Source organism: Callospermophilus lateralis, chromosome 18 (genome assembly GCF_048772815.1).
Source record: "Callospermophilus lateralis isolate mCalLat2 chromosome 18, mCalLat2.hap1, whole genome shotgun sequence".
Taxonomy (NCBI): Eukaryota; Metazoa; Chordata; class Mammalia; order Rodentia; family Sciuridae; genus Callospermophilus; species Callospermophilus lateralis.
This window is the reverse complement of record NC_135322.1, coordinates 12,323,956-12,432,630: the sequence shown is the minus strand read 5'-3', so window position 1 is coordinate 12,432,630 and position 108,675 is coordinate 12,323,956. Positions and strand designations below refer to the sequence as shown.

The following is a 108,675-nucleotide window of genomic DNA, read 5'->3' as shown; positions in this document are numbered from 1 at the left end:
CTAGGGAAGAAAGGGCCAGGATCAGTTCCAGCACAGGAAGAGCTTGCTCTGGGGCATTAGGGGATGAACTGAAAGCAGCAAGACTGGACCCCTGGAGGCAGAGGAGGAGCTTGGGGATGAGGTAGGGCAAGACCTGAGCTGAGACAGAGACCACAAGCGTAGGGAGTATAGGCAGAACATCCCAGAGCCATAACTGAGGTTGGACAATTAGGACTTATTGAGGGTAAGGACAAGGTAACGGGAGTAAGGATGAAGGTCTGGCCAGGGAAGCAGGAGGACAGTGAGCTGTCTCTTCATTCTTCATTCCTGCCAACTTTGCTCCAGTTCTGTGGGGAGTTTGGGTGGAGGCTCAGGTGTGTATATATGAAGGGAGTGATTCTGAGAGCTGTTTTGGACACAGATCGAAGGTTTCTTTGAGACCCTGTAGAGGGGCATCCAGGAAACAGGAAGAGAGCAGTGTGGGCACTCACTTTTGACTGGGACCTTTCTAGGAAGAGTAGGCAGGTGAGACTAGAGAAGGCCAGGACAAAGCATCCTGAGGACCACTGCACCAAGTAAAGGAGTCGGCAGGGAGGGAAGTGCTGGTGGGTTGAGGAGCAGCTGGAGAGGAAGGAAGGAAGCCAGGAAAGAGGATGTAAAGCAAAGGGAGTTTCAGGCAGGAGGGAGTGGTCTATGACAGAGGAGGATTGAAATGTTATCCTCAGACCTCAACAATGAGCAGGTGAACTTGGGCACCTTGGGCAGAGCCCTTGTAGGGCCATGGGACGTGGGCAGCCAGATATGGTAAGTTGAAGAGGAAATAGAAGAAAAGGAATTGGGCCAGTAGGTACCACATGTGTTTGGCAGCAAAAGGGATAAGAAAGAATTCACAGGACTTTGATGCAGGATTGTGTACATTTAGAGATGATGGAACATGCTCTAATACCGCCAGGAACAGAAGATGAAGAAGCACAAGAAAGCAATTTCCTGCAGGCTATGGAGGTGCGCACCTGTAATCCCAGCAGCTCGGGAGGCTGAGACAGGGGGATCCCATGTTCAAAGTCAGCCTCAGCAACTTAGCAAGGCCCTAAGCAACTTAGTGAGACCCTGTCTCAAAAAAAAAAAAGGGCTGGGGTTGTAGCTCAGTGGTAGAGTGCTTGCCTAGCATGTGTGAGGCACTGGGTTCAATTCTCAGCACCACATAAATAAAGGCCCATCAACAATTCAACAACTCAAAAATATTTTTAAAAAACATGTTGGGGGGGGGGGGCTGCGGTTGTGGCTCAGCGGTAGGGCATTGACCTAGCACGTGCAAGGCACTGGATTGGACCCTCAGCACAACATAAAAATAAATAAATAAAGGTATTGTGTCCAACTACAGCTAAAAAAAATTAAAATATTAACAAAAATGTTGGGGATGTGGCTCAGTGGTAAAACACCTCTGGTTCAATCCCCAGTACCAAAAAAAAAAGAAGAAAGAAAAAGACATTTCCCGAGGGGAGGAGAAGCAGTGAGCAGATCCCCATCTTAGAGGCCCTCATTCACCCCAACAACTGACTTGAAGTCAAGACCTATGATGGGGAGGAGCCACAGCCCAGAATTCCCCCGAGCATCCAGATCCACACACTGCTCCTAGGACCTCTAAGTTCATCTCCGTCAAAATAGTCATGATGTGCCAACCTGTTCCTTTTTCCTGTCCTCCATCCTGGGAATGGCACCTGAGAATGGCACCTGGGAATGGCACCTGGAATCCTGAGGAGAAGAGCACTAGGTCTTGTCCAGATCACCCCCTCGACTCATAGCCCATAACCCCATATTCTGTTCTCTCTGCCTCCTGAATCTCAGTCTCATCCCCTCAGTTTCTTCCCTGATCCAAGCTCCATCCTTTCATGCCTGGGTCCCTGGAAAAGTCACCACCTGGGTCACTAGCTTCCAGCCTCATTCCTCCAGTTCTGACCCCAGCTCTGACCAGGCCACCCCTAACTCTAAACTGTTCTGTAGCTCTCCCCATTCCCCACCCCACCCTGACAAAAGTCCAAGTTCCCCAGCCTGACCTCTGCCCACTGCCTCATCCTCATCCTATTCCAGCCTTACAGTTCCCTTGCTAGAGGTCATGACTGGCCTTCTGTTTGAGCACCTAATAATCCTGCACACCTCCCTGCCTTTGCACAGACTAAAACATCCTTCCCACACCCTCTTCACCTTTGCCTGGCACCTCCTGCTCTCCCAAGATCCAACTCCAATGGCTCCTCCTCTGGGAATCCTTTCCAGACAAGTCAAACCCCCCCGCCCCCCAAAAGGCTCTCCTGGGTTGCCCCACCACTTCACACCCCTGCCCATCAATGTCCTTCCTCCCATCTGACTGGGGCTCCTTAAGGGCAGGGCCTAAGCTTGACTCATCTTGGTCACCACCATCGCCCAGCACCAGGGCTGGCACACCAGAAGCCTCAGGAAATGTTTGTTTAAGTAATGGGTGGGGGGGTGAGTGAGGTGTGAATGGCTATACGAGGGAATCTGCGAGTGAGGGAATTAAAGGGAGGAGGAAGGCTGAACGGAAGGAAAAGCAGAGCAGGTAGGGGCAGATAAGAATCAAGTTCAGGGTGGAAGGAAGGGATGGGTGAAGATCCGAGATCATGCGTCCCTGGACACTTTCTCCAATAAAGCAATATGGGTTCGCCCTGGTTGAGCTCCCCCCTCCGCCGCAGTCTGGCCGTTTCCCGTCCGAGCTAGGGTCAGAATCCCAATACTGGTCATTCTGGAAAGGGCTTACCCGGCTGGACCCGCATAACTGGTTTCCCCGCAAGCTTGCTCTGGCCTCTGCGGAACCGACCTGGATCGGGACCCAGCCGTTCCCAGTCTATTGGCAAACTGGCAAGGACTGGAGGAGACTGGCACGTACCAGAACCTATCGCCGTCGGACTTGAGCTGCGGGCCCCGCCCACTAGCGAAAGCGTCCGGAGTGGCCTGGGGAGGTGGGAAGCGGAGCGTCTATTGGCTGGATGATAGTGACTGACGTCATGGGTAGCTTATTGCAAGCTAGGCTCCGGAAGAATGCTTCACGTGTCAGACCCACCCCTGAAGAGAGACTGAAGAGCCCGGTGACTGAGGGCGCGGTCCGGGGCAGGATGGCCCAGAATGGGGTTTCTGGTGCCCATACCTGACTTCTTTGCTGATCTCATCTTTGGGTCTTGAGGGAGGATGGGGTCTTGAGAGGCCATGAGTCTTGAGAGATTAAGGCCAGGCTCCTTGATCGTGAAGAAGGAGGGATTCCTAACTTCTGGGTCTGAGAGAGGAGTGGGCTGGGAAACCTGAAAGACTGAGATCTAGGGACCTGGCCTCCTGTATCCTGAGTCACTGGCCTGTCCAGATATGACAGATTTGGGGCTCAGGATTTTATGAGGCTGTTTATGGGATTGGAGCCAGGCCTTGCCCCCAGGCAAGTGTTCTGTGTCCTGAGGTGGAGCATGGAATAGAGATGGAGAGGGAACAGACGCTCAGGCCTGGATATGCCCTTTCCACGTCCGTCCCTACCAGAGAAGCCAGGGGCAGGGCGCTGTCTACAAAAGGATACCAGGGAGGGAGGGGACTTGAGATGCACTTGGAGACAAAGAGAAAAACACAGATACCAATGGAGAGATAAAAATAATAAAACAATAATAATAATAGAGTTCTCTTGTACAGAATTTACTGTGACCTGGGTTCTGTGCTAAGCATTTCTCATAATTATTTCATGTCTTCCTCCTCACACTTCTAAGAGATCAGATTATTATCATTATTATTATTATCCCCATTTTACAAGTGAGAAAATTGAGGTCCAGTGCAGGAGAATCAAGATACAGATTTTTTTAAAAAAGATACAGATGTAAAGAGACAGGAAAAACACACACAAAAAAAAAATTAAGAAAGAGATAAATTAACGAAGAGATAAAGACTGGCCCAAAGAGAGAATAAATGGCAGACAGTGAACCAAAGGAGAGGGTCTGAAAGCTGAGACTTCAGGGTCATTGGGAGTGGCAAGGATAGGGACTCCAAGTATTTCCTTCCTTGTCTCCATGACACCAGGCTTTTTAACCCTTCTTGCTATGGGTGTTGGGCCTAGTTGGGGTAGAAAATGGTGATTAGGACAAAGCAGGTATGTCATTATCCCATTAAGAGATGATAAGAAAGTGATTCATGGGGGGCCCCTGGCCTGGGAGGGTCCTTTCCTTCATGGCTCCAGTACTTTGATCTGAACAGATCAGGCCTCAGGGAGGACTGGAAATGGGCAGCGCCGTTCTCTCCCTCACCATCTTCACATCTCCTTCACTCAGAACTGTCACTGTAGCCCATCAAAGTGACAGGTGGGTCACCCTGGGCGAGTAACAGCTCCCTAGTGGGTCTTCATCTATCTGGATAGCTCTACGGATGCCCCCTAGAAGTCTTGACACATTGCAGAGACTCAGATCATAATCATGGATAAACATGTCTGCCCAGAGACACAGGGACAAATACCTGTCTCTGCAGCTCTTCCTCTGTCCCTGCCCCACCATCTCCCTTTGTGTCACTGTCATGTTCCTCAGCGTCTCCCTGGCCTCACAGTCTCCTCCCACCTTCCCTTTTACCCTTGCATTTCTCCCAAAGCCACTGAGTCCACTGACCTCACTGGACAGAAATTCAGGCTCATTTTGGAAGAAGTCAGCCTCCCAGGGTCACCTGTGGGATGTACAGGGGAGTGGCATGGGGGCTAAGAAAGGGGTTCTCAAGGCTCCAGACACACTCCCAGCACCTTGGAGTTGGAAACACAAGTTTCACAGCAAACACGTTCCCTCGTAATATATGTGAGGTGTGATCTTGCATTTGCACCCACATAATCAGAGAGGCACACATGCCACATAAAATCACCTACAAGCACCAAAAAGCACACATCACAGAATCACCCGCACTTACAGAAATACTGTATTCCACGTGCAAACAGACCTGGCTCTGCAGTTATATGCCCAGCCCCTGATAAGCCATGGATCCAGTCCCTGCTAGAAAGAACATGAGCAAAGACTCGATTTTGTCCACTATTGAATCTCCAGGGATGAACAGAACATAATCACCACCATCATCTTCATCATAAATCCAAAATGTTTCCTATGTACCTGACATTATCATAAGCCTTTCACATGAATTAATTATTTTAATCTTCACAACAACTCTATTTGCAACAACTCATTTTACATATGGGGAAAATGAAGAGCAGTGAAGTTCAATGACTTGCCCAAGGTTTCACAGCCAGTAAGAGGCAGGTGGGATGTGAACCCAGGTTTTCTGGCTCCAGATTCCATCACATAAGGCTACCCCTCAATAAATATTTGCCACCTTAAACCAGTAGGAATTGTAGGACTACAATAACTAAGGACATTTCCCAATCCAATGCACAGTGTATAGAATCACAGGTGTGTAATACAACACAGAAATAAAAGGGACCCTTCACATGTCACACTAGAGAGCACAGAAGCAATGCAAAGAGACAATCCCCACACAGTCACATAACCACACACGGAGACACAACTCACCCAAGCCAGACCCAGTGACACACCCACAACTCCCTGAGTCCCTCCTGTCCCGCTGGGCAGTCCCTCAAGGAAACAGCAGGTTTAGGATGGGAAGGAGGGTCCCCTTCTTGTCTGCTCAGCTAGACCGGTTTCACCAGAGCCATGGATGGCACAATCTGCCTTGTGAAACCCATGTTGGGCAACCAGGTTCAGACACGGATGCCTGGATTCTGAAGACAGAGGGATTAGAAGCCTGGACTTCTATGTGCTGAGAGAGTAGGGGGCTGGGCGCCCCACTCATTCTCAGGGAGGGGATGAGGGGAACTAGGACATAGACTCTCAGGTCCAGAGAAAGGAGAGCTGGGGCCTGGAAAACAGGGGGCCTTAGTCCTGGATTCCTCTCTTTGAAGGTAGGATTCCAGATTTGGCAAGTAAAAATACAAGAAACCGCACAGCATGGTGGTATACATCTATAGCACCAGCTAGGCAAAGCTGAGGCAGGAGGATCACTTGAGCCCAGGAGTACTTGAGCAACCTGGGTAACACAATGAGACGCAAGCCCTGTACTATGGTACAAGTCTGTAATCCCAACAACTTGACAGGCTGAGGCAGGAGGATTGCAAGTTCAAGGCCAACCTCAGCAACTTAGCAAGACTGTCTCAAAATAAAACATAAAAAAGGACTGAGGGGCTGGGGTTGTGGCTCAGTGGTAGAGCACTTGCCTAGCATGTGTGAGGCACTGGGTTCGATCCTCAACACCACATAAAAATAAATAAATAAAATAAAAATAAAGGTATTGTGTCCATTTACATCATACACACACACACACACACGTGTGTGTGTGTGTGTGTGGGTGTGGGTGTGTGTGTTTCGTTTTTTAGAAAAAAAAAGTACTGGGGATACAGTTCAATGGTAAAGCACCCCTGGGTTCAATCTGTAGTACCACAAAACCAACAAAAAGCAATGAAATAAATTTTTAGTATAAGTATGTCCCAAATAGTTCATGGAACTTACTAACACTAAAGTAAAATACATTCATTGTTTATCTGAAATTTCAATTAAATAGACACCCTGTATCTGACAACTCCATTGAGAGGGACAGAGGCCAGATGCCTAGTGGCTGGGCCATAGCACTCCTCAACTCCCCAGACCTCACCTCTTCCTGCTCCCTGCTCTCCTCACCCCCAAACAGGCCACCTCACAGCTTCCCCAGTCCCGATTTCCTCATCTACATGACTCGCTATATCTAATTGGGGCCCCCAGGCTGCATCAGAAGAGGAAACTTGAGAACAACTCAGATTGTCATCTTAGGAGCCTGAGGGTCCTCAGAGATGATGGAGTCACTTGAAGCCCATAGTCTGGACAGCTAGGGAGATGGGCCCTATGGCTGCCCCCAAGGAGTAAGCTTGTGAAGGGGAGAGATGGGGAGAGGTGAGACGAGACCCTGAAATAGGAGACAGAAACCCCAGGATATGGACACAGAGGCACAGAGCCTGGGAGGAGAGAGACTGGGAGATGGGGAGACAGACCCAGAGATTCAGAAACAGATTTGCAGAGATGGAGAAAGAGATGAGGAACTGGACACAATGAGACTCAGAGATGGGGATACAGGGATGCAGGAAGCAAGTGGGGAGATGTCCCCCACGCATGCAGGCTCCTGGACCTATGGCTGATGTGCATGGGCAAGGGATTACTGCCCAGATGGAGACAGAGAGAACCAGCCATCTGGGAGGTGCTGAGAGGCTTGGGCCCTGGTGTGTTGGGCGTGGGGGAAAGCTGTGATCCCAGACCAGCGGGTTATCCATCTGCCATCACCCCATGTCCATACCTAGTGGAGTGACGATACTACCTTCTCTATAGGTGACACCCCAATTTTCTGGTGCCTCCTACATTTTTGGGGGGTGACGCCCATGTTAGGAACCCCACCCAACTCTAACACCGCTTCCCTCACTGAGTCATGTCAACCCCGTCGGTCCTGTTGAGGGGAGACTTTGGCAACGTGAGCATCTATCCCCCAGCTTCACCCCTGGAGCCCCGCAGTTTGAAACCCCAGGACCCTACCTACTCAGGAATGTGCAGCCTAGCTTAACAAGACTCCAGCCCCCTCCCTCAGATCCAGGGGTCCAGGCCCCAGCCCTCTTCCCTTAGACTCAGGGTTCCAGGCTGTCATCAGCCCCATCTTCTGCTCTATGAGGACCCCGATGAGTCCAGGGATCACATGTACATCCTTCAGTTTCTTTTACAGTTTGCAGCCTCCTCTCTTCCCAGTTCAGAGTAGAGGTGAGTGGAGCCCTGACCTTGGTCCCTACATGAATCATTCCTCAAAATACAATCACCCACCTGCCCCTGCCCCGTCTCCTGGCCTTGAATGAGAGAACCATGTCTCCCAGGAAGACAGCAGGGTGAAGTCACTAAGCATGATGACAGCCTTAAAGGAGAACCCCACTCCAGACTCTCTCCTGCATCACCCCACCTTTCTCACCGCCATTCCCCTGCCCCTTGCCGGGCTCCCCTTCACCTGCCCCTCCCTGTAGCCCTCCACTTCTGCACCTCTCTTCTCCAAATCCTAACTTCCTTTTTTGTTATTTTTCTCCAGATCTGTGTGCCTCTTTTTCTCTCACCATCTTTCTGTGTCCTCCTGTCTCTCTCCTTCCCTCCCATCTTGCCACTCTCCTGCCTGTCTCTGTCTCCCTGCTCTTTTGGCCTCTGAGCTGTCCAAGCTGTGCCCCTGGTCCCTCCCTGTCTCTCCATCTCTGTCTCTTCATCTCTGTCTCTTCCCACTCCTGTTTCCATCTCCATCCATGACACCCCCCCCACACACACACCCTTGCAGAGGTGAGGTGGAAGGGAAGTGGGGGGTGGGGAATACAGAGGGAAGGCAGGAAATCCCTGTGAGGGGAAGAGGGTCAGCCAGACCGGCTTGGCTCCCTGGGCACCTCTGTCAGAGCCCCGCCCAGAGCTGCGTGGCCGGGCCCATATAAGCAGCTCTTGGCCTTAGACAGAGAATTCAGTGCCTGTGTCACCCTCACCTGTCTCCATCTCCACTCCGTCGTTGCCTGCAGGTAGGAGCACCCTTCCCTTCCCAAGGCCCTTGGCTCTGAGGCTGGCACCTCTGTCCTTCTCAATGCTCCCTGAGTCAGCCTTCTCAATCTGAGCAGGGCTGGTTTGAGTTTGATAATCCAAGCGCCCAGTATTATTTTAATCCACTTGGCCTGGGTCATCACAGTGGGGCATTTCTCTTTACCTCTCTGAGCCTCAGTGTTCCCTCTGTGAAATGGGTTTGCAGAGGAATCGAGGTGCTGGACCTCTGTGGGCACCTGGCTGTGATCTCCTTCTCATCTTGTCTCTGCCTCTACCTGTGTCTCTTTTGGTCTCTCTCTCATCTCTGCCTCTGCTATGAGGAGGGTCCTCTGGGGTCTGTCGGGCAGCTGTAAAGAAATGGGCGAGTCTCTCGCCCTCACCCTATCCATCCCCGATTCCATGTCTCTCCCAGCTGGCAGGCTGACTTGGCCTCTTTCTCCCCAGTTCCCCTTCCCCTGAAAGCCTTGCCCCCAGTGCCCCAGTCCCTTGCCCTCCCCTCCCCAGTATCCCGCAACCCTTGGACAGACTCCGCAGCTGTAGCCGCAGCCACCTCCGACGTCCAAGGCTCCACATCCTCAGGGCCAGCAAAATGCAGTTCGAGATGCACGACAACGTGAAAGGCAAAGGTGGGATCGCTAGATGGACCAGCAACCCTCCCAGTACCTGGAACCTGGCCGTCTCCCTCCCCTGGGTACCCTGGCTTTGAAGACAAATGGCACCTGCTTCCATCCCAGAGGTCCCTGAAATGCTGGAACCTAGCACCCCTGGCCCAGACGTGGAGGAGGAGGCTACATGTTCAGGCCCTGCCCAGATGTGGTGCCCATCTTTCCTCAGACCAGCAGGAACCCCCTACCCTCAGATCAACCAGATGTGCAGGAGGCAGCGGCAACAGGGACAGACTGGGATGTTGACGCATAGATGTGGCAGAAAAGAACTGGGAGGAGCAATGGTGTCCCTTCAGTGGGCGGCCTGGTGGCCCTGCCCAGACTGCCCGGCAGAGGGAAGGGTGGCAGGGGCGCTGGTCTCAGGAGGTACTAAGGCTGCCTGCTGATCCTCTTCTCCCACCTCTGCAGCCATGTCCTACCCGGTGACCAGTCAGCCCCAATGCGCCAGCAGCTGCTATCAGACCCAGCTCAGTGACTGGCACACGGGTCTCACGGACTGTTGCAATGACATGCCCGTCTGTAAGTGCCCTGGGAAGGAGGGAGGGGAGGGAAGCTCTCCTGTACGCCACTTTGCCTTTCTGACGTCCACCTTACTAATTCCACTCCACCTCCCTTCTTCGGGCTCTGAGTTCCACTCTAACCCTCGCCCCCCCTTGGGACCCCCAACACGCCTAGGATCCCAACTTCACAATCTTACAACCCCCAACCTCCCCCCTCAGCCACCACCCTGGACCCTCAACTTTCCCAGTTGTGACCCCGCTCCCTCTTCAAACGCTCTCTGTCACTAAACCACCTCCTTCGACCCTAATTCCCCCTGGGACCTCTTTTCCCCATTCCCTTCGGGACCCTCACCCGGGGCGCAGCGGGCCGGAGGCACCCGTCGGCTCCGCCCCTGACGGCCCTCGCCCCGCCCAGGTTTGTGTGGCACTTTCGCCCCGCTGTGCCTCGCCTGCCGCATCTCCGACGACTTCGGCGAGTGCTGCTGCGCTCCGTACCTGCCCGGCGGCCTGCACTCCCTCCGCACAGGCATGCGCGAGCGCTACCGCATCCAGGTGCGCGCCGGGCGGAGCCCCGTGGGAGCCGGGGGCTGGGGACTGGCACCGTGGGACCCCAGGCAGCGCTCTGATCTCTCTCTTTCACCCCCCAGGGTTCCGTCGGGCACGATTGGGCGGCCCTCACTTTCTGTCTGCCCTGCGCCCTCTGCCAGATGGCGCGGGAACTGAAGATCCGAGAGTAAAGACGTCCCCCTTCTTCCTCCTCCTAGTGCACCACTCACGCCTCCGATCCTTCCCGGGAGAGCCTGCCCCGCCGTAGTCTCACCGCCAAAAATACACCCACAATAAAAACCTGAAAACCAACTCCGCCTACATCCTTTTTTTTTTTTTTTTTCTCCCTAGGAAGGAATCTGGGTGGAGAGGGAGGTTTGGTGAAGGAGGTGGGGACATGACAGATGCCTAGGTGCGCACGGAGTTTGGTAGAGTCTGGCGTCTGATGGGACAGGCTGTGTATATGGCTTTTGTGAGTCTTCCCTCTCTGAGGCCAAGTGTTGTTACTAACCCAGCAAAACCACAAACCCCTTAACAGCACATTGTGAAGCTCTGCCCACATCCTGAAAATAAGCAAAACTAGAAAGGCAGTCTCAACGGAGTCCAAACAGTAAAGTTAAAATAATAATAATAATAATAATAATAATAATAATAATCTAAGCCTTCCCCTAAATTCAGTCAATACGTGTGGACTTTTGGCTTCATGCTTCTATTAACAGGTTTGGGGAACTTTTATCTCCAAAACAAAGAACTGCCAAGCTTAAGGCTCTATGGAACTGAAAGGCATCCTAAGGATTTTCTAGTTCAATGAACACTCCCCCACCTCTCTACTCCCCCCCTCTTTTTTTTTTTCTTTTCTTTTTTTTTTTTTTTTGGTACTGGAGATTGAACCCAGGGGCACTTTGCCACTGAGCCCTTTATTTTGAGACAAATTTTCTATAAGTTGCTGAGGGCCTTGCTAAATTGCTGAAGCCTGGAACTGGTGATTCTCCTGCCTCAGCCTCCCTTCTTGCTGGGATTACAATGGTGCGCCACTGCACCTGGCTTAATCAATCCTCTTTTCCTCCCTCCCTCCCTCCCTTCCTTCCTTCCTTCCTTCCTTCCTTCCGGCTTCATATATGCTATGAAAGTGGGCGGCCACTGTGCTACATCCCCAGACCAAGCTAATTTTGGGGGGGGGGGGCGTGTTGCTGGGGATCGGACCCAGGGTCTTGTGCATTGGAGGCAAGCACTCTACCAACTGAGCTATATCCCCAGCCCCTAATTTTTTAAAATTAAAGACATTTCTAGTAATGTGTCTATCTCTCTCTCTCTCCCCATATTACCTCAATTTTAGAATGATCCTAAGAACATAAGAAACTTGCTTTCAATGGTCCCAGAGAGAGTTCGGGGAAATAAAATTTGGGTACAAAAAGTGATTGGGAGGGCTGGGGTTGTGGCTCAGTGGTACAGTACTTGCTCCTCACAGGTGAGGCACTGGTTCAGCCCTCAGCACCACATAAAAATAAATAAACAAAATATTTTCAAACAGTGATTGGGAGTCTTTTTTGTCTACACTTCACAAATATATTTTTATGTCACTTTTAATTTTCAAACTCCCTCGGCTACATCCTTTTTTTTTTTTTTCCTTCTTCCTAGGAAGGAATCTGGGTGGAGAGGGAGGTTTGGTGAAGGAGGTGGGGACATGACAGCACCTGATAGCACCTAGAACAGAAACTGGGAATTCAATGGAATCGATGTGTACTTTGGTTAAGTGCACTTTGCCTAGTCCATCTTTAGCAATACCCCTCCCTAATGGCTGAAGTTGGGGACACAGTTTGATGGTGGGCTCAATTTTCCATTTTCCTAATTCAGCCCAGCCCAGGGGCCAAGCTGCCCTCCCAAGTCTCCAATAAGACTAGTCTCCTGCCAAGGAATGTCCTATGGCCTTTCCCATCCAGGACAGAGCTAGTCTGGAATAAAGGAGCCTCTGGGAGCTGGATTTGACTTCTGCAAGGACATGAGTTGTTGGGGCCTCATGCTACTCAGGAAGCACTGCCCAGAGCACTTGTTTTCACTTTGTGTTTGAGTGTATATGGCAGGACTGTGCAAAGAAAGTTAACTCCTCTGTTGGTTGACCCCAAATCTGCAGGTCTAGGACTAATGACAAGCTCAGGGAAAGACAAAGCTGGCCAATGGAACAGATCAGGGTATAGACTATTCTGGCTTTTACTTATGTCTCTGAGCTCAGAGTCAGAGGGAGAAGGATGGCACTTTTCCAAGGAGTTTTAACCAGCTCATCCAGCAAACCCTCTCAAGGAGCACCTAGTGACTTGAAATTTCAGGGCTCTGGTTCTTGCCCTCCTCAATCAACCCTCTTTATGAAGCTAAGCATTAAGGGAGAGAACTCTCTCTCTCCCTTAGCGTGCCCAACTCCATATTTAACTTCACTAGACCCTTGTCTTTCAATAGCCAGACCCTTGTCTGACAAGTCAGACCCTTGTTTTGTTAGACCCTTGTCTGACAATAGTCAGGTGAAGTGTGTTTTTGCTTTATTTTGTTTTTATGGTACTAAAGATTAAACCCAGGACTGCCCCACTGAGCCACACCTCCAGACCTATTTATTTATTCATTCATTCATTCATTTAAAGACAGAGTTTTGTTGATGAGGCTGGCCTCAAACTTTGGATTCTCCTGTCTCAATCTCCAAGTAGCTGGGATAACACATGTGTGCCTGGCAGTATGCTTTCTTTCATTTCCTACAGTGATCAGCAACAGAGCCTCTGGCCTGTCCACTGAATTATATGTTGGAAATTTCATGTAAGTCCACTGTTTTTGTTGAGATGTACAGAATTGAAAAATGTCTTATAACTTGACTATTAAGACCATATGTGGCAAGACATGGTGGCAAAAGGCACCCACCAGACTACAATCAGCCATCTTCTATATGTATAAACCACTCCTAAATCAGCTTCCAGCAAGATGGTCCTTTAGGATAACAGACTGCTGGTCTGCCATCTTGTGATCATCACTGAAATAAAAGGCCTTTCTCTCCCACCACCCTGCCACTCAACTAATGGCTCCATTGTGCAGCAAGCAGACCCATGTTTACTCAGTAACATTTTCTGCAAAAGCAACTAGGAGGTCAGAGTATGTTCAGGTCTCACAATTGGACAGACTTGGCATCTGATCTCAACTCTTACTACTTACTAGCTGTGTTATTTTGGTGAATTCATAAACCTTTCTGAGCTTGTTTTGTCCTCTGAGGATATCAATCCCTAATATGCCAAAATGCTACTCTAAGGACAAGAGATAGAACAGAAAGAAAGACCAAAGTGTGACTTCAATTAATCATTGTTGTTAATATTACTATTATGTGTATATGGTAGACTATTCCCACATTAACATATTGTCACTCTTATTTAATGTTATTTTCCCCCAATCTGCATATGTAACCATCAAGTGATATCTTCACTTAGAATATCTAAGAGCTGCCTCAAATTTAACATATTCCAACCTAACTTCTGGCCCACCCCACCCCTCCACCTCCCACATTCTCCCCAATCTTAGAAAACAGCAAGCTCTGTGGCGGCTACTGGGTCCCTGTTCCTTTCCTCCAATGCCGAGTTGTCAACAGATTCTGTTGGCTCTACTTTCAGAATATACCCCAAATCTCACTCCTACCCACTGTGCTGCCCCCATCTTGTTCCATCCACTCTCCTTTTCAGGCTGAAAATATCAGGCTGTATCCTCCTTATTTCTTCTGCTCTAACCATGTGGGTCTGTTCTTCTCTAAATGCGAGGTAGGCATACTCCTATCTCGGGGGCTTTGCTCTGGATCTTCCCTCAGATGCTGTCTGGCTCACCCCCACTGCTGCTCGCATCATCTTATAGAGAGGAATTTTCTTCCCAACTTTGCTTAAATTGCAAGTATTAACCTCCCTCCCTTTACTGCCTTTTCTGGCCACGTTCCAAGATATGGCATCATTTACTTATTAACAGGTACCTCATTGGTTTATCAGCTCTAGAAAGGTAGGGACCTCATTCATTGCTGTGTCCCCAGCACCCAGAATAGTGTGAGGCCCAGTGTAGGTGATCCCAGGTAGATGGCATAGGCTTAAAAAAGATGATTTTGTGTGGAGCAATGGAGTCAGTTTGTATCAGAATCCAATTTGCCTCTTAATTTTCCCGGAGTTTTTAAAGAGACTTAGCTCTCAAATCCACAAAATAGGAGAATAAGTTTTTCAGTGGTGATGTTGGGAAAACTAAAACACTCATGCCAAGCACCCTGCACAGTGCCTGGAGGGTTACAGACCCTCGGTAGAATGTTCCCCCTTTCCCTAAGTCTCCAGGATATTATGTTGGCAACCACAAGTGGGTTAGAATCCAGGCCTCTGACCTCCCATTCCCAGGTGTTCACCCACCACAAGCCTCTTACATTCAAGTCCATCCACAGAGAAGTGAGAGCTGAGAGGTCAACCTGAAGGGTATATATGCATGTGCTACAGGGCAAGTACACAGGGGCATACACATGTCAGTGACAGATGACAAAGGAAGACTGGCTCTGAGTCACAGAGAAAAGGGCCAGTCATAGAGCACATGCTCTGTTTAGGAAGGCTAAGTTACAGGGTGACTACTAGGAAGGTTCCCTACCTAAAGGGTCCAAGCATAATGCAGAGACCTGAAGAACTTTCGCTCCTTTCTAGGTAGGATACTCTCCTGTGGTTCGGGGTTCCTTGTCTCCAAGTAGCATGGCTCACTGCTGACCCTCAGCTCCCAGGTTGGTCAATTCTGCTTGCTTTATCCCCAAACAGAAATCCCCATTTGTACACCCTGGCTCTAGGGCCTGCTTCGTGCTGGGAAGCTGTCAGCTACAGCGACCTGTGCTAAGGGAAGGGCTCCTTTCCCAGGAGGTAGGACAACATGTGGGGCAGACACTGGGCAAGGGTTCAAATAGCAGCTGCCACTCACTCGACAGCCAAGTGATGTCTATGATCCTTTCTCATCTGTAAAATGAGAATTACAGCCAGGTGTGGTGGCACACGTCTGTAATCCCAGTGGCTCGGTAGGCTGAAGCAAGAGAATAGTGAGTTCAAAGCCAGTCTCAGCAAAAGCAAGGGGCTAAGACAGTGAGACCCTGTCTCTAAATAAAATACAAAATAGGGCTGGGGATATGGCTCAGTGGTTGAGTGCCCTGAGTTCAATCCCCAATACCCACCCTCAAAATGGGGATCACACAACTCCTACCTCACACAGTTCTTGGGGAAATCAAATGAGGCCACAGCAGTAACATGCCAAGCCAACTCACCAGCACATGATACTCAATACACACCAAGTTCATAGTCACATACATCTTGGAGGGTAGTACTACCATCAGTGCATAAAGGCACTGTGGTCAGAGTAATCCCTGAAAATCCCCTAAATTGCCCACAAAGTCTGCAAATACCATATGCCACTGCACTCCCCAAGCCTAACATATTGCCAAGTTCTCACCTGCACACCTGAAGCAGCCAGCTTTGTGCTCAGGGCCACGTTGGGCAGAAAGGGATCTTTTGAGCACTCCCAGCAGGTGCTCAGGCAGTACAGGTCTTTGGAAGATAGAGGTCTTTAGCTCCCTGCCCTCAGTCTGGGCTCTTGCTTGTCCAAGGGTTTGGGACCCTCCCGTGATGCTTTCAGTTTTGACCTTGAGAGTATACTTAACTAGAGAAAGATCATATTGCTAGGGCCTCATTTCAGTCTCCATGCTGCCTGGTTTGAACTCTTCTTACATTAGAATAAAACCTGGGATGAAGGCAGTCTGTTTTCCCTTCTGAGCCAAACTTTCTCCTTATGGCAGGCACCTAGGGAAAGGTCCCTGTTCCTGGTCAAAGAACTTCCTGTCCCAGCTGTCCTTGGTTCATTCCTTCTAGGAAGCAAGAGTTCCGCCATATCCACCTCCACCACCACCACCTACAAGCGACACAGGAAACAAGCCCAGGTCACAGGGCTTGGAGGTGCACCACAATATGGGCACTTATCTAACTGACCCAGTGCAGGGCTGACGTCCATTCCTCCCTCCCCTGCACGAAGATCACACTGGGACACTGGGTCGTCCCCCACACTCTTTATTTGTTGATTCAGTAGCTCCCCTCCTCTTCAGATGAGGTGTCCCTGCTGCCTCTGACATGCACGTAACACGGGGGGGTCTCTCAGACTGCAGACCCCACAGCAGGGGGATGTGGTCCCAGTCACACAAGGACCAAAAAGCAACTAGGGGTTGGAGTCTTGGGGGAGAGTCCCAAGTTCAGGAAGATGGTTAGAAATGGCCTTCAAGGGGTAGAGGAGCTCAGAAGTCCAAGGCGAGGCTCCGGTAAGGGTGGCTCCTGGGGAGTGCTTCAAAGTTGTCAAGGCAACACTGTCTGGAAGAGCTGTAGGGCGATCACTCCACCAAGTCCCTCTCCAACCTTGGTACCCCTGCCCTCACCAACACCCACGCCCACCTGGGGGGCATCTCAGGCAGGGGTTGTCCCCTCTGAGGCTCCCTTTCAATAGGCCCATCTTTCTGGTTTCACCAGGTGACCCTGGTCCCGGGTCAGGTAATGTTACCACTCAGCTTTGTCCCTCCAGCCCAAGGGGGTAGGAACTGCTTCCTGCTCTTGTTCACTGCTGGGCCACCTCACGGTCCCACCTGTTCTCAGCCGCCGCTCTCAGCAGCACCACCAGTTCCCACTACTCGATTCCTTCTGCTGAAACACTCTTGCTGGTTTCTGTATGCCCACCTGGACCTGACCGAAGTTGATGTCAAATGCATCTCAAATCCAAACTTAGGCTTGTGTGTGGTACTGGGGAGTGAGCCCAGAGCCCTGTGGTTAGAAAAGTGTCGCCACTGGACTATATCTTCATCCCTGAATCCTGGACCCTTTCTCTTCTCCACAAGCCCCATTTTCCCCATCTTAACAAAGGAACCCTCTCTCCTCCTGTGGTTCAGGCTAGAGTTAGGGTCACCCAGAATGTGCTCCCTTCCTACCCTGACCTCCACACCACTGCAACCTTTCTACACTTATCTTACACTTGGCCCCGACTCTGCCCACCACTGCCACCACACTGATCCACTCACAGCCATCCCTTCTCCCCCTGCTCGAATCCATTCTCCACACCTCAGCTAAACAACTGCTTCAACAGTCATAGATCCTGTCACCCCCCCAAACCCTCCAACAGCTTCCCGTTACCCTGAGAATAAAACCAAAAACCTAACTGGGACCAGAACATCCAACCTGTCCTTAATTTCATCTCTTCACACTTGATCTGGGTCATAATGGCCAGTTTTCTAGGCCTTCCAATAAAACAAGCTGATCCCCACCTCCTGGCCTTTTTTATTTTTGCCTCTGTCTGGAAGATGTTTCCTGAAGGTCTTCCCATGGCCATATCCTGTGCTTCTCAGTCTAGCTTCTCTGAATGCACAATCGACTACACCAGTCCCACACTGCCACAGCCTGCTGAGTCCTCATAGCACTTGTCCCTCTTTGGAACCACCCTGCTGTGTGTGTGTATGTGTGATTGTCTCCCTTCACTAGAACCCAACAGATAAGGTCAAGGAATCCTCTCATTTCCTGCTTTGCTTTGTGCCTACAGCAGTGCCTGGCACAAAGTAGGTACTCAATAAATAGTTGCTGAATGCAGAACAAAGGAGACCCTGCGGGGGAGGGGAGGAAACCAGTGGTCTCTCAGGAGACAGTGTCCAAGGGTTCCCAGTCCAGGGTGGTCCCATCAAGTGACTCGGTTGCTGTGGCTGAGGAACCTTGGTAGGTCAGAGGGACATGCTGGTGAGGTTGTCCTGGCTCAACAGTCCCTTCCGGCCTGCGCCAGCTCCATGCCCACTGCCCCCAGCACCCCCGCCACTTCCACAGTACTCATGCAGCCTATGCCGCAGCGTGACAAGGGCTGACCCTAGGCAGGCACCATTGGGCGCGTGGGGCCCACCAGGCAGCTGGAGTAGCAGTGTGGCCACACCAGCCATGCCATCTTCTGTGGGCTCCAGGGTGATGGGCCCAGCTCGCAGGCCAGCGGTGGTAGCAGGGATGGCTGGTGGGCAGCAGCCTCCTCCCATTGGTCCCCAGGGGCCACCAGTCCCTGTCAGCAACAGGGGTGCCAGGAAGGGCTCAGAGCGGCGAAAGGCAGGTGGAGGGAGCCCAGGTGGCTTCCAGGCAGGGGCTGGGGCAGTAGGATCTGGTGGGAAGCAGACGGTGACTTTGGCAAAGGGGCGGCTGGCCATCTTGGTCATCTCCTGCAAGTGCCTGCGCTGCTCCTGCCGCTGGTCCAGGGCCTGCTTGGCTTTCCAGAGGAGCACACAAAGTGACAGGAAGAGGAAGAAGCAGGAGAAGAAGACGGAGAAGAAGACAAACAGATCGATGTGGGCCTGGTCTTGCCGGAAGAAGAGCAGGCCCTGCGAGTCAGCTGAGCCATTGGTGCCTGGCCCACTTGGGTCTCCCACACCCAGCAGCAGCAGGTAGAAGCGGCTCGACTTGAGAGCGTGGTGTTCATGTGGGTAGGTGATGACCAGCCGATCCCGCACACTGCGCACCACCAATACTGCCGATGGCTCCGTCACTGTCACATATGTAATCAGGCCCCGTGGCCACACCTCTCGAACCCGTGGCTCTGCTGAGGGGCCCGACCCACTCCCAACCCCTGGTCCACCTGCCTCTCCAGCCCCCCGCGGCCCGCCATCAGCAGGAGGCGGGGGTGGGGGTGGAGGCGGTGGGGGCTGGATATGCACGGTGTGGACGCCGGTGTCAGGGGCCACACGGACCACAAAGGTATCATAAGAGGTGGAGACGTAGAGGTCCACAGCACCAAAGGTCACATCCAGCGTCAGGCGAATGTCCACGTTGGTGAACTTGGGCTGCACGCCAAAGAGTACAGTGCGCCCGGGGCCCAGGGCCCGGCGCTTGGGCTCATGGAAGCAGTTGGTCTGGGAGGTGGGGTCCAGGCAGCACTCCTGCTCCACCGAGATGAGACGGTAGCACTGCTGGCCGCCCAGAGGGCTCCCGTGGAAAGACTCCCGGCATTTGGCGCACTGTGGGAAGGACACAAAGGAAGGTGGGCATCAGGACTGAGCATGGTACAGGGCTGGCCCCCAAGCAGGACAGAAACCTTGCACCTGTTGTCAGCAGCCACAGCCTTAACTCCCCACCAGTACCCCAGCCACTGTCATGTGAGACTCTAGAATGTTCCAGCCACAGTGTGAACACGGCTAGAACCTGACTCTCCAGCACTGCTGTCTCTGGTGTCACCCGCAGTGGCTCCAGCACTCTGAGGTGCAGCGGTGCAGAGCTGTGTTGAAGTCTAACTCCTCACTAGCTGTGTCCTCTAGACCAGTGCCCTAACCTCACTGAGCTTGAGTCTTCCTCTATATGTAGACAGGAACCAACGCTTGCTCAGGAGACTTCTTTTTTCTCCCCCTTCAGTGTGAGAGATTGAACCCAGGGCTGCTCTACCACTGAGCTGCACCCTCAGCTCTTTTTATCCTTATTTTTGAGACAGGGTCTCACAAGTTGCCCAGACTGGCCTTGGACTTGCAATCCTGCCTTGGCCTCCCAAGTCTCTGGGATTATAGGCATGTGCCACCACACCCAGCTCAGGGGACTTCTGATGTCGTACACACAGCACCTGGCACAGGGTTGTCCGTCTTATCTGCCCACATAGGTGCTTCTGGACTGTTAGGTACATTTCAACCATAGGATCTTTGCACAGGCTGATCCTCTGTCTAGATGGCTTATTCCCATATGTCTACTCGTGTGACACACTCACATTGACCACAAGTGCCACTATCTACCATTTCTTCCTCATTCACTGTATCTACCATTTCTACTACCTAACAAGCCCTACCCCAGCTTCTGCCTAGTTTTTCTCCTTCCCATTCACCACTGTGTACACACAATGTGTGAGTTACTCATCTGGTAATTCCTGACTTCTCTGTGAGAATGTAAACTCTGTAAGGACAGAACCTTTTGCCTGTGCTGTTCTCCACTGGGTCCCCAGTGCCTCCCACAGTGCTTGGTATATAGTAGGTGCTCAATAAATACTTGTTGACTGGATGAATGATCACTATTTATGATTCCTCAGCTTTGTGGAAACCTTTCAAGTCCGTCCAGACTCCAAATACTATCATCTGCCTGAGCTGGGGCAGAACGCTGAATGTCTCTGAGCCTATTTTCCTCCTAAGTCTGTACTTCACCAAGGCCCCTGCACAGCCTTGACAAGCCTTCCACCTCTGAGCTGTTGCCACTGTCTCCGCAGTGCAGGGCCCAGCTCAGCAGCAGGCACTCGCCACATATTACTACCACTGATTATTAGAACTGAAAAAACCTGCCACTTCAGAGCAGGCAATGGAGCTGCTACAGCAAGAGGTCTGGACTAATCTCTGGGACTGTCAAGTAAAGGGCAAAGAGCCTTCTGGTCGGACACCAAGAAAGCAAAAATTCTGGTCTAGGATGGAAATGCTGGAGGTTTAAGGCTTGGAAACAGCAACTTGGGTGGAGTTGTAATTCTGCAGATTGGGTGTTTCTGTAGGTGGGAGGAGGAGACTGAGGTGAGCAAGAGATTTCTCTTCCCTGGAGAAAGAAGATGGGTGGTGGCGCTGTGCTCCAAAGAGGGAGCATGAGTTGTCCTCCTTGGATAAGCCTGTGGCCTGGCAGCCAGGTGCTCCAGGAGCCTCCTCTCTGCAGAAGAAAAGGGAAATGGACTCAAGGGGGTTTGGGTCTGGGTATTAGAATGGCTAGGAGATCCTCTGTTAGCCCCAGGCCACTGGGTGGGAGCAGCCACATGAGGAAAACCTGCCTGAGAAAGAGGCCGACACTGAGCAAAGCAGAGTCTGACACAAGGAGACTCCTGAGGCCACTGTGTGAAACGTGAATGTGGCCATTCCTGAAGGCAGAACCCAGACCTCAATTTTTTGATCTTCTTTCTCAAAACTACCCTCACCCTGCACAATTCAAAGGACCACCCTCTACCCCACCCCATCTGTCATTAACTCAGTAATTTGTAGACTGAACACAGCCAAGACCCACTTTTGTCTTTTACCAAATCTCAGCTTATACACTATCTCAAAGGGGACATTTTAGGAGAACGCCATTGGCAAAGGCCAATGCTTTCTAACCATGTGTTCCATGAGCCCAAGTTTTACATTTGATTATTGATAAGAAAAAAAAAACACCTCAAAATGTGGTTAAATCAGTAACAGTAAACCTTGTAAACTCCCCATTGGGAGCTTTTACTTAATCCCAGGACACCCTCAGCAGGAGAGAATACAATGTCAAAGAAAACTAAATTTTGCCATCCTGTTGACCATTCTAAGCGAAGAAGCATTCCACAAGCACATATCCAAGGGCTACATGCCAGGTCCCTGCCTGAGAAGCCATGAGGGAAGAGTGTTTCAAAACTGATTTCCAAATATTACTATAACAAATGTACAAAGTGCAATAGGAAGTGGCAAAACAAGAAATTTGGGGGAAATCTGGAATAATCGAGAAGAGTTTCACAGAGACGATGTTTATGCTGCATCTCAAAGTAGGAGTTGCCAAAAAGACAAGATGGGAGAGGGTGCATTCTTTTTTTTTACAGGGGAGGGAGGATGGTACCAGGGAATGGGGTCCCAGGGGCACTCAACCACTGAGCCACATCCACAGTCCTATTTTGCATTTTACTTAGAGTCAGGGTCTTACTGAGTTGCTCAGCAGCATCACTTTTGCTGAGGCTGGCTTGGAACTCGCGATCCTTCTGCCCCAGCCTCGAGAGCTGCTGGGATTACAGACGTGCGCCACCACACCCAGCGAGAGAGAGAGTACATTCTGAGCAGTGGCAATGAGGCAAAGCAAGGAGCCATGAAAGGGCCTGGACTGTTCGTGAAAACAGGGAAAGCACAGTGAGGTCAGAAAGTAGGACATCTACTTGGGAACAAGGAATATGAGGTTCAGAAGTGCCCAGAACACCACGAACTTTGCATTCTCCCCTGTGGGCAGTGGTAGGCCCAGATATCAGTTTTGAGATTCAATACATTTTCTTTTTTCCTTAAAGTACCATGAGATGGGTTTTCCATCACTTGCAACCTCTGAATTATGACTATATAATGGAGATAGTCTCTGCACCAGTCTGGGAAATCCCAGAGGCCTGTCTGGGACCTCAGATCACTGCCCAGGGCCTGAAACTGACTCAGAAACAATTAATTAAGCTGATCTTGATCCAAAGACCACAGGTTCAGAACCATGTGTCAGTTCTGCCCAGGACTGGTACCTCATCCCACCTCTGATCCTTTGCAGATATGGGCTTGGCCCATAACTTGCCTCTCCAGCCTCACCTGGTACTTGTAGCAGTCTCGGCGATCACTGGGGGAGCTGCCCTGGCACGTGCCAGTCTCTGTGTTGTTCTGGCAGGGGCAGCCCGTCCCGTCCTGCTCGTTACAGGTGTCTGCATGGCCATTGCACTGGCATCTGAGGATGGAGAAGAGAATGGGGGTTACGGAGCTCCCATGACCTCTGAGGTTCACAGAGGTCAAGCCAAGGCCGCAGAGTCATTAAGTGGCAGTCAGGGTTGGAACCTAGGTTGGACTGACTCCAGCTCCCTGAACATTTGGAAGGAAGACATGGAATGGGAAGGTCATTTGGAGACCTTCCCCTCAGCAACCCTCTCTCCTTGCTCCCCCATCTTGTCTCCATCCGGGCTGCTTCGTAGCTCTGGCTTCTAAGGGAGGGGGCCTCTCGTCTGAGCTCAGCTCATTTTCCCAACCCTTCCCTGGCCTGGAGCCCCCTGGGGACTTTATCTTCTTCTGACTGAGAGCAGAAGACTGGAGGCTGGGGGGTCCAGAATGATTCCTAGGGGGAAAGGCAAGGCCCCAACCCCCTTCTTCTCACTTGGTGCATTTGCCATCCAGGAGGAAGTAGCCGTGGAGGCAGCTCTCGCATTTGTCCCCATAGCTGTTATTCTGGCAGTTCACACACACAGCTTCGTCTTCACTAGGACCCTCTGTCACCCAGTTTTCAATCTGGAAAAGGACAGGGTGATTACAAATGGAGTAGCCACCTCCTCCCTGGGATCCAGGTGTCCAGGCTCCATCCCCCTCTTCCTCTAGGACCCTGGAGTCCAGGCCACCTGCTCCCACATCCTCAGACCCAGACTCTCACCTCCTCTGGATCCAGGGAGTACTTTTCTGGCTCCCTCCTGGCCATTTCAAGCTCCTTCCTGGAGACGCAGACGTGGCTATTACCACGACAGAAGGCATGGCAGGGCCGGCAGGTGCCGCCCCCCACGGCTGAGCCCACAAACAGCGGGAGGCACTGCTCACAGTGGCTGCCCTGGAAACCCAGGATAGAGTGAGCGGTCAGAAGGGCTGCAGAATCATAGGGCGGGGGACACGCAGCCTTAGCACTTGGTATGTACGGTCCCAGCCTATCCGCCACTTTGCCCCTGCCTTCATGGGCTCACTTCCAGTCCTGTGTCCGGAGCACCACATGCTCATCCTCCCTGGCCCAGTCTCCCCACTGTCCACGACAACAGTGTCTCCAAAGTTTCTCACATCTCCCTGGGACAGGACTCTGCCACTGCTTCCCCATGAGTGGCTTATCAGGCTCAGAATGAGGCTCAAAATGCCTAAGTACAAGGGCTGGGGTGTAGCTCAGTGGCAGGGTGATTGCCTAGCATGCAGGTGGCCCTGGGTTCTAGCCCTAACATTGGGGGTGGGGGGAGCCTGAGCACAGGCTAAAAGCAAGCAAGGGCCTGGGTCCCAAGGTCAGGCAGCCCTGGTTGCCCACCTTGGTGTGGTTGCGGCAGAGCAGGCAGTGGTCGCGGGCCCCCACGCCCGCGCACTCACTGTGGCGGTTGCAGCGACACTCTGTGGAGCAGTTGCGGCCAACAAAGCCGAAGTGGCAGCGGCAGTGGTCAGGTTCCACGCACGAGCCATTCACACAACCCTGGGCGCACACGGGGCGGCACAGGCCTGTCACACTGCAGGGGTCAGGGCAGGGGTCAGGGCAAAGGTCAGGGCAGGTGGCCCTGACAGGGGCCTGTCTCCTAACACTATGGCCTGGCCCCTCCAAGCTGCCTATCTTCTTTCCACCTGATTGCTCAGCCCCCGTCTATTCCACCACTTGCCCTCTGGGGTCCACCCACCACCTTCTCCAGGAGCTAGCCCACAATCCTCCCTCTTCTTGGGCCCCTGTGACATTCATCCATCCCTGGTCTCCCTCACCATCCTGTCCCACCCCAGCCAAGCTCACCATTCTCCTCCTCCCTGGATCAATACCACTACCTCCCGCCTCGGGCTGCTCATCCTTCCTGTCTGGCTAAGCTCTGGACTTCATCCCTCACTGCTCCCATGGGGTCTCCCCCCAGTCTGGCCAGCCCATTCCTCCTACCCACATCCCACGGGGCCTACAGCCTCACTTGTCCATGGTGTAGCCCGTCTTGCAGCTGCACTCATAGCCGTGGGGCTGGTCATGGCAATTCTGGGTCTCATTGCAGTCATGGTGTCCATTTGCACACTCATCCTCAGGGGGGCAGGACAGGAAGGCCCAGGATGCCGTAGGACGCCCACATGTCAGCCCTGGCCCCAGGAATACAAGGCTTAGCCTGGGGAACCTCCACACCACCTGCCCCCAGCCACCCAGGTCATTGTCCCTGCTTCCTCTGAGCTCCATTTCTGAGATGAACCCCAATGTCCCCATGTTCTCTGCCCCAGACCCAAACCGGCCTTCTTGCCTGGCTCCCATACCCTTCTTACCGTCACGGGGGCCGCTGAGTCCACCCTCCATGCAGCGGCCGCCCCCATCCTGGCCCCCCCAGGCACACCAGCCACAATGAGGGCGCCGCAGACACAGGGCACACTGGGTCGCCTGCGCACAGCCCAGGGAGCAGCTCTCAGGGCCCCGCAGCAGCCGCCCGCAGCCTCCAGCCATACATCTCAGAGGCAGGTAGGAAGGGCTCAGACACTGTTCAGGAAGGAGACATGGGAATGGGGAGAAAGAGGCAGAGAAAGAAAGTCAAACACTGTGGCGCTCTCCCAGGACAGCACCTCTTCTCTGAGGTTCCCCCTCCCTGGCCACAGTCAGCCCAGGACACTAGCTGGGCCATCACGTGTTCTCACTCAAGCCTTTGTAACTAGACATCAGGACTGGAAGTGGGGCCGGGAGGTCACAGAAGTGGGAGATCATGTAGACTTGGGCTGGGGGAACATTTGGGGCTAGAGGACGTCGGGATGAGCAGAAAACACACAAATGAACAGGACACAGGAGACAGTAGCCATAGAGATGGAGATGAGACCTCATATCCCAAAGACAGGAGAGGCAGAGGGAGAGGCAGTTTTCCAGGCTCCATCCCCAGCCCCTCGTGAGGGCAGCGTGAACTTTATACTCCATGTCCTAAAGGTACCACTGTCTTGGGGTAGCAAGTTCCTCTTCCCTACCCAGCTCAGGTGCTTCTGTTCCTGGTAGCTCTGAAGGCAACCATCCAGGATCAAGACAGAAGAGGGTCAGGAGCAGGGCCGTGAGCCACAGTTGCTTAGAAAAAATGTGGTCCTGGCTGCTAGGCAAAAAGGTCCTCCCCTCCCAGCTGGAAGGCCGAGTCCTGGATGAGGGGCCTGGCAGCGAGATTCAGAAGCCTTCACTCTGTGTGGGGACCCACACCGTGTGCACAGTGAGGTTTAGACCCTTGGGAACTTCCTGGGTTTATACACTTTTTATTTACTGCACAGACCCTAAGTAAAGTAGACGAGGGAAGACATTTATCCCGGCTGGCTGCCTGAAAGCACTTAAGAAAAAGCAAAAGCAGCCTTGCAATCCTGAAATAGAAAACCCGGCTGCCGTGGTCAGAGCTCTGAGCGCACTGAGGGTTGGGCCTGCCAGGAGCTGCGTTTTGCGGAACTGCCAGAGGCAGACTCTCTGCCAAGGAGTCTAATACTGCCATGCCTAAGGCATGTAATAAATCCTGCGTGTTCTTTTTCTTGTTAAAAAAAAATCTCAAAAATATTCTCCACCAGGCTGGGCTTCCAGATCTAAATTTAGTGCGTGCACTGGCAGATGGTGGGGCAATCCAGGAGCAGGCAATGAGAGTCCTTGGTCCTGAAAAGCACTTCAGAACTTCCCGCTGTGACCTTCCTAGTGGTGAACAATAAGGCCCAGAAACCTACCCTACATTTCCTGTGTTCCTAGAAAAAATAGGTGAACAGTAAATTCCAGAGACAATCCCAGCTTGTCTGTTGACATACACCATGGACTAGCAAAGTGTCCCAGCAAGGTGCTCGATAATGAAGTTATTGAGGGGAGGGAGGGAGGGAGGAGGGAAGGAGCCAGGCCAGGGAGGAGAGCACTCAGCTGCCTGCCATGGGTGAGGTTAAAGCCATTACAGAAAACAATGCAAACAGTTCGAATCTGGCAGTCTCTGAACAAATCCTAACAGGTTTAAAGCCCACAGCTATTGACCTATGTGGGGATATTTGACTTATGTGGGGGATGTTCTTTAAAGATCTGAGCCAACATCTTAAAGCTAGGAGATTTCATAGAAATCATATCAGACAAAAGTCCCCTTGTGTTCACACACAGCATCAACCTTGTGCTGCCTGGCTCGTGGACAGGCTGTCCCTCCGATTCACAGGCCCCACACATCCTCCTGCCTCCTGCCTAGAGCTTCCTCATCTCCTGAGCTGCCTGGGCTCTTCAGGCATCTAAGCCTAGCGGGTGTGGAGGGACTGGGAGGGGGCTGGGGGAGCTGTGCCAGACAGCAGATGCTCGGGTGTTGCCTTCTGGTCCCAAAAATCCCCACAAAGACAAATTATAGAAATCTCAAGAATATTTGGGGAGGCCTTGTACTGCCAGGACCTCAGGTTTGAAGGCAAAGGGCCTCTGTTTTTAGCAGACCAACACCAGAGGGTCCTCTGACCTTCTGCCACACTGATAGTCCTCTGAGGAACCCTCACAGGTATCCTCTGGGAGTATCTGACATGGAGGTAAAGAATCCTCCTAGTGGGTGGAACTCAGGACAGTAGATCAGTCCTCCCACCACCAGCAGTAACTGGCTATGACTCCTTACTGGATGGCAGGTACTGTTCTGTGCTCTAAGTAAATTCTCCTACTTAACTGATATGACCTCCTTATGGGACAGGCTATTGATAATGATTCCCATTTCCCATTACTCACTGAGGTTTAAGAGAGGACAAGTCACTCAAGCAAAGTCAAACAGCTGGAAAATGACAAGGTTGGATTTAAACCCAGGCCCAGCTGAGCTTGGACCCTGAGCTTGGAACCTTAGCCCATGATCACAAGACAAACGAGCCAAGATGGCACTTGCAGGCATCTAGCCGTAGATGCCTGAGTTCCTACACACCCTGACCTCCTGGGCTGGAACGGGTTGGATAATATTGTCAGTTTCTTTCTGTAATCACCTCTCAAAATGGAAGTTCTAATGGTAAATGTCCCATTTTCCCTGCACTGCTGTCCAAGGTGAGAGGGTGGTGGCTGAGGTGATCACCAGCTCGTGAGCTGTGGCCATCAAGGAGGCAGGACTCTATTGGGTCTTGCACAATCAAGGTGTGAATGAGAAACAGACGTTGGGGGGAATCAGAGACTCATTTCCTACTAGAGATGATGGTGGAAGGTGAATCTGTCTTGTCCCCCACTGGGGTGGAATAGGAGGCAAACACCTTTGTACCTGGGACAGCTAAATCACACTTGGTGAAGGCATCTTTGGAATGAACTTTCTGGAAGCTGAGAGGATGTGCTGGGCAATCAAGGGACAGGCTTTCCTGGACACATGGTGCTTGCTTTGCCCACACCAATCACCCCTCCAACCCAAGGATACAGACTAGCTCTCACCTGCCCTGCCCCATTGGAACCACATGCTCCTGGCCCTCCCTAGCCATGTCTCAGTGGACCACAGCTGGACACCTGCCTCACAAGCTGGGTCACAGTTTCCCCTTGAAAATGTGAGCAAACTCATCATGAGAGGGCCGTATGAGACTGAGGCCCTGTTTGTTGATGATGAAGCTGAAGGAAATCGAAGGACACAGATGTATGGAGAATCACTGAGACCACAGGCAGTGTGGCCGAAGAGCCAGAGAGCAGCAATACTCCTTGTTCTACTGAACACCTCACCTCCCTATTACGAAAGCAGCTGGGGGCAGCATTTCTTGCAACCAGAAGCTCCCAATGTAGACAGATGGAGCAGGAAAGCAGAAAAGGGAGGTTGAGAGGGCATGAAACGACAGTTATGGAAAGAAAGCGGAGAGGAGACCATGAATGAGCAATGGAGAGACTCACAGGGGCTGGGGAGTCCAGAAAGGAGGCACAGAAGACAGCAGGGAATATGCAAGAGGGAAGGAGGTGGTGTGAGGAGGAAGAAGGCATGGTGAGGCTGCAGCCAGGGAGATGGAAGGAGGAGGACAGGGGAGAAAGAAAGCCCACTGAGGGCAGAGAGGCAAGGGGCAGTACCTGTTGGAGGCTGCTGCTCCAGACACAGTGCTGCCAGCCCCCATCAGCACCCTTGGAGTCCAGGCATGAGGTGCAGTTGGGCAGGAGGTGACAGGGGGTGGGGCAGGGCAGTGGGGGTGATGATTCCACGGGCATTGGAGACACATTGAGCAGAGAGTGGCTGAAGCATGTCCAGTCGTAGGTGGGCTGCACTGAGAGGATGCGGCGTGTCTCCCCTGGGTAGAGGACACAGATTAGAACTCAATCTGGCCCCCAGCCCTCCTCCCTCAGGGCCAGGGGTCCAGGCCCAGGCCCCCTCCCTCAGACCTGGGAGTGCAGGCCCCCAAGCCCTCAGGCTCACCTGTCCTCTTGAACTGCCGTGTCCACATGCACTTGCCCTCCCTGGTGCACTGCTCACAGTCAGCAGCCCCGCACGCCGCCTCTGAGCAGTTTCCAGCCCAGAAGACCTCTCGCTGGTTGATGCGACAGTCATTCTCTGAGGTGCAGGACCCATTGCGCCCAATGCAGGCACCCTCAGGGCAGTTGGTACACCACTTACAGCGGGGGGCTGATGCCTGGAGGAGGAGGCAGGCTTGGTGGGGTCTGCAGGGCTCTCAGTTCCCCTTCTGACAGCCTTTCCCATCCAATCACTGCTGAAGAGCTCAGTGGTTCCCGAGACCCTGGACAGCTGGCCACAGATCGCCACCTCCTGCCCCTCTACCTGCCACTCCTTGCTATTCCCTGCACAAGCCACTCACCTCTCCATCTCCAGGCTGTAGGGTGCGGGGATGGCGGGCCAGGCACTCACTGCAGGTCCGGAGTCGTCGACACTCCTCTGGGGATCGAGGCATTGGGGAGCAGGGGGTACCCCCACAGCCTAACCTGGAGGTCATGAAGCGTGGCTCACACACTCAGCCAGGCCCATCCTTCGGCTTCTTGGATGTGGTCCTACTGTTCCCCTATACTGTATCCTGAGATAGACCCTGCACAGGCCTCCCGATCCTTGACCTCCCCACCACTTGTGACAGATGGTCCCACTTTCACCTGTCACCCTGGCCAGCAATATCAGAAAATACCCCACGCCCTCCTGCCCCTTCAGCCACTGAGCCCTCTGCTTCCTGAATTTTTCTCTGACCATCTCCTTTCCCCCTCCCTACAGCCCCTTGCCCAATTCAGGCTCTTCCTCCCCCCGCAGCCAGTCCCCCACAAGGGGACTCAGGTAAGGGACTGTCTGGCTCCACAGTCCTTTACCTGAGTCCCCTTGCTGCCCCTCTTCATTACTCCACTTCTCACAACAGCTTCCAGGGATCTCCCTGCCCAGGCCTGATCTCCCCTTCCTGCTTAAACCCTCCATGGCTCCCCGCTGCCCACAGTGTAGATCCATAATCCCTCCCCTAAATCCTTGGAGGTGCATAGGTTTTAGAATTTTCCAGATTTTAAAAATGCAGTGGGTGCTCCCACTATTACACATACACTCAGGTGCTTCCCCCACCCCCAATAATCAAACCCATTAATATTCCTGCAGTCAATGTGATAACTAACACACTTCATGGGACAAACAAAGCCCACAAATAGCCTCAAGTCAGTTCAGGATAATCCAGCAGCCAAATGAGTGAGCTGGAGCGAACTTACGAACCCCTGGGCCTGCAGAAATGTTTGGATCCCAAACTTCAGGTAAGGGACTGTGGAACTGGACAGAACCCAGTGCCTCAGTCAGGCAGTGGAAGCCCTTTCTGAGATGACCCCACTCACCCTGTCAGTCTGACTCTCCCTCAGGTCAGATTATCTCCCAAACATGCCACACAGAGCCCGCTTTTAGACTTTGCTGCTCTAAACTGTCATCTTTCATTTAGGCTCAATTCAGAACCAGCTCCTCCAGAATGAGACCTGAGCCCACAAACAAGGCTCCCGGCTGGAGCTGGCTTAGGCTGCCCCACCGGTGATGATTCACCCACTTTCCCACATGAAAGCCAGTACCCTAAACCACATCAATATACTCCTGAGGTCCCCTCCCAGCCCATGGTACAGTTACCCTCAACAGGAACCACTACTACCTACAATGGGCTCTTGGTCACTGTGGTTACCTGTGGGCTTGGTCCCCAGAAAGGCAGGCCCCATGACACCAAGAGCAGGCTCCAGTCTGGTTACAAGCTTCAGGTGAGGGCAGCAGGCGACAGGGGTCAGGGGGCAGGGCCAGTGCCAGTAGGCGGCCCAGGGCCACTCCACCAAATCCCCCAGAGATGTACAGGCGGCTCCCAACTGCTGCCACCGCGTGGGCCACAGACTCCTCCATTGGGGGCCCCACAGAGGCTGGGCCTAAGGAAAGATAGGGTGTTCAGAGAGACCACCCAAGAGGTCAGTCAAGGAGGGACGCCCAGAGAAGGAAAAGCCAGGGAGGGTCAAAGGAGAAAGGCAGTGAAGTGACAGCCAACGACAAACGGGCAGGAGAATCGGACAGCAAAAGAGAGGAAGAGAAAGGCAGACAAAACAGAAAAAGGTAGCCGGGGCGGACAAGGGCAGAGAAAATTGTTTGGGAACCACGCAGGAGGTGCTGGCTGAACAACACTGCAATGGCTCTAAATGCCAAGGAGTTGATCATTTTTATTGACCTATTTTTGTGGTTCTAGGAATTGAACCCTGGGCCTTGCACATATTAGGTAAGCACTCTCCCACTGAGCTACCCTCCAGTCCTATCTGTTGTTTTATGTTACACAAATTTCACCTCAGTTTTTTGTGGGCTGGTTGGTTTTGTGAGGTACTGAATTGAATGCGGGACACTTTACCACTGAGCTACCTTCCCAGCTCTTTTTTGTTTTCGAAACCAGGTCTCACTGAATTGCCCAGGCTGCAATCAACCTTGCAATCCTCTCGCCTCAGCCTCCTGAGCAGCCAGGATTATAGGTGTGCGCCACCACGCCTAGCAGGGTTTTTTGTTGTTGTTGTTTGTTTTCTTTTTTTTAATTCTCAAAAGAGAGAGAGAGAATAGTAGGAAGGGTAGATTAAGAGAAAAAGTGCATTAGGGTCAGGAAAAGAAGCAAAAAGGAAAGGAGACAGGCTCAAAAGCACACCCAGTCACTCCCTCTGCTAAGTGAAATACAAGGGCAGGAGTGCCGCTGGGGGTAGAGTACTTGGCTAGCATGAGTGAGGCCTGGGCTTGATTTCCAGCATGGCAAAGAAAAGAGAAAAAAGGGCAAGATATAAGCCCACTTCTAGGGGCTGGGGTCGTAGCTCAGTGGTAGAGCGCTCGCCTAGCATGCATGAGGCACTGGGTTCAATCCTTGCACCACATAAATGTAAAATAAAGATATTGTGTCCACCTAAAACTAAAAAATAAATGATTAAAAAAATTTTAAAAAGCCCACTTCTAACCCATGAACAGCAAAGCCTGGGAGGAAACTCCCTGCATCCAATAGGGGTTCTCTCTAAAGATTAGGATTCTGGGTGTTTTTTCCCTTCCTATTTTATAAATTATATACAATGAATATTATTACTTTTACAGTCACAATAAAAAGTAAATTTTCTAAGGGAAAAAAAAAAGAGAGCATCCCCATGGTCTTTAGATTATGTGGGGGGTGGGTGCTTTGCTGGGAGTCCCAGGAAATCAGACTGACTTCTAATGAGTAGGGGGGTCCCAGGACAGGGACAAGCCTCCTCCAGGGTGTTCCCCACTCTCCCAGGGAGATCAAAGGGGACTTACGGGTGAGGTCAGGCAGAAGCCAAGCGTTGCAGTTGACCTGGTAGAGCAGGACATCGTTGCTGAACTCATCAGGGTCTGAGCGCCCACCGAGGACCACCATAGTGTCCCCTAGCAGAGCTGAAGCATGGAAAAGTCGGGGACTGGGCTATTGGGGAGACACACAGAAGGGATGGCCTGTCAGAGCCCTGACCCTTGTTCCATGTGCTCCATCCCCACACCTGCCACCCCTGAATTTCTCTTCCTACCCCTCCAGTTCACCCAGTCATCCCCAGGGACTTGGCTCAGACCCCCTGAGGTGAACAACAACATTCCAGCCACCCTAGTTACAGCCCCGGGCATGAGGCTCCCAGGAGTGCCTTCTTTTGCCTCTCCCTGCCCTGAGGGACTTAGAAACTGCACAAGCCATTGTTCCTACCAGCACAGATGGTTCCTTATTCTCCCACACCCACCTCCTTGACCTGGTAAGGCAGGAAGAACTAGGGGTCCCAGTTCTACTTTTTATAGCCTGGAGGCCCAGGAAGAGGAAGCGACCTGCCAGGGCCACACAGAAAGTCAGGGCAGAGAAAGGGCAGAATCCATGCCTCTGACCTCCTGGAGAGGATTCTTTCCTCCAAATCAGGGATGAAAAAAGAGGGGATCTAAGGGTTCAGTGTAGGGGAATGGAAAGGAAGGGAGCTGGAATTGAGGAGGAAGCCAGTCCCTGGGCACCTCCTTCCCCATAGTCATCTATCTGGACCATTTTTCCTGACCTTTGCCCCCTGAGAAGGGGCCAGCAGGCTCCAGGTACGGTCAGGACAGTGCAGGGAGTAGAGCTCTGGGGAAGGGGCTGCCAGTTCCACGTGGAAGCGGAAGCCCCCAAACACATACAGGGAGTCGGTGGCCTCATGGTAGACCGCAGAATGACCATAGAGACCTGGAGGGGGGCAGAATGGCCACAGAGATGGCAGAGAAGGGCTGACCAGCAATGTCCCCCCACCTCCTGGGCTCCCCTTCTGGAGACCACACCACTACCCCACCACACCCTGAAGCCAAAGACCAAGGAATCCTTCTCAACCCCTTCCTCTCCTTGGGTTCTAAAGGACAATAGAGACATGGAGAAAGGGAAGAGAGAAAGCAACAATTGGGTGATTATCATCAGCTCATAGGAGGGAGATAGGGTGACAGAACGTCCAGGGGACAATGATAAAAGCATGTAAAAGCATGATAGGGAAAGGACAGCCCCTGAGGGACAGTGATCTTAGAACCTGGGGGTGGGGGGAGAGAATGGCCACAATGGGCAGGAGGTGGGCAGGTCATCATGAAATGGGGGAGAGTTAAATAGAAACTGAACATCACCAGAGATGGTTTCCTGAGATTCTGGATGATGTTAGGGTCCAGGAAGGGAAATAACAAGGGTACAGTGGGCAGCAACCAGAGTATGGGAACAGATAGCCTACACAGAGCCCAGCCCCAGCCCCACCTGTTGGAGGTGTCCCGCTCTGGGGTCCAGACACCCAGGTGCCAGTCGCCAGCTGGTACTCAAGCAACTGCTGGTTGAAACCGTTTTCAGGGGAGTAACCGCCTACCAGGATCAGAGACAGGCCTCGGCGGGCAGTAAGAGTATGACCAGCAACGGCTGGCAACTCCACAGTCTGAGGGGCCTGAGGGATAAAGGATCAAAGTCATCAAGGGGGCCAGAAGATGGAGTTACATTGTGGATAGAAGCAAGACTCAGTCCCACAGTCCCTTCCCTCTGAACTACTAAGGAGGAAGTGAGCTCCCGGGGCTGGTCAGACCTTGACCTTCTAAGAAGACAGAGCCCTGGCAGGTGTGCAGCAGACTCTGATCAGTTCTGCCCACTCCTCATCTACTTCTCCAGGCCCAAGCAACCTGGTGTGCCTGTGGGAAGCCCCTGCTTCTCTTCTCGGGTGAGCCTGTGTTCCAGCCTCATAAGCCAGAGCATCACAAGCCTGTGGCCAGAGATTGGCTTGGGACTACAATGTAACCCAAGACAGCAAGTGCAATTCAACTTGGGGACTCCTGCTGAAACTCTGGGAGATGGCTTCCTTTGGTGGAAAGCTTACAAGAGCTGCTGTGGCCGTCTTTGCCTGGGGGATGGAGACAGGTGCTCACCTTCTCCTGCCGCCACTGTAGGGTGGTGAGATTAAGGACCCAGAAGTCTTGGGTGACACCCCCAGCTGTGAGTCCCCCAAGCAGGTACATAGCACCTCGCCCAGCGGGCACATAGGCAGCTGCGTGGAAGGAGCGGGGTGATGGGCCTGGGCCTCCATCCTCAGCTCCAGCCAGCATCTGTGTCCACCGCCGCTCACTCACCGAGTACCTGGGGCCAAGATGCAGAACAGCAGCCTTGCTGTACAATCACCCCAGCAACCCTAAGAGTGACCCTACCTGGCAGATGCCCCAGCCTCCCTTGGGGTGATCTTTATAACAGTTACCTTATCATCTCCTGGGGAGCATCACCCAAAGAGTATCCCAGTCCTAGGTGAGCCACCTGTGATGAGTATCCCAGAATCTTTTGAGTGTCCCTCACCTTAGAGGTTTTCTATATTCCTTTGAGGTGACTCTTGGATGACAGACATCTCAGCAATCCCTAGGATAACCTTTTCTTATTTCAGGTATCCCACCTCCTCAGCACAGTCCTCACCTGTACAGGTTTCCCAGAAGCCCCTGGGGCAGGCCCAGGCCCCCAAACATCCACAAGGTGGCATCAGGTCCCTCCACCATAGTGTGTCCCAGGCGGTGTAGGAAACGGCTAGCAGTGTCCTGGAGGTGGGGGGAGAGGTATCAGGGGTCAGGCTAAGGTCAGGACAGTGTCAGGAATGGGTGGACAGTCTGAAGTGGCCAGGAAAGCAGGTTGGAGAAATGATCCACAAGACAGATTGTGTGGCATTTCTTCAGAGAGGTGGTACCCAGAACTCACAGCTGAGAGGCGGCTGTCCATGAGGGTCTCCCAGACCAGCTGCCCGCCATCCAGCTTCGTGGCACAGTCGGGGCCCCCGAAGCCCTCAGCACAGATGCATACACCCAGGCTCTGGAGACAGCAAAAGGAGGCTCAGGGGAGGCCTGGTCACCACCCACCCCACTTGGCTGACCCTGTCCCACCTGTACCTGGTTACAAATCCCAGCCCCAGTGTGGGCATTGCAGTTTTCAGGACACAGAGCCATGCGGCAGTGTGGGCCAGCCCAGCCCTGGGGACACCGGCAGAGCCCAGCACCTGCAGCCCCATCCTGGGGCACACACTCCTGGGGGACAGGGCAACTCCCTGGGCCCCCTGACCCACAACGGGCAGAGCCCACTGAGGCATTGAAGCCCCAGGATGAGGAGCCATTGGCTTCCCAGTGCAGCACAAGCAGCCCTGTGGAGAGAGAGGACGTGTTCTGGACACTGTTCCATCCCCAGGCGTGGAGAAAACCCAGCGCAACCAGGCAGGGAGTACCCTGGTCACTTATAGTCACTGCTGTGGTTTACGGTCTCTCTGTACGCCCGTCCCTTGACCAACCCATCAAGTTCCATCCACCTTAAAGCCTAAATCTCAGGCGAAGGGTGTAGCTCAGTGGTATAGCATGTGTTCAGCATGCACAAGGCAGTGGATTCAATCCCCAGCACCAAAAAAATAAAAATTAAAAATTAAAATAAAACCTAAATCTCTCATATTAACCTACTTCTTGCCACCTTCTAAGTGGCTGTCCAAGAGAACACTGCATCTCATCTGGACATCAGTGCCATCTCCCCACTGTCTTCCTGGTTGCCCTACACTCTGCCCTCCCAGCAGCCCATGCAATTCTTATATATATATATATATATATATTTAGTTGTAAATGGACACAATGTCTTTATTTTATTTATTTTTATGTGGTGCTGAGGATCAAACCCAGTACCTTATGCATGCAAGACAAGTGCTCTACCACTGAGCTACACCCCCAGCCCCCATGCAATTCTTAAAAATAAGAATTTTGACCCCATCATGGGCAAGTTCTAAACCTTCTACAGCTCCCACTGCTCTTAGGTAAGTCTGACTTTCTTTATAAAGATTAGCAGGTTTGCCAGAAGTAGGAAACAGAAATTAATTACAAGATATGATATGTAAAATACACCTCAATAAAGTTGTATTTTTTAAGAGACCCCTTCTGGAGCCTAAGGCCCTGCAGAACCCTGACCTCAAGACCTCCCACTTCCTCATCCAGTGTGCCCTAGCGTCAGCCTGGCCCACCATCCTGCTCTCAGGGACTTGGCATCTGCTACTCTTCCACCTGGAGAAGGTGCCCCCACCATGCCTCCAGCTTCCCACCTCCAGCCAAACTCACCCCACACAAAAGTCCTCCCTAGCTCCAGTCCCAGCTAGGCCAGTGCCACTTCTTTTCCCTGCCTCGGGAGAGAGTTACTATGCTGAGTCTAATGCTTTGTTCGGGTACCCCCTTGCCTCCCCAGGTTCTTGAAGGCAGTGCCTATGTCCCTGTTCTCTGCTACACCGTGTAGAGCTCAGGTGAGCTCAGTGTGGATGTTCTGGAAATATTTGCTGGGCACAATGAAATCCCCTCATTTCTATGGGGGTCACTGTGGAAGCCTGGGGGTTCATTTCCATCAGGTCAACTACACATCTCTCTCTTGGCCTCCAGCACCAGCCTCTGACTCACAACAAGAAGGCAGAGAGCGTTTCCAAACTCTGGCTCTTTAACTGCCTGAGGCAACCAATCCTTTCCAGGGCATCCCCATCCATTCAGCAGTTTCTCAACCTCTCAGTCTTAGGTGGTTCTTAGAGGCTGTCCTACAGCCCCATCTCTGCTTTCCACCCACTAGATGCCTATAGCACCCCTAATCATGACTGTCAAAATATCTCTAGAAGCTGGAACTGGTGTTATATGCTATAATCCTGGCAACTGGGGAGGCTGAGGAAGGAGGATTGCAAGTTGGAGGCCAGCCTTGGCAACTTAGTGAGACCCTGCTCAAAACAAAAAATAAAAACTAAAAATAAAAAGGACTAGGGCTGGGGATGTGGCTTGAGCGGTAACGCGCTCGCCTGGCATATGCAGGGCACTGGGTTCAATCCTCAGCACCACATAAAAATAAAATAAAATAAAAGATGTTGTGTCCACCAAAAAATAAAAAATAAATATTAAAAAATTCTCTCTCTCTCTTTAAAAAATTAATAAATAAAATAATAAATAAAAAGGACTGGAGACGTAGCTTAAGTGATAAAGTATCCCTGTACTAAAACATACCTACCTAAAAGTTATGATATATTCCCTGGGCAACAAAAATCACCCCTAGGACTGGTTGTAGCTTAGTGGTAGAGCACTTGCCTCGCATGTGCAAGGCACTGGGTTCAAATCTCAGCATTGCATATAAATAAAGGTCCACTGACAACTTAAAAAAAAAAATCACCTCTTTTGAGAATCACTAGGATAAGGAGATGCTCAGCCACATTCTCTGTATCCCAAAGACACACATGCCTTGCTCAGCCCCTCTCTTCAGGGCCAGCCTAGATTACAAAATCCTCTCTATTTTCCACTGAAAAAACTGGGGCCCAGAAATGGAGAGGAACTGTGCCACCCTCCAGGCAAGGAACTGTGTCACCCACAAAGTCAGCAATAGACCCTGGGCTGAACCTGGGTCCTCAGCCCAATCAGATCACAAATGCAGGAGCAAAGGATACAAAGCCCAGCACAAAGGGACCCTACTTCCCCAGCCCCCATACCAGACAAGGCCTGCACAGTGAGGGGCCTGTCCCGCCGCTGGCCGCAGAAGGCAGCTATGAGGCTACGGTCCGACTGGACAACACCAGTGTCCAGGAAGCGTGGGAATCCATCAAAGGCTAGGACGTAGCTCAGCTGGAGGGGTGTAGAGTCAAGGGTTAGAGGACCATGAGGTGAAGAAAAAGTGCACTTGGGTCTAAGAGGAGGAAGGCCTCAGGACGGGAGGGCAATCTGAGACTGACGGGCTGTCTGAACATTCAGGGCAGATGTCAAACTGCAGCATGGAGACCACCGCTCCCAATGCCGTTTCCAAGCAGACATGGCTAGCTGACTGGCCACTCTTGCCTTGAGCCTCTTTCTCAATACATAGCTCCCAGTAGCCACCACCAAACAATCAGAATTGGTACACAGGTTTAATAATTACCTGGTCTAGAGAAAGGGAGTCTGAGGATCTGGAGGATGGGGGAGAGGATTTCAGGAAACAGGAAGAGAACTGGGAAATGGGAAGACCTGTAAGCTTAGGAAGAGTGGCTGGGCAGTCTAAGGAACAGCTTGGGATTTGAAGTCTGGGCAGGGCAGGGGTCGGGGCAGGGCATGGTTCTGGCTTGAACCCTAGTCCCTTCGGTACTCACCGTGCAAGGGGTGCTGCTGTCAGGGGAGAAGGTAAGGGTGAGTGGGGGACACAGGGTCCCTGGGGCACAGGGCTGTAGCACTTCAGTGGCTGAGACAACCCACACACAATAGGACAGGCCAGGCCCGGCCCTTGCAGCCCCACCACCTGGAGGCAGCAGTCCCCCAAACCGGCGGGAACCCAGAGCCACTGAGGACACATTGGTGAGGAGAGCTCGTCCCCCACATTCCCGGAAGCAGGAGCCACCAGCCCTGGGGAGGAGGAGAGCCAGAATCAGACCAGTCCTGCCCTGGCCCACTGTGTCCCTAAGCCCACCCTACTCAAATCTGTTGGCCCCTGGCTCACCGGGGGTCCCCGTAGTAGCCTGGTGAGCAAAGCTGGCAGTGGGCTCCCTCTGTGTGGTCCTGGCAGAAGCAGAGCCCGCTGAGGTTGTCACAGTGGCCACGACGTGGGTCCCCATGACCATTGCACTGGCAGGGCCGACAGCCTCCTGAGCCTGTGGCATTGCCAAAGCTGCCAGGACGGCACCGTTCACAGTGCTCCCCCCATGTCCAGTCTGTGAAGACCCCAGTAAACGGGACACAAAGTCAGGGATAAGGACAGAAATGGGCCCAGACTAACTGGCTCAGAGGATTACTGATCCCACCCGCCTCACTTCAAAGGAGTGAAACCAAGGCCCCTGACTGGGAGAGAAATAGCAAGTCCCAAAAGGGGGACTGAGCCCTACCAGAAAGATAGTGGCACTGAAGACTGTTTGGGTCAGGAGCAGGTAAATGGGCAGAGGGACCCAGAAATGCATGCAGGGAGACCGAAGCCCACTCACAGATGACAAAGTTGGAGCCCCCCAAACCCATCCCAGGGTCTTTGGATAAGGGCTGCTCACCCTGGCACTCATCACAGAAGCCAGGCCCCCGTTTGCGGCAGTGACTATGGAAATTGCAGCCACAGTCTCGGGAGCAACGAGGGGCAGGGGGCCCTGGGGCAGGCGTGGGTGGGGGCAAGTCAGATGTCCAGCCCAGGTCACATACACAGGTGAAGTCTGGGGGTCCACTGCATACACCATGGCCACAGTCCTCCAAGCACCTGGGACCACATGGAAGTGAGCAGGCCCAGGACCCCCAAAGCATCCCTCTCATCCCACCCACCAGAAGACTATCACAAATGGCTGCCAGTTTCCACTGTCCTGAGTGACCCAGTCTCCACGGTAACTTCATTACACGTGGTGAAGCTTGTCTCCATAGTAACCACATATCAGCACTGTAAAAACTCCCTTTCAACTGGGTCCTCCTCCATCTCCACAGCAACGCTAAAGGTTATAGCCCATTGTCTATGAGTGTCCTGTTTCCATAGTAACTAGGGTTACCTTGGGAACCCTGCCACTTAAAAGAGGTCCTAGTCTACAGGGTAAAACCCCCAGGCTAACTAGAGATACTAGAATCACAGGAGGGAGCCCAGCACCGAGATGGCTTCTTCCACCTCCCAGCCCCAGTCCTGAAGCGATATCTCCATAGCAACCCATGCCTCACTCACGTGCGGTTGCAGTGCGTGATGCCATCACCCTGGTAGCCACGCTGGCAGTGACACTCATAGCTGAGGGGCGTGTTCAAGCAGGTTGCCCGCGGGTGACACCGTGCCAGGCCCAGGCGACATTCATCCACATCTGGACAGCGGGCATAAGCCCAGCGGGCAGGGAGAGCCACAGGCAGCCCCAGGCCCTCCCCCACCCACAGGGAGCAGTTACCCCCACCCAAGGGCCCGGAGAAGTCCCCCTGTAGGCACCTGGGGGGAGAGAGATTGAAGGAGAGAAGAACATAGAAACAGGGCCCAGAGACAGGGGGAAAAGGAAAAGGTGACAGGGAGAGAGGAGAGACAGACACAGAACAGTGAGCAGAAAGTAAACCAGGGAAGGGCAAGGGAGAATGGGAATGGAGAAGGAAGAGAAATGGGGAGAAGAGGGAGGGAGGAAAGCAGAGGTGGAGGCAGCAGGAAAGGAAAAGCAGCCACAGGATGGGGACAGGGCAAAGGGGCAGAGAAACAGAGGCCGTTAGTCACTGAGGAGGGACAGCCAGGTGTCCACCCCACGGGCCCCACCTGTGCTCACCGTCCCAGCGTGGGGTTGTCCTCATTGCCACACCAGCCGCACTCGTGGCTCTGCAGACACTCATGGCAGGTCAGGAAGCCATCACAGCTTCGGCACCTTGGTTCTGAGTGCACACTGTGGGGTGCAGGTGTGTGGGAGGGATCAGGAACTGGGCCCTCTGCCAGCTTGAACCCTCACTCCATCAGCCCCACCCCCAGGCCCGCACCTGTCGTCCCAGCCACGACAGCCTCCATGTGGGTACCGGGCCAGGTAGGCAGCAAACAGGAAGCAGGTGTGGGTAGACTGGCACCAGGCACACTGGCTGGAGTTGGCCAGGCAGTCCTCGCAGGTCAGACGCCTAGGACGGGAGCAGAGGCCATGTCACTCCAGCCCATGCCCCCACGCACACCCACCCGCTCCCTAGGACCAGCTGAGCTCACTGGCTGCAGAGTGGGGGACACTCCTCTGGACTCTTCAGGGCACCTCGACCCCGGCCCCGCCGACTGCATGCCGCATCCCCTTTGCGGCTGGTGCTCTGATGCCACTCACAGAAGGGGTCCTAGGGGTTGGACAAAGAGTCAGCACTCAATTCAGCCCACTCCCCTGAGCTCCTGGTGTCCATCCATCACCACTCAACAAGCAACACCTCCCTCCCCTGCTGTCCCCTCTGCACCTTCCCTTCAGCCACACGTTTGTTCTGCTTGACCAGCACCCACCCTTCTCTGGGCAACAGTACCTTTCTATGGGACCCAGCGGGGCAGATTCATCCTTGTGATCCAGAGGTGGGCAAGGGGCCACGCTCCCTCCCAATCCCAGTGACTTCATCAGGAGCTTGCAAAACCCAACCAGAGCCAATGAAATGTGTTTCTGGGACTTCTCAGCAGAAGTCCCAGAACTGCCAGTGGAGTGGGGTGAGGTGGCAACAGAAAGAGGAAGGCACTTTCCCCTTGATGCTGAGTTGCAGGCTGGAAGTCAGGAGCCCTGTCTCCCCTGCCAGTCACTAGAACAGTGACTCTTCTGGGAACGGGGAGTCAACTGCATTTTCTGTCCCCTCAACAAGGCATATTCTGACTCCCAGGTCATCTTTCCAGGCCTGTTTCCTCTACTCTCCACCTGGCTCTTCCCTTTACACAAAGGACAACTGCCTCAGCCAACTACTCCTCACCACCAGGTCCCCTTGGCTGCCCGTGCCAGCTCCAAGGGGCCCTGACTCAGTGGGCTACTCTGGCTGCCTCAGTCTTGACATCCCCACTATGGGCCTGGTGGGTACCTGGGTGCAGGCATGGCAGTCGCGATGCTCCTCGCAGAGTGGGCAGAGGGCAGGCACTAGCACCAGCAGGGACCCGCCGGACCCATCATCCTCGCAGTGTGCCCCGACCTGGCGCAGGTGGCAGGTGGAACTACTCAGGCACCAACCACAGCCCTGATCTGCCAGGCAGCCCAGGCAGGAGGAATAGGAGGCGCAGGCCGAGGAGCGGTAGGGCTCCAGGAAGAAGAAGGAGATCTCCTGGAAAGGTGACACGAAGGTCAGGAATCAAACTTCCAGGAAAGGGTCAGAATTTGGGACTAACAACTGGAATTAAGGGTTTAGAGAATAGAAAGTCAGCAGAGAAAATCAACACGCAAATGAGGATCAAATTCCAGAGACCCTAGAGACAAGAAGTCAATGTATGGAGGGCAAGGGTCAGGGCAGGAAGAGTCAGAAAATGTGGATGGGGTCAGAATATGGGATCTGGGTTGGGGTGTAGCTTAGTGGTAGAGCACTTGTTTAGCATGCTTGAGGCCCTGGGTTCCACCCCAAGCATTACGGGGGGGGGGGGGGGGAATATATATATATATGGTATTGGGCCAGGTTCTGGGGCAGAGGTCAGGGTCTAGGAGGGTTCAAGGTAAGGTCCAGAGTTCAGATGCCAAGGGTTAAAGAGTCAGAGGTCAGGATCCAGGGAATTAAGAGTTTGTGGATGGACTTCAGAAAGTCCAGGGACTCAGGTTAGAAGCTGGGTTGGGCACTCACACTGCCACCTGGCACACCAGTCCGATCCCACAGCAAAGTGAGCTCACTGTGCCCAGGGCCTGCTGAGCCATTGAGCTGGCCCCGGATCTCCACTGCATACTTGTGGCCTCGCCCAGGCAGTGGGAAGAGGCGAGCAGATCCTGGACGCTGCAGTCGCCTCGTCTCCTTCTCCTGCTGTGCCACCCAGCGCCCTACCTCCTCCTGAGAAGAGGATAAAAGCCTCAGAGGCAGTGCGCCCCGACCTGGCACAGGTGGCAGGTGGCACTACTCAGGCACCAACCACACCTCCAGGACTGACCCCTTCAGGTCCTCTTCCCTAGACCCTGACAACCTCCAAGTCACCCCGTGACCTGCCTCCTCCCAGGAGAGTCTGACCTGGTAACTCAAACCGTCCCCACCTTCTTCAAATCTGTTCACAGTTGAAAACCCCAGTGCTGTCCTCCTCCTCTGAGGACACATCCCCAGTCTTCCCCTGGAACCATAGATGCCCTGCACCACACCTCAAGCCCCTCTTTACTAAAAACACACCGCAAACGTCCCAGGCTTCCTCACCATGTTCTCTGTGTCAGGGCCACGGGCCATCCGGGCCAGGACGTGTAGGCGTTGGGCCCGGGCCCACACTGCCACATCCTCAGCCCCCGGCCCACCTGGTCCTCCAGGCAGCAACGGGTGGATGAAGCCACGGTAGACCAGGGATACATCTGTCTCTGCGCTGGGGGTCAGGGTGATGGTTGTACTGCGGACAATCGAGACCTATAGCAGCCAGAGGTGGGGTGAACATGTGAGTCCCTCTCTGGATTAATCTCAAGTCCTCACACCTTCCAGACCATATCAGAGCCAAAGAAGGCTGATCAACGAAAACTTCTACCCCACTTTAGCAAAAAAGAAAATGAGGTAGGGTCAGAGGTTAGGCAGCTTGCCCACCATCCCTCTGGGAGAAGAGTCAGGACTCAAACTTAGATGTCAGACAAACAGGGTCCCAGAGCCCAACTTGACTCCAGCTCCCACTCATCTCCAGGTCACATTAAACCTCCAGGACTGGCCCCTTCAGGTCCTCTTCCCTGACACACTATGCCACCTTCACACCTAAGTTTTTCCAAGCTTAGGACTAAATGTTCCAAATGACGGACACAGTACATGATTCATTCTATTAGTGTGTGATTTGGGGTTTTGTTTGGTTTGGTTTGGTTCACGGTGCTGGTGATTGAACCCAGCACCTCATACTGCGAGACAAGCACTCCACCACTGAGCTATATCTTGAGCCCCCATCCCTTTTTATTTTTTATGTTGAAACAGGGTCTTGCTAAATTGCCAAGTCTGGCTTCAAGCTTGTGATCCTCCTGCTCACCCTCCCAAGCAGCTGAGATTACAGGCATGCCCCACCCTACCTACCTATATATATTCTTTTTAAGTTCATAGGTAAATCAGACCTTCGAATAAAGACTTTTAGGGTGATACAGCTCCATTTATAGCAGGGGATGTAACTCAGAGGTGAAGTGCACATTCAGCTAAGTGCAAGGCCTTGGGTTCCATCCCTAGCACCACCAATACACACACACACACACACACACACACACACACACACACACACATACACACACACACCACCAATATCCACTTGAAAAAAATAAACCCTAGGCCCTGGAATATCAACACCCCCGGAGCACCTAGCTGGTTGCCCACCTTGTCAGGCTGGGAGGCATTGGGTGGCTGCTGGAAGGTGAGCAGGTGCAGGCCGGGCAGGAAGCTCTGGGTGACACAGGCCTCTAGAGATGTGACGAAGACAGGTGCTGGCCCCCACCAGCCCACAGTGCCTGAGATCTGCTCCCCTCGGCAGCGGGCCTGCTCTGAGAGGACATGGGTATGTGGAGTTGGGGAATCAGTGTAGGGTGCTCTCCCACCCCTCCCCTGCATTGCCCTGGACACTCACCAGGTCGAGGGAGGCAGCTCTCATTGTGCACACACCAGCCCAGGGCACCAGGCCACCGGGGAAGGGTTGTGGGACTACTAAAGGCCAGGCATGCCTGGCAGTCACCCAGCAGGCGGCCCAGACCCAGGCAGCTAGCAGCTGGACACTGAAAGGACAGGACGGGACAGGGTTCAGTGTCCACTGGAGCTCAAGGGAACAGGGAAGGGCTATAGATACAAGGGTCCTGGGTATAAGGAGCCAGGAAATTGGAGAATGGGGAATTGAAAGCAGGGTTGGAATGTGGTGATCAAAGACAGGCACTGGGGAGCCCAGGACAGGGTCAAAGACTCAAAGGATCATGTTGGTGGGGAGACAAAGGTTTAGGGATTAGCAGGTAGGCAGGAACTAGGATCTTGGGTGTGAGAATAAGTCTTCCAGTCAGGGGAAGGTCCCTGACCACTTGTTTAGGCAGAAGGAAGCTGAGGGCATGTCTCTCTGATAGGGGACAGAAGGGTTAGGCAGTCACTCACAGCCCCTGAGGGTGTCCCAGGAGGTGGTGCAGCTTGGCAGGCTCCCTGACACCAACTGCATTCAGGGTCTCGGGAGCAGACGCTGTGGTCTGTGTACATGGAACAATAGTCCAGGTGGTACTGTAGGGAGTGGGTGAGACAGAGGAGGAAGCTGCTCAGAGCTGGGGCTTGCCTCCCAACCCCTCGCTCACTGTGATCATCCCAGGGACCCCTAATTGCTCAACACCACAAGGACCCTTCATTCCTCCCCCAGCCCAGGGACCCTCTAGCTCCTCTTCCCTCAATCCCAGGGATTCTTTCCCTCCTCTCGTGGCTCTAGGGATCCCCCCACCCCAGAGGCACCCTCCACACGTTTTCCCTCACCCATGGGAACCATGCTACCTCCTCACCCAGCCACCCTCTCCCCTATCACCCCAGTGCTCACATCCAGGGCAGGTGCCTGGAACACAAAGGGGGGCACTTTGTAGGCCATCAAATCCCCACGAGGCCGGCCACTGTACCCCCCAGCCACCAACAGGACACTGCCACCAAGCACTGCAGCCACATGTGAGTACCGACCACTAGGAGGCGCTGCTCGGCCTAGAAAGATACAGAACCACAACGTGAGACCCCAAACCCCCAACTCCATCTCCATGGCTTCCCTGTCAGGGGTTACCTTGACTCTCCTGGGACTCGGCTCAGCCTTCTTGTTGCTGCTTCAATCTCATCTGCCCAAGGAAACCTTCCCAGGTTGCCTGATTTCACACTGGTTATAATTCTCTCATTTCTCTGAACCTCAATGTCCATGCCCAAATCATCTTTCAGAAAAAACATGATTTTTGAGGTCAGAAAGAGTTGCGTTCAAATCCTGAATCTATTACTTACTTGGGTTCAAATCATGGTTCAACTACTAGCTGTGTGGCTTTAGGAAGGAGACTCGACTTCTCTGAGTCGGTTTTTTTCCTCTATAAATGGCACCACCAACCCACTTTTGGGAAATGGGGAGTAAAGGAGAGCTACCCAGGTCTGTCAGCACCAGCCTCCCCTCTGGTGACAGCCTCATTTTCTTCTGGAAAATAACCCTTTCCCATTCCTAATTCTAGAGACTTGAGTGGCGCTATCCCTGCCTCTGGCAAAAGTAGTGTCTTAGCCCAGGCCTCAGTCTCAGAAACTAGTTCAAGGATGGGTACAGGACCCAGTTCCAACAATTCTTGGGAAAAAGAAATTCTCTAGGAATTTTAAGGGAGTAGAATAAAATCCAAGAGCTATTAGCAATGATCTACAAAAGGCAAACAGCTAGAGACTGAGGTGAACCCAGCTGAGAAATGGAGGAAGAATGGCAGACACTGTGATGTGAACACCTAACTCCAGCCCAGCCTTGAGTTGTGACCCAAGTGAGCCAAAACATTCTCTTTTCTGCTTATACCATTGGGTCAGGTTTCTGTCACTTAAAACCAAGAGTCCCAACAGAAAGGTAACTGGTCAGTGAATGGTGACTCTGAACCCTCCTCTGATCCATGTGACCTGTAAACACATGAGAATTTGCCCAGGGAATTGCTAATTCGAAAAAAGAAGAGGCTTCCAGAAACTTCACATTCTGATCCTCCAAGTAAAGGGACTGAAAGGAAGAACAGGGAGAGGCAGAAGAGCCCCGGCACACTAAGGGCCTTGAACACCAGGCCTGAGCTTTACTCCTGATGGTCACACAGGGTTCCCTTCTGACCCTTCCTCCTTCCCGGCCCCTAAGTATTATGTTCTTCCTCATGCCTCAGTCCTCTGTCCTTGGTCTCCTTTTCAGTAGGGAGGGGAGGACAGATGGGCCCGGGAGTCCAGAGTTTCCTGAAATGATATTCCCAGTCTGTGTATTTAGCATCTTCTGAGGAGAGAGCTTGTGGCTTTCTTCCCAATCTCAAAACAGAGATCTAATGATTTTGGAAGGGTGCTCCACACCCCTTTCCTAGTGAGCCTATGTCCTACAGCAGGCCCCTCAATGCTATCAGAAAAACAAAGTATCAGGAAAAATAAAGGGGGAAACAAAAGAAAAAAGTAATAAAGAAAATTTAAGAAAGAACAAACAAACAAACATGTTGAGCCCTTCACAGCATTCTTCATAATTCATGCACCATCTCAATATGCTCTCACATCCGTCTAACAGTTTAACGTTCTCATAATCCCCATTTCATAGACGAGGAGAGTGAGGCACAGAGATTAAATGACAGTTTGTGTGCAGCTGGCTGTTGAAGCCAGCCATCTTCGTTCTTCCACTTGTCCACTGTGGCCTAGAAGTTACTGCTTCCTGGGCAGTTCCCTGGGGAAGCGGGAAAAATGTCAAGCCCTGAATTGAAACCTAGGTCCGATGCTGCTGACTGATGCTCCCATCTTCATGGTAATAATACCCTAGTCCTGTCTCCAGCCCAGGCTTGCCTCCTAAGGCCAGCTCCAATAGGATGTCATCCAACAAGGACCTCGATAGTTCAAGTACAGATTCACCGTGAGGAGGTGAGAGGACGGGACTCTCAGGAGCCCTCAGGGAAAGAGAGGGGCCACTCACCCTCAGGGGTTCCTGGGGGGGCAAGTTCAGCCCCTGACACCCACTGATGGCAGCCAAGGTGGTAAAAGAAGATGCCGTCTTCATAACATTTTTCCTCCTGGTAATGGGTGTGCACGTTGCCCCCTGGGAAAGGAGGAAAGGGGCACAGCTGGCAAGCCTGGGGGAGGTGGGGACATCCATGCGGGGAGCCTCAGTTAAGGGTTGGTTCAGGCCCCTGGAAGGCAAGCAGGACCGGGGAGCCTCCTCACCATAGACCACCATGTAGTTGCCCAGGACACTGGCTGTGTGGAAGGCTCGTTCCCGTGGGCCCTGAAGCCCATCCCGACCCTTTAGAGTTGTCCACACCCGACGATCCACATGGAAGAGCTCAGTGGAGTTGACCCGCACAGAAAAACTACAGGGGAGAGGCAAGCAGGGTTCAGGCAGGAAGGGCCTCTCTCCCTCCTCTGGGCTCTTAAGAACTCTGTGAACACCCAGGATGGAGACTGGCCACTCGGTGCTCTCTGTGGGCAGGACCCAGGTCTAGCTCATCTCTGGGTTACCTACGTAATCTGGCAAAGGCTGGACACTAAGCAGGGACTTAATGAATGGATAAATGAGTGGGACTATGGGGGAGAAAGTAACTAAGAGATTGAATAAAAGATCAGAGAAGGTATGAGAGTAAGGAAATGAATGAGTAATAAATGAATGAGTGAAGGAGAGACTAAATGAACACAGGGATCTATTAGGCTAAAGAAGTCCAGGGGCAGGTCACTCACCGGGCAGTGGAGGGCCGGTGTCCACCATGAACCAACAGGGCACGGGAGGGAGCATGGAACACCATGGAGTGGCCAGTGGCGGCAGGGGGCCGCCCACCTGCTGGGATCACCTGCTCCCAATAGCCCCCACTGGTACTGTCAAGGCGGAAACGGAAGAGGCCAGAGGAGAAGAGGTCGTGCTGGGTGCGGCCACCAGACACATAGAGCCAGATGTCATCCACCAGGGCAGCTGCATGGCCTGCCAGGCCTGGGGGCGCAGAGGAGCTGGAGGAAGGTTGCGCCAAGAGTTCCCAGCGGCCCCCACCCAGAGGACTGAAAGCCCACACATCATTGGTAAGCGAGCCATCAGCCAGCTCACCACCCATCAGCACCAGGGAGCCAGCCCAGGCCACGGCCACGTGGGAATGACGGGCAGCCTGTGGGAAAAGACAAGGAGACAGAGATGGAGAGGGAAACAGATGGTGACACACAGAGCCAGAGCCAGACAGAGACATAAATGTAGAGACAGAGAAAGACAGACAGATGGTGAGACAGAGACAGAAAGAGAAAGACAGGGATATGCAGAGAGGGAAAGGAGAGACAGACATAGAAAGACAGAGAATATAAACAGAGAAGGTGAGACAAAGAAACGCAGTAAGAGAGGGAGGAAGCAAGGAGACAAACAGCACTCCTGGTAGAGTGCTTGCCCAGCACAGGCAAGGCCTGGGTTCAATTCCTAGCAAGAAAATAAAGATGAGCCAGAAACAGAAAATGAGACAGACAAAGGTAGAAGCGGGTTCCTATGTAAAATTGTGGGGGTAAGGGGCATGCAGGGTAATGGGGTCATTGTAGGGAGCCCTGGCTGGGTCTGACAGGTGAACAGGCTCCTCCAGCCAAGACGGGGAGGCGGGGGCATACCGGGGCAGGACTCAGGTCCCAGCACTCCCAGGTGTTGGCAGAGAAGTTGTACAGGACAAGGTCACCCAGGGCCTTGTTGAGGTCTTGGCCTAGAGAGGGGTTGACGGTCTTAAGCTCTGGTCACAGGCTGCCAGGCCTCCAGACCCCACTCGGTCAACCCATCAGCTCACCTCCAAAAACAGCCAGCAGCCCTGGTGGGGACAGGAAGGCACCAGCTGCCCCAATACGGGCAGAGAAGGCAGGGTCCCCAGCACTCACGTTGTGCCACCAGCCAGCCCCCTGGTTCTCCCACAGGTGCAGATCACAGGCACGTCCCAGAAAGCCAGGCTCACAACGGCATGGTCCTAGGGGCTGAGGAGAAGGAGACATAAAGGCAGGAAGAGAAAGAGACGGAGCGGAGAGAAGATACACAGAGAGAAACAAGCGGAGAGAGACGGGGGGACAGAAAGGGAGAAGGAGAGAGACAGACAGGAAAGGAAAGAATGGAAGAGACAGAGGGGCAAAAAAAGACAGGAAGGAGGAGATGGGCAAAGACACAAAGGGAGAGAAACAGGGCACACAGAGACACAATCAGAAAAGGCAGAGATGGAGCAAAGATCAGCAGAAAAAGGGAGGGGCCCACAAGGGGATGGCAAGAAGACAAAGAGGACAGGTGAGAGGACAGGTAGGAGGACAGCATGGTGGTCAATGCTCAGCCCAAGGCACAATCTAGTTGCCAAGGGCTCAGGGCCAAGGTCACGGGTAAAAGGACAGAAGACATGGCAGGGAACCCAATGCCACACAGAACAGGAGGGAGGAAAGAGGACAGTGCTCCCAGATGAGGGTGGGATGTGGGGGAGGATGGAGTGGGAGGTGAGGCCTCAAGGTGGGCATAGAGCAGGGCTAGAGTCAAGGTTGGGTGGCATCTGGAAGGAGTGTAGAGTGGGTGTCTAGAGCCTGGGGAGCTTCAGGCAGGAGCAAGATCCTATCTCAGAGCTGGGAGTGGTTTCACAGATCAGGACCTTAGGTGGACACGACTGGGGACAGCTCACCGAGGCACAGGTACCATGGCTGCCACAGTAGGCTGAACACTCCTGCAGGCTGCAGTCAGGGCCCCCCCAGCCTGGCTCACAGACACACACTCCAGAGGGCTGGCACTGCCCATGGTTCTGACAGCCCCCCGGGCACAGGGAGAAACGGAAGGAGGCATTAAAGCCCAGCAGGTTGTAGTTGGCATCACTGAAGAGGTGCAGCAGCATCTGCGGGTACAAGGGGACTGGGCATAGCAGGTAGGCTCTGGAGACTAGACGAGGAGGATGACCTGCCCACAGAAGGGACCCACGACCCCTCTGCCTTTCTCTGTCTCTTTCCACCTAATTTGCCCGTGTCCTTCTCTCTGATGTCCTCTGGCTGCCTCTCTGTTCCTTGTGGTCTCGTTTCCCTCTGTATTCCTCTCTCCCCCAGGTCCCACTAGATCCTCCAGCTTTAGCCATGCAGCACGTCTCCACTAACCTTGCCCGAGGAAGCCTCAATGGGTGGAGGGCGGGTGCTGCCACTCAGACTTGCAAGCAGCGGGCCTCTGGGAGAGTCACCGTCATACACAAACAGGTAGTCATATGTGCATTCTGTGTCCAGGAAAAGGAAGTCCAGTAGGATCCGGTGCTGGGGGCTTGGAGCTGGGAGGTGAGCAGAGGGACCAGGTTCTCATGTGGACCTTCTCCCCACCCCTCCACACAACCCACCCACAGACTCCAAACTCTGCTCTGAATAATGTGGGGCTCATGGGTGAGTCAGGCTTAGACCCCACCTTGAAAGGACTCCCAGTCTTATAGCTCAAGGAGGTCAGATCTGTGATAGCCAAAAGGACAGGAGTCTAGAGAAGGAATCACAGTGTCAGTCCTGCAATCAGGCTGAACATCTCGCTGGTCAGATGGGGAAACTAATGTGCAGAGGAAAACCCAGCCCAGTGGTCAGAGAGCTGAAGTGTCCCTGATATTGCACATGTCCTGTCTGCATGAGCTTCCGACAGGCTAGGCTGAGGGTCAGGGCCCAAGCCCTAGCAGACATGAGACTTGCCCTGTGCTAAACTGAAAAAAACTCCAAGGGAAGACCTGTCTACTCCACCTGAACAAAGGTATAATCCTGGAGTGTCACAGTTCTCTGCCCCTACCCAGAGTTTCATATCTCTGTTTACTGCAGTGGTTACAGGCACAAACTGATCTGCCTGGGCTTGAATCCTGACTCTGCCACTGAAGAGCTAATAGCTACATGCCTTTGGACAAGTCACCTATCTTCCCTGACTCTGGGGATATAATGATACTGCAGTGTATTGTGGATCTGTAGCTTTTTAGGCCAAGGCTGGGGATATAGCTCAGTGGAAGAGCACTAGCCCAAGGTGCATAACGCTCTGGGTTCCATCCCCAGCATCACAGAACAAACAAATTTTTTGGCCATTTCTCACATTTAAAGGTGAGTGCTGCCAGGCATGGTGGCGAGGCCTGTAATCCCAGAGACTTAGGAGACCGAGGCAGGAGGACTGTGAATTCAAAGCCAGCCTTAGCAACTTAGCAAGGCCCTAAGCAACTCAGTGAGATCCTGTCTCTAAATAAACCCCCCCGCACACTGGGGATGTGGCTCAGTGGTTAAGCACCCCTGAGTTCAATCCCTGCTACCAAAAAAAAAAAAAAAAAAAGTAGTGCTGATTCCCTTCTAGCTGAAAAGCCTTTGATGCCTGGCTTGACCAAAAAAAAGTAGTAAAACATTCTGGAACTGCTGATGCTAGGAAGAAAAAAGGCTGCATATTTTACCTGGGCTTCATGGACTGCTCTCAGAACGCAGCACCATGCTACAGAAAGCCAAAGCCATGTGGATAGTCCACACTATGTGTTCCAGCCAATATCCCCAGCTGAGCTTTCAGCTGACAGCCAGAATCAAATCAGCAGCCAACCCTGGGAGGGACCTCCTTGGACATCCAGCCCAGGTGAGCATTCAGGTGACTACAGACCCAGCTGACATCTGAGTGACTGTGTGAGAGGCAATAATGCCCATAAAGTGCTTATGATGGAGTCTAGCTTATCACAGCAAGAGTTTAATACTGTCACTATTCTTGCTCTCAGCCAGGTCCTGGCTCCAGAAGACTCTCATTCCACATCCCACACTAGGTGTCCCTATGAGACACTGCAGGCAGCTCAGAGGAGTCCTACATGCTGAGGAAACTAGAAGCTGGGTTCCAGCTCTGATCCTGACCTGCTGGAGGATCCTGGGAAAGCCCTTCACCCACAACCACTCAGCACTCCCATCTGGATCCTACAGATTTACCACTCCCTTTGACTGTGTGTTTGTGAACCAGTTCCACGGGCTCTCTGAGCCTCAGTTTCTATAATTGTAAAACAGGAATAATTCTCCTCATCTACCATGGCTAATGTGAACATTCAGGAAGATGATAACTCTAACCTGCCAGCCCAGAGCCAGGGTGCTCAGTAATATGCACTGCCCAGCCCTCATCCTTGTCCTCTCTCACCAGGACCACTGATTCAGATTCCTTCCAGGCCTGGCCTCTAGTCTTGCTCTAAAATGGGTCTTTCCAACTTGACATCTGGCCCTGTCCTTTCTCTACTCAAAAGTCCTGTGTGGTTCCTCACCACCCTGGGAGAAAATCCAGCTCCCTAACTTGGTGTTTGGAGGCCAATCTTGTCACATCACCCCAATGCTCACAGCTCTATGGAGCAGGGCCTTTGTGCAAGCTCTGCCTGGAGTACATCCTTCTCTTAGTAGCAAGCTTCCCCTCCCCACCCAGGAAGCCTTCCCTGATGGCCCCTAGCTGGGTTAGGAGTCCCTCTTCAGGGTTCTCATGTCTCACTACAACCTTCATTCCTCTGGGTCAGGTCTACTTCCCCTGCAGTCTAGGAGGCCCACAGAGCAGGACCTGGGCCTGGGCCTCATTCCCTTCCCAGCACTGCCCAACACAGGCCTGGCACTGAGCAAGGGCTCAGCAAATGCTGGAATGAAGAAATGCACAAAAGGAAGACTTCTGAAGCTGGCAGCTCTCAGGCTCTGACCAGAGCCCCCGGGGAACACCACATAAAGATCCCCACCCGTGGTCTGGGGAAGGCAGAAAACCCATTCAGCTGGACCAGGCAACCAGACCTCCCAGAATCTCACTAGCTTCAACCAAACTGTTCCTGGAATCACAAGAACATCTTTGTCAAGTGCCTGCTAGAGGCCAGCTCACCATCTGCCTTCCCTCAAGTTCCTCCCTAAGTTCAAGGTCTCCTGTTTCCACCCAATCCACACATGATTCCTGACAGAAATCTGATCCCAAACCACCACCCCTGCCACCCCCACCCCCACCACAGCTCCAAAGCAGGATTCTCTTACTCCTGGGGGCTGGGACTAGATAAAACTGTGAACTTGGCATAAAAGTGGACTGGTTGCTGATTTTTCAAATATAGAGGGAGATACTGGTTCTCAGAGGTGACAAGGCTCGGGAGGATGGAAGATCAAGAGAGGTCTAGAGGCCTCCCAGATATTTCCTTCACCCCAATATCCCCATAGTTGGTCCCCAAGTGTCATTGGTGAAACTCCACAAACATCTCCCTGCAATCTCCACACCTCATGACCATGCCCCAGCCCCTGCCTAATTCAGAATTCACTCTCTCCTACAGATCAGCATACCAAGTCCATCCCCACCCAGCTTGAGAGCCATGCCCAAAATCTTTCAGTGGCTCCCTAGCAACCCCAAGAGAAAGGTCAAGCTGCTCAGCGTGACATTCAAGGCCCATCTTCCCCAGCTCCAAGCTCCCTCCTCAAGTCCCAGTTTACAGTGCAGCCAGACCAGACAAACCCAGAAGGATCCTGAGAGATACCTGCCTCACTCATGTCTTCATAGAGGCTGTTCCCATTTCCAACTCGGTAAACTCCTCTGTGTACTTCAGAACCCTGTTTCTGAGGCTCCTCCTCTATGATTTCCAGCAGATTCTTCACCTTCCCCTAAGCACATTCAGCCTCAGTGTCACACTGAGGGCCTCATGTCATACCTAGCCCCACCATTGCCAACATGTTTGGGAATCTTCAGGGTCAGAGAGTGATTTCCCCTCCACCACCACCACACTCATGCTGTTCTCATCCTACAGTCTGATAGAAATGGCTCCCATACTGGGTCAGGCAGACATGCCTCCCCCAAGACACATGCCTTCATCTATACTCCCCAAACAAAGAGATCTTCTAAAACATAAATCATGCCCTTCCTCTTACTTATCAAAACCTTTCTGAAGCTCCCCAGTATCCCCAAGATTAAAAAAATAACAAGCTCCACAGTCTATCAACCAAGGAAAGTCCACATGACTCAGGCTCTGCTATCCCTTTGGCCTTTGCGGGGTCTCCTACCTCTCCTTGTAGGCTACTGCCAAACCTACTGCCCTGTGAGGACATTCTGGAATTTTCTAGACACTGTCTTTGGACTTCTCTTCTCCTTCCATATTGCCTTCAGGATACAGTTCAAAATCACAAAGTCCTATACCCTCTAGTTTCTCCCAACCCCCCAAACTCTGGTTTGATGGTTACTATCTGACACTCTGTTTCAGTATATCCAAGTTGCTCAAAAGCATCACACTCTCCCACTTCCAGGCCTTTGCAGGCTGCTTTCCTTGCCAAGAATGTTTTTTTCCACTTCTTACCCATGTCACTGGTCTCAGCCAATCCCCAGGTTAAGTCAGATGTCTTCTCTGGGCTTCCCACTCCCCAGGAATGGCTTTGCCCCGCCCCCTATTCTCTGGGAGCCCATAAGAGTAGGGTTGAGGTCTTTGTACAGACCTTTCCCTGTTTCTGGAATGCTCTTCTTCCCATTCCTGGCTGATTCCCATTGGTCACTTAGATCTCAGCTTTGACATCTCCTCCAGGAAGCCTCTCTGCTCTCCCAGGCCCTAGGGTTTCACCATCACAGACCACTCTGAGCTGTATTTGTCTCCCCCACTAGATTCCAAGCCCTAAGTCACTTCTGTTATGTTCTGGTGGCAAATATGTGTAGCACACGAATGACTAAAAACAAATGCATTTATTGAAATAATTTAAACATAACAATAATAATCCTAATATCATTTATTAAACATTTATTATGAATCAGGCATCGGGTATGTTAAATACCTGGTTTCATTTAATTCTAACATCCCTAGGAGGTGACTATAATTGTCATCCCCATTTGGGGTAAGAGAAGTCAAACCTCAGAGAAAGTAAGTCAACTGCTCAAAGTCACAGACCATATATAGCCTAAATTCTAAACCAAGTGACTGAACGAGAGCCTTAGTGTTCAGCAATTACTCAGAATACCCCTCACTGATGCTCTCGGTTGGTCTGCACACACCTCTCCCACCAGACTTTCAGACCTCCAGAATGGGGCTCAGATTACAACACTGGGTGTCCTGCATTTTAGAGTAACCGCTCTGGACCAGAACAGGGTTCTGGCAATGTGCTGGGTGGATGGATGCACAAATGAATGGACTAGCGAATGAGTGAGTGACCCACGCGGCCCCACTCACCCTCGATAAGCCATTCGCAGTTGCCATTGACGCTGTAGTTGCCCGCACCATCCGTCACGAAGCCTGGTGCCTCCCGTAGCACCTGCCGCTGCCCCTTGCAGTCCCCCGCCAGGGCCCCAGGGGACAGCGGCCCCAGCATAGCCAAGGCCAGGGCCAGTACCGCGCCCAGAGCCTGGCCCAAGGCCATCGCCGCCTGCGGCACTGACTCCTTGGAGACGGGAAGGGCCTTAAAGACCCGGAGAGGACCCTCTACTGGGGTGAGTCCCTGCAAATGCGACCTCTATAGGGGTAGCATGGCCTTGTAGACCGGGGAGGTCCAGCAGACGCAGTCCCCGCGAAGGGAACAGCCGCTGTTGATGGGCTCTGGAAGCCGAGGAGCGGGCTCTATCCACCCATGGAAGGCCCTGTAAACAGGGTCGTTTTGGATGGGGTCGACGCTTAGGGACCGAAAGGGTCCCTGATAGACACGGGCCCCCATAGGGGGGCCGACCCCATAAATAGTGTCCAGGGGTTAGACTCAGGCCGCTGCAGGCCAAAACAGACCTTATAGACGGGAAGGTCCCCAGGGTCCAAGGGTTCTAAGGCCCGGCAGGGGCTCCATAAAGGGTGCAGGCCGGACCGGCCAGGTAGGTAGATCCCAGGGAGACCCCTCCAGGTGAGGGCGGGGCGCGAGCGGATGCCAGGGGCGGAGCCTGTCTTCACAGCTCGGGCCTGGATTCCATAGGCGCACTCACTTAGCTCTCACCCTCCCGCGCCTCCCTCCCGAGCCGGATAGGCCAGACCAGAGAGACTAGGGGATGGTCAGGCCAGAGAGGCCCGGGAAAGACCCGCCGGGAGGGCGTGGGGGCAGGAACCAAGAGGCCGCTCTGGGAGAACCCGCCAGGAGAAGGCGAGAAGTTGAAGACCGGCAGGTCAGAGCGGCCCTGGGAGGACTACAGAGGATCCAACCCCACCCCTCCGCAAAGAGAGACTTCCGGAGATCTCCCCGCCCATCTGTACTCGACAGCATGTGCATCAGCGACCTCTTTGGCTGGCGGAGCAAGAGAATCACGCATGCGCAGCGGCAAGAGCATACCGCAAAATCTGGGAGAGCAAAGCAGTAGCTAAGCAAAGCTTTTGCCACTGGAGGGCGCTTCTATATCCGATTGGAAAAGAAGGTAAAAATAAAGGAGCAGTGCAATACAGGGCTCTGCCAGATGATTGAAATCTTCCGTGCTCCCAGATTCCGAGTCAACACGAAGTTCAGATTATGTAACCCCTTGCCTCGGGTCCCAAAATGTCTTTCATAGACAGACACACTGGAATCCCGAACCTGAAACGGTTCTTGCTCAACCCTGCTGCTCAGCACCATCAAGATGTAAAAGAAGCCACGTTATAAATAAAAACGAATCCTCTTTTATTTTGGCAAGGGGCGGGGGAGTCTTTGTGCAAGGGACCGAGGGTAGGCCCCCGGATGCTGATAGGGGCAGAGAGCACGGGTCCGAGTTCACAGATCCGCGGGAGGGTTTGAGTCAGACCAGCTTCACAATATCCGTCCTCGGGGTCGCGGAATCCTGGAGTCAGGAGCTGGGTCCCGGCGGTCGTCGTGGGTGTGCCGGAGTCCGACGGGGTCAGAGGTCTCGGAGGGGATCGGGGGGTCGTAGATCACGGAACAGCGGGAGCCCAGAATCCGGCGCCGTTCGGGGCAGGGGCTGAGGGAGGGGACGGGGAGAGCGGCTCCCGCGGGACCGTTTGGCACAAGGGGGAAGGGGGGGGGGACGCAGCGCACCCAACCTGGGTACGCGGGGTGGGGAGAGTTGGGAGGGTTGGCCAAGCCCTGGGGAAGGGACAGAGCTGGGGGTCCGGAGCCCAGCCGGGGCCCGGTGCGCGGCCCATGGGACAGGGGTGACCAGGGGTGCTCAGACCGGGGGTACGGAGCCCCCGGCCGTGTGCATGCTGAAGTATTCGGTGAAGCCGGTGTGTGGTGCCGCCGTCTGGGGCACGAGCGGCTGGTAAGGCGGCGTCGGGCCATCCCAGCCCGGGTCGGCCGCCTTGGGGAACCGAGCGGGAGGGGGCGGGGAGGCTGCGCCCGGCTCGGCCGTGGTCACCACACGGCCCCTCGGGGCCACTGCCGCCGCTACCGCTGTCTCCTCCACCTGCTTCCCGGCCTGGGAGGGGGGTCAGGGTCAGAGGCCGTTCGGAACCCTCAGGGGGCAGATACGGCCCCGAAGGCCCGTCCCCCTCCCCAAGAAGACCCAACTACCCCAAGGATGGACGCACGTGTCCGTCAGGGAAGGAGTGGGTAGCGGGACGCCTGGGCAGCGGAGCCAGGTACTCAAGGGGAGGCGTTGGGGTGCGCCGGACAAACTCCGGCGGCGGCCTGGGAGCTAGGGGAGAGCCGCGGAAGGCGGGCGGTGGGGGCACCGCGCGTGGCGTTTGAGGGGGCGTGCGCAGTAACGCCAGGACCCAGTCCGGAAGGGTGGGCGCGGGCGCCAGGGGACTGTCACGGCGCGGCGTTGGGGCGCGGGGCGTGCGAAAGGCAGGGGGCGGGCTCAGGCGCCCGGGCACTGGGGGCGGGGGCGGCGGCGGCGGCGGGGCTGGGAGAGGGGTCAGGTACTCCAGGGGCGGCGCCAGCAGCTCCTCGGGCGCCGGGGCCGCAGGGCTTACGGAGGAGGTGGGCGGGGGGATGGAGAAGAGCTCCGTGAAGTTGGGCACCGAGTCGCTAATGAAGGTCACATTCCCATAGACGTGCTGCGGAAAGGCCTTGTCTGTGGATTGGCTCCCTCCGGTGCCCGGAGCCCCTGCGGAGGCGATCTGCGATGTGCGTACGTGGTACGGAAAGTTCTTGTTGGCCGCAGATGGGCGAGTCATGATCTGGGGCAAGAGGCAAGACAGGTTGGAGATCACTATCCAGGGCCCGGGATGTTTCCATAAACTTGGGGGTTCTAAAGATTTCCCTCCAGGTGCCATCCCCCACACTTTCCTGCGAATGTCCAGACTGGGTTAGCTGTCACCTCTGGGCTCCCATGGTGCCCGGGATTCTGACCTTTCCCCTCTACACATCTTTTATTACTCTGCTTGTGCTTCCTTCTTCAGAGCCCTGGGCTGTCACTTGTTAAGGTTCTTCTCCTGTGTGGTCCAAGTTGATAGCTTCTAGCCACATGTGGCTTCATCAAAATAAAGTTTAAATTTTCATTCACACGGCATTACTCTACCCATATTCAAGTGCTTATAAGCCACCATAATGGAGAGCACAGATAACAGAATATTTCCATAAAACCCAAAGTTCAATTAAATAGCAGTTAATGCACTCTAGAATGTTAGCTCCTTGGAGGCTGGAACTTGATTCTTCTGTTCCCTATTGAATCCCCAGAACCTTCCAGAGCAGTGCCTGGATGTCTCCCTATAGTCCGGCAGACCATGAAGCCAGGGACTGCACCACACCCCAGAAACGCAGCACAACCCTTCTTAAGTTGTGGTGAATGTGTTAGCAAGGAGCTGAAGCCAGTGAGCAGTTGGATGCCTGCTGAGCATGTTAGGAAGGAAGCTGGCTGAAGGTGAAATGATAGTAAGGGCACTGCATTGGCACTCTGAGCCTGCTTTACATCTCGGCTCCATCGCTCTCTGTATGGGATCTGGGACACAATGATTAAACTCTGAGCCTCACCAGCCAAGAGGGATTATAGTGCCTATTTGGAAAGATGAGAGGGTGGAAATGAAAACCACTGGTGCGGAGCCTGGCACATGGTGGGTTCTCAGAATTTCTTTTTTTTTTTTTTTTTTTTTGGTGTTAGAGATCCGAATCCAGGGCCTTGGTGCATGCTGGGCAAACACTCTACTACTGAACTATGTCCCCAACCCTCCTCCTTCCTCTTGTTTTGTTTTGAGGCAAGGCCTGGATAAATTACCCAAATTGGCCTTGAACTTACAATCTTCCTATCTCAGCCTCCAGAGCAGCTGGATTAATGGACATGTACCATGCTTCTGGCATCATTTCTTCTCTTTATCTCTTTCTGAATTCCTATAGAGTTTCAAGCTGAGTACTTCCCTATATGCCCATATTGTGAGTCCCTCAGGAACTGGGGCCCTCAGTGATGCCTATTTTCCTTTTGGGATTCCCCTATGTGAGACTTTGTGGTCTGCCAGAGGACAGGGTTTGAAGTGCCTGCCCTGCTGTTAAAGGCCATGGAGCCCTGGAGGTCATCTTCCTTCTCTGTGCCTTAACTTTCCCTCTCTGTATAGTGGGTACAATGACTGTTATCTGTCCTCTCCTGAGGTTGCTCTGACAATTGGAGAGTAGGAATAAATGAACATGGATGTCCCTGGCAAGAAATAAGCTGCTTCAAGACAGGTGTCCAGCGAACAGTTGACGGATGGATAAATGAATGAATATGAGAACCGTTGTCAAGAAGGTCAGACAGGATGTGAACCAAGACAAAAAATAGATGTGGTGCTGGGAACCCCTGATGCCTCTGTCTAAACAACACCATTCAGATCTAGGGCCCCAGAAGCCCCATCCTGTCCCTTCCCAGCTACTTCTTCCTGAACAATGGCTTGTGATGAGAATTTGTGGGGGAAGGATGCGGTAGAGATTAGGGGCTTCAGAAGAGCAGAAGGGACACAAAGGGAAATGTGAGAGACCAGGGACAGGATCAGGAGTGAAAATAAAGATGTGGGGGAGAAGGCAGGACACAAGATGGCAGAGAGGAATAGTAGAAGAGGGTAGACTCTAGAGGACACAGTAGACTACCCAGCAGGCTATCAATTGAGGAGTCTCCTCAATGACTAAAGGGCAAATGACTAAAGGGGAGATGGGTCCAGAGCTCAGACATTCAGGCAGATCAGGGGTGGGAGCCTCACCCATCCTCTGCCCTTAAGTTTCCCATCCCTCCCTGGAGGCCCATCCTTACCAGGAATACTCCATGGGCATACAGATGGATTCCCAACTGGATGCCATTGACAATCTTCTCCCGGGCCCACTTGGGAATCCCAAAATTGGCGATTAGGGCCATGACAGGAACTGCAAAGAACCTGTACAAGAGGTATTGGGTGGGTAGAGACTGCCCCTGCCCTCCCCGCCATCCCTTAGCCCCACCCCCACCACACCATGCATATACACAGGCCCTAGGCAGGTCCCAAACTAAAGGGCAGCCAGTGTGGCCCTCAAAAGCCAGAGATTACAAAGGAACAGAAATGCTACTAATCTAGAAATCCTAGGGGACAAAGACTAGGTTGAATTTAACTTGGTTCCACCCACCCAAAATCCTGGCATCTGATTGGAAATCAGTAGATGTTTGATGATTGAATCAACAAACGATGATAACAAGAATTTACTGCATGTCAGGCCTGTTTCTAAGTGTTTTACATATAAAACTTTTAACTCTCACAGTGAGTTTATGAAGTATGTACAGTTTCCATCTCCATTAACAGATGAGGAAGCTACGGCAAAAAGAAGTTAATGAATTTATCTGAGGTCACACAGTTAATAAGCTTTAGAGCTGGGATCCAAACCCAGGCTACTTGGCTCAGAGTTTGCCTATTTTACTATTGTATTGTTGAATGATAATGAGTTTTTATTGAGCATTTACTGTGTGCCAGATACTAAGTCTGCAATATTACCCAATGCAGGCTTGAGATAATTATTTGCAAGATATTACTGAAGACCTTGTTTTGTGGGTAAACAATCTAAGGCATTGTCTGTGAAAGTTTTTTTGTTTTTTTTTTTCAGTGCTGGGGATTGAACCCAGGGCCTATGTATGCTAGCACTCTACCACTGAGCTATATCACCATCCAAAAGTAAGTTCTTGTTTTTATTTTTTTTACTTTTACTGAGTTTTACTTTGGGAGACTAATTTTTTCAAGGTCATAAAGTGAAAAAGTGACAAATTTCAGGTGACAACTACCTAATTTGAAAGCTCTTCTTCCTTACTGAGGAGGGTCTGAATTAGGTGGGGGAGAGAAACACTTCTCACCAGAGGGTGTAGGCAGCAAAGAAGGGCACGTAAAAGGGCTGCTTCTCAGGGAAATGTCGCAGGGAGATGAGCACAGCATAGCAGAACCACACGTAGGCTGCCACCTGCAGCCCGATGAGTCCATAGCCCGCCGGAGACTCATAGGTGTACAGTACCTGACCTGGGTCAAAGAACTGGGTCCCAAGGAGAGGGTTCATCATAGCCCTGGCCTCCTGCCCTGGACCCCACCCCTGGGCACCCAGGGAGCAGAGGTACCAGGTCAGGACAGAAGCAGCAGGGAAGTCAGGGATGGAGAGAGAGGCATATAGATAGAGAGGATGAAACAAATGAGAAGACTTGCATTAGCTACCCTGTGCCCAACATGGGGCCAAACACCTACCATGTATGAGCTTTCCCATTAGCATCAACTCAATGAGAGAGGTCTTACTGTCACCCCTTTTCTCAGAGGAGGAAAGTAAGGCTAGGAGGGAAGCCTTTAGGGAGGATAAGATCCTCCACTTTTTAGAGAAGGTAATGGGTCAAAGAGGGGGGTCATCACCCAGAGTCAGCCAGCTAAGGCTACAGGAGTGGAATCCAGGTCTGTATAACTCCTGAACTCACAGACAGGGATAGGGAGCTTAAATGTGACAGACAGTAAGAAACCGAGGGAGGAGGAAGAAACCTACTCAGATGGTGAAGAGGGAAAGAATCACTTAGAGACAAATGGGAAGGTGGAAAATTGCAGAGTAGGAGAGAGCGAGCCGGGAAGATGCTGTGTGGGGAAGGGCAATATACAGGTCAAGGAGGAGGAGGCCACCGAAAGCACAGGGGCAGGGGGTGAGGCTTGGTAGGGCCACGGGGACTCACTTCAGCCTCGTAGATAAGCAGCACCACGTGGGTGAGGGTGTACAGGGTCATGTACACAGACAACTTCACAGAGCCCGAATGACTGATGCGGCCCCTGGCAGCAGGCCATGAAGGAAGACAGCAGGAGTGGGGACTGTCAGGGAGAGGGGGAAGCCACCCTACGCCCACCCTCCCTGCCCTACTCCCCAGCCCAGCCACCCCACAAGCACTCCCTGCCCGGGCACCGTGTCACCGTGAATCCCTTCCCCAGAAGGATGAGCATGAGCAGGAAGATGAGGAAGCTGGAGGAGAAGAGCAGCTTGGCTGGGAAGGGAGGAGAGGGTGGCTCAGAGACTAGCTCAGAGAAGATGCCAGACCTGAGCCAAGGGCTCCACCCTCCCATGGCCCCACTCCATTCTTACCCAGGATCTTCACACTCTCATTGCCAATGCCATCAGTAGCATACTGGCCCCAGTAGATGCAGAAAAACAGGAGGCTTAGGACTGGGAAAAGGATGGGCAGAGAGAGGAAAGGACAGAAACTGACTTTGGAGCATCACTGTCCTCTCGCATTGTGATCCATATGGTTTGAGTCCTCCTCCACCCCCATCAAGACTCTAGACCACCCACCCCCCACCTACCTGCTAGAATATCCAGGAGTCCACAGCCTCCAGCCCCTCTCCATCAGACCCAGGAGTCTTGCCTTAGATCCCCATGTCTGGGCCACAAGTCCCTCCTCCCCCAGGACTCAAAAGCTGGGACACTAAACCTCACCCTCCACTCCTGCTGCGGCCATGAACATTTTATAAGTTGTGTGAAGCAACTGACGACCTTTCAACAAATCTGGGAAGCAGGCAGGGAAAGGCTGTTCAAAGAGGGGAGGGTAGCCCATTTCCCCAACCCTGCTCCCCCATATCTCCTCTCCCACGTCTATGTGCTGGACTCACATCCAAAGTAACAGGAGAGGAAGAAGATGAGGATGAAGATGAGGAGGAAGGTCACATCTGTCTCCAAGATCCCTAGGATTTGGTGGAAGGAGAAAATGGTTCCCAGAGTGGGTATCTCCCAGCAGGTACCCACTCTGGGCTTCCATAGAGATCCTTTTGTTAAAAATATTTGTTTATTTGATTAGTTTGTTTTTGTTTTTTGGTATGGGGGATTGAATTTAGAAGCACTCAACCACTGAGCTACATCCCCAGCCCTTTTTAAAAAATATTTTATTTACGGACAGGGTCTCGCTAAGTTGCTTAGAGCCTCTCCAAATTGCTCAGGCTGGCTTTGAACTCTCGATGCTCCTGCCTCAGCCTCCTGAGTCACAGGGATTACAGGCATGTGCCACAGAGCCCAGCTACTTGGTTAATTTTTGTGGTACTAGGGATTGAACCTGTGGGTGGTCTACCACTAAGCCATACCCCCCAGCCCTTTTTGTTTTATTTTGAGACAGGGTCTTGCTAACTTGTGATTCTCCTGCCTCAGCCTCCTGAGTTGCTGGGATTACAGGTGTGTACCAATGCACCTGGCTCCCACAGAGACCCTGAATCCTATTTTCCAGATATCTGCTCACCAAACTCATCAGCAGAGAAGTGCCTTGTCCAGAATGACTTGCCATTGGTGAGGACCATCTCATATTCCAGCTGCAGCCCATCTCCCTGTAGGGAAAGTGGAGGCCTAAGGGGGGTCCTGGGCAGGTAGGCAGTCAGCAGGAAGACAAAGAGGAGAAGGCCCAGGTGGCCATCCCAGCCCCGTACCCCACACTTGCTGAGTGCGATGTACCACCACCTTTCACGCACAGAGCGGAAGCTTCGGCCACTGGAGCAACTCAGGTAGCGGGTACCCTCTTCTGACACCACCTGGGGAGGAGCCAGGAAAAGGCTGAAGCATGTCCTCAATGTCCCCAGACCTCAACTTTCAGCACCTGCCCACTCCCCCGCACCTGACAGCCTGACCAGGCATACTGGGTGGTGAGATTGATGACCTGGTTGTTCTCAGGCCTGATCACTGATTCCTTGGCCAGGCAGTCCTGAGGAAGGCAGAGATAGGGTCACTCTGTGGTCACCTACAACCTCTGCCTCCTCCCCCTGCACCCTCCTCACAGCCCTCACCTTGTCTCCTGCCTTGTACACTGCTGGCCACTGGGATGGATCATCGAAATAGAGGAGGATGTTCTGACAGCACTTGGCCTGCAGACTCAGAGATTTGGGGGTTTGGGGAAGTGCATGGAGCTATGGTAGCCCTTGTGAGGCCTAGGGATTATCCAGCCTCAGTTTGGCAAGTAGTTGGGGGAGACTCACCTCAGGGTAGCGGAAGCGGAAGTCCAGTCGACCATAATCCGAGAGGAAACAAAATCTTGTCAAGAATACCCAGTCCTGGCAATGGGACCCAATCAGACTCTCTTCTGAGTCCATCCAGAACGCTCCTCCATTTAATAGACCTGCAACTTGTCTTCCCTACCCAGATAACTGGCTTCCCAATACCACAAGGAGACCAAGTCACCTCCAAAATTCTTTTCACTTCCCTTTTGCATGGGTCCAGGATTCCTGCTGCCCTGGTTTTCTACCTCAGATGACCCCCAGGTTTCCTCCCCTTGAACACTCCTTCCTGCATTTCCCATGGAGGGCCCTGGAAGGCCAGGTGCCCATAGAAGCCACTTCTGTCCAGGCCACCGTCCCATCAGCATTACCCCAGTTAGCCCAGCTCGCGTGCGCGGACACACACACACACACACACACACACACCAGTGGTTCCAAAGACCATCCATGCTTCCACCCCGCCCCTCCTGGCCCTAAGCACGGGTGCGGTGAACTCGGCCTCTCTGCAGGAGTGAAGAGTGCTGTCCCTTCAGCACCACCTCGGTGCGCCCCCAACTCCCACCAACTCCGCCTTTCCCAACCCTGCCACCACCCCACCCAGCTGACCTCAACGTCCCTAATACAACCCCCAAGTGTGGCCTCAAGCCCAGGGTCCCCGCGGCCTCGATCCTGCCCAATCCTCCATCCGCCCGGCTCCAGTCCCAGGTCCACCCGGGAGGGGCAGCAGGGGGCGGGGCGCACCCTCTCCTCTCTGGTCCCCGGGTCTCAGCCGCCGATGAGGAGGGCCCGGCGTGCTCACCTCCTTGGAGCTGAGGTTGCCCCGCACATACTTGGCCCGGGCGCGGGGGGGCAGTGGCAGCAGTAAGAGCAGCAACGGCGGGAGCAGGCGGCGCAGCGCGGGCGCGCTCTGGGGCTCCATTCCGCCCGCTCTGGCCCGGGCTCCGCTTGGGCTCCCGCTCCGGCCGGGAGACGGAGGCGAGAGCGCGCGGGCCGGCCAGCGCGCGCCCCCGATTAAAGGGGCCGCCGGGCGCAGCGGTTCCCGCCCCCTCCTACCCAAGCTGGAGCCTACCCTTCCCACTAGAAAGGGGAAGCCCCCTTGCCCATCTTTTGGCACTCCGCCCCAGCTCCAGTTCTCTACTCTGGGGGTCTCGCGGAAATCTTCGGTTCTTTGAGTCCTCAACTGAACTCAAATTCCTCTAGCTTTCCTCTTCCAGACTCCAGCATGGCACCAACCTCCCAGATTCGAGATCTATCCTGACCTCCCTACCCTTTACTCCCCAAAAGATTCTTCGATTAACCATCCCTCCAACCATGCAGCCCCCCCCCCCTTAGCTCCATATCCATCTCTGGGTTGCCAGGGCCCTAGTTCCATTGCACCATGTGAAGTTTCTGCAGAGGCACAGAGGACAAGCTATTTGTTCCGGGTCACACAACATGGAGGTGGAGGTGGCAGAGCACTATACCACAACCATCAGACCTGGATGCCTGACCCTATCCTATCACTTCTACTAAAGTGTGAAACATGGTTGCTGTGAAACAGAAGTGTGAGATATCCAGGAGCAGAGACTCAAGTTGTCTGGGTTCAAATTCCAGCATTGCCACTTACCCACCATCACCTTAGCCAAGTCATTCAGCCCTGTGATCACCCAGTCTCTTTGGCCTGTGGTTTCACAATGAGCAATGCAAAAGCCTAGAAAGGCTATTCAGGGTAGAATCAATGCACTTTGGCTTGTTCTCTCTTACCAGACTCCAACAAAATTCCTAGTTTTGTCCCCGCCTCTCCACTAGAGAAAATTTCCTGCTGCTCAAAATACTATTTTTTAGCCAGACACAGTTGCACATACCTGTGATTCCAGCAACTCAGGAGGTTGAGGCAGGAAGATTCCAAATTTGAGGCCAGCCTCATCAACTTAGCAAGACCCTGTCTCAAAAATATAAATGTCTGGGGATACAGCTCAATGGTAGAGCACCCCTGGGTTCAATTACCAATACCTAAAAAAAAAAAAAAAAAAAAAAAAAAATCTTTTTACACTTTCTAAGCCAAAAGGTCAAGTGGAAAACCAGTGCATGAAATATCTTCAATGTAGAACATGGGGTCTTTGCTCTATGGCCAGTTGTTGCCAGGAGAAATCTGCTGCCACATCCTTTTTGCTTTCTCTGTGTGTGTGTGTGTGTTTTCAGTAGTGGGGATTGAACACCGAGGGATGCTATAATCCCAGCCTTTTTTTTTTTTTTTTTTTAGTTTTTCTTTTGAAATAGGGTCTCCCTCAGTGGTTGAAAGGCTAAAACTTGTGATCCTTCTGACTAAACCTCCTGAGTGGTTTTTTGGTACCGGGGATTGAACCCAGGGGCACTTAACCACTGAGTTACATCCCCAGCCGTTTTCTGTATTTTATTTAAAAACAGGGTCTCACTGAGTTGCTTAGGGCCTAAGTTACTGAGACTGGCTTTGAAGTCGAGATCCTCCTGCCTCAGCCTTCAGAGTCACTGGGATTATAGGCATAAACTACTGTGCCCAGTGAATTTTTTTTTTAAGAAGCAAAACTACTTGATTTCTAATGTAGACAATTGGATCTAACATTTAATATATCATGTGCAAAAGAAAAAAGCCCGTGGTCCAGATTCAGCCCTGATCTACCTCTCCTGCCTTGATCCTGCACATATACTGTTCCTTGTGTTCATCAGGGCAGGAATTCCTCAAGGATAGGCCTAGATGTGACTCTAGGTCCCAGCATGGCTGAATGAAAATGTCCCACACCCTGTTTGCCCTCTTCCAGGTCTTATACATGCTGTTCCCATTGCCTTAAATGTTCTTTTTAGCCAACTAGCAAGTTTCTACCAACTTTTATTAATACAGGATCTATTAGCTCCTCTGTAAAGTCATTACTTCCTCCTTGGATTCCCCAACCCCTGATCCTCTCTTCCAGATGCAATCTCTGGAGCTGGAATTGTGTGTGTTTGTCCCCAGACTGGGCATCTTGGTCTCACTGACTCTGGGGTTCAGCATCACCAGAGCTTAGAGTCAAGCACGTATTTGGCCATAATGAGTATATATGTTAGAAGGACTATTCCCCAAGTTCCTCCATTTTTCTAAGCCCCCAGGCTCCAGGAAGGTGACTAATGACAATACCTTCCCCTTCATCTTAGCCTAAGGACTCAGTGCTAAGGAAAGCTGCTCTGCTGGATCAGCCAGTCACTGAAAATCAAGAGGACCATGAAGAAGTTACTTTATTGAGGTGAATGAGTGCAGGTAACTGCCCCAATCCTGGCCTCAGCACTCTCAGTACAGTCTCATGGGTGGAAAGGACCAGGCTTCTGGACTGCTCTGAGCTACCACCCAGGAGAGGCTGGGCAGTGGGGCAAGGGGGCTGGGGCTCCAGTCCAGAGCAGAGGTTCTGGGCAACAAGGGTGATAGTGGCTGAGGCAGGGGCTGAGGTGGGCCGACAGCCCAGGGTCTGGGAAGGGGTGGTGTGGCTACTAGCCAGATGCTTTTCAGTAGGTCAAAAGCTGTTGGAGGGCCCCAGGCTGCCCCGGATGGTGAAGGCAAGGAGGACAAAGTGGGTGGCCAGGGACCTCCTGGTGGCACCAGGCTCACCCTGTGTGCAACGGGAGGGCTGGAGGTATGAGGCATGGAAAAGGTGAACTCCTTTGTTCCCCAAAGTCTCCTTTGCCTCTCTTCCCTTGGGGCTTGCTCAGGGCTGTTGATCCAGGAGGGTGTCATCCTTTGTTTCTCAGAGATTCCAGGCTTGGTCCCTTGTACAGAGGAAAAAAAAGTATGGAGAGAGCTGAGCTACAGCAGAGAAGGGAAAGAGAACACAGGAACAGGAAGTGGGCTCACCTGGCAAGGGTGGGTGGCAGCCTCGGAGCACCAGGGAAAGATCAGGTACACAGCCATGGCAGGCCTGTAAGTTTCCCACGATGACATCCCTGGCCTCCTGTACCAGGTTCCTCCTGGGGAAGGCCTGTGGCAGAATCAGCTGGCACTGCAGCTCACCCAGCAGTTTCCCCAAGCAAGGGAGCTCTGGGGAATGTGGTGGGCCTGGACCCAAGTCTCCAGGCACTTGATTCTCCTTGCCCTTTGACTGTTCTGGTTCTTGGACCCTGCCTGGGTTTGGGGAGGGTTTGGTTTGGAGAAAGAGAGTTCCTGATTCCAGGGACCCACTGCTAAGCAATCGGGCCACATCCAGAGATTTCACCTCATGGTTGAAGAGACCCCGGTGCTCCCGGCTCAGCCGGCCCTGAGTTATGACCACAAGCTTGGAGGCAGAAGGGGCCACAGGATCCCGGGGGGCCACAGGATTCCAGGGAGCCACAGGATCCTGACGGCTCCCCCGGCGACTGCCCACAAGGGCATTTCTCTCCCTCCTGGTCTTCCGTCGGCGGACACGGCCAGGTTTCTCAGGTTGCTGGAAAGGCTGAGGTGCTGGCCGCCGGGAGTCCATAATGTCCTGAAAGATGAAAATAGGCTGGTCTTCAGATGCAGGTAAGTCAGGGTAGTAGTAAAGTGAGAAATGATAGTTGAGTGAGGAATACCATTTAAAGAAAAAAGCAAAAAAAAAAAAAAAAAAAGAAAAGAAAAGAAAGAAAGAAAAAAAGGAAGAAGTGGACAGAGAGCAGCTGAAAAGGATTTGTCCAGAGAAGGAATCCTAAATGAGGTTGAGATAGTAGTGACATAAGAAGAGATGTCAAGGGATAGAGAAGGGACAACTGGGAACTGGAACATGGGGATATAGTTAAAAGATGAAAGATGACAGACAAATGGATCATGAAATTAGAGAGATCTAGGGACCAGAATGGAATTTTGGACAGAGGAGAAATCCAGGAGTTGAGGGGTTACAAGAAGATGCAGAAAGTGAAATAAAAACCTTAGAGAAAGACAGGAGAAAGAACATCAAGAGAAGTTGGAGAGCCTGAAAGACCCTGGAGGACAGAAAGGAAGACAGAAGAGCTATCAGGGACAGGGACTAGTTATGAGGGGAGGCCTGGGGCAAGGGGCAGACTAGGGCAGTTGAGGCAGAGCAGGGGGGCAGAATGAGGGGAGTGCGTAGAGGCAGAGTGGGGGAGGGGCACCGTACCCTCTTCTGTACCAACGAACCTGCCCCCAACTCACTCCACGTGGCTCTGGAGGGCAATGGCTTCTTTCACACCGGAGCCTCGAAGCCGCCCCGCGCTCTTCCGGGCCTCAGGCACACTACACGCATGCGTGTATCCCTACCACGCCCTTTGACTTTCAGGCGCCCTATAGAGGCACGAGGCCCCCAAAGTGCCAGTTATAGTCCCGCCCTCCCATCCTTACTTGGCCTCGGCATCTCCTGCCCACCAATTGGCTGTGAGATTACCCTAGGCCCGCCCCATTCCTGACTGCTGATTGGTCTAGACAGCTATTGGCGGACTGTCTAGAAGTCAAGATGAGCGGGCTGAGGAGAAGAGCTTTGTCTTCCCAGTTTCCTGACACAGACCTGATTCTTGGAGAATCATATTGTGGTGTTGTCATTCACAGTCTCTGAAGCTTAATTATCTAGGTTCAAACACCCAAACAAGTATATTTGACCTTGGATATTTTTGAAATTGCTCAGAGCCTCCCTCAAATGGTTGCTAGAAGGTTGGAAAGAACCAATACATCTAACTTGAAACAGTGCCTATTGAATAAAGGAATGAATGTTTGGAAGCTTTGTTTCTCACTCAGCTTTGCTTCAGGAACTACCCAGTCCCCCACCTCTCCAGGTTATCTGTCTATATATGTTTCCTCAGACTTTAAAATCAAACAATGCCAAGATATTTCCCATGCATAAGTAATAGTATAATCAAATTTCTTTTCTTTCCGTTTGCCCAGTCTTCATTATATCTCAAATCCTGCTCAGATACTGCTTCTTTAAAAAAAACAAAAAACAAAAAAAAACCTGGCACTCAGAATGCTTCTCTTCCTCCTCCAGAAGTCCCCTGTACTTCCCTCAGTCTCAACTTTGACTTCTCATAGCTCCATGTTTGTTATCTGTCTCCCCAAAACACGGATAAGGCCAGGATCCGAAACATTCATGCAAAATTCATTCAGCAAGTATTGAATTTGTTGAGCAGCCACTATGCCAGGCTTGGTTCCAGGAAAGTAGATTCAGCAGAACATAAACACAATAAATAACACTCATCTCTGACTCTGTTATTAATCTATCCAGAAGCAATGAATAGTAGGGAAGGTCCAACTTGGAGGTGGGCTACAAGAAAATGATCAAAATGTGTAGGAGAGAGTAAGATCCCCACCAGGTCCCTGAGAACAGGGAGATGTGAGAAGACATTAAAATCTGAGATTAATTTAGAGCAGGGATGTGGAGGGGCGCAACCCTAGGTGGCCTTGGCTGTGGATCTGTTTCAGAGGCCAGACACACCCAATTGAAGGTGTTGGTCGGCCTCTATGTTTACAAAAGGAGCAGAGGCGACAGATCTGCAAGTTGATCTGCAGAAGAAGTGCCAAGATGGACCTGAGCCCTGCAGACATCTCCAATTTCCTTTCTTTTTCTGCACCTTGTAGGTATTCTGGTGTTTTAAACTTACAGATATGTAGGTTAGATTTTATGCCTTAAAACAAAAACAAACACCCTGGTGTTTTGAGTGAAACCCACGAACAGAGAGATTCCCTAAAGCTCTGGTTCTGCCTTAGGGTGTCTCCAAAGAACTGTTCCTCTAATTTTCACGTTTTGCCATCTTTTCTGTCCCCTACAACAGTGGAAAATAGGAGCGTCCCCTCTTGCCAGGTGCGTAGGAGCCGCCCCCTCAAGGGATCTAAGAATGAACTCGTCCACTCTCTTGCCTCTCCCCCCCCCCCACCCGCCGCCACCACGTGAATGGGGCACACCCCCCCCCCCCCCCCATCGTAGGTGGTCCTTTCATCACTTTTCTTTTCGTACTGCAAATGGTTTCTTCCACCAAGGAAAAGCGATAGGTTTTCCTTGCCCACTTTCGGCTTTTCAGGTAAATCGCCCCTCCCCGTGGCACCAGTAGGTGGTTTCTCCCACCTCCCCCGCCACAGGGATGGTCTCGCCTGCCCCTCCCCCCGTACCGGGGTGCGCTAGCCGCCGCCACCGCCCACTAGTGAGTGGCCCCGGCGGGAAGCGCCGGACGAGCCCACCGCGCGGCCGCCGTGGGGGAAACGAAGGTTCCTAATTCCACCTCGCTCCAAAGTGAAGGTTTCCGCCCCTGGGGAAGAGGCGGCGCCCTAGATCGGCCTTCGTCCTCCGCCTGAGAGAGATCGTCGGGACAGTCCATTGTTGCCTGGAGGGGTAGGAGTGGGCGTGGCGGAGTCACCTCCTCCTGGGAGCACTCCCGGGCCCACCTCACTTGTTCCTCCGCAGGAGCTGCGACGCCAACATGAGCGGAGAGGAGAATCCAGCCAGCAGGCCCACACCGGTGCAAGACGTGCAGGGCGACGGGCGCTGGATGTCCCTGGTGAGCGATTCCGCCCGTTGCGTTCGGGTCGGGTGATTGCGGGGCTAAAGCAAAATGCTGATTCTTGCGGTTCTCAACACCTGCCACCTGAGAAGCTGAGAACTGTTGGGGTCCTGCTGCCTAAGGAAGTGGGGCGGGGCCTGGGTCGCGCGTCCCTTTGACTCCTCCTGTTGTGTCCTCCAGCACCATCGGTTCGTGGCCGACAGCAAAGATAAGGAACCCGAAGTCGTCTTCATCGGGGACTCCTTGGTCCAGCTAATGCACCAATGTGAGGTGAGGGCTGTCCCCTTCCTCCTGCCCCATCCTGGCTTGTGCCCTAACTTAGCTCAGGATCCAGGCCAGCTAGATGTGGAGTGCTCAAAATGGCCTGAGGCCGCTGGTCACCAAGAATCTCCGTGTAAGTGCAACATAATGTGGAGGAGGAAATGTGTGACTTGAGTTTGTCAGATTGAGTCTCTGTATAACAAACTTAGAAAGACGCTTTCCTACAAGATTGCCTAAGGTGAAGCTCTTCATTTGCTTCAAGTAGTTCACAGCCCTACTTTAGGTTTACCCAAAGTAAAGATTAACTGTAATGGTGCTTCACAAAAAAGGCTCTATCATAAACTTTCCACTAAGCAAGGTTCAGCCATAATGGTATTCCTCAAAATAAGTTTCAAATATAATGTTGTTGGCTCCATGCAAGGCTCAAGCAGATGGATTTCCATAATGTAAGTCTTCTTCTACGGGATTTGGTTTAAAGTGAGACCATATTGTTTTCTATGAAGTGAGGTTAAGCCATACTGGGATTTGCTCAAGGTGAGATTTAACCAGAGGACTTCCATAAAGCAAGACATTTCTATAATGATATTTGGTTAACACCTGGACAGAGGATGGTGACCCAACCTGAGCCTAGGCCTATGCTCACACCATTTCTCATCCACAGATATGGAGGGAGCTCTTTTCTCCCCTGCATGCCCTCAATTTTGGCATTGGTGGTGATAGCACACAGCACGTACTGTGGCGGCTGGAGAATGGGGAACTGGAACACATCCGGCCCAAGGTGAGTGGGGCTTGGCTGGGGAGCTGAAGCACCCTTTGCTTGCCTCTTCACCACTGCTTCCCACCCCTCTTTCCACAGATCGTGGTAGTCTGGGTGGGCACCAACAACCACGGGCATACAGCAGAGCAGGTGACTGGTGGCATCAAGGCCATTGTGCAACTGGTGAACCAGAGGCAGCCCCAGGCCCGGGTCGTGGTGCTGGTGAGAGGCTGGGAGTATGGGAAAAGAAGAATGGTGGTGGTCTGGGACATCCAGATATAGACCAGCAGGCACAGTTCTGGGCAACTATGGCAAAGGACAGTGACTTTCAGGCAAAAGCATACATGGAAGATTGCTACTTTCATGATTGACTGTGATTGAGGATGTATTTAGGAACCATTAGCCCTTTTCATTCAAGAGACTGCTAGAGATAAAAACTAAAAACAAACAAAAAAACCCCACACTTGCATAGCTAAAATTTGTCAGATATTCCTAGAGTGTAGGCTCCATCACTTCTAGTTAAGGTTTTCCTTTGAATGAGGGCATTTACCCCTTGCTATGTCAGCATTTAAAAATAATTTTTTACATGTTGATGGACCTTTATTTTATTCATTTATTTATATGTAGTGCTGAGAACCGAACCCAGTGCCTCACACATGCTAGGCAAGTGCTCTACCACTGATCCACAATCCCAGCCCCTATGTCAGCATTTTTGAATTGGAAAGAGACTGACACCCAGAAGTTTCTTGCTGAATGGGAGCTAGGACATGGTTTCAGGAACCTCCCTTCTGTCCTCCCCACTTTCCTATACCCGGTGTATTTTGCCGCTGGGAATATAATGGGAAGAAGCAGTTTAGTACAGAGCTTAATAGCCAGATGTTGATAGGACATCTTAAAATTTTTGGAATTCCTCCTCAGGGCCTGCTTCCAAGGGGTCAGCACCCCAACCCACTTCGGGAGAAAAACCGACAGGTGAATGAGCTGGTACGGGCAGCACTGGCTGGCCACCCACGTGCCCACTTTTTGGATGCAGATCCTGGGTTTGTGCACTCCGATGGCACCATCAGCCACCATGATATGTATGATTACCTGCATCTGAGTCGCCTGGGCTATACACCGGTCTGCCGGGCCTTGCATTCCCTGCTTCTGCGTCTGCTGGCCCAAGACCAGGGCCAGGGTGTCCCTCTGCCAGAACCCACATCCTAGACATCCTGCCTTTCCACATTAAATCCTTCTTTCTCAGTCTCCTGTTTCCTGCTTTTATGGCCAAGCTCTTAGGGTGCCACCACCAGATAATCCATGAGCCTGCAGTTCTCTAGGGTGCTTTTTACTGCCTGAGGTATCACTAACATATCAAGGCACACTTGTTCTTGCAGTTAGTTTAATTTTCACTATCACAGTTGTGTGCTTCAGGCAGGTGGTCAATTAGTAAACACTGAGTGAAACTAGCTTGCCAGCATTACCTTGTTAGGATCAATGTCAAGCAGGATTTCTTGGAACTGGGCAATCCAACAGTCAAAGCCCATCCCTCATCTTTGCAAATGCCATTCCCTTAGCTGGAACTTCCTGTTGCTGACTCTTAAGTAGATACCTACCACTTCCTGTGTAGGTTCCCTGACCCTTCTACCCTGAGTAAGTCCCTCCACACTGTGCAGGTATGGGTGGGTGTCTCAGGTTGGTACTTTAGTAAGAGTCCACAGGCTTGAGCCAAAATGATCAAACCCAAAGAGGCTCATCTGTGGCTGCAGTGCTGGCTCAGGCCACATGGGGGTAGCAGAGGTCACTCTGAGGACAGCCCTGTATGATGGACAGATTGGCCTGAAGTGCTACTTGTGAGCTAGGATGTCTTGGGGCCTTTTTCTTGAATAAGATTCCTGGACTGGTAAGTGTGAACTGCTTTTCTCGCAGCCCTTCATCTCAGGCCTTCCCCAAGCTTCCTCACTGGGTGGCTGAGAAGGGTAATGAGGTTCCCTGAGGAAACAATGGCCCTGACTGCAGAGGCTGCCTTATCTAGAGGTAGGGACCTCTGTCCATGGTGTCCCTCTGATGTTGGGGTGGTCTAGGAGTTGCTCCTTCACTTTGTAGGAAAGCGCACTGCTCCACAACCATCTGGGAACCAGCCTGGAATGCACAACACTCCTTCCCCTTCCAAGCAAGCAGCCACACACATGTGTTAAACAGCTTTAATCTCAGTCATTGCGGCTTCTCGGCACAGTAAGAAATATTGCACATGATCAACATGTTTTGTTCTGGGGATGGGGGCAACGTAGGGGAAAATCACCTTCTTAGAAAGTACAACCCAAGTTGGGAGGGCAGAGGGGGTGGGGAGAGAACCCTCCCCGTGCCTGTGGCAAAGTGCAGGAGCCCCCAACCCCCAAAACTAACCTGAGTCCAGCCCCTCTGGGGAAAAAAGGGGTGCATGAACTCCCCCCTACTCCACAGGCACCTCCCTGTGGCCCAAGGCCCACATTACCCTCCAGCTTGCAGCCCTCACGTGAGCCATTTTGCATAAAGTACAAGTGAAAAGCTCTGAAGGTCACACGCTCCAGGTTATATACAGGGGCTCAGTGGCAGGAGACTGCCCTGGCTTCCCTCAGCTGCCCCCCAGCACAGGGAGGGAGCTGGGGAGGAGGAAGTACATACAATGGGAGCAGGCCTCATTCCGCCCCAAACTGGAAAGGACGAAATGGCTTTATTGGGAAGGAGGTAACCATCCCACTGCACCCCCATTCCTGCCACCTACACTCTGTGTCCTGAGGGGGTACTGTGGGCCCTGGGATCTACTCAAGAACCCTTCACCTGCCTGTGGCAGCTGTGGAGGGGCCTGAGGGTGGAGGAGAGGGCTGGGGGGCCCCCTCCCAACCAGGCTGTCCAGGTCCTGGCTCTGGGGGTGGAGGCAGTGGTGGGGCAGCCTGGGCTGTGCCAGAGTCCGAGCCAGGTGAGGTGGGGTCAGGGCCCCCAGCAGGGCTGGGAGTGGGAGCAGGGGTAGCAGCGGTGCCAGTGGGGGAAGGTCCAGGGAGGGACGCCTCAGCTCCAGGAGGCTGCTCTGTGGGAGTGGCTGCCTGCATAATCTTCTGGCGCACTTCACGGATCTTCAACTGCAGACAAACCTTGGATGGGAAGATGTCCGCGTAGCGGGCCTGGAAAGCTGCTGTGGCCTGAGCTGGGGACAGAAAGCAAAGAGGGCAGGATGAGGTATACAGACAGACAGGATCTGTCCAAGTAACCCCCAAGACTTCAAGACATACCTGATGGGAAGAAGCCATGGTCCTGAAAGAGCTGCATAACCAGGGCCCGACGCTGGTCCAGAGTGCGTCGCAGTGATGAGTATGGCACCTTCTCATATTCCAGCTCCCCAAGTACATCCTCAGCTTCTGTACCTGTGAGGGCACAGGGAGCATGGTTAGGGTCACAGCAGCAGCCAAGTCTCCCGACCACTGTCCAAGTGTCCACCAATGCTCCTTGAATTCTGTTTCACAGGGGAGTCAGAGTAGGATCCACCCAAAATCTCATGGTGATTAGGGACCTGGTCTCCAGAACTTACTCTTGATTTGTTGTCCTTCCTCTCAGCAATACCCACTCCATTGTTCCTCTACTGCCCCCGCAACACCACTCTTACAGATCCTAGGGTCCCCACAGTGCCTGCACCTGTGCGGTCAAAGGTGAAGATATCCCCCTCGCACTTGGCACTCTTGGGGGTGTTGGGCTCTGAGCTGCAGCTGGATCGTCTCCTCATCTTGCGCTTGGGTGAGGTGGGGTCTTCAGGTGCTGAGTCCAGGTCTGTCCAAACATAAGCAAGCTCAGTAAAATTGGTCCAGATCTGTTCCGCTACCTACCTAGGAACCAGCCAGTGCTTGCCTACCAGTCGAGTTCTTTCTCTTTTTGCGGTAAGAGCCCAGGATGGCTCGGGGTGAGGTGGCCAGAGACTGCAAGGTGGGTGAGGGAAGCACCTCCTCTGGCCGAAATTCAGGCAGCTCAGCAAAGCGCTCTTCAAAGTCCACCTCTGACAGGACCCTGCTGGAAGGCAGGCAGGATCACTTCCCCTGCCTTGGCCTGTGGTGCCCTCTTTCCCACCAACCCCACATACTCCTCCAAGGACCCCAGCCCCTGCTCACTTGTCCACAGAGTCAAAGGTCTTCTTCAGGGGCGGGGGCCGCACCTTCACCTTCTTGCCGGTACTAGCCGTCTCCTTGCGCTCTGGTGTGTCCCCGGCCGCCCTCCCACTGCTGCCCTCACTGCTGCCACTGCTACTGCCACCAGAGGCTGCGGCTGGAGCTGGGGCCGGGCTGGGAGGAGTGGGGGGTTCCCCACGACTCTCCAGGCCCAGCCCAGGGACGCGCCAGTCTGAAGACGAGCTGGGGAATTTGCTGGCCTGGGATGCAGACAGACAGGGAGAACAACACTGGGATCAGATGCACGGGGGCAATGGCCAGAAACAGATAAATGCTGAGACACCCCAACACCAGGGAGAAAATCCAGTCCCGTGGCCTCAGGAAGGCCAGGACATAGGCCCCAGGTGAGAAGGGATACAATAAAAAAATAGGAAGCACCAACAGGCATAAAGAGATGAGGAGCAGAACAAAAAAACAAAAATGAGCAGAGTGCAGTGAAAAGCACCAGGGGAAACCCGCCTGTGGGCTGCTGGATGCTCACCATGGTCTCAGGACCCTTGGTGCCAGTCCGCTCTTCAGCAGGCAGGGGTGGGGGGGGGCTGCTCCGGGCCGTGGAAGGCCAGGTCTCTGGGAGTGGTGGAGGGGCTGGTGGTGTAGGCTGCCCCTCAAGCTCAGACTCTGGAGCAGGTGGTTCTCTGGCTGGGCCAAGCTCCAGGGGCTGCCGGGGTGCAGGGCCAGGCCGCCCAGAGGCACCTGCCTCAAAGGAGCCCACGGGAATGCTGGCGATGGCTGCCTTCACTTTCTGGGGGGCCTTTGGGCTGGGCCGCTGGGCCTTGGGGGCCACTAAGCTGTAGGTCATGGAGCCTGTTGGTGGGTAGAAGTGTGTTTGCTAAGCCAGGCCTAACTGGGGGCCCATTCCCTGGGTTTCCCAACATACCATGCCCTGAGTTGGTCTGACACCCACCTGTGGCACTAGGAAAAGGGCTACTGGGGGCTGGGGTGGCAGTGGCAGGAGCTGGTGGGCCCTTGGGCAGAATGGTGGCAGCAGGTGGGGTGGTGCTAGTGGCCACAGTGTAGACCAGGCTAGGGGGTGCCTGGGATGCCTGGGCCAGGGGTGCTGAGGAGGTGGGTACAGGGCTGCCAGGATAAAATGCTGTTATGACAGGACCTCCAGGGGCTGCACAGGCAGGAGGCAGCTGAGGGCTGGGCACAGGTGACACGCCCACTTGGCCGGGAGCCAGCAATGGGGCTTGGCCTGCTGAGAGAGAGCAAGCAAAAGGTGGGGGACCAAGTCAGGGCCCAGGCTGTCTCAGCCCCACCCTGGGTCCCCAGCACTGCCTGCCAGGCCACCCCTCACCTGAGAGCAGGGGCTGCACGAAGGCAGGGCCGCTGGGCCCCAGTGAGGTGAAACCTAGAGCTACAGAACTTGTAGGCCCATATGAGGTGACTGCTCCAGCCTGGCTGGATGTAGGGCTGGTGCCCAAGGGCAGCGTGTGCCCACCTGCCGACTGCACATAGGTGATTCTGCCATAGGGAAAGGAAAAAGGAAGAGTGAGGTGAGCCATCTCTATCCCACCCCTCCCCTGGTCTCTGGGGAAGGGTTCAACTGTACTCACCTGGTAGAGGAGGGCAACAAGACTTTCTGGGGCTGTGAGGTGGGTCCGGGGAGTGTGGCTGGGCTCAAGGGCGGCACCAGGCCGCTGGGTGTGCTCACAGGCACGGGAGTCAGCTGGATAATCTGTGGGTAGAAGCACCCACAGGCTGAGGTGAGCTAGGACCAAGAGGGGGAAGGAAAGAAATGACACCTAGGTGGGAGCTAAGCAAAAGTGGGAACTTCAGAATTTGGGATTAAGACAGGATAGGAAAGCTGTCAAAGAGGTGGAGGACACACAAAAAGATTAGGTGAAGATACTGAGAAAAACAGCTCGACACAGACAGGAAGTAAAAATGGCAAGGTGGAACCCCAGGAAGAAAGAATCAGAAAAGGAGAAGGCAGAAACGATGGTCTACAGGGACTGACATGCAGCAGAAAGAGGAGGGAAAGGTGGAGCCATAGCTAACATGCCCTTACCTTGCTAGGTGGCTGGGCACCATTCTGCACAGGTACTGAGAAAGGTGGACTCACCAGGGGCAGCGGCTGGCCAGCCCCACCACCCCGCACTGACATGCTAGGGGCCGCCAGGGGCACTAGTACCTTCCCAGGCAGCAGCTGGGCTGAGCCACCTGGGGGCGGGGCCTGCACAGGAGAAACTGACTGGGCTGGAAGTTAAGAGGCAAGAAAGAGAAAGGTTACAAGAAAGCCAAACAGGCCTACAGCCCCAATCCTGCTGCTGCCCAGGCCAGGCCTCACCTTTAGGGGGTGGGGCGGAGGGTACAGACTGCAGGATGGGAATGCCAGGAGTGGGTGCAGTGGCGGCCAGGACCTTGCCGTTGGTGGAGGTGCCCGGCGGAAGGGTGAAACGGATGCTGGTGGTGGGTGCAGGGCCGCTGGGAGCCGCTGCCTTGGTCCCAGGGGCTGGTGCTGGGGCAGGTGCCACTTGAAGCTGCTGGGGCAGCGTGGGCAGGATGTACTGTACCTGGGTGATTCCCCCAGACTTGCCCAGGGCACCTGGTTGCAGGATACCCAGGGGTACTGGCCCATTGGGTCCACTCCCAGCACCTGCTCCTGAGCCCACAGTGGTCCCACTACTAGGGGTTCCCTGGGCAATGAACTGAACAGCAGGGGGTGCAGGGGCCCCATAGCCTGGGGTACCCACAAGTAGGTTGGTAACAGTGGCAGGTGCCTTCCCCACAGTGCCCAAGAGGGGCCCAGCCACCAAGTGTGGGGCTGGTGGGGCGGCCGCTGCCGACTTCTTGTCCGAATACACTAAGCTAACACCCAGTGGGGAGCCCCCAGGCACTCGAGACCCAGTGCCTACTTCAGTTCTGCCACTTGCCGTGTCATTTGGAGATGCCTCAGCCCGGCCAGAGGTGGGGAAGGGCTTAGAGGCAATGGGCACAGGAGTACTGCTAACAGGTCGCACCACATTGGTGACCATGGTGGCAGCAGGGCGGGACAGGGGGGCTGCTGGGGCCCCATAGGCCAGCGATGGGGTTGGGGTTGGGGCTGAGGGTACTCGGGCCCCACTGCCCTCCCGCTCCTCCTTGTTTGGGGGCAGGACCAATGTCTGCAGAATGTTTCCTCCCCCACTGGGAGGTGCTGCAATGACTGAGGGACCTGGTGGCTCCAGGCCCCCAACGCTTTCAGGTCTCTTGCGCCGGAAAGTGGCAGGATCCGTTGGGAGGAACCGGGTGGTCTTGGAAGGTGTAGCTGGGCCGCCAGACCCAGGAGGTGGAGGCCGAAGTGGTCCTGCTGCACTGCCCTGACCAGACTCCTGGGCCTTGAAGGTTCCAGAGCCCAGAGAGAAGGAGGTGGCTACCGAGGCTGAGGAGACGGCAGGTGATGAGGAGGAGGAGGATGGGGTGGGACCATAGCCTTTGTTGAAGGCTGCAGGTGGATCTGGGGGCCCTGGTGGCTCAGGGTCCAATGCTGGACGGCAATGGGTAAAGGAGGAACGGATCACTGGTGAAAACACCTTGCGGCCAAAGCCCTGGGTTGAAGAAAGAGAGAGACACTCAAGTCAAAAGAAATGCAGACACCTGGACAACCCTAGATGCCCAGCAAGCCTGTTGGCCAGGCCAGCCTAATACACCCCTGCCAGATGAAGGCCTCAATTCATCTTGGCTGCGACCCAACCCCAAGGGGGTAGGAACTTGCCCTTTCCAGACCCTAACCTCCCTCATCCCCTGTGTGACTGAACAGCACCAAGCCTCACCTTGTTGCCCTCTGGGTCCTCCCCAGAGCTATCTCCACTCTCGCTGTCAGTCACCCGCTCCTTGCACTTTAGATCAATGTCAGTCGTGCCAAAGCCATCATCAGCTAAGGAAACAGAGAGAATAGTGTGGGCAAGGGGCTAGGTGCAGGCCTGCCTAGGAGTTTATAGTCTGGAACCTGGGCTCTAGTCTCAACTGCCCCAAGCTGGTGGTATTGTCCAAGACACTAGTCCTAAACCCAGGACAACGAATACCTGCCCAATTGGAGGAGCCTAAAAAGCATGTTGGGGGAGGAGTAACGTATAACAGCATCTAGTGCTATGCTCAACAATGCCTGTGTCTCAGGTCTCCTGCCTGGCATGATAGCTTCCTTGAGGGTAGGGTTGGGTTCACTCTGCATGACCAGCATGGATGGCATGTGGTCATAAACAAATGTAAAAAAGAAATAAGGAGCCAATCAGCCTGGATTCTGCTCACCCTCCAACCCTCAGCTTTCGGGTCACCAGCAGGATTATCAGCCCTGCGCTGCTCACCAATGACATCATCGTCCCCTTCCTCCTCACAGATGACCATGCGTTCCTCATCACTTGTCATGTCTTCACTAGCAGCACGCTGGGAACGAGAAGCTCGGGTGGGCAACAGTGGAGGCCGCCCACTGGCTGCTAAGGCACCTCCTTCACCAGGGGCTGTGAAGGGACCTGGAGCGCCATACTGGGTGGAAGGCTTTGGGCCAGAGTATGACGTGGGGCCAGACACCATCTGCAAGACAAGTGGCAGGAAGGGTTCAGCCAGGTTTATTGCTTTTGGAAGCCCTCCGTCCGCCCCCTGGTGGCTGCACCCCACACCTGAGTCAACTCTTGCAGTGCCTGGCTGTCAACTTCCCCACCATCCAGGCTGTGTACACCACTATGGGAGAAGGCTCGAGGTCGGGCCGAGCCAGGTCCCCCAACTGTGTGCAGCCGTTCTGTTCCACAAGAGCCACTCCCTGGAGCCTTGGTGTCGGAGCTCAGGAGTGTCTGGGCTGCAACGGACAGGAGCTCAGAGGACACTGTAAAGCAGAAGGGGAACTCTGGCTGTCACAGAGGCAAGAAGCCTCTCACCAGCATCTATACTAGCTAATCCTCCCACATATAATTCTAGATACTAGGGAGAAGCAGGCTGGAATTCCTGGGCCACCTGGTAGGAAAAATAAATCACCCACCAGCCTAGCATCTCCCTCCTGCTGGTTCTTGCCCTCCGGGGCTATAAGAAGCAAGTCCATTCCCAGGGAGGCAGACCTTCTAAGAGCAAGCAAGCCTGGAGACTTATCCTTGTGATAATGGCTGGCTAACAATTGGCCTGTCTGAGCATCAGTTTTCTCACCTCAGAGAGGCAGTAATATCACTCCCTCAAAGAGTTAAGAAGATCACATCCAAAAGATCACACCAAAAAAGCACCCCAGAACACTGCCTGGCACTCCAGATACTTTTTGTCAAGTAGAAGCAGCACATCAGGGGCATTATGAGCTGCAGCAGTTCCAACAATGGTCTTGAGAACCAACCAAGCTGAAGTTTAAATTTTGGCTGTGCCGCTTACCAGTTGGTGACTTTAAACAAATGACTTTGTCTTTTTGAGCCTGTTTCCTCATCTGGAAAGGGCTGTGGTTTTGAGTACAAGACAACACATGCCCCATGATGTCTGGCATGTAGAAAATGATCAATAAACAGCAGTTCGTAATGAGATTTATTTGGATATCTCATCTGTATCTCCCTGGCTCCTTCACATACAGCAACTGCAAGTTCCTTTATGGGTAATGCTCCTCAAATAAAAGCAACAAAGCAGAAAGATGCTGCTGGGGCAGGGAGTGAGCAAGCAAGCAGGTAGCTGGCAGCTCTCAGGGAGAGAGGTGGCGGGGTGGGAGAGCCAAGGGGCTGACTAACCCCCAGGGGCGGCGGCAGTGCCCGTCTCCGACATGCTCCGCTCCCGCGTCTCCTTGTGCCCTCCTGCCAGCCCCAGGCTCGTGGGCTTGGCCTCTGAGCTGGACTTCTTTCGGTCCTTGTTGCACCACTTCCAATCTGGGTGGGCCTTGAAGTGGGCCTCCTTCACCTGGCAGGAGAGGGCAGGGCGACCCTTCATTTACCCGCCCCACCAGAGCAAATCAGGAACAGTCAAGAGGAGGAAGCATTACCTGGAAGGCCAGGTCATGGTACTTCTGCTTCTCTTTGGGCCCCAGGGCGTACCACCACTCTCCCAGAATCTTGCTGACGGTCCGGTTGTCCTGGTTGGGGTGGCGCTGGTGGACCAGGGCCCGGTGCCGCTTACTGAAGATCATGAAGGCATTCATAGGTCGACGTATATGGTCCTTCTCCCGCTACAGTAAACAGTCCAGAGCAAGGTGGTCAGGACCAGGGAAACATGCTTGGATGACCACATTATGAGTAAAACAGATAGAAAGGAGGCACCTTATTGGGGCTGCGTCCATCCTTCTCAGAAGATGAGTCTCGTTCCTTGGGCAGGGCACTGAGGGACTGTGTCCGACGTTTTCCAGGTGGCAGAGGCAACTGGATCTCCGGAGACATGATGGAAAGGAAGCTGGGGGAGCATCAGGGACAATGAGGACCATGGCTTTGGCTACCCTCTCCCCCCACCAACTTGTCCCAAGTTGTGATGCACTCACGCATCATCATGGTCACTCTCTGTCTCACTATCCAGCCGGGGCTCTCCTGGGGGGCCAGAAGCCTCTTCCTCAGTGGTAGGAGGGGGACCTTTACCAGGTTCCACCACCCCCAAAGTATGTGGGGGTCCAGGCCCTGGGCTCTCAGGGCATGTGGCTCCAGGAGGTCGCCCAGGGTCAGCATTCCCTGTCCCTCCTGATGATTGCTCATGAGCAACAGCTGCCGACTCAGCAGGTTCTGAAAACACAGAGGTACATCAGAGGGCCACTGAACTACCTACTTCTCCCCATCCACAGGCCTTCCCACAGAACCCTACCCCTCACCTTTGCTCTGATTGGAGGCCACTGGGTGGCTGGCAGGTTGCTGGGCTTCACTCGGCTGCACCGAGGGGTCTGGCTGGCTGGGTGCCAGAAAGGGAACTAAGGAGTGCCAGGGGAACACAGCCACAGAGCGAGGTTCCACATTTGTCCACACTGTGGGAAAGAGACAGGTGAGCTGGGTAGCAGGAGAACTTGGCCCTGACCCCCAGCTGAAGCTCTGCCCAACCCTGGACAAGGTGGCTCTGTCCCTTCCTTACAACCCCTTTCCCTAACCCTAGAGCCTCTTGGGGCTTGTTGGTGAGATGTCACTCAGGAAAAACTCCTCCCTGAAAGATCTCTAGATTTATAAAAAAGAAAACAAAAGCAGAAAAGGGAATAGTACTCACAACCCACTCCCCCCACACACACCTCCACCAGCCCTGCCACCAGGGAACAGACCAGAGGAACGACTGGCTCCTGCCACAAATGAGGTCACTCAGCTGCCATTCCACACTCCTGATGCCCCAAAACTTCTATGGGGTTGGGGACCCCCATGCCTGTCACAACACATTCCCAGCACCTCATGTTGCCATCTGACAGCCCCTCACATTGGGCTCACAATTCCCTTTCCCTCTCCAGAGGCAGATGGCCCTGTCTTCCCTCCCCTTTCAGGGTTGTGGGGGTCTCACACAGACCAGCCCCTGGTATATAAGATCTTCTTGGACTTCCTCCCCCAAGACCCCAGAGGGCCAACCTGCCCTTCCTGGGCGGGGCTCAGGTGGCTCCAGCAGCTCTCCCCCCTTCCCCAGAGACTTCCAGAGCCCATAAAGAAACCTCCCAACCTCTCTCCCTCCCCTAAACCCCCAAGCTTATCTTCAGCCCAGTATCCAGCCTCCTTGCCCAGAAAGAGGCGAGGGTGTGGTAAACTCAGAAGAAAAGGCACAGACAATAGGGCAAAGGAGAGAACTGTTACAAGTCTCTGCTCAGAAAAGGCAAAAAGTGCCAGGTGTTTCCTTGAGGCTAAGACAGGAAGACACTACCCTCACCAAGAGGCCACCCCAGGGGTCCAACCTTCAGCTCCCCGAGCTGGCACAGGAGGGCGGGCCTGAGCAGGACCCGCCCCTGCTAGACCTCTGGGTAGCCTAGCCAGGAGGGGGTTTCCCCTCTCACTGCCCAGGTCCCCGGGGGAAGTGGAACCAGCAGAGCACTGGAGGAGAGAGGCCCCCGCTAGGGGAAGACAAGGAGGAAAGGAGGGAAACGCCCTAGCCCTAGCTCCATCATTCCAGGCAGCCCCTTGATCCAGATCAACCTGACCTGAGGTGACCCCCCCCATGCCTTCAGAAACCTAGACTGGGGGAGCTACGTGTAAGGAATTGGCCTCAAGACCTGATTTTTGAGGGACTAACAAAGAAAAAGTAGCTCTCAAAGAACAGAGAAATGGGGATCTGGAAGACAGCACTGGAGGATACTCAAGACTAAATGACAACCCTGTCCCTTACCCTTGGGGGCCCCAAAAGCCTGCTGAGCCCTCCAACCACACAGCAGCCCTCAGGGACCTAGACCTGTTCCTTTCTTCACAAAATCTCATCAGGGCCTCCTCCTTTCCTAGGAAGTGGGAAAAGAGGGGCTCAACAGACAATGGCGGGCAGTCCTTTGGTCCTACAACCTCTCTAGTACACTACTCTCCAGGTGTCCCAGTCTGTATCTCTTTTTTGTCAAGGTGCACACAAACACTCCAGTCTTGTTTTGAGCAACAGTGTCTCACTTCCCGAGCTAGGCTTATCCTGAGCCCACTACTCAAAGCACCCTCCCCCTTCCGATTCCACACCTTCCACCAGCAGGTCTCAGGCAGCTCCGATTCTAATTCAGGCTCCAAAGACACTCTGCACCCTCGCCTCCCATCTCACCACGGACCCGTTCACCCCATCACTTAAAAACAGCTGTCCCCAGGTACTCCCCTCTCACTCCTATCGCTCCATCACGTTCCCACCTGCCGTTACTAACCGCTCGGCCCCGTCGGGCTCCGTAACTTTCCCGGTACCCCTTTACTCTGCCTCTACGGCTCTCGTACTACAGCCCCATCACCGTTATTCCAGACTTAACACCCCGACACCTTGACCCCTGCAGTCCAGGGACCCGGCGCTACTGACCGAACATGCCGAGGCCACGGGAGGCCGCGCCGGACGCGGGCATCAGGGGCCTGTGGGCCGAGTACATGGTCCGGCACGGGGGAGCCCCGGCAGGGGCTCGCACCTCTCAGCGACCGTTGCCGCTCCGCCCGCAGCCGGCTCCTCGGCCGACGCCGCTTGGGCCCGGGGGGAACTGGAGGCCGTCGCCGCATGCCCCCCCCCACCGCCCCCCTCCGGCCGCCCCACACGGGGGTCTCCGCCGGGCGCGCCTGCGCACAGCGCCGCCTGCCTCCCGCCGCCCGGGGGGCGGGGGAGGTCAGAGCGCGCCGGCCCCGCCCCGCCCCCCGGCGCGCGCGGGGGCCGTCACGGGGCGCGCGGCACGGGGGCCATCGGCGCCGCCCCCTCCCTCTCCCTCCTCCCTCGCGGAGTCCGGCGGGCGGGGCAGGCGGGGCGGGGCGCGGCGCGCGTGCGCGGGGGCGGCCCCCTCCCTTCCCCGCTGGCTGGCTTGCTGGCTTGCTGGCTTGCTCGCTCTCTCGCTCCCTCCCTCCCTCGAAGCTCCGGCGGGTAACGGCTCTGGCCCCGCACGCCCCGGCTGCTAGCGCCGCCCGCCCCGCCTTTCCAGGCCCTGGGCCCGCAGCTCAAAGCCTGGTCGACCTCCGGCCCCAGGCAGGCAGAAGGACCAGCGTGTGTGTGTCCGTGCGCTCCGAGCAAGCCCCGCGCCGAACCACCGCCGCCTCCCCGCCCCGCCACTACTACGCGCTCCCCTCCCCCCGCCGCGCCTCCCCCCGCCCCTTCCCCGCTTCCCCCGCGGCCTTCCGCGCAAGCCCGGCCCCCCGCGAATAATCCCATTGGCTGCCGCTGCCGCGCGCGGGTCAGGCCCCGCCGCGCCCGCCCCCATTGGCCGCCCCGGGGGAACGTCAGTCATATGCAAATAGAGGCAGGGCGGGGCGGACTCCGGTTGGCCCTGAGCCGTCCGGGGGCGGGCCCGCGGTAGGAGGGTGGCAGGAGGGCGCACTGCAGCAAAGGCAGTGAGCCAGGGGGCGGTTCGGGGTGCTGCGCTGCTGCGGAGGCCCTGGGTTGACTATGGTGCTATGTGTCCAGCTCCCAAAAGAAACGCTCACGCGCGGCTCGCCTGGGCGCGTCCGGCCACGCTGGGCAGACAAATCGCGTAGGGTGGGCGAGCCATCCCTGATGCCTCCTAACTTATACACGCACACACTCCTCATAGACAGACTTCCATGCCACACCCCATTATCACACACAGCACGGGCACCATATGCCCTCCGTCTTACACCCACACTGTCACACGCGAAATCATACCCCGTACACCTGCTCAAACTGATGTACTAACATACACTCAAGGTCCTTCATTCCCCATCAATCGTGCACACTCAATTCTCACCCATACTCTTTAAATCACCCATTTTGTACATGCCCTGTCATGATACTTCACCAACACATCTTCATCACACTTCCACTAGCCCACATGAATCACAAACTAACATATCAAGTTCCACACTCAGTGTAACAGCATTTGCCTAATATGAGGCCATGGCCTCACTCCCCAGCCTGCAAAACAACACGTCAAACAGGCAGACCTCAGCACAGTCACTGCTTGTCCACTACACACACCCCACATTCCTCCCACACAACCACACACATTCTCATAAAGCCTCCCTAGCACTCATACCCCGACACCAACACACCACACTCTATAAACTTACCCTCACAGACACTATATTCATACTTAAGTACCAGGACCCATCAGTTGTACAGAGCACTGTGGCCTTGCACCATCATCACTCAGCTACCAGGCCTGACTCATCTACCACTTGTGACACTACCTAGCAGTGTAAAGCAGGGGACAATTGGCTATCCCTCCTGCAACATCCTACCTCCAGGAAAGGGAGGAAAGGGCCAGGAGGAAGAAAGGAAGTTAATACTGGGGTTGTTGTGCTGGGAGCTTGTATTTTCCTGTTCACTGAATCCTCACAGCCTCCTGGGGAAATTTGCTTTATTATGCCTGTTTTTCTAGTGAGAAAATGAGAGTCAGGCTGGATAAAGTGTTTATGATCATGCAGAATGAATGATACTAGTCCAGTGCTCAAACTCAAGTGTTCTGGCCTTTACTCAAAATAAGCCTCAAGATGGACACAAGCAGGGAATTCCAAAGACAGGCCCAGGAATATGATCAATCAATGATACAGAGAGACTAGTGAACTACAGAAATGTGAGCAGGTACACAGAGATACAGGGAAGGGTCTGGAAACCACCAAAGATGCAGAGGCCCTGTATCACCCAAGAGGGATCCTGAGACCACACCCAGGAGAGGTAGGGGCCTGAGTTCACACCTGGGCAGGTAAAGGTTGCACAGGCTCAGGTGGACCAAGACTAGGCTCCTACACAGGCAGAACTTCCACAAGAGCAGGTAAACCCCTTTCCCAGCCTGCCCCATCTACATAACGAGCTGAAGACTTGGAAATGGGGCAAAAACTGGGTAACCTGATCAAGAGGCAAAAGAAAGGTCTGCAGCCTTCTGACCTCCAAAGATGGCAAGGCCAGACACTTGGCTTTGAGCCTGGAGGAGCTACCAGAGGGACTATTAGGTGACTGCCCCCTCCTCCCCATGCAGCCCCAGACTCAGACCCTCCATTACCTCACTGCCCCAGGGACTGCAATGTGAGGCAGAAATTGAGGCTGAAATCAATGTGGCCTGCTATCTCCCCACCACTGCCCCCTCCTCTTCCCACCGGTGAGTGAGTCACCTATTGTAAGTTAACCCCTTCTCCACTACAGTGAAGCTCAGGGACAGAGCTCAGAGGAACCATGCTCCCCCACTTCTGTTGGAAGAGAAGAGCCAGGCATGGCACAGCAGGGAAAGAGGGCCCCACACATCTGGGAGGACTGCACATCTGTTAGAATACACAGTGCCCGTGGAAAAAGTATGAGAAGAGGCCCCTTTTGGGACAGGGTACAACCAAGTGGGGGCCCAGCCTGGCAGGGAGGGGCAGGAATCCGGGCGGGAAGGGCCCCCCTGCACTGGGCGCTGGGCCAGCCCTATACTTAGCTTCTATTGTTCAGGGTGGAGGAACCCTGGGTGGGGGTGGATTAGGAGTGGAGGGGAGGGAGCAGGACCTATCCCCAGACAACTCCCTCTCTCCAGCCATCCTCAACCCTACTTGGGTCCTCCCTAGCTGGAAAAGACTGAGAAGGTTCCCCAAACCAGGGCCCCAGCCCAGTCTGAGAGGAGGTACATAGCCATCTGTGACTCAAAGTGGTACTGGGCAGAACTGTGATGTAAACTACTCCTAATTCCACATAGGTTTGACCCCTAAACTAAACAGCTCACACAGTACCACCCCACCCTGGCCTGGGGACAGGGAGCCCAGACAGAGACACCAACAGCCACCAAGGTTAGTGCAGGCATGAACCTGCCCAGACGCCTGGGGCGACCAGCTAGGGATGCTAACAGGCAGGGCGACTAGCAGACAAGCTCTGAACTTACGGGCCCATTTATTGACCCCGCAAGGCACTCCGCCCCCGCCTGCGGCTCCCCACCCTGCTCTCCAGGCCCAGTCCCCGCCTGGGTGTCCCCAGCTCCCCTCACCCGCTCTCCACATACACACACACACACACACACACACACACACACCCCGGGTGGCGTCGTCGATGGCCAGGGTTGCCTGGGGAACGAGCCCAGGATTGGGCTGGTGAGGCTCAGCAGGGATAGGGACCTAAAAATAGCGCCACAGTGAGTCAGTGTGAGTGGGGCTGGGGTAGGCAGGAGAACCAGGAGCGAAAAAAGGCAAGAGAAAGGAGCAAGGGAAAATCCCCAGGGTCTAAGAAGGGCAGGATGTGGATGAAAAGCGGGATAGGGCCTTGTGGGTGGAAAGGTGCGGGGCAGAGAGAGAGGGGTGTACAGGCGCCAGGACTGCGAAGGCTGGTCGGCGCGAGCTAAGGGAGGCGCCAACGCCCGGGCGGAGGAGGGGGCGCCGCCCTGTGTTCCCCTCCCCTCCCAGCGCTCACGAGATTTTCCACTCGCTGCCTGGCCCCCAGCCAGAACCCGGCAGGCCCCACAAAGCCGCTTTGTGCTGGGAAGGCGGGCGGCCGCCCTACCGGCCTGACACCCACGCGGGCCGCTGCGGGGCGCGGGCCAGCTGGCACCCGAGCTGTCTGCAGGGCCCGGGGGTGGGGGCACCCAGCACGAAGACGCAGTCGCGCAAGGGTTAACTGCGCAGGGGCGGAGGGAATGGGCTTCGGCCAATCCGCGGTCGGCGGGTGCAACGTCAGCCAATGGGAAGGACCGATGCCTCACGCCGGGGGGGGCATACGCCCTGAGGCGCGCGGGAACCTGCACCCCTAGGTGCAGACGGGGGTAGGGCGCGGTCCTCACGCCGTGCCTGTCTGCATCTACGAAGCCCCATGTGCACGGTTTCTGTCTACTTCGCGATCAGCAGGCTCAGAGGGGGGGTAATCTCGCAGTCAGATGGTGGCACGACCTACATTTGAACCCGTTTGCCTGGCTCTTCTGCCTAAATGAGGGGAACGGGGTTCCCTGCTCGTAACCTGGTGGGGGGCAGGAACAAGGGATGGAGTGCGGGCGGAGGAGGCGACTCGGTGGGCGAGGGTCCAGCCGCCTGTGGTGCAACCGCTGCCGCCGTTGGTAATGAGAGCCAGACGCCCGTCGCCGCCGCTAATGCGCCTCCCTCCTGGCCACTAATGGAGCCATTAATGCCCGGGCGCCGGGGGCTCCGGGACATAACCCCCCCCGCTGCGCATGCGCGCACCTGCTGCCCCCCCCTCCCCCGCGGCCTGCAGCCACCAGGAGGCAGCCTGACCCCTCCAAGGGCCTAGTGCTGGGGTCTGCTAAACTGGGGGAGCAAGGGTCTCTTCCTTTAAGTCACCAATGACTCATAAGCCCCTGCAACCTCACGAATTGTCCTTTCCCCTCCAGTCCTCTCCCCCAAGCTCTTCCCAAACTAGGGCCTCCTTCCTTTTCCAGAGCAGTCTCCTGGGATCTTTGACACTTAGATCCCACGTCTTCCCTCCCCAGCTCTAAACCCTGTCTTGGCTATTTAAGGGCTCCAGAATACAGCCCCAGCTTCTCAGTCTGGCATTCAAGCCTGACCTGGCTGGACCTGTCCTCCATGTCCATGGCACCCTTCCACCAAGCCTGGGTTCTTGTGTCGGTTCCAGCCTTAGCTAGCCACTCAAAGAGTTCATGCACTTTAACCACGCCTGACCTTTGCTTATAAACCTACCTTGGCCTGGATTGCTCTGTCCTTCCTTTCACTACTCTGAAACCTGCTCATCCTTCCTACTTCAGTTCAAATGGCACCTCCGATGAAAAGTCTACCTGAACCTCCCTCTCAAGCCCCTATGAGCAAATGAGTTGCCTCTATCCTCAGGATTCCCTATAGTCAATACTTCCTTTGGCTCATCCTTTTCTGTGCCTCCATCATCACATCTGCCTTCCCCAGGCACTTGTCCCAAGACTGCTCAGTCCTAGACCTGGCAGAGGTAGCAGGAAAGAACTGATTTGAGAAAGAACTGTTTGAGGAAAAAATGGAAATTAGTACTAGGAAGAGCCTGGATTTGGGAGTCAGGAGACCCAGGCTCAACACCCTCAGTCCCTCTCCAGGCCTCATTTACCCTACCTGCCCAGCTATAGTTGATGGGTACTGCCTTGACTCTAAGTTGGCACCACAAGCATCCCCTGGGAGGCAGAGGTGGGGTTGATCTGGGTCATGCCCTCTAGCAGGTGGGTGGCCACAGGAGCTGCTTTCCTGCCACCCTCCACAGCCGGATCTCCTAGCTTGGCCCATACAGCCCCCGCCTTCCTGCCTGTCTGGGGAACAGGTGCCCGGATGACTGCAAGATGGAGCCTAACACTTCTCTGGAGATTATGAGGACAACAGTGGGCAGTTGATTTGTGAAGGAGTAAGAGGGGGGCCCCCATGCCCAGACAACCTCCCAGCACTTCCCAAGAAGGAATAGGGGACCTGGTGCTTAGCAGTTGCTCACTGACTTAAAATAAGATCATAGAGCCAGGCACAATAGTGCATACCTGTAATCCCAGTGACTTGGAAGGCTGAGGCAGGAGGATTGCCAAGTTCAAAGCAATTTAGCAAGATCTTGTCTCAAAAAGGGCTAGGGATGTAGTGCATTGGCTAAGCATCCTTGGGTTCAATCCCTAGTACCAAAAAAGTGTGTGTGTGTGTGTGTGTGTGTGTGTGTGTATGCGTTGTGTGCATGTGTGTAGGATGGGGTGTGAGTTTGGGATGGGGGCAGCAACAATGTGTAAAGACTAGGAGAGAGCCAAGGGGTCAGGCCATGCAAGCCCAGGGAGAGAGGACCCTAAGACTGAGAACCAAAACAGCTTGGGCTGGAAGCTCTAACAAGGACTGAAGTCTAGAGAGAGACAAACCCACAAAGGTAAAAAGCCAGACTCACTCAGGCAGCCTGAGGTTCAAGAGAGATACAGAAATAGAGAAATAAGAGAACAGGGACATGTAGGAACCCAGGGGAAAGACAGACATACAGTGGTTTGAAGGGAGACAGAAGTCCAGAGGAGGGGCAATGCTTGTCAATAAAGGGAAGCCATGCAGGAAGCTGGAGCTGGCAGGGAGACCACGCCAGGAATGGAACTGAGACATCTGGCCTCCTAAGCTGGGACTAAAGGCTTGGGTGGGGTTCTTCTCCTTGAGAGCAGGCGGGAATAGTCAGAAGGAGGTGGCAAAGGCAGCTGGCTAGCCATGCCATGCACAGAATGCAGAGAATGCCGGCAGCCTGCCCCAGCACATCCCCCAGAGGAAGCAAATGCCTGGCGGGGGGCAGGAGCAGGCAGGCTGCCCTGGGCCACCCCCTCACACCTGCTACCCTCCAATGGAGGGTAGGGCCCTTGCACAGGTGGGTAAAGGGGGCCAGGACTATGGTCTCACTGTGCCAATGGAGGCAGTCTGCTCTATTTGGGCCTGAGAGGGAGGAGGTCCCAAGGTACCCACCTCCCAAGGTTTTAGAGAAGTCTCTGGGAGAAGAATGAAAGGGCCAGCTGGCTGGGGGGGGGGGGGTACAGCCTGGATACCTCAGCATGAGTGTTGTCAGGGAGGCGCTGTTCAGAACTGCCAGGACAGGAACTGGACAAGTTCTGACGACCAGGTAGCCTCCAACAAAGGGCCTCGTTTTTCTGAACTTCAGTTCTATCCCTGGACCATAGAGCTGGTAATCCTTGCTTCACAGCATCAGGTGGATTTGATTAAATGTCCCCAAGCCTGGGGTTGAGCACATGCTATATGCTCAATTAAAAAAAGGTTTATTATTGTTTTTACTATTATTATTGATAGTGCTTAAAAGCCTGAGATCTTGGGTCAGATAGCCTGAGATCAAATCCTGGCTTGCTTCTTAGCTTGGTGACCTCTCTGGACTGCAGTTTCCTTCTCTGGCCAATGGAACTGACCTCCAGGGGGCGTTTCAAGGACTCAATCATGAAAAGCTCAGCAGGGATCTGGAACAGTTTATGAGGCACAGGCAACCCCAGTGCTCAGTAAGTCATTACTAGCTCTTAGTGCAATATGGTGATTGGCAGACCTGGTTCAAGGTCTGGGCCTGCCCCTCCCTGGCTGGAGACCTCAAACGGGATGACTTACTTTTTGACCTCTGGAAAATGATGGTAAAAGCACCTGCTTGGGAGGCCTCAGCATCACCGGCAGCAGTGCCAACCCTCCCCACTCTGCAGCAGTGAGGGTCATCTGAGACAATGCTCTAGGGCCAGTGAAGGGATTGTGGGTGTGTGGGCGGTGGGTAGTGAAGGGGTGGTTGGAGACCCTCTACTTCAGTTTCTTCTTCTGCCCAAAGACAGAAATCTTGTCATGCTTACTTCTGAGGAATTTTGCTCATATCAACTACAACAACAAATGCAAGGGTCAAGGGAGGGGTGAAACACAGTGCTGACTACCTCAAAATGTGAGTTGGGGAGTAGGCATAGCCTATGCCCTGTGCCCTGGCTCTGGAGACAGGCCTGGGCTGGAGCTGTGTGAAGGCAGGGCCTGGTTCCATCCTGGATTGGCCCCCTCCCAGCTGAAGCTACAGCAACTCCTACCCACATCCACACCTTCCTTCTTCCATGGTCACCCTGCCTCTGGTCTCAGGGATTTGGTACAGCTGTGGTTGAATACGCTCAAAACATTCTACACTTCCTAGTACTCTCAGGATAAAGTTCACAAGTCTTCTAATGGCCCTCTGCAACTGGACCCTTGCTTTCTAATACAGCTGCACATCCCAACACTCACCCACCATCCATAGCCCTTGACTTCAACGTCCTGTAATTATGTCCTTCCACCTTTAAATCTTTGCCCAAACTCTTCCTTCTGCCTGCCTACCTAGCCTTGCTCACACCTGTAGAGCCTTCAGGTTTTAGTTCACAGGCCTCGGGTCCCTGCTCCAAGAAGCCTTTCCTGAATTTTCAGGCTGGATCAGCATCTTCTCTTGGCTTCCAAGGCCTCCTGGGCTTCCCCCAGCCTATCCCTGACTGTGCTAGACTGTCACTGTCCATTATAGGTCTGTTGACTCCAGGGATTGTGAGCCATGTGAGGGCAGGGATGTGTCCACAGCACCATCCAGCACAGGGCTGGGGACAGATAGACAAAGAGGAGGCCTTGTGCCAACAATAGATAAATAAAATGGTGCTAGGGCTGGTGACAGTTCTGTCATCCTTGCTCTGAGTTGCTCCTAAAGGCCCAAGCTGGTCTGGACCCCTGGCTCTCCAGCACCATCTCAGAAGTGCCACTCTTCCAGCCCCAGCCTCAGCCCTGCAGCCACAGACTTCCTCCCCTCTCTTCCTAGGCTGTCCTCCTTCCACCTTGGAGCCTTCTCACAGGCCTCCTTCAGGAGGCTCTTCCAACCCTAGAGTTGCTGGTTTGGACTCATCAATTAAGATAACTCTTGGTTTACCCACTCTGACCCAAGGGCTGCCAGACTGGATTCACACCTGGAGGGATGTGCAGCACACCCTGGCTCCCTCCATGGTACTGACCACATCTGAAATGTTTAATGGGCTCCAGTCTTTGGTCCTGCCACTGCCTGGAAAGGACCTGTTAAAGCCTTGGTTTTTCCATCTGCAAAACAGTATTACAATCCAGTGGTCATAAGCTGGTCTCCCTAGGTTTGAAGGGTAGCTCCAGGATTCATTAGTCATGAGACCCTGGGCAAGCCACTTACTTGGCCTCAGTTTCTTCTGAACAAGAATAAACAGGCCGGGCTCATTGGCACATGCCTGTAATCCCAGCAGCTCAGGAGTTGAGGCAGAGGAGTGCAAGTTCAAAGCCAGCCTCAGCAACTTAATGAGGACCTGAGCAACTTAGCGAGACCATGTCTCAAAAACAACAACAACAACAAAAAAAAACCAGAATAATCATGTCAGCCTCCTGTTGGAGTTGTTATACAAATAAAAGGAGCTAACATTTTACAAGTGTTTAGAATAGGACATGTATGTGAATGCTATATTATGGAATGGGTGTGAAAACTTGTTGAGATAACCCACATGCAGTGCTTATCACAGAGATGCCCCTGCCCAGTCCAGGACATGGGAACTGTCACCATGATTATCAGCCCCAACAGGGGCCTGACATGGAGTGTACATTCAATAGAGAACTGCTGATTGATGGACCCCTTGATAGCATGGTCCATAATAGGCAGCATCTGGAAACACACATCAAACCTTGAAAGTCCAGTCCCCTGCCTGAGGCATATACAGCAACATCTGAGCAGAGAGGAAGCCAGCCTCTCCACAAAACCTTGAAGAGGCCAATTCAAAGTTAGCCCTTGCCCAGCCCACCCACCTGCCCTCTTACCTGTTCCAGGCCGGCCCATGATGACTTCCTTCTTGGGGGCAGGATGGCTGGTATAGCTGCTGGGCACCAGGACAGGCAACAGGGCAGCAGGTGAGGGATGGAAGGCCACAGGCTGGAAGGGTGAAGAAGCCAGGCCAAAGGTGGGCATCGGCTGGGCCACAGCAGTTGGCGCAGCTGGAGGCACGGTGATGGGCACAGGGGCCGGCAGAGGTGGGGGCAGGCCAGGCTTCCCACTGGCCACCCCAGGGGGCACTGGGGTCTCACGGCAGCCCCGCCCAGGTCCCCCAGCCCGTGCCTCACCAGCAGTGCCCACATCCCCAGGGAATTTGGAGGGCAGCGGCACATCAGGGTTACGGACAATGACAGGTGAGTCCCGCTGCACAGCAGGCACCCTGCGAACTGAGGGCCCTGGATCCGAGGTTAGGCCGGCAGGTGGGGGCAACAGCAGCAATGGCGAAGGCTGGCGGGAGCGAGAGAAGGGCACAGCAGGTGATACGGCCCGGAAGCCAGCCGGTGTGGAGGGTGTAGGTGTGTGGGACACCGAGTCCACACTAGAGTCTAAGCTGTCGCCCTTGGGGAAGTCTGGGGCAGCTCCTCCACCCCCTGTGCCAGGGGCCCCCAATGACCCTGGGTGGGGCAGCAGCTCAGTCTTTCGTCTCCCAGGGCTGATGGGCACGGTAAAGGTTAGGTTGGTCTGGAAAGTGGGTAGAATGCCAGAGGAATGGCGCTCTCGAGGGGCAGGCGGTGGTGGGTGGGGACCCAGGTCTGGTGGTGTCAGAACGCCTGCCTTAGGGGTGCTGGCACTCAGATGGCGACTGCGAACAGCAGTGCGCTGGATGACTGGAGAGGCATTGATGGGGCTGAAGTTGGCAGGGCGGAAGCCGAAGAGTGGCGAGGGTGAGGGTGACGGGGCAGGCGAGAAGGGTGACTGCGTAGAAACGGGTGAGAAGGAGGGTGTACCCGAGCGGGAACTTCCCAAGGACACCAGCATCACAGCGGCCTCACACTCGTCGAACTCAAAGCGAGACAGGTCAGTGGGGGCCACCAGGCGTGGGCGTGAGTCTCCCCGGGCTGCCACGCTACTGGCCTCACTGTCCCTTGATGTCTCATCACCCCAGTCAAACTCGGTGCTGCCCTCACGGGCCGCCACGCCAGTTGGTCGCCCAGCCCCACCGGGCCCACCATCAGCCAGGCCCTCCATCTCCTTGGTCCGCATGGACAGGTGACGTGAGCAATAGCCCCGCCTCTGTGACTCCTTCATGCAGCCATCTCGTGAACACAGCCGCCGCCATTGTTTGCCATTGAACTTTTTCCGGATTCCATTGGGTGTGCAGACGACATCGCCCTTCTTGTACTTCTGCTGGGCAGCCGTCAGTGGTGTGCGGGCTCGGGCTGCTGGCGCAGCCCCCTTCTCTAGTGAAGCCACACTGCTACTCCGGCTGCCACCCTGGCTCCCCTCCTGGCAGGGCGAGGGCTGCTCACCAGGGCGGCCAGGGCCAGCAAAGGCTGGGGATTTGGGGGGAGGTGACAGGAGTTGGGGTGGGGGCAGTGGGAGCAGGGCTGGGGTGCCCAGGGCTGGTGGGTGCTTCTCCTCACCCTCCTCACAGTGAGCCCCAAGGTTGCCACCAAAGCTGATCTTGGAGACCTCAGCATCCTCGGGCTGTTTGGGGTCCATGGCAGCAGGGCAGGGTGGAAGGGCAGACCCAGCCTCGGCCTGCTCTTCCTCAGGGCCTATGGGGGGCTTCCTCAGCAGGGCTTCAGGTTCCCATGGTGGCCGCAACAGGCGAAGGCTAGAGCGAGCCACCCACACAGCCTCCTCAGGTTCATGATGCAGCGGCTGCTGGGGCTGTGGTAGGGCACCTGAGCCAGGGCTGAGGCGGACCTTGTAGGCAGCTGGCTTAGTAGCCACCTCCACCACCACACCCTCACGGTAGGCAGCCACGCCAGGCTCCACACAGGTACAGACAGCTGTACCCACCACCAGTGCACCTGGTGGTGGTGTGGCATCCAAAACCACATCCACACCACCACCTGGCACCCCCTCATAGAAAGTCAGGGCCCTGTCACCAGGGAACTGCACACCTAGGTCCTGGCTTCGGCGCACCTGGCGCACCACAGCAGGCAGGAAGAGGCCATCACCACGCCTAGCCAGCACCCGCTGGGACCGCAGCTGCCGCAAGTCATAGCCGCCACTGGTGCCTCCAGGGGGCCAGGGACCTGGACCACAAGCCTCAACAGACTCATCCTCCAGGTCGGCTGAGTGCTCACTGGCTGTGTCAGTGGAGGAAGAACGGGTGGAGGTGGGTAGCCGTGGAGGCACACCCAAGGTGCTGGCCTCCTCAGGGGTTCGTTCTTGTTCTTCAGGGACCCCAGCCACCCCACTGTTGCCAGCCCCATGCTCCTCTACATACTTCTTCTTGGGCGCACGAGACTTGAATGTGGCTGTCTTACGGCTGAGTGAGGGTTCCCAGCGGCCTGCCTCCCCATCCCCCTTTGGGTCCTCAGCTGGACCTGGGGTTGGGTCACTGGGGTGTAGTTCTTGGGGTGGCCCCTCAGCCCCAAGGCCCCGCTCAGTCTCCTCCTCCTCGCCTTCTTCAGCCTCTTCTGGCCCCAGTTGCTGTTGTGGCTGTGCCTCTTCATCCTCCTCCTCTGGCTTGTCACCCTCCCCAACCCCTCGCCGCCTCAGAGCCTTGGCCCTGGTGGCTGGTGGGGACTTGTTGCCACTGCCAGGACCTGAAAGGCCAGTGCATGCTTTCTTCATTGGCTTCATCTTTTGTCCACCTGCAACATGGGAGAGCAGACGGGGATCACTGGGAGAAACTTAGGAAACCCCTCAGACCCAGTGTCCCCCAATATTTCTTACTTGCTGAGTCCACTGCCTCAAGTCCATGATCCCCAGGGCCTTCTCCCTGGCTGTTCTCAACTCATGTGGGCCCTAGCTGGCACCCAGATACAGACTGGCACTTGCATCGCCTGAGCATATACACTCTGGCTCCTTGGGGAACACTCACATATACCTGCTCTCTGCAGAGGACACAGAATGTGCATGCACGTGCTCCAACAGCCCCAAGAGGATGTGAGGAGCACTGACAGTTCACACCTATGGAGCACCGCTTTGTCTTGAGCCCTGTGCTAAGCTTGCCTTTGCTAACTCATTTCATCCAACAACCCTAAGAGGTGGGTGCTACTGTCAGCCCTATTTTATATTTGAGGAAACAAACGGCACAGAGAGATTAGGCAACTTGACCAAGATCATCCAGCTAGGAAATGGCAAAGCTAGGGTCTGAACTCAAGCAATCTGCCTCCAGAATCTGCACTCCTCACCATTTCAGTGTGCTGCCTGTCACATGATCCAGAGGGCATGCTTAGTCTCACTGTCACCATCCAGAGAGTACACACACTCAAATGCACACACATATATAAGCACCAGGCCAGAGAAAAGGAGATGACTGGGCTGTGATGTGAGCCTCTCTCCCTCTACCTTCCCTCCATCCCTCTGGGCAGCTGGGCATGGCCAGGCACTGTGGAAAGGAGTGGGTAAAGAGAGTCTCAAAGGATGGCTGCCCACTCTGATCTGCACCTCAAGCTTGCCAGATACAGCCATCTCCCCGGATCCTGGCAGGGAGCAACCAGGGGCATATCTGGGGCAAGAGCTCACAGCCAGTGCTGCCACAATGCCATGCATAAGCACATGTACGCAAACAAACACAGGCACACACTCATGTCATCAGTCATCACACAGTGGGACACAGAGCTGTACTCCAGGGTTTCTCTGACCCACTGGACAGGAACCTGCCCCTCCCCCACAGCACAACTGTGATACCCACAAGCCCAGCCCCCTCCTTCTGGCCTGCATGCATCTCAGCCCTGACTGGGCTGGCTCTGACAGTATGGCCCAGTAGGCTGCTCCCCCACCCGGGCGGTCGCCAAATATGCCCTCCAAATCCAGGTGGGGATAAATAGGATAAGGTCAAAAAAAGCAGGACAAGCCCAACAAACCAACCTCACCCACTTCCTGAACAGTCATTACTGCCCGCCCCCTTTCAAGCTGCCCTGAGAAAGGGAAACAACTTTACTCTCAAGTCACTTTGAGAATGTGACTTCCAGGGCTTCCAGGATGGTTGGGAGGGCCCAGGAGCAGAAGATAAACACAGTCAGAGGCACCCCGACAGTCTTCAGGCTCCCCAGGGATCCCTGGCCTCATGTTCTCCTACTTGGGCCCTGTTCCTCCTACGGACCCTGTAGTCCCAGGCCTGTCCCTTCTATGGTCCAATTCTGTGATCCTCATAGGCAAAGCATAGAAGGCCAGGGAATGGCACCCAAGTGCCCAGCAGTTCAACAGCCATCACCACCTTCTCCCCTTTGATGGGCTAAGCAACATTTCTGGGGACTGAGATCTGGCCCCAGTCCTGTCTAAACACAAACCTTTAGATACCCCACCCTGGGCCTACAACCACAGCCAGGCACCCCTAGACCCTGCTGCCCAGCCCACCCTCTTCACCCCAGAAGCTAAGCCTCTTTCTTTTCCCAAGGGCCTGCTTTCTTCCCATCCACCCCACTCTGGAAAACTCCCACTCAGGGTCCTCCCCTCCCTCAGGATCTGAGCAGCAACTCCTGAAGCCCAGGCCAGCCTAGGCCTGGCTCTCTGGAGTCTCATTCCCTCTGTTCCCATCAACCTTCCTGGCACCAGCTTCTCTGCCACTCTCTTTCTATCCTGTCACCACCTCTACCTCTCTCCTCACAGGCCCTAAGGCCCCTCCTCTGTTACCCTCTCCCTGGCACCTCCATTTATCTCTGTCACCTATTCCTCCCAGTCACCCTCCTGTCAGCCATCTCTGGACCTGACACCTTCTCTCTCCATCACCTCTCCTTGTCACCCCCTCCAACTCTGTCCCCTCCCTCCCCCTGTCACCCTGATCCAGTCCTGTCACCCCTCCATTCCTGTTACCGGTTCTCTGCCTACCACCCCTCCCCCCCAATCAACCCTCTTCTATCACTCCTCTCTCCACCACTTCTTCCACTCCGTGTCCCCTTCCCACCATTCCTCCCACCTCTTTCCCCCTATACCCCCTTTTTCGTGTTCTGCCACCTGTCCCCCCTCGACCCCCAGTCCCCCACACCACCGCTGCCCATGTCAGCCCCGGCCCCGCCCCTCACCTTGAACTCGGCGAGGTTTCGGGGCGGGGGGCCGTGGCCCCGGCTTGGTCCGGTCCGGTCCCTCCCCGCCCCCCCTCCAGCTCTCCCTCTCGATTCTCCCTTTTTTTTTACTCCAACACACAAAATGGTGAATGGACCTGCAACAGCTGGAGTGACCAGCCAATCAGCGGTCACAACCCCGCTGACTGGCGCCAGCCTAGTCCAATAGATATTCGCAGCCTAGTCGGCTCCGCCTCCTAGCGACGAGCGACGCTCGCAACGACCAATCGTGCCCTTGCGGCAGCGCTAGGAGGAAGGGCCAAAATCCAAGACCGGCCTCCCTCCGGGACCGACACCAACCTGAGCCTACGACCGCCTGATCTGCCTAGAGCCCGGCCCTACAACAAGTGATGGACACTAGTCTTGACCAATTGCAGGTCAGTTTAGTGCCCAATGACTAATACAGTACCCAATCACCATGCACTCTAGGCCGGAACCCAACCTCTGTGAGGGACAGTAGCCAATTAAATGAACGAAGGAGGGGCTAAGGAACGGACTCTCCAATGAGCAGGCTTTAGAAGGCGTGGCCCGAGCGTTTGTTGACTGGCTAGTCGCAATTCCTGCTGGGAATAGTAGTCTTCTCACGTCTCCAGCCGGTAGTCGACAGTACAAGGCAGACTACAACTCCCATGTGACAGAGTGCCCAGAGCACCAAAGAACCCGGGCGAGGAGAAAAAGTCGGAAAGGGCTGTTCCTTGTGCGTCTCTCTGGACACCAGGAACATCTTAGACCCAGGGCCCCGACTCACCTGGATTCTCGGCTCTGGCGTCGCCGGTGGCTCCTCTCAGTGGCGGCGGTAGCGGCACGAGGGGGAGGTGCGAGGAGCAGCCAACCGCCAGCCACGAGCCCCGCAGCCAATCAGCAGGGGCCTGGGCGGTGCAATGACCTCACCGGTTCTACTCTCTTGCCCCTCCCCCACGTGGTGTTGCTGCCGGTAGCCGGAGTAGGGAAGTTTGGGGCGGGGGGGGATGGGAGGAGAGACAGTGATGTCACCTTTCCCCTGCTCGATTGGCTGTCGGGTGGTCAAGACTACAACCAATCAACGATCTCGAACAGTCTGGCGCGGCCCCGCGGAAAGCCCTGTTGCCACCGCGAGGAGAGAGAACGCGCGCTTGTGGGGTGGCGCGCGCTACTGTATAGGCAACGCGCACGGCCTCGGGCTTAGGGGCCCTGCGGACAAGTCATCACCTCAAAGATTTTGACATTTAGGTCAGCTCGGTTTTCTGATAATCCCCCGAAGCTTCATGGTACTTCACACTGCATTCTGGGAAGTACACTGTAGTGTTCTCACCTGGAGAAGGGAGATTTTTGAAAGGTCGTGGGATGGGATATCACACTGGAAGTGTAGAGGAGAGGGTATTAGTAATGGATGCCTGCTGTCCAAATATGGGGTTTACACCAGGTGTGAATTTGTCTATGTACATGCATATCCTTCATATCAGATTTACTGTGCATCAAGGGAAATGGGGAACAATGTACACTGTCCTTTGGGAAGGTTTCTATTTTTTGCGATGAATTCACAGTACATATCTCTCAAGACTCAAAACAGTTGTGAGGGAAATGCATCTAGCCTATTGCAGGTAATACTGTGCAAGTAACATTCGCATTGCTTGTGAAAGTGCTGTAGCATAAGTCTTTCACAGGGCCTGGAGGAATGATTAGTTGTCCAATGGGATACACTGATTATGGGAGAAATTCACATTATCTTTGGGAAACTCCCACTGTCCACAGAAATTGGGAGATTTTTCACTGTCCACAAGGAGTTCGCACGCACAAAGAAGGAATAGTTATTCTGGTATGTTGCTTTCATTAAAGATCATTCCTATTTCCATACTAGGTTGACTCAGAATTGAAGAAAATTTTATAAGGCCATTATGCTATGCACATCAGGTAGACGCTGAGTCTGGGAAAATTTTGTACTCAGGAGAGAGTTTATACTGTCCACTTAGGTAGACAGTTGGGGAATGGTGTATGCTGTTACAAAAGAGTTTCACAGCTGCCACAGGAAGTTCCCTTATGCATGCAGATGTAAACTGTGTTACCTTTGTGATAGATCCAAAAATTACACTAATAATAGGAAGGCTAATACTGGGCAGAAGTTCACATTGCCATAGGAGCTTAAGTTATGTTTGAGGGAGATTTCTATTAACCAGAATGGGTTTCATGTTGCAAGATCAGTTAGCATCAGAAGTGAGGGAGAATTAGACTTGGGGGAAGTCTGTACTCTCCACAAAGGAACTCATCCTCCCTAGACTATTCTGCTGCAGTGAAAGAGGGTCTCCACTATCAGGGACTGTCTCTGGCTGTGATGTGTTTATTATTTGTTTGTTTGCTTATTATAGTACTGGGGATGGAACTCAGGGCCTCATACATGCTAGACAAGCACTGTACTACTGAGCTACATTCCCAACCCCTGGCCTTGATGTATATATAATGTCCACAGAGGTATCCCCATTGCTTATGCAAGTTATATCATGCATGAAAGAAACCTATCAGTGGGAATTCACAATGTCAAAGGCCTATTTCCCTTGTCATGTCAGAGAGGAAAGCAGGGAGCTGCACCCTGTCCCTGGGAGAATTACATAAACCATAGTTAACTTAGTTACACAGTTCATTAAAATTACACTGTCATTGGGGTGAGGGGTGATGTTACAGGAGGTAGAATAACACAGGTCTAACCAGGCTGCCTGCCCTCAGGTCAAATCCCAGCTGGGCTTCTTCCCAGCTATGTGATGTTGAGAAGGTCACTTAATTCCTCTGTGCCTTGATTTCCACCCTTTTTTAAAAGGCGATAATAAGTCTGTAGGTGTACTTCAGTGGCAGAGAACTGACCTGGCATGAGTCCGTGGGTTCCATCACCAGCACTACAAAAAATAAAATAATTTTAAAAATTAAATAATTAGATAACATGTAATAATAATAATAATAATAATAATAATAATAATAATAAGTTAACTTGTACAAAACATTTAGAAGAGTGTAAGCATGTGCTATTACAAAGTAGCTGGGCACAGTGGCTCATGCTGGTAATCCTAGCAACTTGGAAGGCTGAGGCAAGGCCCTTAGCAGTTTAGCAAGACCCTTTCTCAAAATAAAAAATAAAATAAAGCGCTGGGGATGTGGCTAGGTGAGTAAGCATCCCTGGATTCAATCCCTGGTATCAAAAAATATAAAATATTTTAAAAAGGGTTTCAAATGAGATCCTAGATTTGATTCCTAGTATTGCTAAATAAATGAAATAAATTTAAAGAAATGATATGTGTTTAAGGTGATACTGCAACCTGATTTGTACATGACACAATGTATTTATGTATTGAAATATCACATGATACCCCACACATGTGTGCAGTCTTTATGGTTTTTTGTTTTTGTTCAACACTAGGGATTAAACCCAGAGCTATATCCCCAGCCTTTTTTTTTAATATATAATTTTTAGTTGTAGATGGACATACTAACTTTATTTATTTATTTTTTTATGTGGTGCTGAGGAATGAAGCCAGTTCCTTACACATGCTAAGCAAGTGCTCTATCACTGAGCCACAACCCCAGCACTCCCCAGCCCTATTTTATGTTTTTATTTTGAAGCAGGGTCTCACTCAATTGCTTAAGGCCTTACTAAATTGCTAAGGCTAGCCTGGAACTTGTGATTCTCATGCCTCAGCCTGTCGAGTTGCTAGGATTACAGGTGAGCACCACCGTACCCAACAGTTTTTAAGTATCATTTAAAATAAATAAATTTAATTTAAAAAATAAAATAGGCTGGAGATATGACTCAGTAATAGTGTGCTTAGCATATACAAGACCCTTTGTTCAATCCCTAGCACCCCCCCAAAAAAAATTAAGCGAATTAAATGTAAAAATAAAGAAAGAAAAAGATCAGTGTAAGCAGAGTAAGTTCTCAGAAATATTAGCTTATTGTGATTACTTTTTTTTAATTTTTTGGTACTAGGAATTGAACCCAGGAGCACTCTACCCCTGAGCTACATCCCCAACTCTTTTTTTTTTTTTAAATAATAATGTATGGGAGCAGAGGATGTGGCTCAGTGGTAGAGCGTTTGCCTAGCACATGCGAGGCCCTGGGTTCAATCCTCAGCACCACATAAAAAATAAAATAAAATAAAGGTATTGTGTCTAACTACAACTAAAAACTAAATATTTTTAATAATAATAATGTATGGGGCTGGGGATGTGGCTCAAGCGGTAGCACGCTCTCCTGGCATGCGTGCCCGGGCTGGGTTCGATCCTCAGCACCACATACCATCAAAGATGTTGTGTCCGCCGAAAAACTAAAAAAATTATAAATAAAAATTCTCTCTCTCTCTCTCTCTCTCTCTCTCTCTCTCAAAATAAATAAATAAATAAATAAATAAATAAATAATAATAATGTATGTGTTTTGTTTTATCTTTTGTGGTGCTGGGATTTGAACATGCCCAAATCTTTTTAGTTTTTGAGATAGGATTTCAGCTCAGTTACTGATGCTGGCCTTGAGCTTGCTATTCTCCTACCTCAGCCTCCCGAATCACTGGAATTGCAGGTGTGCATCCCCCATGCCCAGCAAACTCATAGTGTCTTAGTATGTATGTGTAGAAGGGAAGTTGGATTTTTGTAAGAGAAGTAAATTTTGGCTGGGATCAGATGGTACAATGTTATAAAGATTACAAACTCCCAGATTTGAGAGGACAATCACTCCCCTTATGTGTGGGGGAGGCTTCTATTTATGGGTTCACCCTCTTTAGAGGGTTGCATTGTCACCAACTGTCCATGATGATCTCTCTGTGTATGGGGCTATATTTATCATATTACATTGGGTATCTGGGGGTTCATTATTTAATCCTGGGCTTATTCATTCATCATTAAATAGAACATGATATTTCTACCTGTATATAAGAGTTTCTTTCTCTATAATGTTAATGAAATTGACATACTAATATTAGGGTTTGTTGCATCCATTGATGAGTCTAAATTGTTCACACTCTATAATGTACCCATTGGTGGTCCACCCAGGGGAGTGGCATTGTCCATGGGTTGTACCATGTAAAGCCATGTGATTATGGGGTTACGCTGTTCACACTGTATACACTGAATCACATTGTTTATGGAAGTGACCCTATTTATTTATTTACTTTTTGATACTGGGAATTGAACTCAGGGGCACCCAACCACTGAGCCACATCCCCAGCCCTATTTTGTATTTTATTAGAGACAGGATCTCATTGAGGTGGTTAGAGCCTTGCTGTTGCTGAGGCTGGCTTTGAACTTGTGATCCTCCTGCCTCAGCCTCCTGAGCCGCTGGAATTACAGGCATGTGCCACTGCACCCAGTTGGAAGTGACCCTATTTATATGTTTGTCTACACTGTGCATATGAGGTTACCCAGGTTATGGGAGTTGATCCAGTTGAGAGAAGAATTTTTATCATGTTAAAGAAGTAATATTAGCTAATTAGCTGGGTACAGTTGTGTACACTTGTAGTCCCAGCAACTCAGGAGGGTGAGGTAGGAGGATGGTAAGTTTGAGGCTAGCCTCAGCACTTGGTGAGATCCTGTCTCAAAATTAAAAAAATAAAATAAAATAAAAAGGGGCTGGGATGTGGCTTTTTGGTAGAGCACTTGCCTGGCATATCTGAGGCACTGGATTAAATTCTCAGCACCGCATATAAACAAGTGAATAAAATAAAAGGGCCATCAACAACTAAAATATATTTAATTTTTTTTAATATATTAAAAAATAAAAAGCAGGAGCATGTAGCTCAGTGGTAAAACCCCTTGGTTCAGGAGTGGAGGAGGAGGAGGAGGGGTTTTTGTTGTTGTATTGCCTCTGGTAGATCATTTAATGAGGGAATTACATGGGAACATACATTGTTTATATGCTGTCTCACCAGTTACATGGAGCTCAGAATATTTATGAGGGTCATATTATCTTTTTTTAATTTTAATATTTATTTATTGGTGGATACAACATCTTTGCTTGTATGTGGTGCTGAGGATCGAACCCGGGCCGCACACAGGCCAGGCGAGTGCGCTACCGCTTGAGCCACATCCCCAGCCCCAGGGTCATACTATCTTCACGAGGGGGTACATTATTTATGAGGATCACACTACATATATTGGATTTCACACTTTTTTGAGTTTCTGGGATTTCCACTGTGTGTCTGAGAGCTACATCACACATTTGGGATTATATTGGTAGTAGACACTGCCATCCGCATGGTTTTCAAACTATCATGAGGCTGTACCACTGTATGTGGTGGACTCTGTTCACTTCAAGTGCATATTGTCAATCTATTTAATGCCAGACAAAGGGCTAGGCACCTGTGATAAGGCAGGGAAAAAATAGGGCAAATGCTGGTCTTCATGGAGCTGATATTTGAGAGGACAATCACCCCCCTTATAAATGGGGGAGGCTTCTATTTATGGGTTCACCCTCTTTATTGTCCATGAGGATCCCTCTGTGTATGGGGCTATATTTATCATATTGCAGTATCTGGGGGTTCACTGTTTAACCATGGGCTTGTTCATTCATCATAGATTACCAGACATTTGTGCCAAGTTTGGGGACTAATGCACAGAGCAAAACAAGTGAAAAATCTCTGGTCTCACTGAGTGTGATGGCACAGGTCTGTTATCCCAATGGCTGGGGAGGCTGAGGCAGGAGGATCCCAAGTTCAAAGTTGCCTCAGCAATTTAGTAAGGCCCTAAGCAACTTAGCAAGACCCTCTCTCAAAATAAAATATAAAAAAGAACTGGCAATGTGTCTCAGTGGTTAAGGACCCCTGTGTTCAGAATCTGGTACCAAAGAGAAAAAAAAAAATCCTTTGGTCTCTTAGAGCTTACCATAGGGGAAGGGATTCAGGCAGTAAGGTAATAACATTATAGAAATATATATATATGTCAGGAAAGGATTTTCTGTGGAGAAAAATAACAGAGAAGGATGTAGAAAGGGGGCAGAAATTTAAAATCAAGTTGTCAGGCAGGGTCTTATTGGGATGCTTGTTTGTGAGTAAGAGCCTGAAGGGGATGAAGGACAGAGCTATGTAGGCATCTTGGGGAAAAGCTTTCCTATTGGACGGAACAGCATAGGCAAAGTCCCTGAGCCAGGAATGGGCCTGACATGTCCAAGGGACAGCAAAGA

At 53.3% G+C, this 108,675-nt stretch overlaps 6 protein-coding genes and 1 long non-coding RNA gene across 23 annotated transcripts; 3 read left to right on the top strand and 4 right to left on the bottom strand.

The window, feature by feature from the left end:
- Positions 1–9,168: 9,168 nt before the first annotated feature.
- Positions 9,169–10,602, top strand: Cnfn (cornifelin). Its single transcript, XM_076839490.1, has 4 exons — positions 9,169–9,205; positions 9,653–9,763; positions 10,160–10,296; positions 10,392–10,602. Exons 1-4 carry the CDS (start codon positions 9,169–9,171, stop codon positions 10,479–10,481), a joined length of 375 nt encoding a protein of 124 aa, XP_076695605.1. The 3' UTR covers positions 10,482–10,602.
- A 5,755-nt stretch (positions 10,603–16,357) lies between these two features.
- On the bottom strand, positions 16,358–56,893 carry Megf8 (multiple EGF like domains 8). Of its 2 annotated transcripts, XM_076839437.1 has the most exons (41): positions 55,953–56,893; positions 50,932–51,095; positions 50,472–50,678; positions 49,611–49,791; positions 49,441–49,529; positions 48,544–48,959; positions 48,034–48,179; positions 47,786–47,908; positions 45,680–45,834; positions 45,256–45,375; positions 44,747–44,891; positions 44,500–44,663; positions 43,369–43,569; positions 42,817–43,017; positions 42,073–42,309; positions 41,243–41,361; positions 41,029–41,160; positions 40,824–40,937; positions 40,253–40,501; positions 39,606–39,805; positions 39,068–39,278; positions 38,724–38,973; positions 38,094–38,226; positions 35,506–35,753; positions 35,318–35,428; positions 35,042–35,160; positions 34,510–34,717; positions 33,857–34,037; positions 33,147–33,310; positions 32,398–32,542; positions 30,785–31,016; positions 29,459–29,582; positions 29,062–29,275; positions 28,722–28,936; positions 25,022–25,229; positions 24,685–24,844; positions 24,054–24,246; positions 23,427–23,597; positions 23,157–23,287; positions 22,604–22,736; positions 16,358–19,324 (listed from the first exon to the last, which is right to left on the bottom strand). In XM_076839437.1, the coding sequence occupies exons 1-41, from the start codon at positions 56,137–56,139 to the stop codon at positions 18,056–18,058; spliced, it is 8,370 nt and encodes a 2,789-aa protein (XP_076695552.1). In that variant the 5' UTR covers positions 56,140–56,893; the 3' UTR covers positions 16,358–18,055. The 2 variants fall into 2 exon arrangements, with proteins under 2 accessions (XP_076695552.1, XP_076695553.1); XM_076839438.1 differs by lacking the exons at positions 48,544–48,959; positions 49,441–49,529; positions 49,611–49,791; ... (1 more) ...; positions 50,932–51,095; positions 55,953–56,893 and having other exon boundaries at positions 47,786–47,942; positions 48,034–48,174.
- Positions 56,894–57,349: 456 nt separating this feature from the next.
- Tmem145 (transmembrane protein 145) lies at positions 57,350–65,998 on the bottom strand. 3 transcript variants are annotated; one of them, XM_076837879.2, is made up of 15 exons: positions 65,836–65,998; positions 65,019–65,093; positions 64,830–64,907; positions 64,661–64,747; positions 64,476–64,577; positions 64,292–64,376; positions 63,675–63,746; positions 63,502–63,570; positions 63,151–63,231; positions 62,974–63,052; positions 62,750–62,843; positions 61,904–62,076; positions 60,842–60,962; positions 58,599–58,805; positions 57,350–57,643 (listed from the first exon to the last, which is right to left on the bottom strand). In XM_076837879.2, the coding sequence occupies exons 1-15, from the start codon at positions 65,953–65,955 to the stop codon at positions 57,563–57,565; spliced, it is 1,524 nt and encodes a 507-aa protein (XP_076693994.2). In that variant the 5' UTR covers positions 65,956–65,998; the 3' UTR covers positions 57,350–57,562. The 3 variants fall into 3 exon arrangements, with proteins under 3 accessions (XP_076693994.2, XP_076693992.2, XP_076693993.2); XM_076837877.2 differs by having other exon boundaries at positions 57,553–58,099; positions 58,212–58,805; XM_076837878.2 differs by having other exon boundaries at positions 57,553–58,099.
- On the top strand, positions 58,018–64,892 carry LOC143384057 (uncharacterized). Its single transcript, XR_013089245.2, has 4 exons — positions 58,018–58,262; positions 58,678–58,826; positions 61,660–61,727; positions 64,280–64,892. It is a non-coding gene; the product is annotated as an uncharacterized LOC143384057 (long non-coding RNA).
- Positions 65,999–68,316: 2,318 nt separating the features above from the next.
- On the bottom strand, positions 68,317–69,478 carry Prr19 (proline rich 19). The gene is made up of 2 exons (XM_076839114.2): positions 68,875–69,478; positions 68,317–68,789 (listed from the first exon to the last, which is right to left on the bottom strand). The coding sequence occupies exons 1-2, from the start codon at positions 69,476–69,478 to the stop codon at positions 68,317–68,319; spliced, it is 1,077 nt and encodes a 358-aa protein (XP_076695229.1).
- Positions 69,479–71,957: 2,479 nt separating this feature from the next.
- Positions 71,958–74,739, top strand: Pafah1b3 (platelet activating factor acetylhydrolase 1b catalytic subunit 3). Of its 6 annotated transcripts, none has more exons than XM_076838385.1 (6): positions 71,958–71,999; positions 72,380–72,473; positions 72,657–72,746; positions 73,399–73,515; positions 73,594–73,716; positions 74,413–74,739. In XM_076838385.1, the coding sequence occupies exons 2-6, from the start codon at positions 72,396–72,398 to the stop codon at positions 74,698–74,700; spliced, it is 696 nt and encodes a 231-aa protein (XP_076694500.1). In that variant the 5' UTR covers positions 71,958–71,999; positions 72,380–72,395; the 3' UTR covers positions 74,701–74,739. The 6 variants fall into 6 exon arrangements, with proteins under 6 accessions (XP_076694500.1, XP_076694497.1, XP_076694496.1 ...); XM_076838382.1 differs by lacking the exon at positions 71,958–71,999 and adding an exon at positions 72,070–72,214; XM_076838381.1 differs by lacking the exon at positions 71,958–71,999 and adding an exon at positions 72,070–72,307.
- Positions 74,740–75,663: 924 nt separating this feature from the next.
- Positions 75,664–102,369, bottom strand: Cic (capicua transcriptional repressor). Of its 9 annotated transcripts, none has more exons than XM_076839617.2 (21): positions 102,294–102,369; positions 96,350–99,130; positions 84,397–84,546; positions 84,076–84,310; positions 83,861–83,990; positions 83,587–83,769; positions 83,339–83,504; positions 82,265–82,467; positions 81,953–82,178; positions 81,422–81,525; positions 79,957–81,196; positions 79,678–79,865; positions 79,223–79,344; positions 78,964–79,130; positions 78,571–78,864; positions 78,148–78,470; positions 77,610–77,866; positions 77,357–77,511; positions 77,143–77,274; positions 76,743–76,874; positions 75,664–76,657 (listed from the first exon to the last, which is right to left on the bottom strand). In XM_076839617.2, exons 2-21 carry the CDS (start codon positions 99,117–99,119, stop codon positions 76,290–76,292), a joined length of 7,545 nt encoding a protein of 2,514 aa, XP_076695732.1. In that variant the 5' UTR covers positions 99,120–99,130; positions 102,294–102,369; the 3' UTR covers positions 75,664–76,289. The 9 variants fall into 9 exon arrangements, with proteins under 9 accessions (XP_076695732.1, XP_076695731.1, XP_076695733.1 ...); XM_076839616.2 differs by lacking the exon at positions 102,294–102,369 and adding an exon at positions 101,507–101,639; XM_076839618.2 differs by lacking the exon at positions 102,294–102,369 and adding an exon at positions 101,507–101,639 and having other exon boundaries at positions 77,357–77,508.
- Positions 102,370–108,675: the final 6,306 nt, after the last annotated feature.

Coding starts and splice junctions, on each gene's coding strand:
- Cnfn (XM_076839490.1), top strand. CDS start 9,169: ATGCAGTTCGAGATGCACGACAACGTGAAAGGCAAAG. Junction 9,206..9,652: donor CGACAACGTGAAAGGCAAAG/GTGGGATCGCTA, acceptor CCACCTCTGCAG/CCATGTCCTACCCGGTGACC. Junction 9,764..10,159: donor TTGCAATGACATGCCCGTCT/GTAAGTGCCCTG, acceptor CGCCCCGCCCAG/GTTTGTGTGGCACTTTCGCC.
- Megf8 (XM_076839437.1), bottom strand. CDS start 56,139: ATGGCCTTGGGCCAGGCTCTGGGCGCGGTACTGGCCCTGGCCTTGGCT. Junction 35,161..35,317: donor TGGACAGCCGCCTCTCAGCT/GTGAGTTCTGGG, acceptor CCCCACCTCCAG/GACACTGCTAGCCGTTTCCT. Junction 29,583..30,784: donor TCTGGGGACCAAGCCCACAG/GTAACCACAGTG, acceptor CATGACCTCCAG/GTTAGGCTGTGGGGGTACCC.
- Tmem145 (XM_076837877.2), bottom strand. CDS start 65,955: ATGGAGCCCCAGAGCGCGCCCGCGCTGCGCCGCCTGCTCCCGCCGTTG. Junction 65,094..65,835: donor GCAACCTCAGCTCCAAGGAG/GTGAGCACGCCG, acceptor TCCCATTGCCAG/GACTGGGTATTCTTGACAAG. Junction 63,053..63,150: donor TGAGAGTGTGAAGATCCTGG/GTAAGAATGGAG, acceptor CTCCCTTCCCAG/CCAAGCTGCTCTTCTCCTCC.
- Prr19 (XM_076839114.2), bottom strand. CDS start 69,478: ATGGACTCCCGGCGGCCAGCACCTCAGCCTTTCCAGCAACCTGAGAAA. Junction 68,790..68,874: donor CTGCCACCCACCCTTGCCAG/GTGAGCCCACTT, acceptor CCTCTGTACAAG/GGACCAAGCCTGGAATCTCT.
- Pafah1b3 (XM_076838385.1), top strand. CDS start 72,396: ATGAGCGGAGAGGAGAATCCAGCCAGCAGGCCCACACCGGTGCAAGAC. Junction 72,474..72,656: donor ACGGGCGCTGGATGTCCCTG/GTGAGCGATTCC, acceptor TGTGTCCTCCAG/CACCATCGGTTCGTGGCCGA. Junction 73,717..74,412: donor AGGCCCGGGTCGTGGTGCTG/GTGAGAGGCTGG, acceptor ATTCCTCCTCAG/GGCCTGCTTCCAAGGGGTCA.
- Cic (XM_076839617.2), bottom strand. CDS start 99,119: ATGAAGCCAATGAAGAAAGCATGCACTGGCCTTTCAGGTCCTGGCAGT. Junction 82,179..82,264: donor CACTGCAAGAGTTGACTCAG/GTGTGGGGTGCA, acceptor CTTGTCTTGCAG/ATGGTGTCTGGCCCCACGTC. Junction 79,345..79,677: donor GTGCCCAGCCACCTAGCAAG/GTAAGGGCATGT, acceptor TTCTACCCACAG/ATTATCCAGCTGACTCCCGT.